Here is a 142,554-nt window from a genome sequence, read left to right on the forward strand (position 1 = left end):
CAATGTTATGATCGTAAAATAGATCTTCAAGAGAAATATATATTTTTTCTAAATAGATGGAAAAATAAAACATACTTAATACTATGATCTAAGAAGAGACTCTTAATGTTTAATGATACTATTATGGTATATACTATACATGGTGGAATGCCAAATGTGTTTATTGAAATTAGCAATAAAGACTTTAATAATAGTCAAATAACAAGATGGTCTTCTTATCCTAAAATGGGACATTTCTCATGATTAAAATAACTTATCAATAACATATATGCAAAACATAGAACAAAATTTGTTGCTAATATCATTTGACAAATCTTACACTTCATTAATTTATGAAGCAATTTGACTACTCTTTCTTGAACTTGTTGCCTAGAAGAAGAAGTAATGTAATAGATGCTCATACTACTTTAGGAAATAGAAGTAAAGAGAAGTAAGTGCAAGTATAATAAAAACATATTAAGAATTTAATATCTTCATTAATAAACTTAAAAAGAAATTCCAAGATGCAAGTTTTTTCTTAAATCTTTTATAGATATATTGCATACATATTGAAATTTTATTATTAAATTTCTTACTACTACAAAGTTGCATTCGAAACAACTTACAACTTGATTCTTGGGCCATAAGCCCTACAAATCCTAAGAAACTTCTACAAGACATTTATTGTAACTACAAGCCATTTGCAATCTTATCAACACCCCCCTTATATTCCAATCTTGGTTCAAGACTCTTTAGTCTCTTAATATTTGACAAATATTGTTTTGATTTATTACTATCTTATAACTTTTTCTTCTCTTTTTTTACTTTCTCCCTTCTTTAGTCACACATGAATAAATTGTTTTTTGAGTTTTTCCAAGATTCATGTTCTTCACATTTGTATAAGAACAATACTCTTCTCACTTACAAAAATCTCCTCTTGAAAGATAAGCTCTCACTTGCTCTTATGAATGTCAACACCCATGTTGCCAAGCTTTTTTCTTATTTCACTTTGTTCATGAATGTTTACTTTTCAATAGAATTCATTGCCCTTGCCTCAAGACCCTTCTTTTATTATAATTGCCAAATCAACTATTCACAATACCACAAGAAAGCAAAGAATAAGACTCATAAAGAAAAGCACACAAGACAAACAAGAAACATGTAAGATAACAAACCCAATGCAAGCAAAACTCTTACATGGACACATTAATATACCAAGATGAACTTCTTTTTCAAAAAACACTCTTTAGTTCTGCACCAATTCAAAGACATTTCAAAAACACAGCACAAGAAAAGCACCAAGCTAGCTACAAAACAATAGAAAGTCTACAGTTGACTTCTCATTTATCATCCTTTGATGCAGCACGTATTGGTTCTTCAGTTGCTGCTCCTGCATAAGACTTGAAGGATGACTTCTCTTAGGAAAAGACACAAGAGGCCTTCCAAAACAAGTTCTTTAACCTATTCATTTTTAATTTATCATTTAGTAAACTTTCAACTTTAAAACTAGAGCCACTTTACATAACAAGTATCTTTGGGATAAATAAAAATTGAGTAGCTTCCAACCTAATATTCAAATCGCAAATGTAAGGAGCAACAATCAATGAAGAAAACTGTTTCATATTGATAATGCTCAAAAAATAAAAAGCTACAGTTCCTCATTTTAAAGAAACCCACTAGTTCATGCGTATCATCATATTCTATATTTGACACAACAAAACTCTCATGACTATTATCATGCAAAAATTACAGAAATAATAAAAACAAAATAAAATACTTCAATTGTTCTCCTTTCATAGTTCTCACATTGACTTCCTTGGTCTTTAGAAAATAATGAACGTGTACATTTTGGAAACTCTGATAACTCCAAATTACGTATCGTTTCCCAACAACAAATGTACTGGAGTCCAGATGAAAGTGCGCGCTCTAAATTCAGTAAATTTGGGACACTTCTTAGCAATCTAAGATCTCATGCCTTTGAGCAAGTTACGCTCAAAGGAACATAATGAATACAATGGAAAATCCTCTCCTATACATTCGTACCGTGAAGGATACAAGAGGTTTAGGCATACACGAAACTCTCTCAAATCTAAAGCTCGCTAGTCAGTTGACTTGATGTTCGGGTCGTGCCGTATAATCTACGTTTAGTAAAGATCACGTAGCTGTTGATTTTCCCTACGAAGGGCTTTGACCTCCTCAACGAGCTCCGCCTGCTTTTCTAAAAATGAATCCATCATGCTACTCATTTCCATCTGCAGTAACGAAATGTTTAGCCTCCACAAATTAGAAGAAAAGTGATCGACAAGTAGCTTCGGACCAAACTTGAAAACAATACAACCCAAATTGAGAAGTCAATGGCAAACAGCATAAGACTATACAGATGGCACTGAACTAACTTAACTAAGCCAATGCGAGTGATTTTGTGACTAATGAAGCTAGGAGCCCCTCCTTTGAACAGAACTCGTGAGTCACCTGTTGGATATGGAACTGTCGAAGTAGCTCCAAATGAACATTCTGAACCTCTTCATGAATTGCTCGTTGGACGGCACCAAGGCTTTCTTCTAGACCTCTTTGCACCAGCTGCAGAGCGAAACCCGTAGTTCCTATCCCATGCTGTTGTTGGTGTTGCTCAAGTGGAGTTTGAGCTCTTTGCACGCTACCATGACCATGACCATGACCCTGCCAAAGGCAAACAAAGTTAAACCGAGCGGAAGTGTCAGGAACTTTCGTAGCAACATATGCCCCCCAACTCCGAACAAAACTAAAATCTTCCAGATTGCTCTGTGACAACTTGGGTTGTGATACAATTGGGATGGATTTTACGTACGTTTGATGTAGGTGGTGTGGGCCCAATAGAACCAGCTGCATCTGACCTTAATGCATAGCCATTCTCCAAGTCTTTTCCATCAGAACTTCCAGAGACCCCGCCACTGTCCTCTCTTCTTTCCAACCCTGGCTTCTTTTGCTTTGGCGACCCTGAATCAACAGCAGACCTTGGAAAGGACCCAGGAAGGGCTCGTGATAAGCTTGAGTTAAGATCTCGTGCCTCGAAAGACATTAACTTCCTGTTTGCAGCTAGAGTTCCAGCTTCAAAATCGCTCGCTGGCACCATGGCTGGCTGATGACCCACGCCATTCGTTAGAGGTGAAGACGAGTCTTGTTCAAGAGATCTAAGCAACGGAATATCACCCTTTGTAGAAGATGATTGTTTATTATCTGCAGAAGCTGCTAGTGAATCAAAACGGGATGATGGAAGTCCTGTAGTTGATGCAAACCTGCACCACCCGCAACCAACACATCAAATAATACTCAATACACAAATTACGAAAGAATGATAGGGGAAAACAAACTTAGAAAATTACAAATCACTACACACACACACACACGCGATATCCTTGCAATGGCGAGCTCACAAACGGAATAATCACCAAAAAGTTATACAACTCAATTGAGACATCCAGATATTTGACAAAACAGGCAAACCTAGACATTGTTGGTTGTCTCAAGCCGCCTCTTTCCAAAGGTTCACCACCCCATGCCTCAGGGGGTGTTAACGATGGAGATCGATCCAACCTACTGGATATTCCAGGAGGAGGAGTAACTGACATTCTTCCCTGTAAATCATCCTGCCAATCCGTTACAGACATCAAAACACAAAACAAATAACCTACCAGACGAGTATAAAAAGAGAAAGAACCTCGTCCGCATTTAATAAACAAGGAGAATATGGCATGAGCGCAAGTAAACATTTCAAAAACTACAACAAAAAGAAGATCTGCAACGAAAGAAAATCACCCAAAAGGCAAACGAGGGACCTACACACTGCATCAGAATAAGCATCAAATAAGATGAATAAAATTTTACTACATCCAGGAAGTGATTTGAGCTATTGCAAAAGTGTTGAAAGTCAGCTGTAATGGTAACGAGATGCACCTGGCGTGATCCTAGGGAGGACCTGCGTGAAACACTTGAATCACGAGATTCACGCGACTCCCGTACATCCTCCTTCACATCCTCAATGTTAGGAAACCGCCGGACTAATGGAGTTCCCCAGGTTGTTTTTCTTCTATTGTCCCCATCAAGAGCTGCCATATCCCTGTTAAACTCATCTCCAGCAACCCCACCTTCCCAATAACCTGTAACTGATGGCGTAATGGGCTGTACATCAACAAGAGGTGAAAAAACCTCCATGTCATCTTTACCAGAGATGAGTGCATTCATCCGAGGGGTTTGATGTCTAGACATTGGACCATTTCCCCATGCACGCATAGAAGAATAAGGTGTAACATCTCCTCCTGCTGACTTTGGCCTTGAGATACCCGAATGCCCACCGATAGCTGAAGCAGGTTCCTGGCTTGAAAACGAATTAATACGATTACTAGGTTTACTAGGTGGAGCACCGGATGTTATCCGCCCCCTGGTGCCAGCAGGAAGTGGATCTGGCATTATGACAGATTCTTCATTACTATCACCTAAAAGAGCTGTCTCTCCAGATCTTGTATCTTTGACAGTGGTTGGATTCGAACGTTGCCAACTCAAACTTGTTACTGCCTGCACAAATGAGAAATTAGGTCCGAAATTATTGAGTAAAATGAGGAGGAGATTACGTAGGAATTTGTATTTGATACATCCTGCTAAACAATGAAGAGAAATTGCAAAGATTAAAAACACATGTAATACATCTATTATTCTCAGGCCTGTAATATAGATAACATCCGTCAACGAGAGTCTCACAACTTGAGATTTCCTCCATCTACAGCCAAGACCCAAAAATGCATTTCTATTTACCTCGGAAGCACTGTAAGCTCGCAGGATTGTGAAGGGTTGGGGCCGACCACGCACATCATAGAACACAACCCGACCACTATTGGTACCAGCTGCCAATGTGTTGCCATCATCTCTAAAAGCCAAGGATGCAAAAGGAGCTTCATATGGTACACAGTACACAGGCTTTTTTACACCAGGATCATATGTATATAATTTCTTATCCAGTCCAGCACTTACAATCATCTGGCAACACAAATTACATGAAAATTACAAAGTATTGCACATAACCAATCCATAGTACCTACCACCAGATGCTTGAATTAATACTGGTGCAAAGAAAATAGCAATGTGTAAATAGATAATATCTAAATTCCAAATATTTTGCACGTCCACTTGTGGCAGATGCTGGATCCTAGGTAAACCCTAAGTCATGTATAAAAATAAATTAACTGTTGTTAAGTTGAATAGTTGTTGTTGAGACATATATGATTGAGTGAAGTTTAAGAATCAAGCGTCTAAACTTAGGTCTAGGTTCTTTCCAAGCGAGTGTTCAAAAATCTAGTCTTAGTTAAAAACAGGTGTACTTAGAGTACGTAAAAGAAACCTTGTCAGATGTAGGTGAGAAACAGAGTCCTGTGGTAGGTGCTGAGTGCTGCTTCAGCCAAGACAACTGCAGCAAACAATAACTATCATTAAAATTCGATATCAATCTCGCTCATGTTCAAAGAAAGATGTTAACTCCTACACAAGTCATAAGAGGTCAACGTCTTGAGAAGGATAAGTCCTTCCAAGTATCAAGAATGTTAAAAACTGCAAGGCAAGTACGAATATTATTTAGTTCCCTTAAAAATGATATCAGATTTCCGTCCAAGTAGTGGTAACAAAGCCGAAAATTCTGTGGAACTCAAAGCATTCAAATCCTTGGAGAAAAATTCTCAAGGACTCTGAAGAAAACGGCAGCTCCAAGACACACGGTCACGAGAAATATCCAAAACTCAACTTAAAATAAAGAGTATAGAGAAAATACAAAAATTGACCTGCCTTGGGACTACGTGAAGTGGTATCCCACAAATGGACAGTACCGTCATCACCAGCAGTCAGTAGCAAATGTCTACTCAATCGGGAGTACTCCATAACTCTGAGAACCTGCTTAAATGAAAACCAAGTGATGTCATAAAGATTGCTTCTCGAATCGTTTTGAATACGTGAACTATGACTAATCGCATTTGCTCACACCTGATTATTAGGATCTTTGAGCTCTGCTGCCCGGGTGCCTGATGCAAGGTTGTGTATAATCAAGTCACCCTTCATGCTGATGGAAGCCAAGTGCTCATCCTTACAGTTGTACATAACACCAGTGATAGTGTCGGTGTGACCCTTCAACCACTTGATGCATCTCCTCCTTTGTAGATCCCATACACGGACAACCTTACCAGTTCCTCCTGAACCAAGATACCGAGATCCTTTACTGCTGAAACAAATTCCTAGAATAGATTCCTGCAACAGATACAAATGCGATTACTCCCCCAAACCCATTTCTTCACCACAAACTTCGCCGAAAGTCTCTTTCTGCTGAGAAAAACTGTCATAGCATGCCATAGGTTCCAGGAAGCATCAATAACAATGTCCCTTCGATTCCTAGTATGCATGCACTAGTTCTGTAACACTAGTTCTGTAACACTTGAGCACTTACATCGATATTGTCATCCGCTTCTCCACCAGGCTGAGGCACAACACCTATGCTGTGACCATTCTTCATCCACAGCGAAATCTTGCAGTCTTCTCCAGCACTCGCAACCACCAAGTCTGAAGAAAGAATGATTCAGAAATGTCCAAAAGTTGCAATAGGAAACAAATTCCAATCATATCAATAGTTAAGACGACTATTTCCGCTAGTTGCTTTTATCACTTTTCTAAACTATTCTTAATATGCAGAGGACCGGCTGAAACTGTGCAAATCTTATAAACAGCCGACAAAGGTCTTACTTCAATCGTCTTCTCTGAAAGAAGAGTACAAAAAAACATGTCAAGATTCACTGGACGACGTCTTAGCAGAATTCTTATCGATGGGTCTCCAAATATCTCCTATAGACAATGAATTTCCGAACTCAGGAGATCGTGACACATATAATACCAACACTTTCTTCTGTCGAATGAAAAAGGACATTCCTTTCAAATTCGATCACATTCGATTCTTCCGAAGAACAGTCGAGGTGACCCACTTTAGCGACAAGCACATTATGATGAGGTTTGCATATGCAGTGAATGCAACCTTCAACAATATGTAAACAACGACTTCAACATTTAAACCATCAGTGACTGAAATGATTAAGTTCCAACAAGTTTCATGCTAACTATATAATTATCTAACATAAAAACTAGTATACGAAGAGATATCTAAGCTCAGCATATTTTGCAATAGGTACTACTTCACGAAAGATGACGGCCTCATGTTTGGTTCTGCAGACAAGAAAACTCTGGTGGCAAATAAATGAAAAGCCTATTTCCCATTCACACGCCAAGGAATAAGTAGAATTCTCTCGGATGCTGCGCAAGAGTACAATTTTCAGACACCATTCTGAGATGACAGTCACTCAATATCCTACTACACCAAATTCTGCCCACGATTGATTTTAACTCAAGTGCACGATGCAACTCATGAGTGCGAGCCTACTCTGTTCAAAACTACCGAATCTGCAAAGTCCAGCGTGTCCTCATCTCTATACTGTGTGTATTCCCGCAGATTAAACAATACTAGCAAGCTGAATGCAGAACTAGGCTGATTCAAAACCTCGCCATATTTTTTACCATACGTAGACATCTCGGCCAGAAGACAACGCGAGCAGCCTAATCTTGAGTAACTTGAGAAACTAAGGGACAAAAGTGGTGAATCCGCTACTTTACTAACGGAATTCTATCAGAGAGATATTAATTTACAATTGCAGAACTCTATCCAGCGCTCTTCTTTGGTATTTGCTGGCTGTCTAACCACGCGCATTCAAGATTGTGGCTACAGTCAGACAAACCTACAGTGAACACATTGCTTGCCTGTAGGCCGATCCATACCGCCTTGTCCGTTCACAACTGCACTTCCGATAACAGTAGAGCGGAGAAGGGCACTATTGCGGGAAACAAAAAAAAAAAAAAAAAAAAAAAAAATGCCTACTGCACTGCACTTCAAACAACGTACTTACACAAGCACAAGGTGCCTCGCCGCAGCAGCAAAGCCCTTACGTCTACGGCAGATTCTCCGTTTCAACCGTTAAACCCCTCAATACCAGACTCACGAAACCACCGAGCACTAGATCTGCATCCAAAACTGGGCTTCTTGATCTATGCATGAACTACTTTGTTTTAAGAAAAATAAAGACCACGGTGAGGGCAGGACGAAACTTACTGGTGTGGTTCCATCGCGCGCAATTGACGTGATAACCCGGAGAAGGAGTGTATTGGAACGTGCAGGGATCCCCTGTCTCAATAGACACGTCGAACAGCTTCACTGTTTCGCCTCCGCAAGCTGCCAGCAGCGACGTCCCTTGTGCCATTGTTCAATCCAAGTGTGAATCTAACCTCCACCGCCTGCTTGATTCCTGATCTCCTCTCCGACTTCCAACACCATCGTATTCCCAACGATCAAACCACCTTCCACCAACACCCCAATCCCGCTCAACAAAACCGCACGCAACAAATACTCAACTCCACCAGTTTCACCTATCCACCTACACATCACATTTCCACCATCGCAAACGTCAAGATCTCACGGTCCTCCGCGCCACGTTCGTGCGCTCTTCTCCTTCTTCTCCTCCTTCTTCTGCTTCTTCTTCTTCGTCTTCTTTTTCCCTCACACCTACAACCCTAACTTTCACGTCTCTGCTCCATTTTGAACAAGGTCTGTCCCGATGCATCGAAGTCCGCGAGGAGAGAGCAATGTGACCTGGGATCGGAACCCGGCGAGGAAGGGGAGACGGACTCCTCCTGTGTGGACGATCTCCTTCATCGCGAACTTCTTGTCAGCTGAAGCCTGGTCTCCATCTTCGTCTCTGCGCCAAGCTTTGAAAAGAAGAAGAAGAAAAATTGACCGCTCCTTCGAAAATGCCTTTTTATTTAACTCGCGCTCTACGGCGCCCTATCGCGGGGGTCTTCTACTTCTTCGTCTTTCCGCTTCCCTCCTCTTTTCTCCCGATCCCCCCTGCCTTTTGCTTTTTTCTGGCGCCTTTTTGCTTTTTCTCTTATTTCAATTCAAAAATTCCATGACTCGCGAGTCACTCCCACCAGGTTCCCGAGCCATGCAGAGTTCCCAATTCACGTTCGCTTGCTGGACTCAGGGTGAGCGGAGCTGGGAACGTTGCGTTCCCATGAAGATGACGTCATCAGACGAAGTTTGAAATGTTTTTGGATGATTTATTGTGGTTTCATTCATCCGAAATATTCGTGACCTGTTATCGGCTCATTTCTTTGTCATTATTTTCATGCGTGTCACAAAATTATAAAATATCAAGTTTAAAAGAGTAATATTCCCCTTTACATATTTAAAAATAAACTCTATTAATTTCTAAATTTATTTATTTCCAAAACTTCCGAAACTATTTTAATATATATATTAATTACTCTAGGGGAAATATCACAGATGCCTCTAAGATGTCCCAAAATATCAAGAACACCCCTGAATTCTTGATAATAGCAAAGCTACCCCTACATTTTGTGATAGTTGCAAAAATGTCCTTTTCACTGATAACCTATCTACTTCCAGTTTTTTTTAGTTTGAACTGGGGCGAGGAGCGGCACTTTTCTGCACTGCCTGCACTCCGCACCAATTAAAGGCCTCTCTTTACTGACATTTTCTCTTCTTCACTGCTGAGGCTCGGTGAGCACTAACGATCACTGGGACGGAACTCAACAAGGGATCAACTCCTTCCGCGACTCTCTCTCCCTGTCCCCTGTTCTCATTTGCATTCAATGAATTAGGAGCATTGATATTCTTTGTAGGCGGACTTCTATCCACAGACTCATGTCACAGATGGTAGTCCGCCAACAAAGGCTGGGAATATCCCGCTACTTTGAACGAGAAGTCAGACAGTGCCTACAATATGTATACTTGTGTGCCTTCTACCCATGAGAGACTTGAATTGGAGTGTGCACGGCTGACGTTTCACTTGAAACGTTTCAGTTGACGTTTCATCTTGTGATATTCGGACTCAACAATTGAAACTTTGACTTGAATTTATTCTTTGTCACGACTCTTTCTGCATGCAGATACTGGAAGGATTGTGGTATTGGCTGGGCCAGCAATTCAACTGTGCAGGACGTGGATGACACGGCGATGGCCTTCCGCCTTCTCCCCGCACACGGATTCGACGTCAAGGAAGACTGCTTCAGACAGTTTTTCAAAGATGGTGAATTCTTCCGCTTCGCCGGCTAGTCTAGCCAAGCCGTCACGCGAATGTTCAACCTCAGCCGAGCATCGCAAACGCTCTTCCCAGGGGAAACACTCCTTAAAAAGGCCAGAAGCTTTTCCAGTGGCTTTTTGAAAACTAAGCATGAAAACAATGAATGCTTCGTTAATTGGATACTCATAAAGGATCTAACGGGCGAGGTGGAGTACAATCTCACATTCCCCTGGTATGCTAGCCTTCATCGTCTTGAGCATCGCACCTACTTGGACCAATATGGTACTGATGATATCTGGATCGACAAGTCGCTCTGTAGAATCCGGCCGTCACCAACAAAGTGTTTCTCAAATTGGCCAAAGCAGAACTTCAACAAGATCTTCACAAGAAGGAGCTCGAGCATGTCATCAAATGGAATGATGGCTGCCAATTTAAAGACCTCGACTTTGCTAGACAGAAATCCGTGGAGTGCTACTTCGCAGGCGCTGCAATAATGTTTGAGCCCGAAATGGTGCAGACGAGGCTCGTTTGGGCACGCTGTTGCGTGCTCACCACCGTTCTAGACGACTACTTCGACGTTGGTACATCCGTGGAAGAGCTTCGGGTTTTTGTGCAGGCCGTGAGGACGTGGAATCCCAAGCTCATCAACGGGTTTGTCCTCCCTTGACTTGGAGCACTTTGCAGCTAAGGTTTAATCTGGATGGGCTGTGAGTTTGCAAGAAGAGAAAAAGGGGAGAGGATAAGTATACAAGAAGAGAAAAAGGGGAGAGGATAAACAGTACTTCTCCACTAGACTCTAAATACTGTAGCTATAGTATTTATTGTATTCTATAGTAAATATTGTGGAGAGGGCCGGCTATATTTAATGATCTCAACACTCCTCCTCGCTCATCATAATATTTACATAATATAAAATTTGTATAGAATTATGATCTATACTTTTTTGTGATCTTGTAAGATCAACAATTGTTGCCTCATTAAAACCTTATCTAAGAAAACCTTACTTTATTTAAGGACAAAACCATAGATGAAGGAAAAAGAGTACAACATCATTTTCTTTAATTATTTAAAAAGCTCATTAATTTTCTTATTCAAGAAGAGCAAGTCGTCGCATACCAATGCCATAAGTAAGTCGACAATGGTTGCTTAATGGGAGAGCTTTGGTGAAGAGATTAGCAAGTTTATTTGTAGATTCAATTTTCTTAATTATAGGTGCTTGATCAGTAATCAAGTCATGGATATAACTAAAATACTTTGGATCAATATGCTTTGTCTTATTGCCTTTAATGAAACCAACTTGCATTTGTGCAATACAAGCACTATTATCTTCATACAAGATAGTTGGAGAATCATCATATGAAAATCCACAGGTTGTTTGAATGAATTTATCAATTGATCGCAATCAAATACATTCTCGAGATGCTTCATGTAAGGCAATAATTTCTGCATGATTAGATGAAGTTGCGGTTATTATTTGTTTCACTAATTTCCATGATATTGCAGCTCCATGTCTTAAGAATACATATCATATTTGAGATTTAGTTGTTACAATATCAGATTTATATCCTGCATCACAATATCCAACCAATTTTGGATCTGCGGATTGTGTATAGTATAATCTCAAGTCTTCAGTACCTTTTTAATAATGTAATAACTGTTTGATGCCATTCCAATGTCGTAGTGTTGGACGTGCACTATGTCTTGCAAGAACACTAACTGCAAATGCAATATCTCGTCTTGTAGATGTAGTTAAATACAAAAGTGCTTCAACCACTAAAAGGTATGGATATTGGTCTCCCAATATTTCCACCTCCTCCTCGCATGGACGGTATAGATCATGACCATCACGACCACGTCCAACCATTGGTGTGGACAATAGATAAGCATCAATCATATTAAATCTTCGCAAGATTCGTCTAATATACGTTAGTTGGTAGAGAAAAATGCTACCATCTGTTAGATGCATAATCTGAAGACCAATGCAGAAAGTTATTTTTCCTAGCATTTTCATCTCAAATTCACGTATAAGTAGGTTTGTAGCTGTAATACATACAAATGTAGTGCCCACTAGGTTAAGATCACCAACATATATAGCGATGATCACAAATCCAATTTTATCTCATTTGATAAACAAACAAGGGATTAGTTGATCACTTATAAAATTATTTGTAATTAAATAATCTCGAAGATATTGATACCACATGCATCCAGATTGTTTTAAACCATACAAGGCCTTACATAATTTAATACCATGATATTTTCCTAGAGCGGATCAATTTTAAGGTCCTGTTTCTAAGCCAAGTGGAACTTTCATATAAATATTTGCATCAAGAGAACCATATAGATATGCAATTACTACATCCATCAGATACATCTCAAGAGTAGCATGAACTATCATTCCAATAATATATCAAAATATAATTGAATCCATGACTAGAGAATATGTGGATTCATAATCAATGCCAAATCGTTGAATAAATCCTTGAGCATCAAGACAAGCTTTATAGCGGATTATTTGGCCTTGAGCATCTTGCTTGCATATTAATACCATTTTATATCCCACAAGGTAAGATGTAAGAGTATCTACAATTGGACCAAAGACTTTCCTCTTACGCAAAGAGGCATATTCCTCCTCAATAGCAGTTTTTCATTTTGACCAATCTCAGCATCACATCGCTTCTTCGATGGTTTGAGGTTCAAGATGGTCTTCCTTGCAAGAAAGGGCTTCTATAATCATATATGCAAATGATTCATCTACCATAATAGATGGTCTGTCCCAAATATCATTTGTAGCACAATACATAATAGATAATTCTTTACTCAACTTGTTCTTATTCCTTCCAATTCCAAGATTGTTTTTCATAGGAATTGAAGGTACATTATGCATGGATATATCATCATGAATTGGTAGTCCTGCAAGATGTGTGGCAATTTCTTGAAAAATAATACCACGATTAGTCAATTTTATAGCTTTCTTCTTACGTGGTTGCTTATCTGGTCCACGAGTTTTTTTAATTGTTGTTGTTATAACTTGAGGTATTATAGTCAATGGCACTGCAATCTGAGCAGGTGCATTCTGAGCCTCATTAATAGGAACTCTTGTAATTCTAGGTGCATCATTGAAGCCATCAGGTGTTTCATCTGCGATCCGTTTTAGATGCAAAATCTTAGCAACTTCAGTTTTTGCCAAAGATGTCATAGGATCGGGATTCGTTGTAAATGTTTTTGGTGCTTCAAATATGAGTACTTTATTTCTTTGTTGATTGGATACTCCTCCTTGAAGAGATGGAAATAAATTTTCTTCAAAATGGCAATTTTATAAACGTGCACTTAATAATGTGTCAGTTGATGGATCAATAATACAAATAATGCTTGGTGAATCAAAACCAACATATATGCCTTCTTGTCGATGAGCTCCAATGGTATACCGTTGAGGTTTTGGTACTGGAATCCAAGCACAGCAACCAAATACTCGTAAGTGAGATACATTTGGAACATGAACCGAAACGAACTCATATGGTGAAACAATTTCAAGAGAAGAAAGGTGGAGGCATATTAATGCTGCAACATATAAAACTGCATGACCTCACATAGATGCAGGTAGATTTGCAAGAAGGATGAGTGGTCGGATAATGAGTTGTATACGCTTTATAAATGACTCTACAAGTCCATTTTGAGCATATCCATATGGAACACAATATGTCAACTCGATTCCTGTTGCAGTACAATAGTCTTCAAAAGACTTTGATGTGAATTCTTTTGCATTATCTATATGCAATGTTTTTATAGGATAATCAAGAAAATGTATCCGAAAGTGAATAAGCATAGATATAAGATTGGCAAACACCATGTTTCGAATTGATAATAATGAAACATATGATTGTTTACCTGATGCATCAACAAGGACCAAAAAATAATGAAAGTCTTGATATTGGATTAATAGGACCACAAATATCACCATGCAATCTTTTAAGCATTGATGGTAATTCTTGTGGAAGTTTCCAAATTGAAGGCCGAGTAATCATTTTACCTTGCATGCATACATAACATAATTCTATAGAGTCTATATTTGTAGGCTTTAAATTGTGCCCAGTTATACATGGAATGATCTTTCTAAATAATATGAATCCTAGATATCCCAATCGTCCATGCTAGAGAGAAACACAACTCTCTAAGATAGATGATGCAAAATTAAATATAAAAGGAGGCCAAATCACAATTCGGTATAAACCATTTTCTGTAGCAAAAGCTTTTTCAATAATTTTATGATTCTTTACAAGAACCAAAACCGATTTTCTATTTAAAGTAGTGGTCGAGAAGTGATAACCATTAATACGCACATCTCGGTAGTTGATCACACTCCGAGGTACTGACGGTGCAAACATCGCATGTTTACATTTTATGATAGAACCTGCAGGTAATTTTACCATCACTGTGCCTTCTTAGAAAAAAAATGCATTTGCTCGAGCCATGGTTATTATATTTTTAGTTTGCCAAGTTAAAGATTTTTCAATAAAAAATCGTCTATCTCACAAGATAGTATGTGTAGTTGCAGAATCAATGAGCGCATCATTTGATTCATCATTACAGGTTCTATCATTCATATAAGCCTCTAAGACATGAACACCAATTGATTCCATGGATGCATCCATGGTATGAACTTCACGAGCCTCAGCTCGTAATTTCTTATTTTCTTAGAACATTTTAATAAAATATTCTGAAGTACGGCAGGCATGTGCTAAATGTCCAATCATTCCACACTTATGGCAAGAACAAATCTCTAATTTTTATTTTCTACTGTAATTAATAATAGAACGTTTATTCTTTCTATATGGGTAGAAATGGTCTTGACTATGACTACCTTGATACTTATGAGCACGTTTTCCATGTTTATATAATTTCTTCTTAGACTTTGAAATATTAAGTGCATGAAATTCTGGGACTGTAGTTCCAATAGGACGAGCTTCCTCATTGTACAAGAGTAGCTCATTTTGCTTCTCTACAAGAAATAGATAGAACATGAGATGAGAATGACTTTGAAATTTCATGTTCCTATATTGTTGTGCAAGTACAGTAGATATATGAGGAAATGTAGAGAGAGTTTTTTCAATCATTTCTTCTTCAGAAATGCTTTGTCTACATACCTGTAATTGTGAGACAATACTATACATTTTACTATTGAGAGTATTTAAATTTAGAAAATCCAAGACACATAAATATGTCCAATTATGACGTGCACATGGAAGAAAAATGGTCTTTTGATGATCAAATCTAGATTCTTCCAAATTTCTGCATGATCTTCCATTTTCAAATATTGATGTTGTAATGCAGGTATAAGATGACGACGAAGGAGAAGAAGTGCTTTCCAACGAATAGCAGGAGGTATAGAAATACTTATTTTAGGAGATTCTTTAAATATAATGGCATCCAAGTGTTGTTCTATAAATAAATTTATTTTTGCCATTTTTGCCCATAATAGATAATTGTTTCCATCCATAGTCAATGGTAGAAATAAAAGAGCTTAAAAATATTGGGATGCAATGGTAATAGTTGGAACCATAGTAGAAGGAGTTGAAGATGTTGAAGCACTCATTATGGCGGCAGTAAGTAGCAGTGGGGTGGCAGCAGTAGGGCGGTGGGGTGGCAGCAGCTGGCAGCGACAGGCAACGGCGAGCGGCAGCGGTGGGCAATGGCAAGCAATGGCAGTGGGCGACAGCGTTAGCGGCAACAGGGTAGCAGTGACGATAGTGGCAAGTGTGGCGATAGCTCGGCAGTAGGCGAGGGCACAATAGAGAGTAGGGAGCAAGCTGAGCTAAAATTGGGCTGGATCAAATATTCTAAGCAAGTAGGACAAAAAGTAGAACAAGTGCTCTAAGCAAGCAGCTAATGTATGAGGGGCCAGCAAGAAGAACAAGATCATGAGGCAAACACTGAGCAAGGATAGCAACAGGTTTGAAGAGTCAAAGACTAGAGCAAAAAAAATTATGATAGTGTATAGAAGAGAGTTGTGTTGATAACGTGTTGAAAATGTTTAAAAAGACACAAGAGTAATAGTAAGTCATACACACACACAAGAGTAGTAGTAAGTCATACATGCACACAAGAATAATAGTAAGTCATACACACAAGAGGGTTTCTAAGGAGAGAGAGCCTCACACACAAAAATCTATTGATCTGGTTGTGTCTCGTATCCAAGAAGAGAAAAAGGGGAGAGGATAAAGAGTACTTCTCCACTAGACTCTAAATATTGTAGCTCTAGTATTTACTGTATTCTATGGTAAATATTATGGAGAGCATCAGCTATATTTAATGATCTCAATAATTTGGTGCGAAGTTTAGGCAGTGCAAAAAAGTGCCGCTACTCGCCCTAGTTCAAACTAAAAAAAACTGGAAGTAGATAGGTTATCAATGAAAAGGACATTTTTGCAACTATTACAAAATGTAGGGATAGCTTTGCTATTATCAAGAATTCAGGGGTGTTCTTGATATTTTGAGAAATCTTAGAAGCATGTGTAATATTCTCCCTTGTTTTTATTACTTGCATAAAAAAAATTATATAATTTATACCAAAACAATAAAGTGATTTGAAAGTAATTAAAGTTAATGTTAATTTTTTACTTATTTGTAATCTTTGTAAATAATAAATTCATAATTTTGTAATAATAAATAATAATAAATATAATATTACAATTTTATTTTTAAAATTAGGGTATGATGAAGTCCATAAGTTCATGCTGAAACATTAAAAAATAAAATAGAATAATTTTTTTTACGCCTCCATTGTTTTAAAGTAAAAAAATATAAATCTTCTAATATGTTGGTAATATTATTCTTCATATTAGATAAAATAACTATATCAAGAAGAATGAATATTAAGTTTTAAATTATCAAATAAATATTGTATTTTTTTTAATTTATAAAATAAAAAACTTCATTATTTCTAAATTATTTATTTGTTTTGAATAACACTTAATATATGCTTAATATAATCTATATTGTAATAATCCTTTGTTGAATTGGTATTCTTATAATTTTGATTCAATTTATTTTTTAATAGTTGTTATGTACAATATATTTAAATAATGTAAGAACTTTGGGTAGATATTAAAACTTGCCTTGTAAGTTAAGATATGTATTGTGCAAAGTCAACATATTTTTAGAGGTCCTATAAAACATCACAACTTAACTCTTAGATAGATAGTAAATATAGAAGCAAGAAGGAAATAAAAAGTTGTTGAATGAAGTTTATCATCTATTCCTATTTGTGGCAATATGGCACCTAAAATAAAGTTTGATGCATCTATTTTTATAAAAAAATGGCTTAAAAATCTCAATGCAATACAAGATTGGTACAAAAACAAAGGCTATCTTTAAAGCTTCAAATGCTACTTTTGTTTCTTGATTCTATTGAAGTTTGCCTATTCATCTTTAATTAATCTTTAAGTTGCATATGTACTTTTGAATATTGGATGAAAAATTCTATTAATATTTTTTAAGCAATCAAATTTTTGTGAACTTTTAATATGGTTTCTTAGAAGCCTCAAATAATATCTTTTTTTCATTGACAAATTTGTAAATTTCAACCTTCTAATAGGAAATTTCTATTTTTTCAAAAAATATATCTTCTTTGTCTTATACCATATAAAATATTGTAGAAATTAATGATGTACTTATAAATATTCTTAATTGCATAAATAGATATACACACTTCAACATTTATATGACAATTATACTTTCAAAATAGTTGTATAAAAAATAGAAAAAACATCTTTGTTGCCAATATTCATTTCTTGAACTTTAAACATTCCTCCATCATGTATTTGTTGATATTAGTGATATACATTGGCATTCATTATTATTCCTTTTACAAACACCTTTAAGTATCTTTTTGTACAACCATCATCTTCTACATAAAGAGCTTAAGGATTTTGTATTCCACATAAAACATGCACCATGTGTTGTAGAATAACTTCAAGTGATCTTAATTGGTGTCTTTATGTCATGGAGATGTACATTTACCTCAATAGTTACTTATATGATTAGGTAGAAGTAGGTAAATATAGATTAATTTCATAAAGTCTTCTAGAAAAGCTTCTTAGAAGCTTCATAGATGCAGTTTTAATTTTAGATTTGTTTGCTTGTGAAACAAGTTAACTCCATGTAGTAGCTTGTAGAACAAGCTAATTATGTGGTGCATACATAGATAACTTGCCTTGCAAATTAAGACATGTAGCTAGCAAAATCAACACGTTTTGGAGGTCCTATAAGACATTGCCACGTAGCTCTCACTTATAAGTATATAAGGAGGCAAAAGTGAAGCCTTCTTCACTCTTGTGAATACATTTCTAGTCCTTAATCTTATTCCAAGACTTTTTAGTCTTCTTGTCTTTAGCAATAGCCATTCTAATTTAATAATATATCATCTTTGAATAACTTTCTAGTTCTTTTCAATGATACAAGAGAGCACTGAGGATTTTCTTTCTTCAAGCTTCATATCCGTGACACTTTATCCAAAAAATTTACAAAAAGCTATACAATCTACATTGGCAATTCATCTAATCTTGTTTTTTCTATCCAAATAAATTAAGATGTATATATGAAGTAGACCTCTCTTTTAAAACTTAATAGTATAAACATATGCAATAACATGATCAAAGATATATATATATATATATATATATATATATATATATATATATATATATATATATATATATATATATATATTATATCTTCTATAATTACAAGTATCTTTAGCTCAAATATATGGACGATCAAATAAAGCCAATCACTTGTTTGTTGTTTCTAAAGTGGCTTATTTTAGATTTTGTATCATCTTGGATTTACTATCATTGCCATAAAAATATTGGGATGTTGATAAAACTTTATAATTACTATAGAATCTTGAAGTATTTCCATCATATGTCTTGTATTTTTAATATGTGATGATGGAAATAAGATCTTGCATCTTCTATTATTTAATTCATATCTTCTTTTATTAAGCCAAATACTTAGATGAGTTATGATAACATGTACTAATCCTTAATACAAATCATCACATAGATTTTTTTTAATTATAATGTAGATATTGTAGACATGATTGCTTAATTGCTACTTATTTGTTAACTATAAATTCTTACAATAGCTTTTCTTTGCACAAAATTGAAGAATATTTAATAGGCCTTAAAAAAAGTTGATAAGAAAAATAATCCATCTTTATCAATTTGTAATTTACTTAGCAACCAAGTTAAACTTTTGTCAACCTAATGCAATGCGTTATAATAAAGATACAAAACAAGCATCTTCTATAGATTATATACAGCATTAATGCTTGTTATTACAACTTCTCTTTGATCTTTCTCTTGATTTCTTCAACTTTGTTAGGCATATGTTTTGTGATGAAAATTTTTGCTCTTATTTGTAAAAAATTCATCTTTTCTTTGCGATCATTCATATTTTTTATATTGTTGTTGAGAAATTATTCTTCCATTTATTGCAATTATTGTTAAAGTGGAACCATTTATAATAGCATGGTTTCTACCAAACAATTGGAGTCAACTTATAGGCATCAAAATTTTACCTCCATAAAATTCCAATAAAACCTTGTTACTTAAGTATTTTAGTAAGATTACATAGTATCCATAAAATTAAAATAAGTATATGTAACTTAATAAGTAAAATTATAATACCACAATGCTTTGACAAAAATAAAGATTTTATATCTATGTATTCCTATTAATCAGAATTATACATATTTTTACAACAAGTTGCTACAACAAAAAGCTTAATTGTTTCAAAATATTACAATTTACAAATCAAATTGAATAAATAAAATAATATATATACTTCTTTATTTTCTAAATAATATTTATTGAAAATATTTATGGCTTTATATATAAAAATGGATATATATCTATATATATATATATATATATATATATATATATATATATATATATATATATATAAATTTGAATGTAAAAAGATTTACATAAAAGCAAGAAATAAAAATCTTATAATTAAATTTTTATACATCAATTCTTATTGTAGTTGATAATACTTTTAAAATTCCAATAAAACTATATTACTAAAGAATTTTTTATAATAAAGATATAATATAAAATTTAATATAATAAACATAATGTAAAAATTATAAAAAATATTTAAAAAATTAATTATAAAAATAAATACTATAAATATAAAACTATAAAATTATAAATTAATAAAAATTATTTTATTTCTTGATGATATAGAAGTAAAAAAAAAAAAAAAAATCTCTATTCTTCAACCTTAATACACTAACTCTAAATTTTTTAGAAATACATTCACTTTGCAATGCAAAACACAATGAAAATTTTGAAATTTAATGTAATGCAAATATAGAAAAAATTTAGATTTTTTTTGAAATATCTAAAAATATACTTATTTTGCAATACAAAGCTTGGTAACATGATTTTAAAAAAATGAAGAGTATGCTTTTTCTAATCTTTGTAGTTTTGTTAAGCTTTTTTTTTCAATTCAGATTGTAAACTTATCTTTGTTCCATACTCTCATTTACAAATTCTTTGGTAGATGCTCAAATAAAATGCATAAATATCCGTGGTATAAAAAAATAAAAACTTTTGATAGATGTCTATTGCAAGTGCAGAAAGCAACTTCAAAAAAAACACAAAATCATTGCAAATATGCCTTCTTCTCCATCAAGGATCAAACTTCATCTTTAATAGTATTGTGTGCATGCAACAAACAATACATTGCTAAATCCATCCATGTTCAGTTAAACCCTAGCATAACACATTCTATTAATCATGTTTAATTAAATTCTAGTATTTAAGTTCAGTTAAACTTAAACGATGAGTGATCCATGCAACAAATGAGAACCACTATTTGTCTCAGCCATTTATCTTTTGAGCTATCTTATATAATAGATAATTTGGTGCTAATGCCAAAATCAAATCCTTCAAATAGCATAGTCAAAAATTACCTTAAACTACAAGGAACTAATAAGATTTATAAATTCTACTAAATAAATATTCTACAATTTCTACCATATTCTATCATATTATCAAATTTAATATATATAACTTAAACTTATTGTGTTAGTATACACAAGTAACAAATATAATTCTTTCTTATATTATTCTTTATAGTATAAGCCTAAGTTTCTATCAAAGAACAATAAAAATTTAAAATAAACAATTAATACCTAAGATAAGTTATTGATGTTTACCTTCTAAAGATTCTTAGAAGAATCTATTATGTACTTAGTTCTTTTAGTATTAAATATTCTTATTCCAAGCCATATTTTATTAATAATATTTCACCTAACAAAGTATTAATTACTTCATCAAGTAAATTTATTTAGTTGAGTTGAATAATAAATTTACTTAATTGAGTAACTCTTGATGATAATATAGTATATCTAATTGATTTCTCCTTTAAATTGAATAATGTTTTTAGAATGTTATTACAATATCAATAACTATTGCAACATTATACTTTTATATTATGTTATATTATACAAAATATTATATAAAAAGATATAAATATTTTTTTATTAACATCATTGTATCTTTATTGTTTTAAATCAACATGTAATATAAGTGATTTAAAAATCACTATGTTTTAGAAAAAAACATACCATTAATTTTCATGCTTGATGTTGCATTTTGCAACTACAATTTTTTATTTATCTTTGCTCTATATGTTGTTTTCAAGCACCAAATTTACATTGTCCTTTTATAATAAAAATAGTTATGAATTGGAAATTGTAATTTAAACTATCTGTTTTTATTTATTTGGTTGTTTGTTTTTTTTTATTCTAATTTTTTAATTTAATTTTTTAATATTATAAATTTTTACAATTTTTGCATACATCAATGTTGTTTCAGCTATGCAACTATTACATAAAATCATAAAAGTACAATTTCAAAGATTTATCAAGGTTAATATTATGAATGAAGGCGATGGAAAATTCTTGTAATGTAATCTTTATTTTGATACCTAAGTTAAACATCAATTGTAATGCTATTTGTTTGCCTATTTAATGATAATTTTATTAGGCAAAAATATTGTTGTTGATTTTTTAATAGTTCTTCATAATAAGTATTAAATTTCAGAAATATTTTGTATTTTGTGTAAATAATATTTTTTTGTTTTTTATTTTTTATCTTTTAATTCTTGTAGATGAAGTGTAGTTTGACCTCAAGTTTTATTTTAAATTATTCTACGGTTTTTCCTAACGAATTTCTTTATATATTTTTTTTATAGACTTCAATAGTTTTATATGTTAAGTTTTTAACCTAAGAATTAGTTATTTTGGTTTATATTTTTATCTTTTGAAAAAGGATAAAAAACTTAGTAGTGTCTATTAATTTTTCCTAATCTTTTTTATTTCCATTCTACTTTGAATTCATCAAATATTTACTTTGAAACTATAATTTCTAAGGCTATGACTATAATCATGACTCAATCTATGTAACATTGTATTAAGTCACTCTATGGGCTATATGCAAGGATTGTATTTGATGGTGTTATTGGAATCTTGTTTATTAACTTCCTACATCATGATCTATTAATTTATAACTTAAAGCAGAATATCATACAATTGATTGCATATTTTATTATCTTCTTTTTAATAGTATCTTTTTAATCAAAATTTGAGTTTGCTTATAAAATTGAATTGCTTTTGAATCTGCTATTATAAGATAAATTAAAATGTCTTTAGAAGAATGCTATTTATTTGAAAATTATAATTACAGTATAACATAACAATATTATTCTTAGAAGAACTTTGTTGGTTGTTTTAAGTAAAACTAAATCATTTAAGTATTATATACAAGTGTATATATGTGAAGCATTATTTACATTGTAAACACCTCTAACTAACTTAATTCTTTTTTAATTTTTTTTGGAACTATCTTTACAAAATCTCTCTCTTAATGCATACAAACTCCATGTATAGTAGTCAAAATTTTCAGACCAACTCCATAGGCACTCTACTTTAGGCACATGTAATATTTGCAATACAAAGAATAATAACAATAATAGCATATAATTTACAAATTATGCTTATACTTCAGATTTCAATAAATAAATAATTTGAAATCCTTCAAGAATATCTCTTAACAAATAAAATTCTTAGAAACATACCACACTTCTAACATGCCTCTTAACTACGGCTTTTGTGGTTTTTTGATACCACATAATTCGATAATTCGATGTATTTCAAAACCCATATAAAGAATAAATGTGCTCCCAATGGTTCATTTAATTATACTTCCACTAGAGCTGAATAATTTGATTGGTATTAACCTTATCATTTCTTTAAAATTAACAACCCAAAACCCTACATTTAACGGTTTGCAAGTGGACTGTGGTCTTGTCATTTGGAAAGCCAACTAGCGGTGTAATTCTTGATAAACATGAGAAGAGCAGAATCGTAATCCTCGATCTAAAAAATATGCAACAGTAGAGGATTCTAATCGATAACCAATATGCTCCACAGACAGGAATAAAAAAACCGATTTCATCCGGACTCTTCAAGATGATACCAATGAATTCTCCCTGAAAATTCAGTTGTATAACTTGGAAGAAGGATATTGTCCAGTGGAACTTAAAAAACTCTCCAACCCCTGCTGTAGTGAACTCATAAGTCTTTCCAGAGTACAGCATGTTACAACTCTTGAAACAATACAATGCCGATTGTATAGTCATAGCAGCGTTTCAATCCAATTGAGCATCAATCATCCTGTTTACTCAACTCAAGCAGAAGGTCTCCTCGAAGAATCAAGCAGGTACATCCCAGCTGGTATGAGAACGAGGACCATGTACCAACCTCAAAGTCTATCACATGAAGTAAACTGCAAAGTAGATACTCGTAGGTTTAGAAGAAACTGCTAGAGAATGGAGAAATAACTTGCAGAAGAGGCTACAATAATCAGCCCGTAAGAGTAGACCCCACCCTTAAATAATCAGCCTCCACTACATATGCTGCTGATTGCTCACACTTCAAAGTCACTCATAGCGAAGGACTCACAGGCTGGATCTACATGTAGATAGCCACCGCGAGTGGAGTTCACGTGGCATTGACCGGACGCCAGTGTCAAATTCGACCGCTAATCCCGATTGTCTGCAAGAAGCTAATGAGTGTATTCAAAGGTGTCGACTCTGGATCAGAAACGTGGAGTTATTCTACTTACACATGGCTGGCAGCAGGAGAGTCAAGCTTTTGGACGACCTTGGTCTGATGTAAAGATCTTATCTATTGTGGATCTAATGTTGCTTGCAACCCTACCCACATTGTTTACAACAGCAGTTGCCACCAATCTAGACGAGCGAAAAAACCTGGTTGCAAACTCGTCAGCGGACAACCCTCCTCCGCCCAAGCCACCTATGGACGATGGTGGCCTCGGTAATGCGTTGGGGCCATCTTCTCTGTGCGGTCGTTCCTGCTACACATTTGCACAACAATGCAGGTCAGCGTAATCTCACCAATTTCGACTCCCACGCACTGACAATTCGCGTCAAAGCTTGCAGGCGAAAGATGCTGCAACATCTAAAAAGAAAAATGCTATATCGTCCATGATATAATTGGTGACACTTCACCAGTCTGATGGAGTTAAGAGCTATTCTTGAGCACACGAAGTCCGATACGAAAGGTAACGCCATAAGCGGCACTCGTTCAGGGTAGATGAAATAAGTAACTGGAGGTAACAGATAAATTCTGCATCTGAATTGCAAACAACAATAAAGGAAAAAACAACAGTCGGAACCCTGATTTAAACTCCCGATGCAAGGTCCACGTACCAGAGGCTTAGGAGGCGGAGGTGAATTGGTGTAAGGAGCTGTCTCGGTAGAAGGAACAGCCTGCGTGGTTGGCTTTCTATCAGCAAGAAACTCCAGGCCAAAGCAGTAGGGAAGCTCGTTTGTGGAGTCCGTCGGCTGGGTCAATTGATTAGAATTAACCTCCTTGTGGGTACTGTACCCTATGCAGGCATACTTGAAATCTGTGAAGTTTCGAAAATTCCTAGCGACTTCGTTGTCCATTTTACCATCGGGGATGTACGCTTGCGCATCAGTGCTCCGGCTGAGACCCAGACACACGGGATTACGTCCACGTTCACGCATTATACTCGAATACAACAAACATCCTCTACAACTACGGATGGAGCGTGAAATCTTGATCTCCTCGGGTGCCCCCGCCCCTGACGAGCTGGGATCGGCGGCTTCGCTAGCCATGTCCACTGCTCAGCTCCTACCTCTCCAGCTTCGCAACCCCAATTACGTCTCTCCACGACCAAAACCAGATTCGCTACCGCTTCGACGAGGCCAGAATGTTGTGCTCATGAGCACGTTGAAACTGAACCTCGCACCCCTAATCTCGCAACCCTAATCTCCAGAGCCACCCAACTGTTTCTATTCGCAGCACGTTTAGCCCGATGTCACTGCACTGAACTGGTGACCGTTTCCTTACGAAGGGTTCCAAAATCGTGCAGAGCTCATGGGACAACAAGGGCAGCAAAACTGGGACCGACAGGCGAACCCACAAGACGAGATTAAACGGAAGATTGAAGAGCAAACAAAGTAGGATCGCACTCAAGGCCACAAGGTGGGAGGCGGAGAATCGGGCAGAGGGCCACCCGAGTGAGACAATGCAGCCCGAATTGGTGGCGAGCGGAGTGAGGGAGGAGGAGAAGGAGGAGGAAGCATTCCGGCGACGTCTGGGCAGGAGAATGGACCGAGACGGAGACGGTGCGCGGTGCGAATCCGAGAGGATTGCGACGAGAGAGAGAGTTTGAGTTTGTGCACTTCGCAATGCGAGCGAGCGAGACTCGCTTCCTCGCCACCTCCGACTCTACCCTAAAAACCCTCTCTATTAACCTCCATCCCCCACTTCTAAGGATACTTCGAAAATCGAATTAGAGATGGACATTATTACATGTATAAATGTATGTATGCAGATGTATGTGTGTATATATTCATGTGTTATACACTATTTATTTTATTTTATTTTATTTGCCTATATACATATACATACATTAAGATTGTTCAAAAAGACAAGTGGTGGCTCTCCTTCACCACATGCTCTCCTCTTCGTTTTCATCAAAAGACTTCACATTATTTGGAGTTCATAGGATCTTAACAAAACTAAGATATTTATGACTTCTACATTTTGAGATGTTAACTTGCTGTTAAGGACATAAATCTTTAAAAAAGAAATCCTCAATACACTCTTGTGTCTTTCAATAGAACTAGAAAGTCACTCAAAGATGATATAGTACTAAATTAAATGGCTATTAGCAAAAATAAAAAGACTAAAAAATCTTGAAACAAGATTAAAGAGTAAAAAGGTGTTGATAAGAGTGAAGAAAGCTTCACTTTTGCCTCTATATATACTCTTAACTAGGAGCTTTGTAGTGATATCCTATAGAACTTTTAAAATGTGTTGACTTTGCAAGACATGTATCTTAACTTATAAAACAAGTTTTTTATATGTATGCCACAAAGTTAACTTGTTTCATAAGCTACCAATATGTGGTTAAGTTATTGACCAAGTTTCTATCTTATCAATCAACAACAAATACATGTAAAGTTAATATCTATGAAGATTTTAAGAAGCTTTACTAAAAAATAAATTTATTTTTATATACTTCTATTTAATCATATAGATAAATACCATAATAAATATGTATGTCCATAATACTTATTATTTTTAGATGTATCATAATAAATATGTATGTCGATGATACTTATTATTTTTTGATGTATCATAATAAATATATAATGTCAATATGTTTCATATGTGTCACGGATAAATATCTATTATAATTATTACCTAAGTGATATGAATGGATAGAAGTAGGCAAAAATAGATTAATTTCATAATACCATATAGAAAAGCTTTCTAAAAGCTTTCTAGATGTTGTTTTGACTTTACATGTATTTGTAATTGATTGGTAGGTTAGAAACTTGGTCAATAAGCTAACCATGTATCACATGTATTGGTAGCTTGTGGAAGAAGAAAACTATGTGGCAGCCATATGAAAAACTTCTCTTGCAAATTAAGATATGTATTGTACAAAGTCAATATATTTTTTGAGGTCTTATAGAACGTCGCCACATAAATCTTAGGTAGATAGTATATATAGAAGCAAGAGTGAAGCCTTCTTGATTCTTATTAATACTTTTTTTGCTTCTAGTTTAGTTTCAAGAGTCTTTAATATCCTTGTCTTTTGGCAATAGCCATTCCAATTTATTTTTTAATATTCAAACTTCTCTATTTATATTTTGTCATATTGCTTTGAAAAAATCTCACGTATTTATTTGCTTTTATTGAGTTCTTTTTCAAGACAAATTGACAAGAATACACTTACAATATAAGAGTTTTGTCTTTTTTTGATTAAGAGTAGATTGCTCCTTTCTTATGATAAGACTTAAACAGATTAGAGGTTGTAGGTTATCTTCTTATAAATTGATATTTTTCTTAGTATTTTTTCTAAGAATGTAATGGCACAAATGCAAGAACAATTGAAAGAGTTAATGCTTGCCATGCATCAACTCAATTTATTACCACAGAGAGCAACAAAAATGGTAGGGAGCAAAGATATAGAAATGATTGGAGCTGCTTCAATATTTGCATCAAATCAATTCTCTTCTCTTATGATAGAACATCCTTTCAATATTAGGAAACTAAGAATTATATTGCTCAAGAAGTTAGATGACACAAGAACTAAGTTTTAAGGATTTATCAATCAAATATAATATGTGATTGAACTTCAACCCCAAAGCTATCCAACTCCAAGATCACAAGTTAAATTCATTAGTACACTCCTTTGAGATTCACTATTATCATGGTTTTTAACTTTTCTTAAATGATAAGATCTAATATTAGATAATCTAAAGGTTTTTTAAGTAGAGTTTTGATTCATGTATGAAAAACATGATGCAATTCGTGTTGCAATCAATAAGATCCATATTTTATGACAAAAAAATTGATTGGTAACATTATATATTTTATAATTTTAATAACTTGCAACTGATATCAAATAAAATGATGTTGTACTTATTAGCCAATTTTTGTATGGATTATAATATAAGATAAAAAAAATTGATGCTCAACTTACTTGATCTTCAAATATTGAGTCAAAGAATTGACTTTGCTCTGAGGTGTGATAATCAACTTTTTGAATTTTAATCTAAGAGTTGCACAAGTGCATCTCAACGTTACTATGAATCAATGATAATGCTAATGTCTTTTCAATATACATATTCAAAAGTAGAGGATATGCAAATTAATGCGGTACGTTTCAAACCTTTTATCGAGCAAAAAAAACTTATTATTGTCAAGAAGAATTGTGCTTATATTATAGAGAACCTAAGTACATTGCTTAATAATTTTTGAAGAAACAATGTAATGAAAAAATAAGAAGTACTGCCATCAAAAAATATAGTATGTCAAAAAATAAGTTTATCCAACTACAATATGGATAGTGTGACTAAAACTTTGTACAATACTTTGTGAAGATTGTATTTTTTCCTCAAAACCTTCTTTTTATTTTACAATAAATATTATTTTAGGACCTAAATATCACAAAGCCTCTACTTTATAATATTCAAAAATCTCACCATGTTTCTTAGATGGAGAATTTGCTAAAAGATATAGCATACTTTTATTGAAGAAAACTAAACATATTCACATAGAAGACATAGATGGTCATCTATTATCTTCAAGAAATGTTACTCATGAAATTATTCTTATAGAAGTAACATCTTATAGTTATATTAGTTTTTTAATAATTAATATTATTAGATCTTTATCTAATCTAATCATTTTTGATTTATGATGGCTAAAAAAAATAATCCAAAAATAGATTAGATTTTTTATAGTCTTGATTTTTAAAAAGAAGATGTATTTGAGAAAAAGAATGTGGATACTCTATCAGAACATTGTTCTTATGACTACTCAATTGATCTTCAAGAAAGATCTCAACTACCATTTAGACCAATTTATAGTTTATTACAAAATAAGTTGGTTAAATTCTAGGAGTATATTGAAGGAAATCTAGCCAAAAACTTCATATGCCATTCCAAATTTCTAGCAAGACCTTTGATTTTATTTGTGAAGAAAAATGATAGATCATTGCAGATTTATATTAATTATTAAAGATTCAACAAAATTACCATCAAGAATAGGTATCTGCTACCATTAATATCTGGACTTCTTGATCAATTGAATGAAGTTAGGATCTATACAAAAATAGATGTATAAAGAACATACAATCTAGTATGCATCAAAGAAGGAGATGAATAGAAGACTATATTTTGAACAAGGTATGGACATTTTGAATACAATGTCATACCTTTTGGACTTACACTTGCACCACCAACTTTTTAACATTTAATGAATGATGTTTTTTGAGAGTTTTTAAATGATTTTATTGTCTGTTACTTAAATAACAACTTAATCTATTCTAAAAATATAAAAGAATATGAACTCATATTTGTTGTGTATTATAAAAACTAAAAGATGTGAGACTCTATACAAAGATACAAAAGTATATATTCTATACTATTCAAGTCAATTTCTTCAAATACATCATTTCAAATGAAGGACTTATGATGAATTTTAAGAAAGTTCAAACTATTACGGGTTGGAAGATTTCAAAAATAATAAGAGATGTCTAATTTTTTTTTATGATTTACCAATTACTATCAAATTTTCAACAAGAACTTTTTTAAAGTTGTAGCTCTACTTATATGTTTAACTTGTAAAGACAAACTTCAATAGAATCAAGAACTGGAAGTAGCATTTGAAGCTTTAAAGACAAATTTTACTTTTGTATCAATTTTGTATCAAGATGACTTTTTTAAGAAATTTTTTATAGGAACAAATATATCAAATTTTTCTTTAGATGCCATATTACAAATAGAAATAGATGATAAACTTCTCTCAATAGCTTTCTATTCAAGAAAATTTTCAATAGCCGAGATCAACTTTGAGTTTCACGACAAAGGACTTCTTGCAATTGTGGATTCATTTCATGAGTGGCACTATTATCTACAAGGTGCTTGTAATCCAATCGTTATTTATATCAAATATAAGAATCTTAAATACTTTATGTCAACATGTGTTTTGAATCATTGCCAAGCTTGTTGAAGCATATCTTTGTTAGGTTTTAATTTGAAAATCACTTATTAATCCAAAAAATAATAAGATTTATCAAACAACTTTTTTAGATGTTCTTATCTTACACCAAAAGAAAAAAAATACATCTTTTGATTAACAAAGAATGATTTTATTAAAGTCAGAGTATTTTTATCTTTGAGCAATAAAATCAATATTGACTATTGACTCAATTCTTTTTAAACAAATTCAATCAAGTATGTCCTTTGATTCTCTTATTCATGATATCAAGAGCCCTTCTTTTAAGTCTTATGATGCTTCCAAGTTTAAGTTCAAAAACAACCTGCTATATTTTGAAAGGTGCCTATACATTCTTGAAAGAAAAGCATGTTTATGTATTCTTCAAGCACATCATGATTTTTTAGCAGTCAAATATTTTGGATACAACAAGACTTTAGAACTTATATCTTAAAATTTTTGGTAGCCACAAATATGGAAGGCAGTAAAGACTTTATTCAATCATATGATATTTGTATAAGGTAAAAAAAAACTCCTCATTATTGACCTTATGGACTATTCCAACTATTATCCATTTCAGAATAACCATGGTCTTCTATTTCTATAGATTTTATCATAGATCTTTCAATCTCAAGATCTTATGACTTTATATTTGTAATAATAGATTATATCAACAAGATGGAATATTTTTTACTATATACAAAAGCTAACATAAGTAAAGAAACAACCAATTTTTTTGTTAACAACATCTATTACTATCATGGATTATCTAAAGATATTATATTGGATAGGAGAACTCAATTTGTATTAAGATTTTAAATTTTTTTTTTTAAGATTTTAAAAATAGACATAAAACTATCTTTACTTTTCCATCCTCAAACTAATAGATACACAAAGCGTAGAAATCAAGTATTAGAATAGTATTTGAAGTGTGCCATCAACTACCAATAAGATGATTCGATAATTCTTTTGCCATTAGCAGAGTTTACTTATAATGACATAATACATTCTTTTATGTAATAAATATCTTTTTTGCTAATTGTGGTTATTATCTATGACTTAATGCTTTTGACTTTTCAAAAGTTGATAATCCTATAGCAGAAGATTTGACACATTATTTATCAAAGATATATAAAATAATAAAGATGTGACTAAAAGAAGCTCAAGAACAAGAAAAAAGTAATACGGATGCTTATTGTAAAGAACAACTTGATCTCCACATTGGTGATAAGCTATGATTACTTTGTTATAATATTAAAACTATGCCCTTGTAATAAGTTGGATTATTGTAGATTTGGACTATTTCCTATTTAAGAAGAAGTCAATCTAATCACATATTATTTACATCTATTAGAGTCTATGAAAATCCATCTCATATTTCATATATCTTTCTTAGAACCATATAAGATAGTGAATATCTTGGAGAGAAGACAAATACCATTGCTTCTTATAGAAGTAGATAATAATCAAGAATTTAAAATAAAAGAAGTCTTAGATTCAAGGCGGCACTGATATAAGTTGGAATATCTTATTTATTGGCACAAATATAATATTAGCAAACACACATGGGAGCAAGAAAAAATCTTATAAATGTAGCAAAGAAGGTCAAAGCTTTTTATCAACAACATCCATCAAAATCAAGATAAAAGATAACAAATCTTTGTTGTAAAAGAAACACAATTTAGAAAAGATTACATTCTACCTTCTATCCTTATTTATAATTTTTATATAATTGTGTCGTTAAAGAGATGAAAAATAAATAGCTAGTGAATTCAACTCAAGAGCCATCATTTGCTGACTTATTGGACAAGACATTGCAATTATCACAGTCTTTAAGATGATGTAATAGGAATGAAGACCATTAAAAATAATATGTTCTTCTTCAAATAAATGGTGAGATACAACACGTTTGATATCACAACTTAGGAAGAGACTCTCGATGTTTGGTGATTTTACTAGAGATACTCTTGATGGTATTATAAATATTTTGTTTGAAGAAAATTATAAAGGCTTCAATAATGATCAAATAACAGGGTAGTCTTTCCACTTTGGAATAGAACATTACCAATGGTTGAGAAGACCTATCAACTATCTTCAAAGTGAATGAAGATTAAAGTATATGGCAAATACAATTTATTGCAACTTAGACTTTACAACAAATTATCATTGCTCCTTGTAGAACACATTCTTAGAAAGAGGGGAGTAATGTCATGGATATATATCTACTATAATTATTATTTATATAATATAAATATGTAGAAATAAATAAAATAAAATAATTTTATAATATCTTTTAGAAGCTTTTTTGATGTTGTTTTGACATTTCATGTATTTTTAGTTGATTGATACATTAGAAAATTAGTCAACAAACTAATCATGTGCCACATGTTGTCGTATTACATGTTGTTTTGCTCAGGAATGCACTGGGCACTTAGTTGTGGAAGGTGAGATTATGTTTCACAAGTAGCCAAGAAATCCTAATAGGTTTCATCCATATGAAAAGAATATAATCTGAATTTCAATTCAAAAGTGCTTAAAACACTCTTCTTAGTAGATTTAACTATACATAAATCCCAATTACCTTGTTAATTTTATATTAAAGCAATTTAGATTTTTCTTGTAAACCCCAATTCTAATCAGTGAGTTTTAACAAGTTGTAACATCCAATCCGACCGTCCACTTGATGTAGAATTTTGCATGCAATTATCAATGCAAGTCTTCTTAATGCTCAAGAATTTTTAGCCCAATCCAACTTACAAATTGTGAAAAAACCTCCAAAAATTGCACCAATGTCACTTGGCTGCCAACTTGAAAAGTGAAGCAGAAATCCCAGCAATGATTTCTCCTTCTCCAACTATTAACTTTGTTTCAAAATTGGTGTGTAGCTTGATCTTTAAGTCTTCCAGCACCATGCCAATTTTCACCCTAATCTGATTGATAGAACTTTAGATATCATAGAAACCCTACCCAATCTCAACCTGCCACCTTTTGAAACCCTCTTGTGCTAAAAATTAGATATCTCTAAACCACGCCATTAGATTATTACAAAATTTTGTATACACTTAGCACATCCAATAATCCAAAAAATAGCAAATTTTCAACCATATATGTCATGCTAATTACTCTAACTAGCCAAAATTACTAGCCCTAATTATATTATATAAAATTCGAATCACTGATATAAACCCTGACTTTGAACAACAATTGCTAAGTCTTCTGAAACCCTTTCAAAACAATTCTTATATCTCTGGAAAGAAATTCAAGCTAACTCTCAAAATCTAACCTTTGATCTTTGAATGAAACTCTATTTTGCCCTAGGCTGTCATTTTAGTGTCTAGAGGTCTGATTTTGATCCTGTCTCACAAATGGTTGACTCGTGGGTATCAATCTATCCTATCCTAAGGATCTTTTAGTCCAATCCTACTCTCAACTTAATCCTAGTACCAAATATACTAATTATTTACCTCTTCTAACTTGATTTCATCAATTTATGGCCTTTCTAAGGTAGTAGAGGAGTCTCTACAACCTAGAAGATAAAATTACTAATTAACCTTCAACCTACTAATTATTAAGATAAGAAAATAACCTAGGAGGCTTTTATAAAAGCCATGTTTAGATACCTCAAATTATAATTAAACTAAGATAAGTAGATATTAATTAGAAATTCAATTTTGATTATAATTTCACTATATAATCATATTACATCACGACAATGTATTGATAGCTTGCAAAACAAGTTAACTATGTGGCGTCTATATAGAAAACTTACTTTGCAAGTTAAAATATATATTATGCAAAGTCAACACATTTTTGGAGGTTCTATAGAACGTTGCTATATAAATTCTGGATGGATAGTATATATAGAGGCAAAAGTAAATCCTTCTTCATTCCTAACAATTTCTTTCTTGATTTTAGTCTAGTTTCAAGAATCTATAGTATCCTTATCTTTTGAAAATAGTCATTTTTTTAATATACATATTTTATTTTATTTTATTTTATCATGTTTTTTTAAAAAAAGCTTATTTATTTATTTACTTTTATTAAATTCTTATCCTTGGCAGTGTGCCGCCTCTCAGACTAAGAACATTCTTTTATATTCTTTTAAATTCTTCTTTTCAATTGATAAGTGAATAGAAGAGCAAGTGGTGGTTGCTACATATTGTAGGTGGATAGAGAGATCTATACGATAGAGTTGAGTTGTTGCATCTAACTGATTAGTTGATTAGTCAAATATTGTCGTGTATAGTTACATATCTAACTACTAAAGCATATGGTCATAGTATATTACTAAATGGTTTGGAGCTAGGCCGGAGAAAAATCAATTGTGGTTTTTTACTATAAATGTTCAATGATCTTGAAGTTGGTGCTGCTACTACTAGAAAATGGTTATGGTTGGACTTAAAGAATTAATGCTCTCTAAGTATAGATTTTTCATTGTGATATTTGCTATAAATTTCTCCTTAAACCACTTTTTGGTAGAGTTTACAATTTTCATGAGTACCAATTTGAATTGGTAATGCAAGAAGTTTAGATTGTGAGTGAATAGATCTTTGGTTTTTACAAAGAGATGAAATAGAGAGCATTTGATAATGGGTGTTGTTTTTGAGGATTTATTTTTGATATCATGTTGTGATTTGGTTGCAATATAAAAATAATATACATATATATTTAATATATAATTTACTATATAATATGATAAGAATTATATTATTAGATTTTAGTTAATTATAAAATATGATTAAATTATTATTTTGACATACTTAGTTTTAAAGAGCTATTATTAAGGTTGAATTTATATTGTTAATAGTTTTTAAATATTTGAAGCTATTTTTATTAAATATTGGTGATTCTTAAAATCTTATTTTGTTTCTTTTATTCAGTGTTTAGGACAATTACTATGAAAAATTTATAAAAAAAAAGAATTAAAGAAGGATTTTGTATTAAAAAAATAGTTAGGCCAAGCATATAGATGAATAAAGATGGATGATAAAAATCTCTATTCTTATTGGCCAAAATTCATCCTTAATGGACTTCAAGGAAGCTATGTGAGGCCTTAATAGAAATTAGGATTATTTATTTGAGGAAATTCAAACTTAGAAAGCTAAGATTGAAAAATTTAGATTTTTAGCTATGGTCTTGGTATAAATTTCGAATGATTTGGAATTTTTATGAAAGAGTTGTAGGTACTCAAAGTTATGGTGTTGATTTTGTAAATACTATCATTTTTTTGGACTTAATGCATGCATATGAAAAATAATAAGAGATTGGTGATCCAAGTTAAAGAGAACACTTTCTTGACTATATTTTTTACATACTACTTGATGAGTTCTAAGTTGAGATGAAAGAAGAATAAGAAGTTAAAGTCAATGCTATCATCTAATAATACAACTATATGGTAAAAAAAATAAACATGGATGTTGTTATAGAAGAGCCTAGTAGAAAGATATAATAGAAAAACAAAGATAAATAATAGGAATATAATAAAAGATTTAGTCCTAATGCTATCTCGTAGAAAAGAGACTTCTATTTGCTTCATAGGGACATAAATGCCTCAAATCAAAGTAAATGAGATAAATATTTGATATAAACATGTTTAAAAGAGAATTTCCAATAGATTCAAGTAAAAATTATCTCAACTTATCAAATATTGATATCTAAAGAAGATTAATTGTCAATCTAGGTCAAAATCAAATCCTGAGGTTTAAAACCACATACCTATGGCAACTTTGAGATTCTTTGATAGATCAAAGAGTGGGATTTGAGAGCAAACTTATAAAGAGATATTTTAGCATTAGATTTATGTCAATCAAATTAATATTTAGTTTTTGGAATTTTTTTAAAATTAATAATATTCTTGATTGGATTAGATTTTTAAAAATAAAATTATATTTATAAAATTAAAGATTTTTTGAGTATCATGGTATGTATTTAGATAATTTTTGGATAGAATGTTGATGTATTAGTTGTCAATATGTGTGAAAATTTGAGATCAATTAAAAGATAAGTCAGAGTGTGTGAAGGTTTTTGTGGATTGAGGTCTCATAAATTAGAGCTTGAGGGTCAAGAAATATTTTTAAGATCTTTAGCAATTTGTCAATTGGATTGAAGTGAACTTTTTTTGTATGGAGACTAGACTTGATTTCCAACAATTAAGATGAAGTTAGGAAGCAATTCAACTATTCAAGAAGGAGATATTAGTGCTAGAAATTGAACATTCAGATTGGAGTAGGAAGTCAGCTAATGTCACGGATATACAACTGAAGAAGATTCAAAAAGATTCCAGAAGGTTCAAGTAGATTCTAAAAAAGTTTTCAAAGGAGATAGAAGATCCTAGAAGAGTTTAGGAGGCTTTAGATGATTTAAGAAGTTGCCAAAGAAGGATCTTATGCTTGCTTTTTTCCCAAGCCACATGGGAACTTCTTAAAAAGCTTCCTAAAACCTAGTTTATATAAGAATCAAGGTTGAGGGGATCCTCAGTCTTGACAACTTACTTCTTATGGTTTAGTCAAGACGTTCTTACCTTATATCCAATTATTGTTCTAATGTTGAGCTAATTCCATTTCTTGGTCTTGAATCCTTGTCTTTTATATGGTTTCTAACAGCCCTCATCCAAGTAGAATTTACGATTGATCTTCTATTTGATAAGTTTAATCTTCTTTAAATTTTTTGTGCTTCTTGCCAAGTTAGTTTTTGAAAGGTGAAAAAAATCTTAAGCAAGATCAATAATATAATCAATAGATATTGAAGTTTTAAACTACTTTAGAGTTAGATTGATTTGTCTGGGATTTAGTTTAGGATTTAACTAGGGTTTGATCTAGGATTTAATTAAGGACCATTAAGATTTAAATTAGGATTTAGTTAGGATTTTTCAAAGATTTATTTAAGGTTTTTCTAATGATTTTTTAGAATTTTTTCATGTTTCTTTTGTAATTTCTTTAAGATTTCTTTTAAATTTGATTAAAGCTTAATTAACATTATTAAGGTTTAATTAAAGTTTATTTAGGATGCTATTAGAATTTTTAAGATTTTTTTTGTGATTTCCCTTCTACCTTCTACAACAAGGTGTCCAATACATTCTCATGTAAGATTTCATGTAATACAACAACATTTATAATCTATAGGCAATAAATGATTCAATTTACTAGTAGTTATATTTTAAATTGTACTTTGAGCAATTTGATAAGATTTTAGCAAAAAAATTTTAAAAATATATACTATCATGTTATTAAATTTTATACACAAATTTTGTAGTGTTTGAGATTTGGATTTTTGAGAAATAGAAAAAATAATACTTGAGTGCTTGTAAATTAGAATTTAGAGCACTTACTAGGATTTCTAAGATGCCAAAAAATGGAGATTAGATTTACAATTTATTTTTTTGTAGTAAAGCTTAAGAATAAAATCTATATTATCTAAAAATTTCAAAAAATTAAATGGTTGAATTAAGAATTATGATTTTTTTAAAGTTCAAGGAAAAAAATCTTTTGTGTCAAAAAAATACTTTGAAAGGATTTTGCTTTAATATAGAAATTTTGTACAAAGTAAAGAAATTTTTGGGAGTGAAGATTTTATATATATGTTAAAAATGGAGATGTGGAGCTATAGCAAAATTATGATATAAAGATGGATTTTTGTAAATAGATTATGGATTTTCTTTGAACTTATGGGAAAATAAACTCAATAATAAATAGTTAGTTATGATTTGATATAGCAAAGGATGTTAAAGCATTTCTAGATGCTTCAAAAAGCCTTGTGTATAAACCTTTTTAAATTTAAAAGATTTTATTATTAGAATATCTTTCTTTATTGTTTCATTTATTTATCTTTTATAATAGGAATAAATAACTTATTAGACCTTGGTCAATAACTTAAAACTAAACTCTCTATAAATAAGTATCTAGTATATTTTTAGATAGAAAATTATGCCATATCACAACAAAAAGTACAAAATTATACTGAAAGTGTAGAATTAATTGAATTTTCATTGTGCCTTATATTACATTACAAAGAAATTATATAAAATTTATTTAGTATGAAAAAGCAACAACACTCATTTATTACAATTAATAAACATTAATATTCATTTTAATACTTGAATTTGTTTTATTATGAAAAAAATTCTTTGACTTTGTTATAATTGACATCAAATTTTATTGTGGGTTGGATATTTTGGGCCGTCTTCCTCTAGAGCAAGCAAATAAATTCATTTGAAATATTTGTATGATAATCAAAATTTACTCATTCCAACCACATTAAATTTATTTTTATTTATATCAAAATTATACTTTATAAATATCAAGATACTAATATTAGAAAGATTAATTAAATTACAAATCCCAATTAGAAGAAAAATTTGAAAAATTATTATTTTTTAATACTTTGGAGTGTAGACATGAAGTCTAAAAAAAATTACAATATTTTGTAAGCCTTCTATAAATGAACCATAAAAAGAATAATTTTGTACTTGACTTTTTTGATTACACACTACACACATTTTACATCCTTTAGCTATCATCTTTCTCTCTTTTATAACAAAAGCTAGGATATCATTATTAAACACGAGTTTATATAGGAATTTTATAAGAAATAAAGTTATTTTATCATTTTATATTTTTATATTAATAATTTTTATCTTTATAGTTATATTTATGGTTTTATAGTTTTCATGTTATATTTATTATATTACATTTCATACTATATCTTCATTGTATACAAAATTCTTAAACAACAAAGTTTTACTAGAATTTTAGGAGTATTTTCCACTATAACAAGAATTGTTGCACAAAAATTAAATTGTATAAATTTTATTTTTTCTTCTTATATAAGATTTTTTATATTTAATTTCATATATATAAATATCTATATATATATCTATTTTTATATATAAATAAATACTTTATATATATAAATAAATAATAATATTTTTTTAATAAATATTATTTAATATCTAAAAACTTAAATATTTATTATTATATTTATTCATTTTGATTTATAAAATATAAATTTTAGAAAAATAGAGCTTTTTGTTATTGCAAGTTGTTATAAAAATATATATAATTATATATATATATTGTATAGAATATTTAGAATATATATATGTAAAATATTTAGAATATATATATATAGAATATTTTTTATTAAAGCACTGTAGCATTATAATTTGATTAATTAAGTTTTACGAGCTTATTTTTATTTTATAAATATTATATAATTTTACTAAAATACTTGAATAATAAGATTTTATTGGAATTCTATAGATGTACAATTTAGAAAACTTACCTTAATTGTTTGATTGAACTCATGGCGTTGTGAATGATCCTGCTTTAATAATGAATCAAAGAACAATTATTCAACAATAGTATAGAAAATGTAAGACAGCACAAAGAGAAGCTGAAATAGTTATAAGTATTGAGGCCATCCATGCCATTGCAAATGGTCCAATTTTGACAATAAATTAAAAAAAAATTGCTTAACAATAGTATAGAAAATATGAAAGAACATAAAGAGAAGCTAAAATAGTTATAAGTATTGAAACCATATATAATCTAGGCACGATGAATGTTTTGTGTCCTCATTGTAATACATTGCATTGATTTAATAAATACTTAGCTCAGTCACCACAAGAGTTGTTATTATTTGGAAAATGTTTTCATTAAGGAAAAGTTTCTCTATCATCTCTACCTTCTTTGTATTTACTTTTGAGATGCTTAATCAAAAACTAGGATACAAGAACAAGAGAGTTCCAAAAAAATATCCATCAGTACAATGTTGCACATGCATTTACATCCTTAGGTGCAAATATTGATTGATCTATGCTTTAAAGAAATGTTCTACACAATTTTAGAGAAAATAGAAAGTTGTGTCATTTAGCAAGAGTGATAGACAGCAATATAATCTTTCCACCACTTTTGAAGAAATTGCTATTATATTGCTTAGACATGGATTGAATTATAATATACTTTGTAATATTATTATTTGTCTACATAGTAATAGATTATTAGAAAAGCTTTATGAAGCTTATTTGCCCCTTCATTATGTTCTATTTTTTTCACATAGAACCTTTAAATAGCATTTTGACCTAAAGGCACAAAATGTAATGATGGATATTGTTGAAGAAATAAAAGGTGCTAGAGGAGAGGATTGGAAAGGCATTAGCCTTACAAAAATGAATTATTTTGCTTATTGACTTTTTTTAAGGCCTATCGAATATTCCACTAGTTTATGTGGAAGAAAGCTATTACAAGTATTTATGGTTGATAGATGGGCAGCACTTGAGCAATCATTTTTGTAATATCTATGTTATAATCAAGGAAATCTATGTGCTGATTTATACCAAAGATTAATGGATGTTGTTGTAACTCATCAAAGTATTTGGCATGAAGTAGGACAATAAAAATTAAATAATTTAAAAAGTAGAATCTTACTTCCATCATCACATGTTAGAAGTGCAAGGCATATGATAGAAATACTTCAAAATTCTATTGTAATTATAAGGTTTTATCAATATCTTGATATTTTTATAAAAGTGACAGCAAATCCAAGATGGTCCAAAATCTAGAATGAGTTTCTTCAAGGATAACAAGTGATTGGCCACATTTAGTTGTCCATATATTTGAACTCAAAAGACGTGTAATTTTGGAAGATATAAAAAAAATAATTTTCTTTGGTTATATTGCACATATTAATACCATTGAATTTCAAAAGAGATGTCTACCTCATATACACATCTTGATTTTTTTGGATAGAAAAAGCAAGATTAGATGCACTAGAAATGTGAATTTTATGGTTTTTACAAAATTTCTTGATAAAGATAATGATTGAGAGCTATTTGATGTTATTCTACAATGCATGGTATATAATCCATGTAAAATGTAAAATCTTCAAGCACCTTGAATGGAAGACAATTGTTGTACAAAAAGATATTTAAATGTGTTTGTCGAAGAAATAATAATGGATGTCAATGGATATCAATGAATATCTCAATATTGATGAAAAAGTGATAGAAGAATGTTTGAAGTTTAAGAAATGGTTGTTGATAATAAAGATGTTGTTTTATTTTGTCCAAATATATCTCAAAAGTATAATTGTCAAAATAATGTTGAGGTATGTGCATCTATTTATATTGTCAAGTATATCCACAATTACATTTATAAGGGCCATGATTGCATTACAATATAATTTAAAAATCAACAATATAACTTCAAAGAATATTTAGATGCAAGATACATTAGAGCTCTGAAGGCTGCTAAGAGATTATTTGGCATGTAGATCCATGAAAAAATGCCAAATATTATTTATTTGACCATTCATCTATCAAGAATGCATTAAGTGATGTATGATCCAAATGATAAGGCAACTACAATTTTAAAATATGTTGAAAGAAAAAAGACAACATTAGCTTTGTTTTTTTAGTTGTGTGTAGCAATTGCATTTGCAAGACAATATACATACCAATAATTTCTACAACATTTTCTTTGATATAAGACTAAAAGGATGTAGATTTTAAAAAAACGTATATTCACTATTGAAAGACTATATATTACAAATCCTACAATGGAAGAAAGATATTATTTTAGGCTTTTGTTAACTTGTGTTAAATGTTTACACTCATTTGAGCATTTAAAGACTATTATTTAAAGACTATTCATTTAATTTTCCATCAAATATTTAAAAGTGCATGTATAACTTTAGGATTATTTTAAGATAATAGAGAGTGGCAACAATATTTGCAAGAAGCATCAAGAATACAAACTAGATCCTAATTGAAGACATTGTTTGTTATTTTGCTATTACACAAAAATCCACTAAATCTATTAAACCTATAGGAAAGATTTTAGAAAAGTATCTTGGATGATTTCAATGCTTTTTTATAAAAAAAAACATAGAATTAGCAATCTAATAGAAGAACAAATTAAGAATTTTGGACTACTTTTGCTGAATAAGGTTTTCTAAGGCTCTAACAAAACACTTGCACAGTTTCTTCCTATGCTATTACCAATAAATAATTGAAATGTATATGATGATATTGTGGCCTTTATAATGGAAGAATATGGATTCATGTTTTTTCTAAATAAACCTATAAGAATTGATAAGCCATTTATCAATAACACTTTGGCAACTAAAGTTTGATTGATGCAATAGATTGTCATATGTGTTACTTTATCAAAATTGCTACATTGCTACATGAAGAAGGAAGAATCTCCTATTCTATATTTAAGATTCTACTAGATTATAATCAAGACTCTTTTTGTTCAATTACTAAGAATTCCAACCATACTAAGTTTATTTACCAAACTTTGCTTATTATTTGGGATGAACTTCTAATGCAACATTATTATTATCCTAAGATAGTTGATTATTCTCTTAGAGACATTTAGAATATAAATTGCCCATTTGGAGGAATAATAATAGTTTTTGGTGTAGATTTTTGTCAAATATTATCAAAGATTGTGAAAGGAATTTAAGAAGAAATTATAGCAACATCTTTTTGACATTTAATACTTTGGCTTCAAATAAAAGTTTATACATTAAAAGAGAACATGAAGTTGAATTTAGAAGTACTTTAAGCAAATATTGAATTAATTAATTGGCTTCTTCAGATATAGATTGCACAAAAATATTGTATATGTACATGGTGGTATATTTAAATATTTTATAGTTATATTATTATTGACTAATATTTATATTTACTACTTATCAAATTAGAAATGATACAAACTTATTGCCCAATAATATAGTTATGCTTCTTAATCATATGATTGTTGATCAAGAATTAATGTTTTTAGTGAATGTTGTTTATCAAAGATTACCAAAAGATATTGTAGCAAATGATGCTTTTTTTAGAGATAAAATCTTTTTATTTCTATAAAATAATGATATAGAGGATATTAATGAGAAGATTATGGCCATATTTTTCAAAAAAAAATAAGAATATCTAAGCGCTGATGAAATTGTTATTGAAGATGGTGTTGACTATAATAATATTTATCTAGTTAAATTCATCAAGTCGCTTAACCTATCTCAGATGCCTAGACCAAAGCTTTGTCTTAAAATTGAGACTCTAGTGATACTACTAAAAAATATTGTTCCTTGCCAAAGGCTTTGCAATGAAACTTGATTGATAATTACACGACTATTGGATCGAGTTCTTGAAGCAAGAATTCTTTAAAGAAAATTTGGTGAAAACTTGGTATTTATTTTGCAGATTGCATTAACTTCTACAACATAAGAACTTCTATTTATTTTAAATAGAATGTAATTTCCAATCTATCTTACATTTACAATAATAATAAATAAATTTTAAGGATAAATAGTGAAGCATGCTAGTTTGGATCTATGACAACCTATTTTTTTCCATAGTAAACTTTATGTAGCACTCTTCTAATGCACTTCTTCTTGTTCTATCAAGATTCTTCTTTCTAGAAATGACAATTTAAAAGCCACACTAAATATTATTTTTTAGAAGTTTAATTAGATCAATATTAATAAATTATTTTTTAATTTTATATTTTAATTTATTTATTTTACTATTTTTGAATATTTAACATATTATTTATTTTTGATTGAACATAAATTAACAATTATATAATATCAATTTGAGATATTTGAATATTTAATATGTTATTAATTTTTTATTGAACATAAATTAATAATTATATAACATCAATTTGAGATGTTTGTAGTGCCTACAATTATACAATTTGTCGTGCCTACAATAATTTGAAATGTTTATATAACATCACTGATAAGAAGTTGGAGAATATATATACTATCATGTTAGTCTTTGAAATTGAATCTTTGTTTAACAAAAAATATAAATAAGGAGAAAATAATATAAAAATATGTGTATTTATAATATTTTGATATGAATTATTAACTTTTATTTGTAAAAGACTTGTATATTTTTGTAAGTACTTTCGTACATATAAATCTTTGACTTTGATTTCAACATATGGATGTCTTTTAAAAATTCAAAACATACTTTTTGAATATTTATTCTAAAATCAATATTAGAATTAAGATTTTTATAATATATATAAATATATAAATACATATATAAATAAATATATATATATATAAATACATATATAAATATATATATATATATATAAATACATATATAAATAAATATATATATATATAAATATATATATATATTAGTAATATTTATATTTTTTACTACTTAAATTCAATTGAGGATCAAATAAGTTTAAGTTATATTAAATACATAGAGACTTTATTTTAAATAGTTTACAACAAACATCTCAAATTATTTATCTTTGTTCTATAATTTACATATAATGATATAAAAACTCAATATATGTTGTTTTTGAATTTAGGTGCAATTATATTAAATTATATACATTCCAAATCTCAAGCTATAGCATCAAAATATTAATATAATATTTATTAAAACATCTTAAGTCTTTTGGTAAAATAAATCATCATTATATATATATATAAAAAATCGATCAAAATATGTTTGGCTGGAGCAATACGGTGGTAAAACCCAATTGCGGGTTTGATCTAATTACTACCAAGTTATCCAATTATTGGGATCAAAGGATGGGATGGGATGGGCCGAGCTAGGACAAGCTAGGCCAAGATAGCAACAATGATGGCAGAACAAATGATTCCAATCCGCACCTAGTTGACTTGGCGTTGTTTTTTTTTTTTTTTTTTTTTTTTTTTAATAATCTCAGTAAGGAGTATTAATTGGCTATTGAGATATGTTATATATATATATATATATATTTTTGATTAGCTACCAAAAACGTACTTGACATTAGCAAAGCTAGTATGTTTAACAACTAGTATTTTGATGTAATTATTATATTTGTTTATACATGTAAATTTTTCAATTTTATTTTGTATAAAAATAAATAAAAAATCTATATGGTTTTTTATATTTAAATGAGATGTGATTATTTTTTATTTTTAAAACAATTATATGTTTTAAATATAAAAAGATATTAGATTACAAAAAATTATTTTAAATATTACAACATAATAAAATAACAATCAAACTACAATCATTTGATGCACTTTTAAAAAAAATTAAGATATTAAAACATTTAGCAAAGAAATATATAAGTAAAAGAACTTTAGTCATCAACAACACACATGAGATTGTACATCTTTTATTGACTTTCATCAAGTTCATTCCACAAAATATTCACAAAATATTAAGTCAATAAATTTTTTCTACTTATTACTTTGTCAAATATGTTTTTTAAAATTAGAGCAATTGATGCATCATACATGTAACATAAGGCCTTAGAGCATAATTTTTTGAATAACATATAAACAACCTTGAAAAAAATAAAAGAAGAAATTTATTGCTTATGAAAATATGGTGATATTATTGATTAATGCAAGATAATTTAGGTACTTAATGTTATGAATCTTTAGTGAATTCTTGTACCCTTCTACTTCCTCTCTACTACCTCTTCTTTCAAAATATTAATATAATTTGACAAATTAGGTTTTGTAGGAAATCAAAAGTTTTATTTATTTTATTTTCTTTTCTTCTATTATATATTATGTAAATTTTGATGAAGTTTACATATTTTTTATTCCAAAAATATAGAAGTAATTTATAATTCTTCAATACTTTTATATTCTTAGATATAATTATGCTACCTTTCTATTACAAATTGCCACAAATTGCAGAATTCTATGCCTTTGTAACATGTACCTTTTATTTGATATGATGTTTTAAAACATCAATTAATAGCATTTCAAATACTAGTTTGTCATGTCAGTAGATATGTAAAGTCACTGTTTATGCATGCAATACATGTTTCAAAATGAAAATACAGTAATGACTCAGAAGATCTCTTGTGGAAAATTAATTTCTACATATGTGGGCACATATATAATGAAGTCTTGAAAGACCACACAATGAACATGTTTGAAGCTCAAGGCCACTACAATTCAAAGTCTTCCAAAAAGATACAAAAAATTCCATCTAAATGCATGTCCTTCTCAAAGTTAATCTTTGTACATCCTATTTTAGACTTGTGGCCACATCCATCTTAAAAATGCAACCTTATTAGATGAATTTGTGTTATAAAATGAAGCCTATTAGTCCAAGATAATAGCAAGTTGCTTGCAAAAAAAAAACATTCACTTTATTTTGATAATTTGTTTGTTTTCACAAATATAAAATCCAAACATTTTGATGTCAAATTTATTTGTTTATATTCTTTTATTTAAATTTTATTTATTTATTGAAATGATAAAGCGACCCAAATTTTTACTAAATTGACCTACATGTTTAAACCATCATTGTATTCTTTCAACCATGTCTCCATTCTAAGTCATTCTCCTATTTTTAATTGTCGCCTCTATTCCTAGCCCCTTTGCTTAGGTCCTTAGCAATGGTTGGAGATAAAGAATGGTTGGGAATAAGGATGAGAGCTGCAAGGGTATGATGATGGTTAAGATAGAGTGTCTTGCTTTATCATTCTACTTTGTTTATTCGTTTATTTCATTTATCAATGAAAAAGAGCCAAATCAAATAAAAAGTACTTTCTCACTATAGAAAGTCCTTTGTCCTTCTCATCAACAACTTGTAACATTTTAGGTTCTCTCTTATCATCCCAACCTATGACATATCATAGGAATTTTACATAATATACAAACAAGCAAACAAACAAATATTATATGAAAATTAATAAAAAAAATCACTCTAAAATGTGTCTACAATAAGAAGAAACTCTTTGTTCTAGAAACTTGTTCCTAAACCCTTTCCAATCCCCAACAACCAAATGACCCAAACTCTCAACCAACAAGCAAACAAACAAACCACTATAAACCTTAAACCCTAAACAATCACACCCCTACACCCTAAATACCCAGCACGTGCAAAGAAGCAGCTTCCTTGGCTTAGTGAAGGAATGGAGCATGGAAGGTACTAGAAAGCATCTCAGGGCACCATAAAGGAGATATTTTTTTGTGCTGGGCACTCAAACCCACAAGGGCTCTCTCTCTAACCAGCTGAGTTTGTCTGAATCCACCACGGCCAAGGGTACCACGGTCGAAGGCCCCCCAACCACCTCTCCCTACCGTGGAGGAGCCACCACGGCCAGCTTCTGCTGCGACACGACCCCGCGGTCACGGGCGCCTGCCTCTTCCCGTCGCACAATAGGCGTGGTTCGTAAGCCATGAATTCATCCACTCGAATTCATTCATCCACTCGAATTCATTCATCCACTTACATTCATCTACACTATTCCTCGAAATAGTCGACTAGCTACTCGGAACGTGCAGCGTCACCGGAGGTCTGCCTCCAACGCCTTCATAAGGCAAAAGCCTTCTTCTTGACCATTCGGGATTACGAGGTATTCGCAGCGATTTTGATTGTTGGGTTTCGTTTGTTTGGTTATTTTGTTTCTGGTTTCGTGGAGAATTTTTTTGGGTTCGGTTCTTGAGGTTGAGAATGGCGACCATCCAGTCAATCAAGGCGCGCGCCATTTATGACAGCCGTGGCAACCCCACTGTCGAGGTGCTGTGACGTCTGTGCTCCTTCGGAATAGTTTGTCGAATTTCATTTACCCATTGAGGAATCGGTGCACTGGTAGTTGGGTCGATGCCGATTGGGTGATGCTGGATGTAAATTTTATAGGGCTTGCTCATTTTGCATCTATTTTTCGTGCGCTCTTTGGGTTTTGGGAGGCGATCATGGACTGGAGGATTGAAGATTTTATGTGTTGTGTGTGTCTGTGTTGAACAGGCGGACATCCACTTGTCCGATGGATCGTGGTATCGAGCTGCAGTGCCCAGTGGTGCTTCCACTGGTTAGTTCCTTTCTTCCTCACATGACACTGTTGTTTCTGCCCCCACGTCTTCCTTTTGGGTATTTTATGCTATGTTGTGAACGAAGTGTGGGCTTATAGTTGTCGTTTTTTGCTTGTGTTTTTTCTTCTTGTTTCTTCATTACTGCTCTAGGGTGGAAGAGGTGGAGAGAGTGGTTGAATTCCGAGGGTTTTTTCGGGTTTGTTTTTGTCGTGTGCATTGACAACTTCTGTTTTTTGCTTGAAGGTGTCTACGAAGCGTTGGAATTGCGTGATGGAGGAAAGGATTACATGGGAAAGGGTGTGCAGAAGGTATTTATCTTTCTCCTTACTAGAAGATTTCCGATGAATTTTGTTCTAATGCTTGTACGAGTCATCGCCACATTTTTAGGATGATAATTACGCGTTTGTGAGTTGACTAAAATGAATAGATTCGTAGACAGCTTCACATCTTCACAAATAAGAACTGTGATTCCATGCATCAATCTGTAACCCTTCTCGATTTTTCCTCTAACTCGTGTACTTTTGTGATGCTAGGCAGTCGACAACGTGAACAAAATCATCGGCCCTGCCCTTGTCGGAAAGGTATGTGTCACGTCGTAGCTGCACGGATTCCTAATTTTACGACTGAGACGTAAACTTTAGTATGTGGGTTGCGAATTTAATTTACTGTTTACTTATTTGCAGGACCCCACAAACCAAACTGCAATCGACAACTTCATGGTTCACGAACTTGACGGTACCCAAAACGAGTGGGGATGGTGCAAGCAGAAGGTATCAATATCTGGGCTTCTCAATGCATTAGTACAGAATTTGGTGGAGACATTGATCTTTCAGGGGTTATTGAAATCAGGAATGATCGGCAGCAAGCATGGCGTTTGGCCTCATGGTCTGACTAGTTCCTTGTACTGGATTGTGCAGCTGGGAGCGAACGCTATTCTAGCAGTGTCACTGGCTGTGTGCAAGGCTGGTGCTGGAGTTTCGAAGACTCCACTTTACCAGGTTAGTGTTTCCTCCGGAGCCAATATTGCATGTAGTGGAATCCAGTACTTGAACTATTTTTAGTTCTATTGAATTTCGCTTAGTGAGCTATTCTTCGTTTCCATAATTAAATCATAACTTGGATGTAAAGTAGAGTCGTCTCATATCTTGAAGGAATCGTGTTCTTGCTCGACTTCTGACGAAAAGCTGGATGATTTCAGCACATTGCCAACCTGGCTGGCAACAAGGAAATCGTGATGCCAGTGCCCGCTTTCAACGTGATCAACGGTGGATCTCATGCTGGCAACAAGCTCGCCATGCAGGTCTGCTTCTTCCCAATTCTCAGCATCTAGCATCCGTTATTGACTGCGTAGTTACAAAAATGCAATGATCCGTGAAAGTTTCGAGCAAGTGTTATGTACAGTCTGCAGTCTCTGCCTGGAGACCCTAAGGTTGGATATTTGTTTTATTTGATCCATGTATCTTGTGGCTTGCTGGGATTTTTTAATAAGGTTTACTTCCTGTGCTTGTGTATCACAGGAATTTATGATTTTGCCCACTGGCGCATCTTCCTTCAAGGAAGCCATGAAGATTGGTTCTGAGGTTTACCATAACTTGAAGGTAATGCAGTAATTCTTTGAGTTTTTCACTAGAAATTTGGATTGTCACGATTAGAAAGATCTCACTTTCGTGTTGTATTCTAGAGATTTATTCAAGACAAATTTATTGATAGATCTCTTTGCATTTTTCAGGCTGTAATTAAGAAAAAGTATGGACAAGATGCTACAAACGTTGGTGATGAGGGTGGTTTCGCTCCTAACATTCAGGTTTCTACCACAAGTTTCTGGATTTATTATCGATGGACTTTGTTCAACAATGTTTTGTTGTAGCTTGGAGCCTTGCGTGAACTCTGCAGATGTCAGTTTGCACGTAATATGTGGTATCGCTGTACTCTCGGCTTTTGTTGGTGACACTTTTTCCAAATCTGGTTGTCTGGGAGATGTTCTAACACGGCATTGTCCACCTGGGACCACACAGGATAACAGAGAAGGTCTTGAATTGCTGAAGACTGCCATTGCGAAGGCTGGCTACACGGACAAGGTTACTTGATGTTGATAGCATGTGACTCTTCTATCGTTTTGGGTTTAACTGCTTCTGGAATTCTTGTACATTAGCATCTATTCCTAGGAGGGTCTTTTTTATCCACGTACTTGGTATCCGTCGTATTTGTGGAGTCTACTAAAGTCAAAGTTGCTTCGATCAACTAGGTGGTGATCGGAATGGACGTTGCAGCCTCTGAATTTTACAACGAGAAGGACAAGTTGTACGACTTGAACTTCAAGGAAGATGTAAGTATGGCACCTATCAAGGAAATCTTTCTGTGGAATTCGATTACTATTTTTACCAGAAGGCACGTTGTTTACTGGTTTCAAGATTTGTTTCGACTGTCGAACATCCATCGGCCCAGTCATCGTACTTCATATCATTTTCACGCTAAGTTCGTTGGAGCAGGTTTGCTCATAATTATGACCGTGGTTTGACATTGAACAGAACAACGACGGCAGCTCAAAGCTGAATGGAGACGAATTCATTAAGTTGTACGAGTCTTTTGTGGAGGAGTACCCTATTCTCTCGATTGAGGACCCCTTTGACCAAGATGACTGGGCTCATTACAGCAAGATTAACGAGCTGATGGGCGACAAGGTGCAAATCGTCGGTGACGACTTGCTGGTCACTAACCCAAAGGTGCAGTTCCATCTCCTGTCGCGTTCCCATTGGTACTTGACCCGAAGCAGGCATTTTGTGATGGTGCATAAGTAGTATGAATGTTAGTCAGTACCTTACTGATGAAGGTTGGTGCATTGTGTTGTTTTGGTTGCAGCGTGTGGCTCATGCCATCCAGCACAAGGCATGCAACGCCCTTCTTCTGAAGGTGAACCAGATTGGGTCAGTTACAGAAAGTATCGAAGCTGTGGTTATGGCGAAGAAAGCGGGGTGGGGTGTGATGACGAGCCACCGCAGTGGAGAGACGGAGGACAGCTTTATTGCAGACCTTGCCGTGGGGCTTTCAACAGTGAGTGAATGCTGAGCATAGAAGCAGTCTTTTTGGGTTTTGTTGTTATGGTGATGTTGGCTGTGCATAGATATGGTGAGATGTTCCAGTCGTATGAAGAGTATGGTACCGACGATTGGTGAACGATGCAGGGTCAAATCAAGACCGGAGCGCCATGCCGATCTGAGAGATTGTCCAAGTACAACCAGGTTTGTTGATGCTATAATCCTTGCTTTGCAGTATGATGCATGAGTTGCCTATGAAGTTTGTTCATGAAATTGGGAAATGGACTTTGAACACTCACTTTCTCACGGTGATTGTATTGTGCAGCTTCTGAGGATTGAGGAGGAGCTTGGTGACAAGGCTGTCTATGCCGGTCTCAAGTTCCGCAAGCCTGCTGAGCCATACTAGAGTCCTAGCACCTGTTCCGCATCTAATCATGCTTGATTTTTGGGGATGTACACGTGTGATTGTGAGTCACTACGTGCTGTTGACGTGAACCAGTTGTATTCAGCCTACTTTTGATGAGTTGATCAATAATATTACCAAATCGAACACATCTATATGGTATTGGATGCACTAATACCAAATGCTTTTAGTGTCCACGCTGTTTCGTGGTCCGGCTGTGGCGTGGATGAGGAGTTGCGCTCAAGCAGCAGGGGATCTTAGCCCAGCAGATCTGAGACTTCTTGTTTTCGATCGAAGTAGATCCCTTCAGTGTCACTGAAAATAGAACAACGGAATAGGAGGATCGTCTCACTCATATTGTATACGAGATATAGTCATAATTCCGTTTACAATTAGCAGCTTCAATTGAGCCTGTCATATTATCTGCGTCATGAATGAGGTCTTTTGATTGTAGGAATCGCTTTCCCAGAATTTCTTGGGCAATGCATGGTTGTCACGTATCTAACTGCATGGGCTTCACTCTTTTATTTCGACTTCTTATTCGGCAGACTCCTTCACAAATACAGAGAATGTCGTTAAAATGCACGTCTGACGATTGTATCCGGGTTAGCTTGCAAACACGCTTCTAAACTCTGTACACAGTCGATTGTGGAAGAAATTTGTATCGTTGTCATCTATCACGCTCCTCATAACATCCATTTTTTGTGCTTACATAGTCTATCCTGCAGTGACCCAGTTGAAACTTCATTGACGATTGTAAACAAGAGCCAGAAGGCCTCATTTTTGACACTGATTGGAAATAGTTATCATTTTGGCATTTTGACAAGCAGCATATTGCATGAGTGTGGGAGAAAATAAATAAATAAATAAAATCTGTAACATGTGATGTCCGCATTGAAAACAGGTACAGGGCTGAATCATCAAAGTTTCCATTTGAACGAAATTCTTGTGTGAGAGATCTGGGAGGAAGAATACTATCTTTTGTATTCACACTGATCCAATCGCATAGCAGTTATCTTTAAATAATCAGGTTGTGAAACAATCCAATGTGATATTAATGTAGAAACAAAGGTTTAAAAGAGCAAAGATGTAGCAAGAACATGTGTACATAAAATAGTAAACTTTTGTTGGATTGTGGTTTGCCTTCTAACACTTCAAAGTGGTTCAATAAAGCTCATTTCTTCTTAAATAAATAAATAAATACATAAAATCATTTTTATTTTGTTACTTTAGATTTTAATTGTACATGTCTATACATAATCCTTCATAGAGAAAAAAACAACATTAGTCTATTAGCTCACTTGTCACATTCTTGTGTAGATTTTTTCTACCCAAATGTACATATCCTCAAAATAAAATTTCAACTTTTTGTTAAAAACTTGAAGAATAATACAATTATTCAAGTTGGAATATATATATTAAAACTATGATTAATCTCCAAAACATTGAACATTATATTTATAATAATATAAATAACAAAATAAGCATTATATACAACAACACCACAAGATCTAAAAATAGAAGAGGCATCTCTTTCAATATATTAAAGCAAAAACTCTTTGCACACCTCAAAAACAAAACACTTTTTTATTGTTGAGAATGTTTTAGAGAGAGAGAGACAAGAGTATCTAGAAGTAATATGCATACATATGTAAACATACACATACACAAGAAGTGAGTTTATTGATAGGATTATATCTCTTATACAAAGAGAAGGAGAGAAGATAAATAGTTTCTTCCCACTACATTCCAAACATTGTAGCTACAATAAATAGTATGGAGAGCGCTGACTACATTTAATGCTTTCAACACTCTTTGTCATTCATTATAATATTTATATGCATAGAACTATGATCTATACTTTTCTGTAATCTCGTAAGATCAACAATTGCTACCTCATTAAAACCTTATCTAGGAAAATCTTATTATATTTAAAGACAAAACCATAGATGAAGGAAAAAGAGTACAACATTATTTCTAGAGTCTATTAACTTTCTTGCTAAAGAAAAGTAAATTGCTGCATGCTAATGCCATAGATAAATCAGTGATGGTTGCACAAAGGGAGAACTTTGGTGAAGAGATCAACGAAGTTATTTATAGATTTAATTTTCTTGATCTTAAGTATTAGATCAGTAAGTAAGTCATGGGTATAACTAAAACACTTTAAATCAATATGCTTTGTCCTATCTCCTTTAATGAAACCAATTTGCATCTGTGCAACACAAGCGCTATTATCTTCATATAAGATAGTTGGAGAATCATCATATGAAAGTCCACAAGTTGTCTAAATGAGTTTATCAATTGATTGCAACCAAATACATTCTTGAGATGCTTCATGTAAGGGAATAATTTTTGCATGGTTGAATGAAGTTGAAGTTATAGTTTGCTTCACTGATTTCCATGATATTGTAGCTCCATGTCTTAAGAATACATAGCTTGTTTGAGATTTAGCTATTGCAATATCAGATTTATATCCTGCATCAAAGTATCCAACTAATTTTAGATCTCTAGATTGTGTGTAGTATAATCCCAAATCTTCAATGCCTTTTAAATAACATAATAAATATTTGATGCCATTCTAATGTTGTAGTATTGAACATGTACTATGTCTTCGAAGAACACTAACTGCAAATATAATATCTAGTCTAGTAAATGTTGCTAAATACAAAAGTACTCCAATTGCTGTGAGGTATAGATATTGCTCTTCCAATATTTCTTCCTTCTCGTTGCATAGACGATATGGATCATGACCATCACAACCATGCCCAACCATTGGTTTTGACAATGGATAAGCATCAATTATATTGAATCTTTGTAAGATTCATCTAATAAACATTAGTTGATAGAAAAAAAATGCTACCATCTGTGAGATGCATAATCTAAAGACCAATGCAAAAAGTTATTTTTTCTACCATTTTCATCTCAAATTCAAAGATAAGTAGGTTAGTAGCTGCAATGCATGCAGATCTAGTACCCACTAGATTAAGATCATCAACATATATAGCAATGATCATAAAATCAAATTTATCTTGTTTAATAAATAAAAAAGAGATTAGTAGATCACTTACAAGTTTATTTATAATTAAATAAACTTGAAGACGTTGATACCACATGCATCTAGATTATTTTAGACCATATAAGGCCTTGTATAATTTAATACCACAATATCATCTTAGAGCACGTTCATTTGGAGTTCTTGTTTTTAAATCAGGTAGAACTTTCATATAAATATTTGTATCAAGTGAGCCATATAAATATACAATTACCACATCTATGAGACATATCTCAAGGGTGGCATGAATTGTCATTCTAATAATATATTGGAATGTAATTGAATCTATGATTAGAGAATATGTGGATTCATAATCAATGCTAAAATGTTGGGCAAATCCTTGAGCAACAAGGCGAGCTTTATAGTGAATTATTTGATCTTTAGCATCTCAGTTGAGTACTAATACCATCTTATATCCCATAAGGCGAGAAGTAAGAGTGTCTACAATTGGACCAAAGACTTTTTTCTTATACAAAGAAGCATATTCCTCCTCAATGATAATTTTCTATTTTAATGCATCACATCTTGAATGGTTTGATATTCAAGATCTTCTTTCTTGTAAGAAAGAGCTTTTGCCATGATGAATGCAAATAATTCATCTATTATAATAGATGGTCTATTTCAAAGGTCATTTATAGCAAAATATAAAACAAATAATTTGATACTCAACTTGATTTTATTCCTCTTAATTTCAAGATATTTTATTATATGATGTGAAGGTATAATGTGAATAGAAATATTTTCATTAATTGATGGTCCCGTAGGTTTATTAGGAGCTTCCATATAAACAATACTAGAATCACCACTCGTTATAGCTTTCTTCTTTTGTGGTTCTTTTAATTGCTGATGTTTTAATCTGAGGTGTATTTATTAGTGATATTTCAATCTGAGCGAGTTCATTCTGAGCCTCATTAATTGAAACTCTTGTAATCTAAGGCACATTATTGAAGCCATCAAGTGTTTCATTTGTGATCTATTTTAGATACAAAATTTTGGCAACTTCATTTCTACCCAAAGATGTTTTACGATTAGGATTCATTGTAAATATTTTTAGTGCTTTAAATACAAGTATTTTATTATTTTGTTGATTAAATACTCTTCTTCAAAGAAATGAAAATATGTTCTCTTCAAAATGGAAATTTTAAAAAAGTACACATAATAATGTGACATTTGAATGGTCAAATATGCAAATAATGCTTGGTAAATCAAAACCAACATATATGCCTTCTTATTAATGAGCTCCAATGGTACATTGTTGAGGTTCTGGTATTGGAATCCAAGTATGGCCACTAAATACCCATAGGTGAGATATATTTGGAATACGATCTAAAGTGAGCTCTTATAGTGTAATAATTTCAAGAAAAGAAAGATAGAAGCCTATTAATGCTGTAATATGAAAAACTGCATGATTTCACATAGATGTAGGTAAATTTGTATGTAGAAAGAGTGGCAAGGTAATGAATTGTATACACTTTATAAATGATTTTGTTAGTCCATTTTGAACATGTTCATATAGAACACAATATGTCAATTCAATCCTTGTTGTAGTGCAATAGTCTTCAAAGGATTTTGACACAAATTCTTTTGCATTGTTCATATGCAATGTATTGATAAGATAATCAAGAAAATGTGCTTAGAAACAAATAAGCATAGATATAAGATTAGCAAACACCATGTTTCAAGATGATAATAATGAGACATGTGATTGTTTGCTTGATACATCAACAAAGACAAAAGAAAAACCAAATAGTCAAGATATTGGATTAATAGGACCACAAATATCTCCATGCAATATTTCAAGCATTGGTGGTAATTCTTGTAGGAGTTTCTAAATTAAAAGCTGAGCAATCATCTTGCATGATACACATGCAAGATATAATTCCATAGAATTTACATCTGCAGGTTTTAAATTATCGCTAGTTATACATAGAATTATCTTAAAAAATAATGTAGATCTTAGATGTTTGATTCATCCATGCCAAAGAAAAATGTGACTCTTTGTGATAGATGATGCAAAATTAAATATTATACGAGGTCAGATTGTAATCCGGTGTAAACCATTTGTCACAATAAAGGCTTTTTCTACAACTTTATGGTTCTATTCAAAAATCAAAACTTCTTGCCTATCTAATATTACGTTTGAGAGGTGATAACCATTGGCATGCATATCTTGATAGTTGATCAGACTTCAACGTATTGTTAGTACAAACATTGTATGTTTATATTTTTTAATAAAGCCTGCAGGCAATTTTACCATCACTGTTCCTTTTTAGAAATAAATTATATTTATTCCAACCATAATTATCAAATTTTTAGTTTTCCACATTGAAGATTTTTCAATAAAAAACCGTCTATCTTGTAAAATGATATGTGTTGTTGCAGAATTAATGAGCACATCATTTGATTCATCATTAGAGGTTTTGTCATTCATATAAGCTTCTAAATCATCAACACCAATTGAATCCATGGACGCATCTTTGGTATGAACTTCACGACCCACATCTCAAAGTTTCTTATTTTTTCAAAATATTTTAACAAATATTCTGAAATATTGCATATATGTGCCAAATATCCAATCATTCCATATTTATGGCAAGAACACATCTTTGATTTTTTTTTCCACTATAATTAATTGTAGAACGTTTATTCTTTCTACATGGATGGAAATGAGCACAACCATGATTGATCTAAGCTTTTGGACATTTTTTCTATGTTTATATAATTTTTTCTTAGACTTTGGAATATTAAGTGCATGAGATTCTAGAACCATAGTTGCAATAGGATGAGCTTCTGCATTGTGTAAGAATAGTTTGTTTTGTTTCTCCACAAAAAGTAGATAGGACATGAGATCAAGATGATTCTAAAATTTCATATTTCTATATTATTGTACAAGTACACTAGATGCAAGATGAAATGTAGAGAGTTTTTTCAATCATTTCTTCTTCAAAGATACTTTGTCTACATAACCATAGTTATGAGACAATATAATACATTTCACTATTGAAAGTATTTAAATTTGGAAAATCCAAGACATGTAAATATGTCCAATCATGACGTGCATGCGGAAGGAAAATTGTCTTTTGATGATTAAATCTAGATTAACGATTCTACTAGAGCTTGGTTGAATCTTCTATTTTTAAATATTGATGGTACAATACAGATACAAGTTGTCGACAAAAGAGAAGAAGTGCTTTTCAATGGATAGCAATAGGAATTGAAGTACTTATAGTAGGAGATTCTTCAAACAAAATTACATCCAATAGTTGTTCTGCAAATAAATTTGCTTTTGTCATTTTTACCTATAATAGATAATTATTTCTATCAGTAGCCAATAGTGAAAATAGAAGAGCTTGAAAATGTTGGGATGGAGTGGTGATAGTTGGAAATATAGTAGAGGTAGTTGAGGATGTTGAAGCATGCATTATAAATAAATTTGTGAACAAAAATACAAGTTCAAGAAGAAAAGGTTGAGTAAAATGCTCCTTAAAATGTAAAGCCAAATAAAATGATAAAGTTGAAAGTTGAAATCAAAAATGTTAAAAAAATTTAGGAATTTTTTTTTTTTTTCATAAAAATAAGCGTCTATGGTGGACTACAGCAGTTTGGCGAGATGATGTATTAATTGGCAGCAATTGGCAGTAAGGTGCATTAGTTGACAGTAGTTAATAGCAGAGTACGGTAGTTTGGTAGCAATTGATAGCAGAATGTGGTAATACAATAGTAGTAGCAAAACAAGATAACAATAGCACAATAGCAACAGCTTAGGAAGAAAAAAAATTGAAGAAAAAACGAAGAATAAAATACACCAAGTTTTTAAGAATCAAGACTAGAGCATAAGAGCAATCATATTGATAAGGTGTTGAAAATGTTTTTAAGAGAGAGAGAGACAAGAGTAGCTAGAAGTAATATGTACACATATGTAAATATACTCATACACAAGAAGTGAGTTTATTGATAGAGTTATATCTCTTGTACAAAGAGAAGGAGAGAAGATAAACAGTTTCTCTCCACTACATTCTAAACACTATAGCTACAATAAATATTGTAGACTATAATAAATAGCATAGAGAGCACCAGCTACATTTAATGCTCTCAACAGTTATGTTCTATGATTCCATCTAAAGTACATGCCTCATACAAAAAATACATAACAAACAAACAGAAAAAATTGCCCCATAAAGCATGTTATTTAGCTTTTTGAATAGCATTAAATCCAAAAACCATGTTCCAAATTCATATATAATTTCAAATAAAAACAGAATTTAAACCAATTACCAAAACCCCCACCATTGACCTATACCGAAGCCTATCTGGGCCCCATGGCCGCGGGTTCCGGGACCACGGACTAAGGATCGAATTCAGGCCACGGTATTGGGATGCGACACGTGGACCTGTGCTCCTGGAATACGGTCTTAGATGGGACCGACAACACGGTTTTGGATGATTCTTCGCTGCCCGCGGTCACGGGGCGGCGTTAGACTTCGCGACTTTACCGCGGCACCGAAGCCGCGCCGCGAGTGTCGGTGTCTTTTCCCATCGCAGAATGGACGAGGCCTCGCAATGGGACAATCGCCGTTATGGTGTGGATCCGTTTTCCAGGTCCATCCGAATGGACGAGAGCGTTGCTGATCTGTAGTCTCATCCATCGCGCAAGCTGCCCACACCCCGACACCCCATAACCTTGAAGCCGTAGCTTATTCAGCTTGAGATTGCGAGTTTTTGCATCGATATCTGTAGGTTAGAACCCGCTTGTGTTTTGCGGGATTTCGAAGACTTCTGATTCTGTGACTGGGTTCTGGGGTTAAGCATGGCCACCATCCAGTCGATTAAGGCTCGCTCCATTTTCGACAGCCGTGGCAACCCCACTGTTGAGGTGCTGTGTGCCGTTTGTGCTGGTTTGGAGTCATTGAGGTTTTGGGTTTGCGACGGTGTGGGGTCTTCGTGGAGCTGTAAGTTGTGATAGTTGGCTGTCGGTGACTTGCGGGATATGTGTGAATTGATGGGATTAGAGCCCGTGGATTAGTGTGTGTGTTGAGTTTATTTTTTGGTGATTTCGGAAGAGGGTGGGCGGAAGTTTGAACGTTTTGTGGGGGTTTTTGTTGGTGAGCAGGCAGACATTCTCTTGTCCGATGGATCGTGGTACAGAGCGGCAGTCCCCAGCGGTGCTTCCACCGGTTAGTTCCTCCCCCTGCTTTCATGCTTCTCGCTTTTAGCTCGATACCGTTGGTCTGGTCTTTTGTTTTTTGTTTTGTTTTGTTTTGTTTTTTTTTTGTTTTTTTTGTTTTTTTTTGTTTTTTTGTAAGCTTCATTGTGTGCAGGACCTGGGTTTCTGGTGGATACAAATGCGAGCTTTGAAAAGGAAGCACTTTCGGCTCTCTGAGGCTTTGTGAGGACTGGTCATTCTTGTATTCATTTGCGTTTTATTTATTTATTTTTTGGTTTTTGCTTCTTGAAGGCGTTTACGAGGCTTTGGAGTTGAGAGACGGAGGGAAGGACTACATGGGGAAGGGTGTCCAGAAGGTGAATGTTTTGCTCCTATTTTTCGTAGATCTCGCTAAATGCATGTGTATTTGAGTTGATACATTGTACCATTTGGTAGAAAGCAATAAAAAGTGATCGACGATCTCATCGGTATTACAATACCTTGCTTCTATTCAGATTTGGGGAGGTATGCGGGTACTTGCACTAATCTGTTTTGTCGTGATGGTAGGCTGTGGACAACGTGAACAACATTATCGGCCCTGCCCTTGTCGGAAAGGTACGCGTTACGTCGTGGCAATGCAGGTTCCCGTCTTTTGACTTGTGAATAACATTGCGCATTTGGGTTAAAATATTAACACGCCTGCACGATTTTTCAGGACCCTACAGATCAAACTGGAATTGACAACTTCATGGTTCATGAACTTGACGGTACCCAGAACGAGTGGGGGTGGTGCAAGCAGAAGGTGTCAATCTCTGGCCTTGCTCAAATCATTGGTGCAGAATTTGGGAGACTGATAACCTGGAGGTCTAGAAATCAGGGATGTGCTTAGGAATAGCTGACGATCAGGAATATGTAACGAGCACGGCTTGTGGCTCTATGGTCTGACAAGTATCTTACACTGTATTATGCAGTTGGGAGCCAATGCTATTTTAGCAGTGTCACTGGCTGTGTGCAAGGCTGGTGCTGGAGTGTTAAAGACTCCACTTTACCAGGTTAGCTCTTTCTCCTCCTTGATTTAATTTCTCTCCGCGCCTACCAGTGTTGCTCAAGCAGTTTTGTCTTGAACGTTAGACAATTTAAATCCTTGGTTGACTTCTGACGGCAAGTTGGGTGTACTCAGCACATTGCCAACCTGGCTGGCAACAAGGAAATTGTGATGCCAGTGCCTGCCTTCAACGTGATCAATGGTGGATCTCATGCTGGCAACAAGCTCGCCATGCAGGTCCGCTCCTTCCTGATCGTCGACAATTAGTATCCCTCCTACTTGTCTAATTATCAGGTATCTGGGGGTGCAATGGGGACGTAATGTGTTTGGACGAGGAGAGATATGAGTTACAAAAGAGTTAGTTTCACGGCAGGTCTTTTGGAGATCCTGTCTGGAGTTGTATTTAGTTTCAGCTTCTGAACATTATCTATGCCCGTGCTAATGCTCGACGTGTACATTACAGGAGTTCATGATCCTGCCAACTGGCGCGTCGTCCTTCACGGAAGCCATGAAGATTGGCTCTGAAGTTTACCACAACTTGAAGGTAATGGGCTGCTATCTTCATTCTTTCCATGAGTTTTCTCTTGGATTAACAGATGGGATGTACTATAAATGTGCGGTTTGCATTCGCTTTGGAAAGACTGCCCGACCAATCGAATGTTTCGTTCTCTGTAGGCTGTGATCAAGAAGAAGTACGGACAAGATGCCACCAACGTTGGGGATGAGGGTGGTTTTGCTCCTAACATTCAGGTGTGCACCCTAGTTTTGGATATGTCATTACCGTTTGTGTGAGAGTGTTACTTTTTCGAACGTCAAGCAAAGTACACAACCGTAAAACAGTGAAAACGGGCTTTCTGAGATTGACTGCACGAGATTGTGTAACTTGGTACTTGTTTATATTGGATATTCGGTTTTTCCTTGTTTTGTATACCAAGTTTCGGTGGAATTGAGACGTGCTTGACTCACAGGATAACAGAGAAGGTCTGGAACTGTTGAAGACTGCCATAGCGAAGGCAGGCTACACCGATAAGGTCAGTTGATCTCGTTACATAAGATCCATCCGAGGGTTCATATGTGATTGCTCTGTCCAAATGTTTCAACATTCCGATGTGATGCCACGAGTTCCTTCTTCCTCCTTTCTTTCTTGTTTTTTACTTCGATTCTTTTGGTCGTAAAAATACTTACGTACTATAATTTCCATGTATGTTTTCTGAGTATGTTGTTTCTGCACCTCTCAACCAGGTGGTGATCGGGATGGATGTAGCTGCGTCTGAGTTCTACAACGAGAAGGAGAAGACCTATGATCTCAACTTCAAAGAAGATGTGAGTATGTTGGTTCTTGGGAATGTGGTCTTTAAAATCCAATATTCATCCTTGCTAGAGGAAGTATTCCTGGACATGTCGTCCTCGTATTTATTCTCATGCCTGTATTCGTTGTATTACGTTTTTGTAATTGTAAAACCCTTATGTATATTCGACATTCTGAGAATCCTCTTCGAAATGTGTTTGGTATGGTTGATGCTTACAAGGAGTCATTGACATTGAACAGAACAACGACGGCAGCTCAAAGCTGAATGGAGACGAATTCATTAAGTTGTACGAGTCTTTTGTGGAGGAGTACCCTATTCTCTCGATTGAGGACCCCTTTGACCAAGATGACTGGGCTCATTACAGCAAGATTAACGAGCTGATGGGCGACAAGGTGCAAATCGTCGGTGACGACTTGCTGGTCACTAACCCAAAGGTGCAGTTCCATCTCCTGTCGCGTTCCCATTGGTACTTGACCCGAAGCAGGCATTTTGTGATGGTGCATAAGTAGTATGAATGTTAGTCAGTACCTTACTGATGAAGGTTGGTGCATTGTGTTGTTTTGGTTGCAGCGTGTGGCTCATGCCATCCAGCACAAGGCATGCAACGCCCTTCTTCTGAAGGTGAACCAGATTGGGTCAGTTACAGAAAGTATCGAAGCTGTGGTTATGGCGAAGAAAGCGGGGTGGGGTGTGATGACGAGCCACCGCAGTGGAGAGACGGAGGACAGCTTTATTGCAGACCTTGCCGTGGGGCTTTCAACAGTGAGTGAATGCTGAGCATAGAAGCAGTCTTTTTGGGTTTTGTTGTTATGGTGATGTTGGCTGTGCATAGATATGGTGAGATGTTCCAGTCGTATGAAGAGTATGGTACCGACGATTGGTGAACGATGCAGGGTCAAATCAAGACCGGAGCGCCATGCCGATCTGAGAGATTGTCCAAGTACAACCAGGTTTGTTGATGCTATAATCCTTGCTTTGCAGTATGATGCATGAGTTGCCTATGAAGTTTGTTCATGAAATTGGGAAATGGACTTTGAACACTCACTTTCTCACGGTGATTGTATTGTGCAGCTTCTGAGGATTGAGGAGGAGCTTGGTGACAAGGCTGTCTATGCCGGTCTCAAGTTCCGCAAGCCTGCTGAGCCATACTAGAGCTCTGGTATCTGGTTAGTATCTTATTGTTTGTTTTTGAGAGAGGCATGAGCTAGATTGTAATCGTAAAACGGTGCTGCTGATAGGCTAAGGTGTCCTGCAGCCCACATGAGGATCGATGAATGAATGAATCAGTCAATTACGAAATTTTAATTTCATTTTTAGAAAAGTTGTCTTTTAAATGTGTTAGTTGTTTTGCATGTTCAAGCTCCGCATCAACTAGGAGGTTGTGTATGGTTGAATCGAGTCGGCTGAATTTGTAAAGGTAGTTTATTCTGCTATTAATTGTTTTATTTTCACCCCTCACGAAACGAAAAATTAAAGAATAAGATTTTGGTATCGTAAAGTTCACAATATCTTTTCGCAATTTTAAACATTTTCCAAGATCAATATTACACTTGATGTACCCGTTACAGTGAACGAGATTATGATGTTTAATCAGATAATTTAGCTTATTGTCTTTAATTTGATATCAAATAGTATCAATGACTGAAGCTTTTTCCTTACTTCTAAATGTTTTTATTGTTTTATAACAAAACTGTATATCTCTCTCTCGCTATATATATATATATACATATATATTTATATATATACACACAAACATCTCTGGATTGTTGAACTTCTTAAAATTTTCTCTCATTAAGTATCCACTCAAAATGCATGTTCGTTGTGTGGAGAGGATTTTAAGAGAATTCCCAACCTTAAGAAATTCTTTTCGAAGTGTTAAATCGTACCTAATGAACAAGCCCGTCTAATGTCGGACATTGTCCTTAATGCTCTTCTCATTTATGTAAATTTATTTAATCTAGAAAGATAATAATCGTGCTTTGAATGCAAAGCTGTCCCTCTTTTACAGGTGTAGCACTGAAACCATCTATCATGTTCTATCAATGTCCTTTACTTAAAAGCTATGCTTTATATTACGTAATATAGCACAATTGTAACAGTGACGTACGGTTAATTATTAATGAAAAGATTCATGCCTTAAACCTTTGTTGCTAATGAAAGCCTTCATCCTCTAAATCCATCAACTGAGTCCTGGAAGTGAATAATTTATTTCAGGCAACCTTGACCACTGCTGCATTTCTACATTCTCCTCACACAAAAGATCAACAATAACGCCACAATTCCATGACATCCTCACTCTAAGTGCTCAGGAGCATGAGGTCAGTGACATTCAGTACACAGTTGCACAACTGCTCTACGTCAGAGTATGTGCCCATGTGGGTCTTTTGAAGATAAGAAGAGAGACTAATAACCTCAACAAAACCTTGTCAGGCCACGCAATCGCTAGTTTTCCAGTAAAATCTACTACATAGTTCATCTGTAACGACTCAACCATCACTCAAACACAATCTCCACCCCCTTCCTGTGTAAAGATGCGAGAACATCTTCAAAGTTCACGAAGTCGAAGAGACCAGTAGTAGAGCGAAGGGAAAATTAGCGAGACGTTCTTGGGTTCTGTAAGTGGAAAGAATCCATGCAGGAATTGGGACTGGAGAGGATGGCAACTAGATTCAATTGCTGTTAGAGAGGGGGCTGAAGCAACTGCTGTGCACAACTGTCTTTTAGTTTTTTATTTATTTTTCCTTCTGAAGACAACATTTGAGATTCCTTCCGACTCTTTGCAATTCGAGCTCAACCTTGTTGCATCCGTCAAGCTTCGCGGAAGAATTTGAGGAATCGAAACATCATCAACCCATTGTGCCAGACGACGAAAATTGCGAGAAGTGGTGGCCTGTCACCACTCCACTCTCCTAAATAATTTCGACCTCCATACGGGGCAGGATTTGTTGTCTCTCACCTAGAAATTTGGGCCTCTCACAGGAAGGGAGGCGATGTGTGTTTTTTAGGTTCGTGGATTGAGGAGCTTTGCAGAGTGGGTATTGTTCGTCTCCCCACCCACTTATTACAACTCGGGATCCTCGTTTTCTTCTGATGAGACAGTGACTATGGCGGAGAAGACGACGAAGAAAACCATGAAAAGGGAAAGAGAGGGAAGCCCTATGAGGACTGTCTCCCTGCACCATTTCCACGACACTGAGAATTCCCAGTCCTTGGACGTTTCCTGCTCCGAGGTTTGCTCATCGCTTCTTTTCTGTATTCGAACTTTGAGCTAGAAGCAACAATTTGATGTCTCTTGCCAACAGAGTCGTAGGTCGCATCTGGTGGCATCTCGTCACCTCAACTATGGTTAGAAATGAGAACAGTTGTTGATGAATAATCCAAATCTTCGAATACACGGTATCTGTATGCACGGTAGACACTTTGGCATGCGTTGTTCAACTTCAATGCTTGCTTAATTCAATGCAGGTAATGCAAGAGGAGTATGGGCTCTATGTGTGGCCTTGCAGCGTAGTGCTGGCAGAATACATCTGGCAAAATCGTCAGCGATTTGTCGGCTCGAGGGTTATTGAGGTAGGCATCAATCTCCAACTAGCCTCATCTCAGAGCGCTTCTAGTACCCAAAATTTTGCAGCCCTCTATGTACTCAGAGAATTCAGCGCGTGTTCTCTTTTCTGGTCAAGACAGCAAGCCGTGGTTGCTCGATAGAATTGGCAGGCGAGTAACAGTCATAGCCTACCTTGCCCCTGTGCAAGCAACTAAGTGAGACGCAGTTGGGCGCAGGTACCGCTTTGCCGGGTGTAGTGGCCGCCAAAGTTGGAGCCTCTGTTGTGCTAACGGATCGGGAAGATCAGCCCCAGGTATGTTCTTACAAGCTGCCCCTGAAGCCCATCTCATCACGATTATACTTATCAGGAAGGAGATCTTGAGTAGGCTCCAATATGGAATTGGACTGTCATGTCGCATCACACGGTTGGAGTTCTGATTGTTAGGTCAAACATGTCCTTTCCAGGTCTTCGAGAACATGCAAAAGACATGTGACTTAAATCAGATCACCTGTGAGGTATGCCTGCATTTCAAGGCAAATCCTGTTTTCGAAGTTTCGCCATAGCCTTCAATTCGTTACCCTTACAAGTTTTTTGGATCCGAGGACGGGGTATCGCCACTGCCCATGTCTGCAAACAAGCACGGAACTATGTCGGTCTAGTCTTGGAAATCTTCTAATTGTCTCTGATTGTTTAAGCCTCGTTTAGCAAGGATGTTATCGTATGGATCTCTCCATCTGTGTATCGTTAGCGCTGAAGCTGGCCCATTCATGTTCTCAGATGCAAAGGTTGACCTGGGGTCAATGGAATGACAAAGCTTTCGCTCTACGACACCCCGGTCAGGTTGTACTGGGTGCAGACGTCCTTTACGCAAGCAAAGGTGCGTATATCATCCGTTACAATTAGCTCTCTTCTTCTGCAGTTTAGTTTCCCTGACTTATTTCAAGTATCACACATTTCCAAGCTAGTAACTGTATTAAATCACGGATACGAGCCAGGACATTAATACTCACCCATTCATGCTTTGGCACTTGGTATCTACAGATTTCGATGACCTGCTTGCCACCGTCAAGTTCTTGTTGCTAGGAATGCCAGATTCTGTCTTCATCACCACATATCAACCTCGCAGGTTTGACTTTCCTCGCTTTCTCTGCTTGCATCCCGTTGTTATAATTTTATTTTATTTATTTTTACAATAATAAATGAATAAAAACCTTCGTAAGAATAGAAAACCATCACCTCATCAGCACACGATTGTTTCCTCGATTGCTGCAGCGGCCACAGGTCCATTGAATACCTGATGGCGAAGTGGGGCTTGCAATGCACCCAGCTTCTTGACGCAGCAGACTTTCTTCCTGCATCGAAGTTGTCCGCTTTGTCGAACTCAGTGGAGCTTGTCGAGGTGAAATCCCACAATTGACGTATCAATGTACAAGTCATGCAGGTGTATCTACCACTACCATCACCAGTTGTCGAGGCAGTGCTACTGTTAAGTATCTATCGATCTATCTATGTGCACTTGTGTAATTTTGCAGTGACTATGGTGCCGGTGTGGCTTGCTTCTGGTTTGTGACCGGTCAATGTAAACACAACATCACCCTGATCTCGTTCGGTGTTCTGAACTCACTTCAATTGATGGATTAGCTCCACAATGGTACTGAATCAGACTAAATTTTTCTTTTTTGTATATTGAATAGGCAACCATTTACGCTCAAAATCCTGGTATTCGTAGAGAGATCTTCTATGATGGCTACTTTGAGAAGGAATAAAAGGAAAGGAAATAAAAAAAAGCAATGGTGAAAATAAAACACAACATATTCTTTACTTGTTTTTCGCGCTTCCCGAGGTATTGGTGTTCTCGAGCGTTCCCATGCATTGGTGGCATAGAAAAACCATTTTTCGCTGATCAGCATGCCGTGGTTAAATGGAAGTGCTCAGAACAGTTCACCAGCTCACTTGACTAGACCAGTAGCAATAACCCAAATGTGGAAGCGGTTCATACGAGGACAAGAAGATGTATTATACAAAGTTTCATTTGGTGCTTTATTATATGAATGATATAACCATATGATAGTACCACAGTATGAAATAATAACTTCTGTATAAGTATATATGAACTTTCTCATAGTAACAGTATTTGTATCTGCATAACAGAGACGCTATGGTACATCAAAGAGTTGTACGCGAGCATTAGCATACGTACCACTCTCTCTCTCTCTGAATAGTGATTCAGTCTCACCAAAGCCAACTTCCATTGACTCCTGTAAACCAGCAAGTGGGGCTGGTGCACCGCTCTGAAACATCTAACCACCCTTCTGCCGAAAGTGATCTTCAAGACGCAGAGCTTGAAGTACGGCTGGAAGTATATGCTTCCAGTGGTGACGCCTAGCAGCACTGGAGCAGATATTCTGGGATGAGTTTCAGTCGCTATTCCTGTTTGGTTGTTGGTAGTTCACCCATAGAATACATTAGTAGTTGTAACAGTGCCACCCTTGATCTGTTATTTACACTTAAGGTTTGTAAACACTGCTCTCAAGCCTATGCCTCTTGTACCCATTTCTGAGGCCGATCCTATTTATACACAGGTAACGGACTTCGAAGGGGGGGGGCTTGATATCCGCCGAATTTTTGAACTTGGGCTTTTGAAACTTCAGTGCAACAGCGACCATGTTTGCTGATGACTAGGAATGTTTCCTTCCAATTTGGCACATACGGTTCCGCAACAAGGCATTGATAACAGGCTTTTTCGCAGGAAGGAGCCCTTATCAAGTTCTTCTGCATGATTCAATATCGAATTCCTTATTTACATGTAGGAAAGATGTACGTATCAAGCCCAAAGAGGAGCCCTGTGCGGTATGCCCTTCCTTCTTTTCGCAACCCGAAGTACATTCGAACGTGGTGGTGTCCTTGGTGACATATCGACCACAAGCTGTACAGGCGCTGAGCCATTTTTGTCACCAAAACGCCCTGAAGTCACTCCTGGTGAAGATTGTCCGACTTTTTCATGATGCAACGTCCGTCCCTTGAACGTTGTGTCCTCCATGGTTTCGTGATCTGTATCCGAGCTCTCGAAGCCTGTATGAGATAGAGGTGAGGATTGTAACTGTGAAACTTTTCTCGACCGTGGGGCCTTCTTGTGAGTAGAGTCTTCCGAGTCTGAAGGCCCACGTACGTTCGTGCTAACTACACCCTGTGCTTTTGGTTGTAGAAAGAAAGAGAGCTCCTTGTGCCTCTTGATTCCTGCAAGCTGGAAAGACAGAAAATTGTCAGAAAGCGAATACAAGTGCCCTTCGGGATTTGAAAAAGATGCAGATTAATTCTTCAACCTTCATCACAAACTAACGATGCGGCAACTTTCCTTTACCTGGCTATCTATCGCAATCTAACTAGCAATATCTTCACATCTCCAATTCTCCAGCGTACATAAGCTGAGCTAGTGACAATTGCAAGGGTGCTACGATTTGATTGCGATTGCAAGGGTATGACTTCATCACTACTATAATCAAGGACATAGAATGCTGGAATCAAGCATTTTTGTAGAGCTTTCTCAGTGGAATCTTTGTAGATGATAAAGAATAAAAACCTTTGGTTGGTTTGGAACGTGAAAAGAAAAGTAGAAGACCTAGTAACTTCTCAAAATCCCGTACCTTACATCCTAAGGAACAGAATCGAAACGTGTCGAGCAGGCTTCGCTCACACGTCTCGCAAGTGTTAGTCACGCCTTTGGCCGGCCGTGGTTGAGGCCGTTCATTCAGAAACACCACACGCGCACTGTTGATAATGTAAGTCTGTACCGTTGAGATGTCCAACAGCTTCTGAATTTCGGAAACGCGAATGACATCGTGGTAAGACGACCTCCGGATCTACAGCATTATCGCGCAAAAACAATGTGAGTAGGTCAACCTATCAAAAGTAGTTCACTTGGGCTTCCAACACACAATCTAGACCTCGCAGGGTACGCCCACCTATCAAACAAACTTGATTTCAAGACATGGTCTACGTATTCAACATCGTTTCCGTTTCCACGGACAGAGGATTCCAAGCGCAAAATCCAGTAACAATTGGTTGGCAATTTCTTAAGGTTTTTCACATGCAACGAAATGTGTTGGTATATAGCTCGGACTAATTTAATGCGGACTCACACACAATATGGGCGTATTGCGTACAAATCTACCCTTTCTTTCAACCTAAAGCAAGTCTCTTAAGACAACCAAGAACTTAGACATTACAAGGAATAACTGCATAGAAATTCGTGTTGGTAATGAGCATTCGTACTTGAACAACGTGGTGATCCTTGTGATCAACTGCACAAGAAGCACAAATACCATCACCCATGCAGTTGAAGCAAAACAGATTGCATTCGCTCTTAGTAGAAACACCATGTATTCCGCAAGTAGCAAAGAAATCCGCTTTCAGCAGCGGTTTCAACCACAGTGGGCCCTCAGCAAGATTGGTATCTTCCTCCGCCATCACCGGCCCTCCCTGCATGATTCCAACGGGGAAATGTATTGTAATGAGAATCTGCGATAGATGCGAATTCACAAGCCTAATTGAATGAATAACATCACGACCTTGCAATCGTGAAGTACGAAAACATTAACAACTTTGGTAGATGATGCAATTGAGGATGAAGACAAAGTCAAAATCTCTTTCAAAATAGAGCTAAAGACGGTTACGGATGTGCATTTGCAAATACTTCGAACTAGGCATATTTTACAGGGTTCCAAAATTGTTTGATACTTCCTTTCAACGATATTAACACAGCGGACATGCTGCTGCCTCCTTTTCTATGATCCCTAAGCTAACCGTTTCAACTTGAGGCATTCCTAGCATTGCACCCGAGGCATCTCCTCTTTCTTCTTCTTCTTCTTTTTATTTTTTATTTTTTTTTACTAGCTTCGACAAGGATTTTGCAACTTCCGCTTGGGAGAGGCAACACACAGAAAACGACCACACAAGGTTTCCGAAAGTTCGAAGAATGTACTGAACACGACATTTTTGACGCTGCAGAAGTGGTGACGAGAGCTAGATGCAGGCAACAAAAACATGTGTGCTATGATGAGGATAACTGACGTGCCTGCACAGCATGAAGTTCCGCAGTCCGCGAAGGAGAAGGGCTCACCATGTTCTTCGTCTTCTGCGACCTCAGGAGCCCAGCAGACTCTGGTTGTGCTGCCGGGATCGCCAGCTTTGACTTCCCTCCTTCCGACAACCACACGGTAAATTGCGCAGGAATTGTACTCGTGTGGGCTGGTTAAACTCTCGAGCTTCTCTCTCAGCAGGCCGTCGATCACCCTTGCATTTCTTTCTTTTATAAATTATCTCTTCCAGATAAACCTTCTTATCAGCTGCTCCCTGGATTCTGCTTTCCAGAAATTCCCACAGAACGACACTAGAAGTTGATGAAAGTAGCCACCACTGAGGCAATTTCCATTTCGCTGCAGACTATTACTGCTTTCACCTCCAACTGCTCGAAAACGATCGACAGAATTTCCGTTCTCGGTCGTTTTTGTATCTCCTTAAGTCGAAATTGTTGGGAAGAATATAGAAAGAGGTATGAAAGTCATAAACAATTGAATATTATCGACGTAATTTGAGGCTGTTCACATGCGAGCATTGTTCCCGCTGTCTACGTAATGAATGATGGGATTGCTGCCATGTGAGGAGGTCCTCGGATATCCATTTCTTCAAGTTCTGAAAATCTCAAGCAAGAGTGACGCGCCTACTTCTCACAAGATTGTCTAATGAAAGCACGAGATATTCTAGCACATTGTAGCTCAGCACAAAGCCACAGAATGCAAAGCGCAAGCAGGACAACTAGCACTTTGATCTGCTAACAAAATACGAACAGACTCTGCTTTATTTCACTCAACCAATTCTTCTAGAGTACGTGCGAAACATGAAAATCTGCAGGGATCAACGCGGTGGGACTGTCATCCGCTCTCGCGCAGCAATGCAGGTGCCCAGTAACTGCGATGGAAGGGAGGATCCTGACCAGGACACCACTACAATACGAAACGCTTATCAATTCACTCAGTGGATTCTCTGTAGCACTAATTCTGCCACATCGCTCACGACGCGACCAGAGGAGGACAGAAGATTCTGATTCTTCGAAATAAACTACTAGATGTGCCGACGTAGCACCTAATTGACAATGCAGCAAGAACTCAGGGGCGAAGTGTACAAAACCTTTAGAGGCATGTCATGAACTCTCTGAGGTACTATTCCGCACAATTGTCAAGATCCAGCCGACGAATTCGACAACACCAAACGAGTGCTATATCACACAACGTCCTAACCGATACGCAAGGTTCAAACTACACTCCAATGTTCCGCAAATTGATGCGAACCTGCGCACTTGCATGTCAAGGTAATGCGGAAACTGCACGAGTTTAAGATAACAGTGCGTCCATCCAGTGCAGGTGCAGAGGATGGTGAGTAATTTACAGGGATGGAAGAAGGGAGGACGTCAAGACGAGGCGGGCGGAGGAAGTAAGCAAGAAAGGAAGACCAGGCATGAAGCGGTGATCGATGTTTGGAAGTGGTGCAATGGAAAGCCGACAAACAAAAAACAACGCAAACAAAAGCCCTCCCTCTATGCTGCGTCAGCACGCCCGAGGCTATGTTCAGGCGCTACACGACGGCGATGGGCGAGGACTGCGACAAGCGAATTGGCATCTGCGAAATCGGCAGGGATGGATGGTTGCTTGCGATGGCAAATTGTCGGAGCATCAAGGTACTGCCGAAGGGCAAAGAGGAAGAATGGATCGATGCAGATAATTATCAAGCGTGGTGGAGGGAGTGTCACCGTGCTGACCAAGTTGCGTGTGGGGCTGGAAGTCTAGCCTCTCGTCTCCGATGGCCCGCCATGGCTACCACAGACAGACAGACTAACAACGCCACATAACTGTTTTAAAAGCAACCATGCCGTCCGAGTCCAAGACAGACAAACTTCCAGGAGCGGAATATCATCGCCAACGATTCGCGGCTCGTTCTCGTCGGGCCAACGACTGGAAACTTTCTCCAAGCACACAAACCCGGAGTTCTTTATTTTATTTTACTGTGGGCCATACTCTGCCAGCGGAAACTACTTTACCCCACACTAGAGTGAAACCTTCAAGTCGAGAAGAATTCTGCTAAAAACCTCAAGAAAAGTTGCCTGGTCGAAAGACGCACTGAAGGCCGCAGCAAGCAAACAGTTCTACGTGCGCCATCATCGTGGCGAGAGTCACTTCGACTTTTCTTGTTTGTCCTTACAGGCAAACGAACAAAGCAAGCGAAAGCGAAGAAAACTCAGTCACTTTGGAAGTGTCTTCAGGCTCAGCCTTTGAACTCAAACCACAGGATTAGATTTTCTTCTTCCTTCCACACAAAGCCATCTCGGATGAGAAAGACGAAGTTACTCCCCTTTTCTATTCCATAAACTTCTCTCTCTCTCATTTGAATAACACTTTCTCCGCGCACATTGTGCTTGGAGCCGGTTTCCACGGCTGGACCTGCATCCACCGTAACCACAGCCCACGGGGACGGACGGATGGCGAAGAAGAGGCCCTCCCTCTCTCCGCCTCCTCCTCCTCCTCTTCCTGCCGTCACTCCACGCATTGCCCTGCTCCATAGCCTCTGCTTCTCCTCTTCTTCCGACTCCTCCAACTTCCTATTCCTTCTTCTCCTTCTTCTTGTGCTTTCCGTCGGACTGCACGCCTTTTCCACGCATGCTTGCTGCTTCGTGCTCGTGGAAGAAGCACACAGCGCTGCTGCTGCTGCAACGCTGCAACGCAAACAAAGCAAGACAGCAAGCTGCAAACCCTAAACCCTAAACCTTCTCGCTGTTACATTCTGTAATCCGCTGCTGTGTTTCAGAACCGTCGATGGTTCCGTTGCCGATTCCAGCCAGAATGGTCGCATTCGTAGGACCCACTTTTCCTATTACTTTTACTTTTTCTATTCGTGCTTTTTAGTTTAAGCAGAGAGAATGTCGTGTATCATGATCGGAAGGTACTGATTCAGTAGAACACGGAACCTCTTTGTTTATTTATTTATTTATTTATTTATATTTCTAGTGTCTGGTTTCTTGTTAGATTAAATTAAAATCTTATGGGAATAATTATTGGTATCAAAAAATCATTGGTAATCAATTCATTTTGGTGCTTTTTAAGATTGTACAATATTTGAATAGTTAACTCCATGCCATTCTAGAGTTTAACAATGATAACAACGTTCACCATGACAAGATTAATTTTATTTTATTTTCCTTCCGTTTCTTGTTTCTTTAACAACCTTTAGTTTTGATTATCACTTGTATCTTGTTAAAATAACAGTAATGTCCCCCAACAAAGAAGCCACTCACTTTAAAATTGGTGAACTTGGTCTTATTAAAATATAAAAAATATAAAATGTATAACTATTAATAAAATTGCTTACTATATATAATAAATGTTATGTATTTTCATGCATGATTTATTTCAGTTTCTCAAAAAAAAAATCCTGTATTACAAACAATTTACTTGAAAAAGCAATCTCTGAACTAAAATTCAACATATTGATATAGCACTCCAGATTTGAATAAAAAAAGTCACTTTCCAATAAAAGTAAGATCCAAAACAAGATTATTTTGCTCTTGAATTAATAAGTATTTGTACATTTTCAATAAACATAAAGAATGCATAAAAATTCATACAGACCAAAATTGAATGTATGTATTCTGGAATAAGCAATTTAAATTGGATGTGTTACCAATTATACACAGAATTCAAAACACATACATATACATATACACATACACATAATTAGTATTATAGATATATATATATATATATATATATATATATATATTCTTCTAAAAATTACAATAAAATAACATTCAATATAGACAATGAAAGTTGTACAATGTATACATCAAAAGATCCACAAGACAAGCAAGTTAAAAAACACAATATGTAGAAAACACACTCTCTCAAATTGAAGTATAGAGCCTTTTTTATTCTATCAATTGGTCATGTGGTGTAGCATATGGTGTTGGTAGTGTGCCAAACTCCCATGATATGAAGAAAATAAATTAAGAATTAAAATAAATTAAACTAAAGATTATAAAAGTAAAGGAGGAACACAAAGTTGATTCTCGTATGGAGGAGCCGTGGCATGACCATCTTATAAATCTTCTCACCCAAAAAGAATAAGGGAAAGGGAAACATGTTCCCATGACTTGTTACCCCATGGTCTCCGTTCTCATGTTACTAGATATATTGTTAGCGTTATTAGCACCAAATCATGGGGAACCTCAATTTATGCACATCTTGACAAAATTTGCTTCACGTTGAAACTTCTTTAGAAGAATAATAGTAGATTATTAGAGCTCTTGGCTCAAGTGAAAGGACAACACATCTTTGCCACTTCCAATAGACTCTTCTTTGTGGGGTATGACCAAGGGCCCCATGTTGGCCACACATCCATTCTTTACACATAAAACAAAAATAACACACACACACACAATTGGATATTACTTGCAACCAAACTATTATAAAAGGTAAAATAAGACAATAGAAGGTCATTTTGTGTGGTGTTTAAAGCCAATAGGAGCACTAGAAAAGTAAAAAAAACATAAAGAAAAAAGAAGAACTTTGTGAGGTGAATGTAATGAGGGATGAGTGAGTATGCAGGTGGGTTCCACTTTAGATGAGTTATCCTTGTTTCACATTCAAAATCCATGGGTCCCATTTTAACCTATTTTTGCATGGACTATAACAACTCATTCCCATCTTTTTATTTATTTATTTATTTATTTATTGTGTTTTTGGATTAATAGAGATCGTAGATGGTGACCATTTTGTTATTTCCTCTTTAGTAGTAAAAGAAGTAGAAGGCTTTTTTCTATCTCTCACTCCCCACAAGATAGAGATAGACAAGCATCCTTGCATGGAAGGCCACTTCATATAGAAACACATGTCACGTTATGTATCAATTTTTTTTTATATATTTTCTTGGTTTTTTTTTTTTTTTTTTTTTTTTTTTTATTTTAATAAACGGATAGATTCCACCATACCCAATTGCCAAAAAGATAAAATGAAAGGCCAATTCATGACCTTTAATAACCTTTTGGTTCTATCTTCTTCTGTTTTTTACTTTTATTTTTAACTTTTTTGAATTATTAAATAATGCAATATATTGGCTATAGTCTTAATATTATGGACAAGACAAGGATATTCTTCCTTTTGTCATGCCCATGTGGCAAATTGCAATATGATATTGTTGCATTCAAATGTTGCACTTATGGTGTAAAGAATAAAGTAAAATATTGCTTACATAAGGTATTATCCAAAAGGGCTTCTACCATTCATTAAGCCATATAAACTTGTTTGTGTACAATGCAAATTAACAGTTCTTGTGTTAATTATGATTGACATTCATTCAAGTAAGGAACACAGTTAAATTCAACTTAATTTCTAGTGTAAAATTCTTCTGAACCCCCTAAAACTGTTTGCATGTGCAATATTTTCTATAAAAATTTAATTCTAACAAAATGCATTCATGTTACTATATAAATAAATTTTACTCTTTAACAAAACAAGGGTACAAAAAACACACTTTGGAATCCTAAAATGAGAAAAAATAACGAAAAACACAGGAAAAAAAGGATGAAGGATGGCCACCCACATGAATACATAGATTAAAAAAAAAAAAAAATCCAATTTAGAGTGGGAAATTCTTTTTTTTTTTTTTTTTTTTTTTTTTTTTGAAAGGCGTGGATTAAAGTGGAAAGGTTACCGTGATAGCTTTAAAGAGACGCGGAATGCTTTTTGTCCAGCTCGAGAGCCACAACCTTTCCACTTTGGGCGGACGGATGAACTACCTAACGAATGAACATATTCGAATGAATGCAATAATCCGTTCAATTGGATGAAATATTGGAGGTAGTTTCCCGAGTCAATTCACGTGGTACCCCCGCGCAGGTTGTGACAAGTGGCAGCTTCTCGCGGGATGATGACATCACGTCCACCAAAGAGGAAAAGAGAGAGAGGAGAGAGAAAGAATGCGGTGATAGAGTAGAACGCGGGGACCCATAACCGTGAACTCGGGAAGCTCGTGGAAGCTTTGGCTGTTCAAACGTGTGCCATACTAACACATGGAGTTGAAATGAAGATTTACAATTGATTAATTAACCAATTAAATAAATAACTAATTAATTAACTGAATGCCATGTTTTATATGCAAGTTTTTTGATGATTTACTTCGTTTTTTCAAATTCAAAATATTGTATTGAAGTGTTTGATAATTTATTTGTTTCCAATGAGTTTTATTTGAAGAGGGTGTGTTAAAGATCAGTTGCTATCATTTTTGAGCCTTTGTGAACAAAATATTATTTTTTGAATGCTTATTTGAAACTGAAGTTTGATTTCAAATAGAAAATAACGATTTTATACATCGATTGCACAATGGCCCACTTTGGATATGTTTGATTAAAAACTCATTGTTTTTTTTCTTTTTTCTTTCTATTTGTTTATTTATTTTTTTGTTGAGTGTGTTGGGTGAAGTTTTGAATGTACAAAATTTTCATTTAATACACACACACACACACACACACACATATATATATATATATATATATATATATTAAATACTTCGAAATATATTTTAAAGTGGTCTTTTTCATATTTGTTGCTTAGCTATTGTTTGATAATTGAATAGACTTACTAGATTGTTTGATAATTGAATTGATACTTTGAAAGTTATTACAAAAAAGAATTTGAAACTCCTTCATTCGAAATAATCAATTAAAAACAGTGTTATTATTTCGATAAATTTCCAGGTTACGGTAGTAAAAGTTACGTTAAAGGTTCAAATTGTTTAAATACTAAACTTCTACTTGAAATCATATCAGTAGCTTTTATTGGTTCTGATCAATTCAACGACATGGCATTCATTAATTTTCAGATTTTAAAAAAAAGTCTGGTGTAGTTTTGCTTTGAATGATGAGTTTTGCTTTGAATGATACAAAATTGAATCAATTTACTTGCATTTATGTTATTGAAAATAATAGGAATATTACTATTTTTCAATTGAAAATTCTGTTGTGTTGTTCATTTCTTCTAGATGTTTTCATTTCAATATCTCATTATTCAAAGATTTGTCCTTTTTCTTTTTCGGTTCATTTAAAAAAAACTTATTTGGTTTTATGAAATTTTAAATAAACTATTTAAAATATCATTTAAATTCGAAAGTACTTTTATTATCAATAAATACCCAATAATATGTGAGAACTCACAAATTATCTATCATGTACATAAAAATGTGAGTTGATTCTATTTTTTGCAAATGTCTTATTATTATCATTAACAGATAATAATTATACATCATAACACGTTTATCTCATGCAATTTTTATTTGTTTATTGGGTAAGTAATAAACTATTTACTTGTAAAGTTTTGAACATAACTTCTTTTTGAATGATTTAAATGTTAATCTTTTGAATAAAAAGATGACATACATCATGTAGCAAGAACATGGGATCTTGTTGATCAAGGTCTTTGGATAAAGATGCAAAATTTTCAACTTTTATTAAAATGAAGGATGATGTCCCCCTGACACACCCATATATACATGTATATATATATATATATATATATATGTGTCTCACAAACTCAAAAATCATTTCTTCAAAAACAATATGACAATGCATTTGGTTTTATGAAATTGCACAAGTCTTAGATTGTCCCCCAAAATTTAGAATCCCATTGACAATTCCTGGTAAATGTACACATATATAATTACATATACACATATACACATATACATGACTGAGTTAGATTAAGATTGTTATTAACCATCGATGTAATACCTTATTCTTGTACAAAAATGTTAGCATTGATATCAAACTTCACCAAACATCGACACTCTGTGCTTATATCACTAGAAAGTTTCAAGTGTCCATAGTATTTCCACATTAAGTTGAATAAGAAATGTCCTGGTTTCAATAAATACATCTAAATGACATCCATCCACCCACCCATATGTGCCTTGAAGCACAATCCAAACCGTAAGAAATCATTAATTATGAAAAAATCAAGAGCTGGGTCAAAAATTGAACAGCCGTTTTTTTCGAGGAAGAATGTGAGTATTCGAAGAAGTATAATTATTTGTAATTTTGGAGGTGCTTCCTTGTTCAGAGTTCAATGCATTGGGTGGTTATCAACAGCCAATAACCGTAAAATACCAAAACGCTGGGTTAAAGAAGAATATAGGAAGCGAAGCTCAGGAAAGAATGTACAGTTCTTAACCACAACAATCTTGAGGCAACGAAGATGGTTCCGAATGTGTGATGAAAGCGAAACCATGAACTGGAGCATGTCAATTTCTGTAGCCAATTCCAAAGTGAAACCGGCGAGCCTTACAATCGTTGAATGCATACTCCAACCGTAATGGTCCCAAAGGTGAGTCCACTCTAAGCCCAGCCCCATATCCATACCCATTCCCAGGTTTTCCACGCACTCCTGCCGGGTCCCCTGCACACACAGTACATTGCCGAGGCAGAAACAAGAAAATTTAAGCTCCGCAAGTAGTTCATGGGGGGATAAGTTCTTCTAGATAAAATCCAGAGTGCGCCCAGCTTATCAGGTAATCGAACTGTCATAAACGTGACTTAATACTCAGGGATTTGCTGGAGCACGACATTACCTGGTACGGTACTTCCAGAACCCAGGTCAGAACCATAATCTGCAAAAACCGCTCCCTCCACAGGTCCAGCCTGGACATCATGCAACCAATGGGTGCAATGCACATTAGACTTGTAAGACCATTTATCTCGCAACAAGGTGTTGGTATATATGTCAGTTGCAGTAAGAGAAAGCATTTCTTTCAAAAGGAAAAAAAGACGTACAAGAGGAATGGAGATTTCGCCACTTGCAACAACGCATGACCGGCCTGATCCCACAGACCCTTCATCATAGCCTCGAACACTGTTGGTGCCCCCAATAGGAAAAGCTTCGTGGGGTGCCAAGTCACCAATCACAGTACCTCCTGAAAAACTAGGGACACAAATCATGGACACAAGTGAGTCAATTTGTAATCGTTCTCTGATAAAAACTGAGACATAAGGTTTCTTAAAATTTTAATTCTAAAGTATTGACATCAAAACGTAGAATTCGAGTGAGGACACATCATGAAGTAGCTAGATGAGTACGTGAAGACAAACCCAGTAATAAGACATTATTATCCACTAACCTTGCTATGCAGCGGACAGGGCCAAGACGAAGACCCTGCCTTGCACGTACATTTATTCGGTTGAAAAAGAGCCAATCTGCAGCAATAGGCAATCCCTGTTCTGTGTTGAAAACAAGCTGCAAACCAACAGGGAAACTGTGTCACAAACATGAATGCCAAATAAAAGGTCGCTGTTCAAATGAGGAGAGATGTGGTAGATAACCCGAATTCCTATGGAACTAAGAGAAACTATAAACACATGCTTAAACAAAGGCGAGTTGGCAAGAAATTACTTGAGATGAACCGTTGTCTCCCGAATCTGTGTAGACAGTTTCCAGTTTGGCCACCAGCATGTCATCATAAGCTCGGCCACTACACAAAGAAGAGTCAACATAGCCACCATTCTGTTTAACAGCAGGTTGTAGGAGAACACAATATGAGCTTAAAGCAGGAATATTCATTCTTAGCTAGAGTTAAACGATTCAAACGGCTTAGTTTACTTGAGGCTCGGCACAATGCAGACAAGAAGGCATGTTTAATACAAACCTTTTCTCTTCGGTTAAGGGAAGGAAGAGTATGAAAATCGACATCCGCCGTACTCCACTAAAAGTCAAAACTAGGTTTTCATCATTCCTAATTTTTATAGTAGACAATTTTATGGAACAAAACTAACCTGAATGTGAGAGGACCACCGTACATATCAACAACCTTCACTGAACCATGCTCATCTCGAGCTCCCGCTCGCTTCAAAGAAAGAAAAATTAGACCCCAAATCCTAGTCAGATGCGTTAAAAAGACAGTAAGGTCATGGTAATTCAAACAGAGAAAAGCAGGCTTGTAAGTGCATTAATGATGGCTTACTTGAAAATTGATCCCAGCAGTGCCACTCCATTTTGGTCTCAATGGTCGACTATAATCTACACCTGCCGTTAGCCTACCTATCGTCACACCCCCATGCAATGGACCGGATGTCAGCGCATCTCTACGGACACCATGCACAGTGGTCCCAGGTGCTCGTGAGTTCTGCACCCACAATCAGCATGAATTTAGCAAAAGTCCACAACCTCACAAACTAAAATAGATTTGCAAATATGTTTTTTTATTACTTCCACAGCTCTAGCAAAACTCCAAATGAACATCTTAACGTGGATACCGCCAAGCAATGAATCAAATTTTAAGGTACATAATTAACAACCTTATTGCATTCGTTTGTCCTACTAAGAGAACACAACAGAATTTACCCATCATACTTCTGCACATACCTGAATATTAATGGACCGGGATGTTCGCTTATCGTCACCTTCGATCCAAGGGTCGGTGTAGTTTATCCTAAACATGGAATCAACTTGTCCTCTCTCCAATGAGACATTCAACTTCTGATTCCGTCCAAATGCATTCCTATGTGAATATGCAAAGCTGCAAGGACACAACACAAAGTTTCAGATTGTCTCGTCTGAACATCCACTTTACGAAGAACCTCACTGAAGAACATAACATCAAGAAGATACGATTAGAATTAACAACTGATCTACCTTCCAACAAGACCTGAGAGAGCTCCATTTGAGATCCTGCACAATGAGCGAAAATACTGCAGTTAGGCTATAACCACCTGCAACTCGTGAGCGGACCGATAAATACGTTCAAGATTCAGACTATATTAATAATAAAAAAGAAAAAAAAAACTCGCGCCTGTCTAAGGCAGTAAATTTGAACTTCCTCAAATTGACATCTGGCTGCAAATGTACAACTGGCGCAACCCACCCATTGCCAGATAAACCACCTCCTGCTGAAAAGCCGCCAGTCACACGCTCCACTACATTCATTGTTAAATCCACCATGCCTGTATCTGTTTAAATCACCATTGCAAGATATTTCAGTCAACATTGGATCACCATCCCACTTGTTTATGATTATTTTTTTACACCACTTCATTGAGGTCGAGATAAGATGAATGGCGCGAAGTTGATAGTTGGAACACAATATTTGAACACATAAAAAACAAAAGATTAATTCTCACCACCGGCAGGCTGTGGAACCAAATTTACATCCTCCATAATACCCATAGTGAAGACAGTTTCTACATCCCGTCGCCCTTGTTGCAGACTATACACCTGTAAACAAGTATAAGGTTCGTATTGACCTTTCAGCACATGTACATACACAAACTTACCTGAATATACTATGTTATCAACTACATGTTATGAACGTTAATTGGCGCAGCATCAACATTTTCCTAGATGTTCAGGATACAATATTAAAGAAAATACTGCAACAGTTATTAAAACAACGAAAGCAACTTCATGTTTTCAGTTTCTGTGCGAAATTTCAGGTAAAACATTTACCTGCCCTTTCTTGGTCGTCAACTGACGAAGAAGAGTATCTGGCCTTGTCTTCCCAACAGTCGGCTCTCCACTGTAAGCATAGACCAAATCAACATACACATAAAAATGAAGGAATTTCCATTTAGTTGATACCCACTCAAAGTGAAGCTCGAACTCATTTCAGATTAACATTTAACTGAACATGCAACAGGTCACGTACGTCTTTCTATCCAGAAATCTAATGTTGATGTTGTGCACCTCTGCCTCTGCGACTTGGACTTTAATAACACCATCTTGTAGAATCTCAACATCAGTGACCTGCGATTGTTTACACATAGTCCCGTTACAGCCACAAAGGTCCGGCAAGAAGCAGTAAAGGTGGAATACTCCTGAACGTATATAAGACCTTACGAGAATTTTCGGATCATTTCATTCAAGAAATTGAGGTTATTCCATGAAATCTCACCTGCCCAAAAAGTCCACGGGCTCTGTACCACCCATTAAGCGTATCAAGGACAGTGTTGAGACGTTGAATATTGACCACCTTTCCTGCATGACATCAACTCCAAATTAAAGCACAATAAATCCATGAATTACAATTCTTCAGCAAAAAGCAATAGTGCATCACTCTGCTCTATCAAGCAAACGGGGTCACCAAAACATGGACCATAAATCAACAAACAAAGAAGGGCAAGCAGTTTAGTGATAAGTTTGATGATCCTGCGCTTGATGAGAGCATACCAAATTCAGCACGAAATGCATTCTGCACTACTCGGGTAGGTAGCACATTGGCACCGTTGCATACAAGTCCTCTCAACTCCTGGTTCGGCTCTACCTTCAGTCAGAGCAGTGAATCCACCAAAAAATGTGTCAGAATTGGCCAAAATCGAATATACATCCGGAGGGCGAATCCAGTGCATACAAACATGAACACCAAGTGCAACTTCGGAACCAAATTCCAAGATGGAAATATGCAAAAACTCCGTGCTTTAAAACTCAAGTGATACTCGAAAAAGAAGGGAAAAACGAGCAAAACCCTATACTGCGGACTGTCCAACTTTATGCTTCCAACGTGCGACTAGCATGTAAGAATTCAATCTTCTCTAGTAAACTCAAATCACAAGACATTTCCCAGAGCCAAACATGGTGCTATCATCGCATGAAGCCTTCAAAGACACTACCTCAAGAATAAAATAGAAATATACAACGTCAAGTTTTAAAAGCGAGGTTTAACCAACCTTGAATATGAGGCGCACACCGTCTCGAGTATCCTCCGCTGACGGCATACACGAGGCAAAGAAGCCTGTGTCGATGATTCGGTGGACATCGGCCTGAACCTCAGAGGTAGTCAAAGCAAAATTGGGCTTGCATGCCTTCAACGCTTGCCACGCAGTACTGTTGAGCTCGGGATCCGTGAGCTCCTGACCATCCTTGTCTTGTATTAAAATCTCACTTATCAATACCCTCTCTTCCTCTTGAGGAGCTTCTTGCCCGATTTGTAGTCCAGGAACTTTACGCCGACTAGGACGCACAGACTCTACTTTAGGGTCTCCACTCTGGTCTTGGCTCATGGAGAGTGAAGCTAGGCGAATAGGAGCAGCATTCATATACATAAATGGCTTAAAATTGGCATGCTTGATGAGCGACTCGCGAGCCCTGATTGCAATGGGAACCCATTTTGTGCAAAAAGATTGGATGAGACCTTCCGCAGCGGATACAAAATTTCCGAGTGGTGACTGGTTTGGTAAAATCTGTAATCTGGTGGCAGGTCTACGTGGTTTACATGGTGGGAGCTTCACATTGGAGAAGGAAACCCGTGCTTGTGCTAGCTTGGCCGGTGAAGCACCAGGTGATTGCTCGGACAAGCACATGACGTTCGATGGCACGGAAACACTAGAATCCCACCAAGGCCGCGGCTCAATGTTCAACTTCCTTCACAGTTCCGTGCGGTTGATTAAACCAGAAAAAAACATAAGGGCGGATTGGTCGGCACCAAACACATTCAGAGAACCCTCTTTGCCCTACATTTTGCAAGGATCTCTCCGACCACTTGAATTTTATAACTCCCTGCAATAAATATACAACAATGAAAAAAAAAAAAAAAAAAAAAAAAAAAGAATTGGCGCATCACAATCGTACATCAATTTCCAGCATAGTAATGACGCCACGAAACTAATGAATTCACGAGACATTCAGTCTTCCTAAACCTCACTAAGTTCAATGCCCAATAATCCAGGCCCTGAAGAACCCATTAACCAAGATTGGGGCAATACTCTGAGTCGCAGCTTCTCATAAAAATAACACACAACACAAAGCGAAGTGCCCAGATTCCGAACTCATAGCCCAGTTACACAGTCACCAATCATTCATGCAGAAAACCCTAAAATCTCAACCCAACCTCGAAATATTCCCAATTCTACCCCACCGAGATCCACAATCCTCTCCCACCAGACACGCACACAGATAGAAGGGCAACAACCCTCACCTGATACTGCAGCAACAATGCTGCCAGTTGAAATTTCTACGTCAAATCTTAAACCTCCCAAACAACGACAGCCTCCCAAAGCTCCATTAGCGCCAACTCCTCCTCCTCGGCCAACTGCTCCTCATCCATGACACCAACTCCACCGAATCTGGGTTTCAACGAAATCCGTAAAATGAACCCTCGCTTCCGGGCTGCGGGTCATGGACCTCTGGATGAATGCGGACGATATCTGAAACAGTGGAATGGACGAACCCAGCAACCAATCACGAAATTCCTGGAAGGGGGTTAATGATATAGCGCCAATTATTCGATTCAAAATCATGCGGTTTGCTTGCAATCCTCGGCCGCATAATCCATCAAACACGGTCGGCCTCAATCGAGCAACCTTCCTCTTGAATGTGTAAGTGAAAGTGCTAACCATAATCCCTAATCGACAATGTCCATTGGTGGCTTCATTCCCATCGAGATACGTGTTGGTAGATGCTGATGTGGGTGATTTGTTTTATTTTTATTGCTGCTTTTTTCATAATTTGTTTGCCACTCGGCAGGGGATCATTGGAGAATCTATTACCAGGAGTGGGGTCTCGGCAAGTGGGTTTTCCATGCGCTATTACTGGCTAACGCAAGCTCTTTGCAACTTGGACGTTTCTTCGCTTGCCTCCTCGCTAGTTTGGAGATAAACTCATCTTGCTCAAGATTTCTCGGTCCCAGTGATGCGAATATCGCCATGCTGCAGCCGTAGCGGAGCATCGGAGTGATTGGGCAAGGAAGAAGTTCCTTGGGACCAATTTCTGTTTTGCAATCGTGGTGTGAGCCGTGGGTGTTCCAGGTGAGAGAAGCAGAAGAAGTAGAAGTAGGAGTGGAAGAGTCTGTTGTTTCGTTTGTGGGCGAGTCTTGCTATTCACAACTCTTCGCTCCTGTCAGAGCGTTCTGGCGACAGTTGCGTTGCGTCTTGCACTGGCATCTGTATTATTTGGTTTTGTGGACTGTGAAGTGGTTGGTGTGGAAGCTGAAGTAGGGAAAGGTGTGCATAGATATTAGAGACTGTTCATTTTGTCCAGTTCAAACTTTGGGTTTCGACAATGGATCCTACAAGTGTTGCTGGTGTGAGGAGATAGTCGTAATCTCTGCAGTTTGTCTAAGTATTTGAGTTCAAGTGATTGAGAATTTTGTCGCTGGTGTGTTCCACAGTATTGCTCTTTCAGAGATTTCTTTTGATGCTTACAAGCAAAGATGCTCAGTTTGTTATCCGTGTCTCAGCAATCGTGCTGATGGCGGTTTTCTGATCTTTTACCTCATCGGTTACTTCTCTTTGTCTGCTAGTTCGGTCAGAAATACTCTTACCGAATAAGCGGAGAGTCATGACATTGCTCGGTTAAGGTTTGCAAGGAAGCTCTCTGCTCATCTACTTAAAGCAACTGAAGGATTCAGTGGCGGGGTCCTAATGTAGGTTTTGGTCACGGCTGTGGGTTACGTATCAATTTCAGGTCTGGGTGCGGGCCGTCACCTTATCCATAAAATTATTTTTTGGAAGATATTCGATTCATTCTGCTGTTCTTTTAGAACAGCGAATTGTCCAACTGTGTGTTGCGCTCCTACTCTGAGCCTACAGCTGAAACAATTTGTTGTCACGAATTCTCTGTACCTCACAGGATAAGTGGTTCCTAGTAAGGATTCTTTCATTTTCCTTTGCCGCAATTTCCGACAAATAGGGAATGAGTCAACCATGACATAACTTCATCTTCTATTGGTACTTCGACATATTCTACTAAGTAGCTCAGTTCTATGCGCCATTGGTTTCTATTCTTGAGCATGTCTGATTTCTTCATGCAGCTGACAAAAAAATTTGCCGGTATTTGCAGGTGGCTACAATGGGTGTCTCAACGAAGGTTGGGACGCAACCTCAAAGTTTCGATTTGCGGCAGCTTGCGACCATGAAGCTGTCAACAGAATACGATTCTGAGGGGAGTGTTTTTGTCAATAAATTTTCTGCACGCATGCTGAATGGGATTGCCAAGCTCACGGGCTCTATTCAGAGGGAACCGTCGGGCGATCTTCGCTATCCACTGCTGGGCGTGGTCACGAAGTTTTTCTCTGTGATTTATGATCACGAGGACCGCAATGCTCTTGTAACGCTCAATGCCGACGTCAACCGGAACTTATCGTTCAAGTACCTGCGAGACATAAAGGCTCAGCAAGGTGAAGTGAAGCTACTTGCCAGTACAGCGAACCTTAGGTATAAGACGGAGATTTCTTTTGACGTCCCAGCCACGACTTTGGTATGTCTCAATCCACGTTTCTAAATACCGATGTTTATCTCGTTGTATAATGTAGAGAGATTATTTCCATACAACTTCCACAGAGATAGCACTCAGTGTAGATAGTTGACAGGAATTTGAGGACGTGTTTGATTTTCTGGTGCAGCCGAAAGTAGTTTGCACGTTTCCGCAAGGGCAATTAAGGGCTGAAGAGGTGGAAGTGGACGAGGAGCGAGCAATTGCACTCAGTGGCTTCCTTGGCGGGAGCATACTCAACGGTCAAGTTGTTGCAAGTTATTCCGACGAGAGCGCCACTTTAAAATACACATACAAGGTGCTTGACCCATTCTTTACCCCTTGGTCTTTAATCATGCTTGGAATAAAACCTCTAGTCCCCAGGTTCATCTGTTCTCCTGATGCATAGTGATCCTATCTTGATGACCAGGATGAGGAGTTGACAATGATACCATCAGTCTCATGGCCTCAATTATCCCCATCACTTGCATTTAAGCGGCAGTTTGGACCACACAACAAGCTCAGGTGCTAGCCTCTCTACTCTTTCCATTTTCTTGAACTAGTTGTCTCTGATGAGGTTGGTGAACCGATATCGATTGTCTCTAGTTAGTGGTAATTTCCTACAGATAGGATGAAATAGTGAAGTGGATCTTCAGTCGATTTTTGGTGGGTTTTGCATATTGTTAAGTCTCTAGTTAATAGCAATTTTTTGTGTTAGCAGAAATTTGTGTCGTGAAATGCTGCCTGACAATTTCACTCTGTGCATGGACAGCTATTTTCATAACTTTGAGACAGCCACATGGAGTGCTGTATATAAGTATAAACCAGTTGAGGACTTCAAGGTTAAGGTTGGCTATGACTCTGACGTTCGTCTTGGCTGGAGTTCATTTTGGGTATGTTTCTTGTGTAAACCCCTTTCTTACCCGCTCTCGTCGTTTGAGATCTTAGTCACTTTCACTTCGCTGTTCTCTATTTCCCACTGCGTTTTAAACACTTTTTTTTTTTTTTTTTTTTTTTTTTTTTTTTTAAGTTTAATTTTTTTATATCGCAGTTTAATGTGGGATTCTACCGTGCGTTGCAGATTGGTAAGGAGAATGCCGGTGCCAAGCATGCGCCCAGGAAATTTAAATTGCAAGTAATGCTACAAGTACCTCAGGACGAGTTAAAATCTGCTGCTCTGTTGTTCAGAATGAAAAAGCGGTTTGATTTGTGTTGACCCTCGTCTGTACAATTTTATTACAACTTCCGAATCCACCATTTTGATTTGATTAGCTAAAACAATCCTTCTCGTGTCTGCCTTCATTGTTGCTTCTCTGTCATTTATCACAAAATGCCTTGCTTCGCTCGTATTTTGCACAAAGACCCTAGTCATATTCTTCTTGTACTGTGTTAGTCATCCCAAGCCTATCAAGTGTGCCAGTGTTGGGCTACCTCTCTACGGACGACCTTCGCAAATCTTTTCAGCTTTGTTTGGGCAAATCTGATGGAGCTGATTGATGATCACTTGGATGTGTACAGCATGTGATAATTGTATCTTGAATGGAATTATAAAGTACAATAAATGATACAGCAGAAGCCACGTCTGGACTAGTCTTTGACGTCCAGTATACTGATCTAGTGATTGGTTGTTTGTTCCTAAGACGTCTAGTTAGGGTTGATTACTGTTAGTTTCGGGACTATAACGTGTTTGTAAGCGTATCTTTACAAGTGTAGGTAGTCATAACGACCAAAGCTAGGTTGGTTTGAATACCCCATGACTGCTTCTGTGCGATGGATCAATTTGAAGCGTATCAACGTCGAGTTTGGAGTCTTGGCTATAAATTGGAGTCTCTCGCTGTGAATATGATCCAGATCATGGGTCACAAGTATTTAAGAAAGATCAGGGATGAATTTGAGGTTGGCTCCTTCTCCAAAATCCATGCTGCGTAATTTCAGTAGAACCATTCACAAGGAGGTGACAAAAGAAAGATATGTAAGCACAGACCCATTACACTACTGAACAACATTTCTGATGAGGTATTTGCCAGTATGCTTCAGCATTGTCGTAAGAATTGCTTGCTGGAATTAACAATTTGAATTCAATTGCCCTTGTCCCTTTTTGATACCTCTTGAATATTGCTCTCCTTATCACTTACTATTCGATTATGTCATCAGTATTTTAAAATTAGATTTTGATTTGATTTTGTACAGGCCTTTCTAGTATTGCTTGTGCAGATCTCTCATTGCCCTAGAATTTGAGTTCAAGTATCTCAACCATTTTTATTCACATGTACATTTGTATTGATTGATTTCACTTTATCTTTTATAGTTTTATAACAAATAATGAAAACTGAAAAAGATTGTTGAGGTTGTCTCTTAGCATCTTACTTCACAATTCCAATAAAAACATCAACTTTTTTTAAAAAATAAACCGATTGAATTTTATGTTTTTTTCATTTAAAATTTTCAAACATATTATTTCTTCTCACAATTGGTTTGTGTGAACATGATATTTTAATATTTATTATTAGATAAAATATTGATTTTTAATATAATCATGAATTTTAATTTTCTTTTTTGTTCTTAGTTATGATTTAATAAGTTGGTAAACAACTTGATTCCATGGATACAAAAGGTATATCGATTTTTCTCAACTTAAGAATATGTTTTATGATTGTCAATTTTAGATGAGTTTCCTAAATTATTAGAGGCATGTTTAGATCAACAATTAATGTCTAATAGTAATTATTTTACTATCATATTTTGCATTTATTTTATTTTATTTTTATTTTATCTTATCTTTAAATATTAAATTAATTTAATCCCACACTTGAACCTTGAATATTGTATATTTTTTAGATTTTATTATAATGAAAAGACCCATTATTTAAGTGACATAATTACATTAGAATATTGAAAGATGTATCTATGTTTATCAATTTGAAATATGTATATATATTATTTGAAGTGATAATTTTTTCTTATTTTATATAATAAAAATTAAAAATAAAATAAAAAAATAAATGTACAACCGTTAAATATTGTTGTGTATATAAGAGATGGAAGAAATTGAATTTTAAAATCTAAGAATGATCTATTCATTTAAAAATTTGTAATGTAAATGTTGACAATTATATTATTTCTAAAAAAATCCATTATTTCTTCTATTTTTTTCCATTGTTACTTCTATTTTTTTTAGAAATAATATCACAAAGGATATGATATTTTTTTTCAAATTTGAATTTTTAATAACCTCAAACTACCAAAAAATATCAAGTTAATACCAAGTGATTGATAATTCAAATCTTTTTTGTAAAATATTTTCTTTCCAAATAAAGATCCAAACAAAAGTAATAAGTATCTACTATTCTAAAAATTCATCTAACTACAATTTTTCTATATAGATTTGTCTAATAGTGATTCTTTTTGTTCCAAAAACATATTCTAAGACATATATTATACACATATATATATCTTACAAATGAGCAATAATAATGATAAGTAAATCATATTTCTCTTTAATTCTAAGAAAGAAAACACGATGTTAAAATTCAAATAATGTCAACAAAATTAATATTTGTACAAATAAACTTAGAATCACTCTTATATTTATGAGAATTATATAAAAAAATTATATCTAATATTAAATATTTAAAAATAAATCTCTTTGTTTTATATAAAGGTGTTATATAAATAACTTCAACCTTTTGAAACCTACTTTGTACTCTAATCTTTTATAATTCAGTAGTATATAAATAATTCTAAGATTGCTATGGCAACTTGAAATGTGACACCTAGATATGAGAATTGATTCTTTTGTTGTTATTGTTTAAATCAAAATTTCAACTATCAACACATAGGAAATCTTATTCATAGTTGATTTTAAAATTATAAAATTGAGAATAATAGGTATAAAAAAAGAAATCATGGTAATAAGTCAATACATAGAAATTACCATATTAAATAGCTACTAGTGAATTTACATGAAATTGTTTTAAGATTGCATTGATAACTTTGCCTTAGTATTTGATAATAATGGAGTTGCATGATTACCATCATTTGTCTAACCTTTAAATATGTATTTAATAACGTTGTTGATATTACTAATAAAGTTTTATTAATCTTTAATCTTTATTGGAGGGCATTGATGATGTTAATATATAGAAAGGTTTAGCAAAGGTTATTAGATATAATGGTAATTTTTAAAAATACAAGTTAGATGTTTTTCTAATATTATTTATTTATTTATTTATTTTTAAGAAAATAAAGTACTAATAATATTTTTGCACTACAACTATGTTTATAAATTTCTAAATTATAGATCTTTGTAGATGCTTCTCCTTAATATAGTATGAATCCATCAAAAAAACAACTCTTTTAACTAAATATTATTCTAAATATTGTTCTAATATTTAACTAAATTATGCTTAAAAGATTTGAGTATTTTTAATTTAAATTCTCTTAAAGTAGTAATTTTATAACTTTAATAAAAATAAAATTAGATAGGAGCTATAATTAACAAAGCTTGAATGAATAGTTGTATATTAGAAATTTAGATATCTTCTATTAATGTCATTTATAATTTGTGCATGCAAGATTTTTTTTATTATTATTTTTTTTAAGACTTTTATTTAAAAAGATTTTTTATATCTAAATTAAAATTATATTAAATAATTTATTATTATTATTATTATTATTATTATTATTTTTGTGTGTGAAATGATATCAAAAACTTACATGCTTATTTTTTAAGTGATATTTAAATTTTGTTATTAATACTAAATTACTTTGGATATTTGAATATATTTTTTTAGGATTGTAATATGTAAATTATAATATAAAAAATATTCCAATTAGATATGGCTTTAACTATTGCATTGGTTAAAATCATATATTAAGATTTCATTAAAGACTTTCTACTAATTGTTGTTTCTTTTTGTCTTAAGATTTTACAACTCGTCCTTCTAATAAGAAAAAAATAACAACCAAAAGTGTATCTTCTACCATCAATAATTTTTTTTTAAATATGTCACAACTTTTTATGATTCATTATTAAATTTTATAGAATAAATAATGTTTTATTTAATATCTTTAAAAATTTAGAACATAAAATTAGATAACTATTGCACTGAGCTATTAATTTTGTTAACATAATCTGATTTAGAGTTTAAAATTGTATAAATAAGACTTCTAATACCTTCTAAATAGGAATAAATAATTATAATGTTAGTAGAAGTTGAAAGATATAATCTTGTTCATGCTTCTAAAAGTGTTTTTGAAAGGTAGAAGTAAGAATTTTATATTTTTGTAATATGTATTTTTTATAAATACTTTGTTTAATATAATATAGTTTTTTATACTTTTCTATTTCTTAAAACGACATTTCTAAGTAAATAGTAAAATTTTCCTTCACTTGACATCTTAAATTTGACATATTAAATAAAAAAAGAAGATTTTTTATTAGGATACAATCATCAACTTAAACTATAAGAATTGTAAAATTCCTATCTACTATTCTTTGTGTGTATATATGTTTATTTTAGCATCTAAATTTGTATAATCAGGATAGAGTATATATTTATCAAGATATTACTACCAAGTTCTATTAGATTTTATAAGTCTATTTTAGTAGTTTATGTAATCTTAAACCAATTGTAGATTGGATGAGCAAATATCCTTTGTTACTACTTTAAAAAAATATTTCTTAAAAAACCTATTAAAAAAAGATGTTTTACATCAAGTTAATATACTTTTAGATTGTATTTGGTAATTAGGATTGAAAACACTTTGATAGAATTTAGTTTCACTACAAGACAGAAAATGAAATTTAATTAAGTTAAAGGATAGATAAGTATTTGGACTACCGATCTTTTTTTTTACTTAATATTGGCACCATTTCTTTGTGTTTATGTTTTTAAAATCTATTTTAAGTTATAATTTTTTTATTAAAAATAATATAATAAAGGTTCTTGTATTGTATTTTTTGTAAAAGTTTTATTTTTATTTTATTTATGTTATTTGCAGTTATGTTAAGAAAATATCAAGTTAATGTGATTTATTTTTTTCTTTTGAGATGATATTTCTATTTACATTTATAAAATTTTCATTAAATTTCACATCTCTAAAAATTAGTATTTAATTTGGTGTAAATGTTTATTAATTTGCATGCCTTGCTTTCTTCACTACATCCAAAAAAAAAAAAAAAAAAAAAAAAAACCTCAATAGTATAATAGTCTAATTTCTCATTTTCTAAGGAATCAAAATATAAGCTTTTACCACTAGAAATTTTAAAGAAAGAATAATTTAGATTTCTTGTATAAGTTTTATTCAATGTAATACCTTGTTCTATATACAAGTGATTAACCAAAATGTTGCAACCTTTTGGAACCCACTTAGTACACCAAAGCTTTATCAACCTTGATCCCCAACAAATTCAACACTGCAAGCAATGGTTGCACAGGATTCATTTGGTGCATCTAGACCCCCTTTTTTGTTTATCACAGCTTGGATCATCAACTTTTAGGGTTTCGGGAATCAGTTTTTATGCAGAGATCGGCAATGTTCAGTGTCGCCGATCGTTTCTTGCAAGTACCGAATGGATCAAGAGTGATGGAGTTTTGAAAATCTGCAAATGAGATATAGAAAAGGAGCTCAGTATTTTGATAATTCATTTCCTGACTTACAATTTTTTCTTCATAGCAGATTAAGTATTGATGGTTTTGTTGGAGCTTGGCCAGTTTGTGAGAGAGAAGATGGCTCTGATAAAATAATACCTCAGTTTTACTATCTCTTATTTTTAATTTTTTAATTTTTTTTTTCATGTGGGTACAAAACTCTTTTTTGGCTGTCAAGATCATGGAGATGTGCATGTCGCTTTCTTGCACAACAGCATTACTTATCACCAAACGAGACTAGCTCATGCAACGATCACTCTTCTACTACGAACCACAGAAACATGTCGTCCGGTTGTGTGGAAAGTTGGTGTTGTTGTAGGTGGAGAAAATTGCTGTATTCACAGAACGTATGATAACCTGCAACTTCACCATCTATACATCCGAACAAACGAGAGCTTGTTTCCGAGCCATTGACTCGTCAAGGGGTAAACCATCCCAGCGCAAAATAGTGGATTTAAAGCAACTTCTGAAATGGCAATATCATCAATATGTTCAAGTAATTTTCAGAGAAGAGGAGCAACTGCAACTAAGATTTCCGAAATCCATATTAGGTGATCAAAGACAGGTGCTCGTTTTAAAGTTTGCATACAATGGAGTGATGTAAAATATGTAACTCAGAGAAGGTGAACAGAAAAGAAATAAAGCAGAATTCAATTCAACAGCTCGACAGGTTCATTGTTTAAAAGACAGCCGGTAAATCGAGCTTGTGATACGTACAATAGATATATTATGTATGTTACATTCATCATACTATCCAACATGAAAATGAGGCAAGCCATGAGCGTCTGATAGCAAGAGCAGCATCCAACTTGGTCGCCATATCCATATATTTCCAAAGCTCGAAATCCGCCACGAGGTTGATAGTAGTCTGGTCGATGGGAGCCACCATCTACATTGCTGTCTTGTGTATTCAGCGCTCTGTAGTTGAGGGATAGCTTTTGCACGAGCACTAAGACTTGAATCGCCACCGAAGAAGAGAGGATGAAGAAGCTATAGCTCCCTGAAGCAAAACCATTCGATTCTTACGGGGTTTTTTACACCCGTTTCCTGAAAGGTAGCGCTCGGATGACGAGCGTGTGGTAAGCTGCGGCGAGCGCCGCGCCAAGCATGGGACCGATCCAAAAAATCCACTGCAAAAGCACCAAAAAAAACAGAGATCAAAGCCCGTCCGACATGAGCCTGACAACTAATACTGAGAGCAATATTCATAAGCATATCCCTGACGTGATTTGCAATTTGCATTCGGCGAGCATAGGATAAGGTGGGGAAGCAAAAGCTTGAACTCACGTGATCGGCCCAAGCGTTGTTCTGTTTGTTAAAGACAACAGCAGCACCTAGACTACGGGCGGGGTTGATGCCAGTTCCGGTGATGGGAATGGTGGCCAAGTGCACCAGGAAAACTGCGAATCCGATGGGAAGAGGCGCAAGCACCTGCAAGTCCATCGAAGAGCATCATTTTGAGACCATCTAACTGTGAGGAGTACCAAAGATCAGCCAGCACGTCTCAGGCGCGGTAATCTAGAACTGAACTGCACCGGAAACGGAGTGTACTCACCGGCACATGAGAGTCACGGGCATTGCGCTTGGCATCGGTGGCGGAGAACACAGTGTACACCAGCACGAACGTGCCCACGATCTCAGCGCCCAAGCCATCGCCCTTGGTGTAACCATGAGCGACAGAGTTAGACCCACCTCCTTGTTCTTGGTAGAAATTTGGCTGGAAACCTTTCACGATCTCAGCTCCGCACATCGCACCTAAGCATTGCATGATCATGTAGAAAAGTGCTCTGTTGAGCGACACCTTCCGTGCCAGAAACAACCCGAACGTGACGGCGGGGTTGATATGTCCTCCCGAGATTCCTGCAGTGCAGTACACGAGAGCGAAGATCATTCCGCCGAACGCCCACGCGATCCCTTGGATGCCGACCCCGAGGCAAGGGTCTGCCGATCGCTTGTGGCCCATAACAGTCTGGATGGTAATGTAGAGGAAGAGAAGCGTGGCGATGAACTCGGCGATTCCAGCTCTCCAGAAAGACCAGCGGCGAAACTCGGAGCCATCGAAGAACGGCGTCACGGACGGCTCTGTGTAGTCCTTCTCGGGGACTGGCGCATGCGTGCCCAACGCCGAGCGGTCCCCGTATTTGTTTGTTCCGAGCGCAATGTCGTCATCCTTATCTTGATTCATGTTTGTCTCTCCCTTGCTCGGGACACAGTTCCTTTCGCTGCGGCCTGCAACCTGCTGCGCACATCAACAAGTTTAGGAACCCATTACTCGATGTATTATGCCAGCTTTCGAACTCGACAGACACCACTCTAGTCACATGATATCTCAGAGTTCCTTGAGCTTAATCATGGACCTTGTACTCGACGCTGGCCAGAGAGTCAAGCATCGTTCTACCCCATGGTGCCTGTCCCAAGACTCTTTACAGAAATCATATTTGAGTAGCAACACGTGTGTACAAAAGGGTGACGAAATTGGCTGCCGATTACACGGGCTCGCTATTGTCACCTAGCGGTCGGAGGGGTTCGATCATGAAGTTTCGTATCTCCAGACACTTGCGATTGGGCGATACAATGCTAGAATACATATACACGAAGTGCAGACAGAGCTAGTTAAGTAGAATTTGAGACGTTTCCTCAGCATCACTGGCGTGACTGTGCTATTGCGTCGACCAGTCACGTCCACAAGCTTCAAGACCCGCAGCACACAGATCAATTCTTAATCTAAAATTCCTCCCAGGCATTCAACGGAGCACTTTCGATCGTGACCTTCAGCTCACCATCGAGACCGAGAAACACAAGTCAGCTGACCATCAAAAACCCAACAAGTCACACGAACATGTTGCCTGCCTGCAAGGATATCCTTCACTGCGAGTCTTAGTCAAGTGGCGTTACTTCAACAGCAAAACAAGGTTCAGCGATGTGTCCATACCCCTCTAGAAGCGGAAGAAGAGGGACCCTAACTCAACGGCTTTCGCTCCAAGAAGCGCTGACTCACATTCCAGCGTCGCTACACCATGAAGAGGATCCAGGGACGAGAGATTAGTTTCAGCTCCCGGGGAAACTGAGGTAGGCTTTAAGAGAAGCAGGGCTAGGCAGTGATGGAAGCGCTAAGGAAATGGGTAGAGATGATGCGAGGGGGTGAGGGATTTGTACTAGCAGGCAGCGTGGCTCTCGATTTGTCCGCTCGCCCATCTCTCCTGGAGTACTAGGTCCCACGGATGATCCCCATTTCCTCCATGATATTATCTGCAAGTTTTTTTCTTAACCTGGAGTCGTAAGAGAACAATTGGCCCTGTCGAGGTGAGAGAGAACAGTGTACCGCACTGTGTCTCTGTGGACTTCGATCCCCGCCCAGCATTATCACTCACTCCGTACTAGAATTGGATTCTCGGCCAACTTCACAGTGAGTGCGACGACAAAACCACCTCCCTCAGAAAGAAGAATATGTGATTGTTACAGAAATTGCCATATTACCATTTTACTTGGTCGCACACGTCCCCCAATGCCAGGTTCAGTGATCCATCAAGAGTAGCTAGGACCTGCACGTTACTGGATATCATTTGTTTTTGTTTTTTGTTTTTTGGGTTTTTCAAGCGACATCAATGTGAATTCATGAGAAAACTGATGCGAACTACTGTGGATACGATTCATTTGTTACACGGAAAGAAGCAGATTCTAGGTTGTTTTTGTTTTAAGCCACGTTGCGGTATTATGCAACCGTATTGTGTATGTCAACGAGCTAAAACTTTTGTCGCTGGTTACTGCGTAGACATGCTACAGTTTCGGTGCAGATGCAACTTGGACATGGACATGCAGCTGAATAAAGAGATATTTTGATTGTGTCCAACGCCAGATGATTCTCAAGACATGGTAAAAGGTTCTCGGAGCTTCGACACTTGTGGATGACGATTGCGGAGGGTTATTGTGTGTTGAAGTAGATGTGAAGGTTTCGCTTCTGAGGTATTTGACTGCCGTAACATCCCATCGTTGGGTAATCACAGTATACATGCGTAGTTACAGTTACAAGTATACGGTTCAGAAACTGGCATGGCAAGTCATTCTCTAGTTTCCAATTTTCCCAACAGAAGTAAATAAGGAAGAATAAAGTAATCGTGTGTGAATAAACGACCTGGGAGAAGAAGGCTACAACAGAGCTCTCGGTGAAGTGCATGCACTAAGCTTACGAACCGGCTGCTGCTTCAATTCAGCTCATTCGCCCAGCCTATCAATGCATTCCTGAGCAAACTTGTGTTTTTGAGAAGCTCAATTTGTTTTCACAAGTTGAGGTTCCAACCAATTTTTTTGTAAGATTTTGACTTGAAAAAGTTGAACTTCCCGGGATCGGTGAATTAGGGGAAGTAGCTTCTGAAGACCACTTCAAGGAACTGAATAAACATATGCAGTAACAAAAACTGTATGGATGTATATGTATATGTATATATTTATATATACACATATGTGCTCTCTGTAGCATTGTCAGGATAGGAGCTTCACCTCAGTGCCGAACGGGATGCAACCACGTAGACCTGCTCCATGTATCAAACACTGTACAACGAGATCAACCACGGAAAACAGGGATTGCGTTTGAGGCAAAGTACTGAGCAGTGTTGAACTGTAATGTGGCAACTGAACCTGCTCCACAAAAGACCTTTACGTTGTGGGCCAACTCCGATTGAAAACAAAGTCTGCTATCACAATGCTTGCAATGGAGGATACATCAAATTCCCACTGCCAATTCCAACTCTACCTGGTGGCCAAGCACTCATCAGTTGAACCGTTTTTTTTCTTTTCTTTTTTCTTTTCTTTTTTCTTTTCTTTTTTTTTAAAACCAAGTTTCTAATAATCAAACTCTGCAACTAAGTACAATCTGAGCTGGTTAAGAGTTATTATTTATTTATTTATTTATTTATTTATTTATACTAAGGAAAAATGCTTGCAGGGTCGGTTCACGTCGCCATTACCTGCAGGATTGAAAGCAAAGGAAAGCAGCTTATGGAAGGACAAAGGGGGGGGGACTTATTAGCTGCCTAACAGTGGCTTATCTTGTTTGGGGGTTCCTGTACAAGGCTGGCAGAACTGTCTTCATGTGCCCCCCCCATCTGACCTCCAGTACTACTTAATGGTGCCACTTGTCCATTGTGCATCCCTTAGTTCAACTACGGGAAGTCTTTACTGTCTTCAGTGAACATCACTTTACAAACTGAGCAACTGTTAATGAAAAGACAGAAAGAAAGAAAGAAAGAAGACGAGATAGAAGAAAAAGAATTAAAGAAAAAAGACAACAACAACGACAACAACAAACACACAAACGAAAGCAACAATTAGTAATTTGAATTCATGAATTTTTCTTTTTTCTTATTCAGTAAATGAGGAACGAACAAGGTTTCTTTTAGCCGGCCAAACTGTCCTTGAATAGAGCTTTTTATCTAACACTGAAGCTTTAATTTTTGCTGATCTGATGTGGGTATTTTTTTTTTTTTTTTTTTTTGTGTTTGTTTATTTATTTATTTATTTTTGTGAATATCCAGAGCGCTAGATGACCTTCATTGCGCAGGCTACAAAAACCTTTACAAAAATCACACCATGTTCGTGTGTTTAGGATTTCTGCATCACAGCCACCAACTCATTGGACCCCATCATATGTTGCTTCCTTGAGGTGGTCTTTCCACCTCGCCCAGCAACAAAACCCTACACCTCACCTCTCTCCAGCTGGGTTCAAAGGGAAATTCTTGTTTCCTCATGCTCTTTCTGGTGGTCGGTCAATTCCGTTGAATGACACCCCCCGTCATCTTCAAGCCATTACAACAGGGCGAGGGCTTATTAGAGTAGCACGCATCACACGAGTTACTATCTGCCAGTAAAACAATTGAGCTCACCCCCAAATGTATCACACACGGAAAAAATGTTTTGTTAAAATAAATGGTGAGCGCTAAGCTTGATGTACCAACTTGAATCGTTTCTCCACTCATCAGATGTTATCGAAATTAGCTGCAAAACCCTTCTTCACAGTGTCTATATTGATGCTTTTTTATGTTGTTTCGAACATGAAGTTTGGCTGTAAGTGCTAACAAGGAGAGATTAAGCTAGTGTCACGAATTATATATATATATTTATATATATATCTATAGATATTTATTTATTTATTTCCCTTTCTCCTTGTGACTAAAACTTGACTAATTGGGTGGTTTTAAAAACAGATAGCAACTGAACTATGTTGCACAAGTTGATGACATGTACTGTGACTCCCCTGCAAGTACATAACAAAAATTGATGCACATTCCTGGCACTTGTACAGAATTTATCCACAACCCTTCAACTGTCTTGAACACTAGATCTTAGCTAAAACGGTATTAATGAATGGTAATCATGGCAAGCCGCATACAGGACCTATGCCACATATCGACAATCCTGAGCTTCACTTGACAGCTCTCACAAACAGCCGAATCAGTCTCCACCTCTCTGAGTTTTCATCAACAAAACTTCGGAGGCCACGTTTAGTATATGATCCAAATCGATACGAGAACTTAGAATCTCAGAATCCATTACACTGGATCCATTCACTGTTCAAATTCTAAACCATTTGATTGAAACTCAGAGACTCTCAAATCAGAAGTCTTCAAATTAAAGAATAGACCGATCCTTTAACTCTGAAATGCAATAGAAAAGTTATAGTGTAAGTCAAAGCAAACATGGGGTATTGCCCAGTAACAACTTCTCAGATAAGCTACAACTTGAAACTTAACTTACGTCGATCAACTTGAAACTTAACTTACGTCGATCAACTTGAAACTTAACGGACGCTCATTGTAGCCCAAATCCCCAAACAGTCAATGCCATTCGGTTGAACGGCCTCTAAGGTCCCGCTGAACAGTTAATACAGATGACAGTCCATACCAAGTATACAAAAGTATCGTATAGAGGAGATTCCACATGTGATGAAATCAAAATGATGAAACCTTCATCTTAACAATGATCAACTCAATGATGAATGCTAGGGCATGTACGTGGATTACAGATGAGCGGGTTGTTGTGTTATACCGTATAGGTGCAGACATAACATCTTCCGAATTTAAGGTTAGTTGCAGAAAACAACGTCAATGATCTGTGCAGTTTCCAATCTGAGAGGACAAAAACTTATGTTCTGAACTCAGGTGTTGGGACAACAAACGAGAACCGTGTCTAAGACTCAATCACATTCTGCTCTCGGGATTTCCGGCAAACCATGCAGGTAGTCAATACTCTCGAAAGCTCTGACTACAGACTCAGCAATGTTCTCGCGTAACTCACCTTGGTATGCAAGCGCACCAGGATTGCAATGAGTACCTGGCTTCTGGTTCAGTATCCTCTGGTAACCTTCAGAAATACGCAGATATTCCGCGCCATCATTGATGCTCAGGGTGGATTGACTCAGTTTGCAAACCTCCATGCATCAGAAACGTTCCGAAACCAAAATTTAACCTAAGGTTTTGGTGAAAATAGTCGGGGCGTTTTTAGTCGTGCAGAATGACAGGTTTGTGGAGCTCATTCGCTAAGCACGTAGAAGTAGGGCCCCTTCAAAACACTAGTCCTGCGCGAATGCTACTGAAAGACGCTTTCCTTCGTGCCTTCTCGGCATTGGACGATCTCAGTTGGTGATTGCAAGCAGTCTCAATTTACTGCTGATGTTGTAAGGGTATAACAGGGTGTCAAATCCACTCATCGTAAGTAGTTATTGATAACTACCGTGACAATGGTTTTTGAGCAACCAGTTCTACGTTATATTTCCTGGGTGGCTGTGCCCATATTTGGGATGCCTAACCACTGACCTTAAGTTTACAGGAAGGCTGTGTGAATGGCTGTTTGGAAAGCAGGTGGGCGTTGATTTAATAGAATTTTCTCAAGAAGGACTGGGAATCTATGCTCATGAAGTCAAGGCTGAGACTCTAACCTTGCTCCTTGGTTTCCATCTGCTTCACCAGAGACATATCAAAACATAGCAAACAACGTGAAGGACGAAGACATGGCTCTGCCGACGCACCTGTGGAATAAAGAGACGAAAGAATTGCGTAACGCCATTCACGATGACTGGAAAAGGAAGGCAATTGACAGTGCCAAGAAGAGAGCAGCAGCAGCGCATGTTGATTATCCAACTTTCGCGAATCTGGTACGGTTTTGATCATTACTCATGATATGCCGTGGTGAATGTATATTGTTGTCTTCAGAAATCGCTCTACGCTTCAGCCCAGCGAGAAGATTCCAAACAGGCAATATCTACACAACATGTTAATGCAGTGAGACGTGTCGTAAGAAGGAAAGAAACTGATACCCCTTATGGCTGCACCAATAATTGCAATATGCAAGGTCTCCGTGGCGCATCTGAAGCCTGTGGAGCGGAAGATGTCAGGACAAGAAGACGGGGAAACACCAGAGCATTTTTATAGAGGAACAGCTCCTTCATGGACATTCGATCCAGCAGGCACAAACAAGTCCTCCAACTTAGACGATGGGAATGCACAAACTGCAGATGAACCGCCTACTTCATTAGGGCTCCAGCGACCGAGAAGACAACTTGGAGGACGTGAAAAAATTACAGATCATGACGTATTTGCGAAGGAATGGCGCCTCCTTAACAAGGACACATTGTCTCAGATGGCTTTTTTGACTGGCATCGATTCTGATCACTACCCTGAGATTTTTAAAGTAGAGTTACCTCCCAATCTACTCGCTGATATCTTGGCAACAATTTACACATTTGTCAAAACTGAGAAAAATGCAGCGGGGAGTCCGGAACGGCAACAGCTGCTCCGAGCAGCATTCAATAAAGCAGTCGACGAAGATTGGATCGTAAGAATGCTTGAAGAAATGACCAAGTGCGGTCGATTCTCGCTTGTGATCGGATGCATCGGTGCGACGACCCACGCCATGATTCGGGAACTCATCTCGCATCTCAACGAGTCGGATTGGTGCAAAACATCTTATGAAGCAGAGGACTCCAAAAGACAGCCTTCTCCCGTCTCGAGGATACATAACATCGCGTCACTGTACAGAGTACAGATCGACAGGCAAAACTGCATGAGCAAGTCTGCTAAGTAAAAACCTAAACATCTCAAACCAATAAACCCGCCCATCCACCGCATGCAATTGCATGAACGCACTCAGCGTTTGCAACGTACGAAAGATTTCAATTACTCCATTCCAACACACTGTTGTGGTCTCCATAAACCTCCCTTGGTCATCTTTAAAGATTACTTGTGTGTGAGTGGTAGTAGCAACGTCGCAATGCAGAAAGAGACAAACAACATCAACTTCCCTCATTTTCCATTAATTTCCAAGTCAAATGTGACCGTGGAATCAACAACATGTCAGGTCAAGAGTAATGCTCTGCACAAGACAATTGCGGAAGGGAAGGAGACGATCGCCTTCTCACGGATATGTGGAAATCAATGACATGTTTAGGGTTTTATGTTCATGAGGCTCTGTCGTGCTTTCGTCTGCATAATGCGTGGTATCTAGCGATAAAATTGACATCGCATTGGAAATCAAACGTTCACTGTGACAATACGGAGCTGATTTACGGCACACATCTTGCCATTCGATGCTCCGACCCGATTTCGAAGCCCTGTAGAGGATGCGTCTCCGCAACAATTTCGCATGCACATGGGGTTTCCACCGTCTCGCTACAGGGCAACAAATCAAGAGGAGCTGATTTTGCAATGTAGGGTTTGAAAGATGTGATTAAAACGAAGCCAAAACATTCCAGAAATAATGAAGATATCCTAGGGATTGTTCTAGTAGATTTTAAGGCTGATTTTTCGGTTGTGAGGGGCTACACAAAGTGTGAGTGAGTGGAACAAAGAAAAACTAATGAAGATATTCTGCAATAGTTTTGGCAGGATTTTACATTGATTTTGATCAATAGGAGGCTGCAAACTACAAAGGAGATGATGGACCAAAAAAAAGATGTTAGGAAATATCAAAGTGTTAGGGACATAATCTTTAGAACCTTCTAGAGACAAGTTTCTAGAACCTTCTAGAAGCAAGTCTTTGGAATCTTCTAGAAGCTTCTTAGTTGGTAGAAGATGTTAGAGACATAGCCCTTAGAACCTTCTAGAGATAAGTTTCTAGAACCTTCTAGAAGCAAGTCTCTGGAACCTTTTAGAAGCTTCTTAGTTGGTAGAAGTTGCTTGAGAAGCTTCCTAAATAGGAGTATATATTGGAATCGAGGCTGAAGAGTTCTTTAGTCTCGACAACACATCTCTTGGAGCTCTAGCTTACCTCTTTAGTGTTGTTCCCATCTGATTAATCTAATTCTTGCCAGTTCTTCTTGAACTTCTTGTTAGATCTCGAGTCTGTATTTCTATGTCCGTGACAGTTTGTCGAGACTTCACTCACCTCAGATATCAGAGCTAGTTTCTTCCTCGTTAGAATGTGGATTATCCCTCTGCTTGGAAGTGTACTAGCATTTTAGAGGTTGCGGATTACCCTCCTCTAAACTGATACTTCTTTTGTTACAATATTGGAGTCTTATTCTTCTTGGAGAGAGTGGATTACCCTTTTTCTTGAAGCTCTTAAGGCATTTTAGAGGTTGCGGAGTACCCTCCTCTAAACCAATATTATCTTCTTATAGAGTCATTTCTGTCCTTCTCTTAGAATGGCCGGGGGCCAAGACATTAGTATGACAGAAAGTTCGGAGTCCAAGTTGGATGCAAACATGAATGCCCTCGCTACGTTATCGCAAAGAAATGCAGAGATTGAAGGAGTTGTGGCAAGGCTTCATAATGATGGAGCATCTGAGATGGCACAATCTAGGTTGCATTAGCCTCAAACTTCTGTACTTGGAGAAACAACTTTGCCTCAGGTTCGACAAGCACCGCTGGTTCTACAATATAAGGAGCCCCAAGTTAGCATCCTAGACAAGTTCGATAGTACATGTTCCAAGTTTCGAGGATTCGTCAACGAAATCAAGTTGATAATAGTTTTACAGCCCGAACACTATCCAATAGAGGAGTCACGTGTTGGACTTGCTAGGACCTTACTTACAAGACAAGCTCTATCATGGTTTGCTCCTTTGTTTGAGAAACGATCGTCCATACTAAACAACTTTGAAACCTTTTTGTAGGCGTTTGCGGAAGCATTTGGTGAGCACGACAAGGTTCAATGGACTACAACAAAGATTCGGTCACTACGACGAGGGATGCGCTCTACATCAGTCTATGTATTGGACTTCAGGCAATTAGCATGCGACATCAATTGGGACGAAGAAGCGTTGATGAGTCAATTCTATTGGGATTTAAGGGACGATGTGAAGGATTTGTTGTTAACTCTTCTTGATCCGCAAATGCTCAACGAAGCTATTAACCAAGTTGTGAAGTGTGATAATCGCCTATTCCAACGCTGCCAAGATCAACGTTTAAGACAACAAACAGTTTGTCACGCTCCAACTATGTCGGCAAGCAACATGAATTCATATTCAAAGGTAGAAGACATGCGAATTGATGCGGTACGTGTCAAATCCCTTACTCTAAAAGAAAAAAAGCGGCGTATGGAGGAAGGTCTATGCTTGTATTGTGGTGAAGAAGGCCACAAAGTTGGAAACTATCTCAAGAAGCAAAATCAACGTATTGTCAAGACTAAGGGCGCGTTTATTCAGGAAAACGAGGATGCCCAGCCACAATAGGAACCGTGCGGCTGGACAGTGAAATATCGCAACAACAACTAGGTTCCTTTCTTTCCGCTCAACCTGCCCTTTGTTTTACAATCCCTTTGCTTATTGGCCCTCAAAAACTGAGAACCTTAGCATTATTAGATTTAGGAGCATCTGCTTGTTTCTTAGTCAAAGAATTTGCGAAGCATCATAAGATCCCTTTAGTACAAAAATCCAAACTTATTCACGTTGAGGTCATAGATGGACGACCTTTATTGTTCGGTAGTGTCATCCATGAATCAGAACCTATAGAAGTGACATTTAAGGGCCATAGTAGTCATATTATTCTCAATATTATTAGAACCCCATCAAATTCTGTTATTCTTGGTCTTTCCTGGTTGGAAAAGCATAACCCATGCATAGATTGGAAGTTGAGGAAGATGACCTTTCTCACAAAACCACCCAAGAGCAAGCCTAATAGAAAACCCCAAATAGAAAAATTCTTATTTATTGGAGCAAGAGCGTTTATAAGATCGTCTAAGGAAGGCACACCGTTTATCATTTATGCGGCTCCAACTACCGTGGAGAAGATCTCGACAGCAAGTATACCGAAGCAATATAAGGATTTTAAAGACTTGTTTCAAAAGAAGAATGCCGACATGCTACCAGAACACAGACCATATGATTGCGCCATAGACTTGCAGGAAAGAGCACAACCGCCTTTTGGCCCAATCTACAATCTATCGCAGATGGAGTTGGCGGAGTTGTGAAAGTACATCGATGAGAATCTAGCCAAGAACTTCATCCATCATTCAAAATCAACAATTAGAGTACCCATCTTATTTGTGAAGAAGAAAGTTGGCTCATTGTGGATGTGCGTGGACTATTGAGGCCTCAACAAGATAACAAAGAAGAATCGTTACCCGTTACCCTTGATTTCTGGTCTCTTAGAACAACTTGGATGTGCAAAGATCTTTACAAAAATTGATCTAAGAGGAGCTTACAACCTCGTACGAATCAAGGAAGGAGATGAGTGGAAGATAGCGTTTCGTATAAGGTATGGCCATTTTGAGTATAATGTCATGCCCTTTGGTCTTATCAATGCTCCAACGGTCTTTCAACATATGATGAATGACATTTTTCGAGAGTGACTTGACGATTTTGTTGTCATCTATTTGGATGATATTTTGATATTCTCCAAAAATGAGGAAGAGCATGAAAAGCACGTTCGTTTGGTCTTGGAGAAACTACGCAAGCGAGGACTATATGCCAAGTTGGAGAAGTGTCTATTTCACCAAATAGAGATGGAGTTTTTGGGATTCGTTGCGACTACGGAAGGCTTGAAGATGGACCTCAAGAAGGTGGAAGCAATCGTGTCCTGAGAGGTTCCGAAGATGGTGAGAGACGTACAATGCTTTCTTGGCTTTGCCAACTTCTATCGGATCTTCATCAAGAATTACTCTCAAGTTACTGCTCCTCTCACTCGGTTGACATGCAAGGATAAGCTGGAATGGGGACCTCTAGCGGAGAAGGCGTTTCAAGACTTGAAGACCGCATTTATTACAGCTCCAATCTTGATACATCTAGACTTTACAAAGGCCTTTTATTTAGAAACTGATGCTTCAGATTTTTTTTTGGAGCTGTACTTTCACAAATGGGAGAAGACAAGAAACTCCATCCGGTTGCATTTTATTCTCGAAAGTTCTCTGCTGTTAAAATCAATTATGAGATCCACGATAAAGAATTTCTTGCTATAGTGGATTCTTTTTAAGAATGGCATCATTTTCTTGAAGGAGCTGCACACCGAGTGACCGTATACATAGATCACAAGAATTTGGAGTATTTCATGTCGACTCGAGTTCTAAATCGACGTCAAGCTCGGTGGAGTATGTTGTTATCTAGGTTCGATTTTATTATCACTTATCGACCTGGAAAGTAGCAAAGACTATGTGATGCCTTATGGAGGAGATCATATCTTGTACCAAAGGTTGGAGAAGCAACATTTGATCAACAATGTACGGTGTTGTTGAAGCTAGAGTAATTTCGGCTTTGCGCTACTATTGTGCCAATTGATGCTGACTTCCTGAATCAGGTATGTGCCGCGACCATTAAAGATTCAATAGCCATTGATATCAAGCAGCATGCCAATGACGACAAATTCAAGGTGGAAGGAGATCTTTTATACTTTGAGGAGCGGTTGTATATCCCAAAAGGACAAGCACGACTCCAAGTTCTTCAATCTTGCCACGATTTTCCAGCTGCGGGACATTTTGGATTCAACAAGACCTTGGAGCTTATTTCTCGAGATTTTTGGTGGTCCCAAATGTGGAAGGATGTAAAAGATTTTGTCTTCTTCTGCGACATCTGTTCAAGATCCAAGAATCCTCGGCATCGCCCTTATGGACTCCTATAGCCATTGCCGATTCCACGTCGACCATGGTCTTCAGTTTCGATGGACTTCATCACGGACCTTCCATCATCAAACTCATTTGATAGCATCTTTGTTGTGGTAGATCGGCTTACAAAGATGGCGCACTTTATTCCTTGTAAGAAGACATCATCCAATGAAGTCACAGCAAGGCTCTTTCTCGATAATGTGTATCGATATCATGGACTACCAGATGATATTGTATCAGATCGAGGAACCCAGTTCGTATCAAAGTTTTGGAGATCTCTTTTTGAGATACTGAAGGTGGATATCAAGCTTTCTTCGACTTTTTATTCTCAAACTAACGGCCAAACGGAATGGATGAATCAAATCTTGGAACAATACTTACGATGCAGCATCAACTATCAACAAGACGATTGGACCACATATCTGCCGCTAGTCAAGTTTGCATATAAGAACATCTTCCATGCGTCGACTCAATAGACACCATTCTTTTCCAACTATGGGTATCATCCGAAGCTTGATTTATTGAGTCCATCAATAAATAACAATCTAGGAGCTGAAAGATTTGCGAAACAACTATCAGAGCTTCAAAATACGTTGAAGCTTCAATTACAATCCACTCAAGAATCCTACAAGGTGTTTGTAAATAGATTTCAGAATCAAGCACCTACTTTCAAAATTGGAGATAAAACATGGCTTCTTCGACGGAATATCAAGACCAAGCGACCATGTGATAAGTTGGACTATCAAAGATTGGGACCATTCATCATCCAGAAGCAAATCAATCCAGTGGCGTATCGTCTGGAATTACTGGCTTTTATGAAGGTACATCTAGTCTTTCATGTTTCTCTGTTAGAGCCTTATCGAGAGTCGTCTTTTCATAGAAGAGTACAATGTCCGCCACCTAGTATTGAGATCGAGAACCATGAGGAATACGAGGTTGAAAAGATACTAGATTCACTGCGAAGGTAGGACAAATTGGAGTATCTTGTTCATTGGTGCGGCTACTACATTAATGAGCGAACGTGGGAGCCAGCTGAAAATCTCGCCAATGCGCCACAAAAGGTACAGGAGTTTCATCAACAACATCCTCATAAACCTAAGTCGATTCGAAGATAGCTTCCTTCTGAAGCTTGCTCACCCAAGAATATAAGAAAGGGGGAGAGCACCACCAAAATTTGTAGTTGATGTAGTTATTTTCTCCAAGATAAAATAGAATTTTTTCAGTAGCCATAGTTTGGTCTTCTGATATGCATAGCCAAAAGATAGATACTATGCCGGTCAGATTATCTCAACCGACTAGCTCACGAAGGTGACCCTGAGATGAAGAACCGCCTACACTACGATGACGACAGAGGATACTGAGTAACCAATCACTTGTGATTGTATTTGAGTCCGAGCCTGCTTACGATGGTCAGCCAGAAGGCATGTTTGCAAGACAATTTCACAATGAGGACACGGAAGTTTATGCCTAGTCAAAAGTTGAAGGAGTGGGCGACTACCATTGGTTTCAAGGGCCAATGAACCACTTGCCTCGTGAACAACAGTTGGAGTTCATAGCAGACATTATGCGACAGATTTTCATTTTCTTACGTTGGTACTGATTAACAACAACATTGCTTCTTAGAGACCTCGAAGCTAAAGGAAGGGGTGATGTTAGGGATATAATCTTTAGAACCTTCTAGTCACAAGTTTCTAAAACCTTCTAAAAGCAAGTCTCTGGAATCTTCTAGAAGCTTCTTAGTTGGTAGAAGATGTTAGAGACATAGTCCTTAGAACCTTCTAGAGATAAGTTTCTAGAACCTTTTAGAAGAAAGTCTCTGGAACCTTCTAGAAGCTTCCTAGTTGGTAGAAGTTGCTTGAGAAGCTTCCTAAATAGGAGTATATATTGGAATCAAGGATGAAGAGTTCTTCAGTCTCGACAACACATTTCTTGGAGCTCTAGCTCACCTCTCTGGTGTTGTTCTCATCTGATTAATCTAGTTCTTGCCAGTTCTTCTTGAACTTCTTGTTAGATCTCGAGTCCGTATTTCTGTGTCCGTAACACAAAGATATCAAAGGTGTGATTTGGGTAGAAATTTAGATTGGTTATGCATAATAGGAAGTGAGAAAGAAAGTTGATAGAATAGAGAAAAGATATTTGGAAAATACTACAAATATTTTATTAACTTTTGTGAAATTTAATGGTATTCTTTAAAAAATAAAAAATAGGGAGCCATAGAAGAGGTAATAAAAAAGAAAAGAAAATTAAAAATTAAAAATTAAAAATTAAAAAAATTAAAAAAAAAAGCTGTAACTATGTATTTTTTTTGAAAATTTTATTAATTGTAGTGAAAAAGAATAAAAAATAAATAATAATACTTTAAGACATTCTTTGTGAGCAAAGAAGTATAAGCATGATAACATTGTAGTGGCTTTTGTGTTTTCTTTATATCCAATGTATCTATATAAGGTGATAATATTAAAGAAATAAATAAATTTAACATTAATTTTTTTACCTTGTATTGTAATTCATAGAAAGATTGGTTGATAAGTGTAGCATCACTCTACTTAATATGAGTTGCAATTTGTCAAAATTATAAAGCATGTAATAATATTAAATTATTGAATTATTGCAAAATATAAAATATTTATTGATTGTAGTACAAATTATATCATATTTTCTAAATCTCAAAATTATTTAATATTAAATCATATTTATTAAGAAAAGATAAAAAAATAATAATAAAACAAAACTTAAAAACAATGTTCTAAAAAACTTTACTTGTGATCCAAGAGTTGTATTACTTTAAGGTTGAATCTTAATCATGAGGTGTGCTTGATTGATAAATTCTTAAAACATTGATCTTGTATTATAAAACTTCTCAAGCAAGGCAACTCTCAATTTTCTCATATTTGTAGTAGGAAGTGAATAGTATTTTGCTATAAAAGGAATAATATGATTTCATATAGATGTTGAAGTAACTCCAACCATCTCTACATCCTCAATTTTAACAAATCTTATTAGTCTTTGAGGTAGCAAATGGACTTGATACATTGCAAGCATTAACTCCTTTATTTGCATCAATATTTGAATAAAAATTTAATAATTTTAATTTAATAAAAAAAACTATATTAAAATAATAATAAAAAATATAAAAATTCATTTGGAATAAGTGGTAGAAAAGGGTGAAGGATGAAGAAAATTTTATAAAGAACATTAGTTTAAAAGTCGATAATTATCACGGACATATACATTTACTGCAATAGTTACTTATATAATTAGATAGAAGCAAGTAAATATAGATTAATTTCATAAAATCTTCTAAGAAAGCTTCCTAAAAGCTTCATAGACGTGGTGTCAAGGACAAAGACTCGATGAGGGAAAATATACAAAAAGGCTATCTCGATATAATAAGTCAAAATATAAACAAGTATGTATATTAAAAAGAAACTGAAATGGCTATTGCCACAAGACAAGAAACTAAAGACTCTTGAACCTAGACTAGAAGCAAGAAAGGAGTTGACAAGAGTGAAGAAGCCTTCACTCTTGTCTCTATATATACTATCTAACTAGGGGCTACGTGGCGACGTTCTATAGGACCTCCAATATGTGTTGACTTTGTAGGACACATGCCTTGACTTACAAGGCAAGTTTTTCTACGTGTGGGCCACATAGTTAGCTTGATCTTCAAGCTAACAACATGTGTGGCACATGGCCAACTTGTTGACCACGTTTCTAATCCAAAAAGTCAATTAAAGACACCTATGAAGTCAAAGCAGCGTCTAGGAAGTTTTTAGGAAGCTTCTATATTAAATATTATAGAATTAACTTACTTTTATCTACTTTTACTTACTTCTACCTATTTCTATATGTAATTATTAGCTTACATGATTATGGCCATGACATTACCCCCCCTTCTAGAGACGAGTTCCACGAGGAGCGGTCATCATATGTTGAGGAAATCTATGATGCGACGAATTGTATTCGCCACATACTCTGATCTCTGTTCTCTTCGAAGATGATTGATAGGGCCTCTCAACCATCGGTAGTGTCCCATACCAGGGTGGGAAGACCACCCAGTTATTTGATCATTGTAAAGGCTTTCATAACTTCTTTCGAATAGAATATTCGGAACACCATCAGGAGTTGTTCTTACCTCTAGCAAAATCACCAAACATCGAGAGTCCCTTCCCAAATCGTGATACCAAACGCGTTGTATCTCACCATCTATTCGAGGAAGAATATGTCGTTCTTGAAGATCTTCATCTCGATTGCGTCGTCTTGAAGGTTGTGACAATCGTAATGTCTCGTCCGGCAGGTCAGCAAACAAAGGTTCTTGAGTTGAATCCGCTGATTGTTGGCTCTCCATCTAATTAGCGTCACAAATGCAAAGAAGTTACAAACAAGGATAGGAAATTGAATGTTATCTTGCCTCAATCTTGTCTCTTTTATAAGAGAGATTTTCATCTTGGTTTTGATGGATGTCGTTGATGAAAAAATTTGACTTTAGCTGATGCATTTGCTAGATTCCTGGATGGCTCCCATGTGCGTTCACTAATATCATATCCGCGCCAATGAACAAGATATTCCAGCTTATTTTGGCGCCGCCTTGAGTCTAATATCTCTTCCACCTCAAATTCTTCATTATTATCTACTTCTATAGGAGGCGGTGGCATTTGTCTTCTTCCTTGTATATCCACTATCTTATATGGTTTAAGAAGAGACACGTGAAATACAGGATGGATCTTCATTGACTCCGGTAGATATAACCGATATGCAACTGGGTTGATCTGTTCAGAAACAGAAAAGGGGCCAAACCTACGATAGTCCAACTTGTCACAAGGTCGAGTAGTCTTGATATTGCGACGAAGTAGCTATACCTTATCACCCACGTTGATTTGTGGTTGCTCCTTACGATATAGATCTGCGTTTATCTTTTGTCGTTCTTGAGCTTCCTTCAATTGCGTCTTCATTATTGCATGTAACTCTGACAACCAATTTGCCATATCTTCTGCTGCAGGATTATCAACTTTTGAAAAATCAAAAGTATCAAGTCGTGGATGATAGCCATAATTGACAAAGAAAGGTGTTTGTTGCGTGGAAGAATGTACCGTATTATTATAAGCAAACTCTGCCAATGGCAGAAAGGTTGTCTAATCATCTTGTTGGTAGTTGATAGTACACCTTAAATATTGCTCCAAGACTTGGTTTACGCGCTCTGTTTGTCCATCAGTTTGAGGATGGAAAGCCGAAGATAGCTTTATGTCCACTTTTAAAATCTTGAAAAGGGTCCTCCAGAATCTTGACACAAATTGAGTTCCCCTATCCGATATGATATCTTTAGGTAATCCATGATAGCGATAGATATTATCAATGAAAAGCTTAGCTGTTTCTTCATTTGTGATAGATTTTGTACATGGCACAAAGTGTGCCATCTTGGTGAAACGATCTACTATCACAAATATAGAATCATAAGATCTTGAGCTTGGAAGATTTGTGATGAAATCCATAGAAACAGAAGACCATGGTTGTTCTGGTATAGGTAATGGCTGAAGAAGTCCGTAAGATCGATGACGAGGAATTTTTGATCTTGAACAAATATCACATGATTGTACAAAGTCTTTGACTGACTTCCACATTTGTGGCCACCAAAAATCTCTTGATATGAGTTCCAAAGTCTTATTATATCCAAAGTGCCCTGCTGCTGAAAAGTCATGACGTGCTTGAAGAACACGTAAACGTGCTTCTCCTTCTGGAACATATAGGCGTCCTTCAAAATATAATAGATTATTCTTGAACTCGAACTTAGAAGGATCATGAGACTTGAAAGAATTATTCTCGATATCATGAACAAGAGGGTCTGAGGACATACTGGACTGGATTTGCTTGAGAAAAGTTGAATCAACAGTGAATGTTGATTTCATTGCTCGGAGATGAAATTGCTCCGGTTTCAAGAGGACAGTTCTTTGTTGCTCAAAAGCTGCATCTCCTTCTTTTGGTGCAAAATAAGAACGTCTAGATAGGCCATCGGATAAACCTTGTTGTTTTCCTGGCCGATAAGTGATAATGAACTCGAATCTTGACAAAGACATACTCTAACGAGCTTGACGACGATTCAACACACGTGCTGACATGAAATACTCGAGGTTCTTGTGATCTGTATACACAGTGACTGGACTAGAAGCACCTTCTAGATAATGACGCCATTCTTGAAAAGAATCCACCATCGCAAGAAGTTCTTTATCGTGGATCTCATAATTGATCTCGGCTGCTGAGAATTTTCTTGAATGAAAAGCTATCGGATGAAGTTTGTCATCTGTTCCCATTTGTGATAAAACTGCACCCAAGGCAAAATCTGATGCATCTGTTTCCATAAAAAATGCCTTGGAAAAGTCAACACGATATAAGACTGGTGCAGAGACAAACGATGTCTTCAAGGCTTCAAATGCTGCTTCCGCTTCTTGATTCCATTGAAATTTATCTTTACTAGTCAAGCGTGTAAGTGGAGCTGCAACTCGTGAGAAATCTTTGATGAAGATCCGATAGTAATTGGCAAATCTCAAGAAACATTGGACATCTCTTACCGTCCTTGGAATCTTTCAATCCATGATTGTTTGGACTTTCTTAGAATCCATCATGAGACCATCATTTGAAATGATGTATCCTAAAAAGCCAACTTGAGTAGTGTGAAATACACACTTTTCCATCTTGGCGTACAATCCTGCATCTCTAAGTTTTTGTAATACTTGACGAACATGTATTTCATGTTCTTCGTCATTCTTAGAATAGATCAGGATATCGTCTAGATAGCAGATGACAAAATTGTCTAAGAATTCACGAAATACATCATTCATGAGATGTTGAAAAGCAGCTGGTGCATTCGTGAGTCCAAAGGGCATGACATTATATTCGAAATGTCCATACTTGGTTCGAAACACAGTCTTCCATTCATCTCCTTCTTTGATCCGTACTAGATTATATGCTCCTCTTAGATCTATTTTTGTATAGATCTTAGCTTGATTCAACTGGTCAAGGAGTCGTGATATCAAAGGTAATGGATACCTGTTCTTGATTGTGATCTTGTTGAGTCCTCGATAATCAACACACATTCGTAAAGATCCATCTTTTTTCTTTACGAATAGAATTGGAGCTCCTGCTGGAGATTTTGAATGGCGTATGAAATTCTTCGCTAAATTCTCATCAATATATGTCTTGAGTTCAGCCATCTCATCTTGCGATAAACTGTAAATTGGTCCAAATGGTGGCTGAGTTCCTTCCTTAAGGTCGATTGAACAATCATATGGACGATGCTCAGGAAGAATATCTGCATTCTTTTTCTCAAAAACGTCTTGATACTCCTGATATTGACTTGGAATGCCACTTGAAGTCTTTACGTTTTCAGAAATAGGTGCAGCATAAATAGCAAAAGTTGATCCTTCTTTTGCTGCGTGTATAAATGCTTTTGCACCTATCAGTGCGGGTTTTACTATATTAGACTTATAATTTTTTACTTGGTTAGTAGAACTATTAATAACGCTCTAGGAAAAGTCAAGTTTACGCGAATTCCAATCTATTCGAGGGTTATATTTTTCTAGCCAGGATAAACCTAAAATAACTGGATTAGACGGGGATTTAATTATGTTAAAAGCTATGTAGCTATCATGACCGTCTATTGTTACTTTTATAGGATGAGTTTCATGAGTGACATCTCCAGAAGACAAGGGACGACCATCTATGACTTCTACATGTACTGGTTTAGGTTTCTGTACAAAGGGTATTTTACGACTTTTAACAAATTGTTCATCTAAAATACATGCTGAGGCTCCCGAATCTAATAAAGCAGAGGCTTTGTAATTCTTAGGTCCTAAATATAAGTCTATTATAAAACAAGGAGAGGGTTCTAAGGAGAGGATAGGACCTTCATAAGGAATTGTACAAGGTTCCAGCTGCACGGTCCCTATTGTAGCTGGACGAATCCGTTTTCCGACATGTTGTCTTCTTTGACCGTCGTACCCCTCATTTTATAGTTGTGTCGTTTCTTTGAACAATGTTGAGCAGTGTGCTTAGGTTCTCCGCAATATAAATATAATCTTTCTTGACGACGACGAATCTTTTCTTGCTCAGTTAGAGGTTTAAAACGTACCGCGTCAATTTGCATGTCTTCTACTTTTGAATGTACGTTTGGCAAAGATGTTGATGTTGCCATTGAGTAATAACGTTGAGGTTCCCGTGAATGATTCTCAGATCAAAATTCGAAAAGTCGATTATCACATTTTACCGCAAAATCGATTGCTTGACTCAAAGTTTGAGGATCAGGTAAGTTGAGCATCAATTTCTTTACTTCGTATTGCAATCCATAAAGAAATTGACTAATGAGTGCAGCATCATCCCACTTGATGTCAATTACAAGTTGTCGAAATTGTGAAGCATACACTGTTACTGAGCGATTTTCTTGTCGCAGAATTCGGATCTTATTTGTTGCAACACAAGTTGCATCGTGTTCACCATACATAGATTGAAACTCCGCCAAAAAAGCTTCCAAATTGTCCAATATTGGATTTCGTTGTTCAAGAAAAGACGAAAACCATGATAATGCAGAACCAGAAAGTAGAGTGCCAATAAACCTGACTTGTGATCCTGGAGTTGGATAGCTTTGCGGTTGAAGTTCAATTGTCAATTGTACTTGATTGATGAACCCTCGAAACTTAGATCTCGTACCATCAAATTTCTCGGGTAAGGCAATTCTTGGTTCTCTAGTGCTTACAGGGTGTTGTACAATTGGAGAAGGAATGTGATTTGTTGTAGATGTTGAAGCAGCTCCGATCATCTCTATATCCCCACTTTCTGCCATTCTTGTTCTTTCATGTATTGGTGAATTGAGTTGATGCATCGCAAGCATTAACTCCCTCATTTGCTCTTGCATTTGTGCCATTGCACTCTTCATTTCAACAAGCTCTGCCATAATGACACTAAGAAAAATTTGTTTGATACTGCTCAAGACAAAAGAAAAGAAAGACTTGATAACAAAGAAGATACTAAGAACAATATCAGTTTAGAAGTGGGTAATCCGCAAACTTCTAATACGCTTATGTCTTGTCAAGAGAAAGGGGTAATCCACTCTCACTCAAGAAAAACAAAGCTCTGATATTGTAAGTGTACTCTTGTCAATCTGTCAAGGACAAAGACTCGATGAGGGAAAATATACAAAAAGGCTATCTCGATATAATAAGTCAAAATATAAACAAGTATGTATATTAAAAAGAAACTGGAATGGCTATTGCCACAAGACAAGAAACTAAAGACTCTTGAACCTAGACTAGAAGCAAGAAAGAAGTTGACAAGAGTGAAGAAGCCTTCACTCTTGTCTCTATATATACTATCTAACTAGGGGCTACGTGGCGACGTTCTATAGGACCTCCAATATGTGTTGACTTTGAAGGACACATGCCTTGACTTACAAGGCAAGTTTTTCTACGTGTGGGCCACATAGTTAGCTTGATCTTCAAGCTAACAACATGTGTGGCACATGGCCAACTTGTTGACCACGTTTCTAATCCAAAAAGTCAATTAAAGACACCTATGAAGTCAAAGCAGCGTCTAGGAAGTTTTTAGGAAGCTTCTATATTAAATATTATAGAATTAACTTACTTTTATCTACTTTTACTTACTTCTACCTATTTCTATATGTAATTATTAGCTTACATGATTATGGCCGTGACACGTGGTTTTTACCTTAGATGTATTTATAGGATAGAAACTTGGCCAACAAATTAACCACATGTTGGTAGCTTGTAGGACAAGTTAACTCTATGTAGTAACTTGTGGAACAAGCTAACTATGTAGTGCATACATAGATAATTTATCTTGCAAGTTAAGACATGTGGCTAACAAAGTCAACACATTTTGGAGGTCCTATAGGACATTGTCATATAATTCATAGTTAAGAGTATATATGGAGGCTAGAGTAAAACCTTCTTCATTCTTATTAATGCCTTTCTAGTCCTTGATCTTATTTCCAAACTTTCTAATCATTTTGTCTTTGGCAATAGCCATTCTAATTCAATAATATATCATCTTTTGGTGACTTTTTAGTTCTTTTTAGTGACATAAGAGTGCATTGAGGATTTTCTTTCTTCGAGATTCATGTCCTTGATAGTTTAATAAGAGTACTAAGATACTATTTTTATCTTATTTTAGAAGTAGATTACCCCACTTCTATTATTGTATTTTGAAGATTATAAACTATCTACCTTTAAATAAAAAATCTTATTTTTTAACACTGATATTTTTTTTAAAGAGAGTGGATTATCCCTCTTTGTAGAAATTTTTATTAGATGTTGTAAATTACTCTCTTCTAATTTAATTTTTTAGATTTGTTTGAGTTGTCTATGGAAGGAAAGATTATCGATGTTACTTTTAGCAGAATCAAGAATAGATTTGCAACTATTGTGGATCTTGATAAACTTATCAACACTCTTAGGGCAAAAATTTCAATCATTACTAATGTTAATTATGGGAGAACTACTTCTATACCTATAGAAGAAGTGAAGAGTCTATATCAAGAAGTTGTATACTTGAAGGAAACAAGTCAATCAGCCTCACAACCAAATTTAAAGGATCTTGCATCTACAAGCTCAAGAGAGATAAGAAGTAGTGTACTCGAGAATTTTGATAGAAGAAGATCAAAATTTTGATGGTTTTTACAACATGTTCAAGTCTACTTAAGATTACACCCTTTTCAATATACGGATGGATTTACTCAAGTTGGCTTCATAAGCATACTTTTATCTGGAAGTACTCTTTCTTGGTTTGTACCTTTGATGGAAAAAGATTCACGACTTCTTTTTTATTTAAATATATTCTTAGAAGTGTTTACAGCTACATTTGGAAAAAGTGATCAAGAGCAAGTAGTAGAGACCAAACTCTTATCTTTATGACAAGGATCATGATCAGCCATCATATATGCAGCTGAATTCCAAAACCTGGCTTGCGACATAGACTGGAATGTTAAAGCACTTATCAATCAATTTTGATATGGGTTGAAGGATAGCATCAAAGATTTATTATAAATAATATCGAAAGCAAAATCTTTGGAACAATTTATTCCTCAAGTCATTGCATGCGATAGTTAATTATTTGAAAGGCATCAAGATTAAAGACTTGGCTAGAGAAGAACAAGTCAAGTAATGGCAAGAGCTCTCAAGTTTTTTGAAACATATTCATCAAGGCTAGAACCAATACAAATTGATACAATATATTTTTAATCTTTTACGAAGTAGGAAAAGATTCAACATTGCCAAAAGGGTTTGTATTTATATTGTGGAGAAGCTAAGCACACTGCTTAACATTATCCAAAGAAGCAATGCAATTACAAAATGAAGAACAAAATTATCAAAGAAAATAATGTGTCAAAAAATGAGTTTATCTAGCTACAATAGGGACCATGCAGCTGGAATCAAGTGCAACACATAGTAAAGGTCTTATTCTCTCCTCAAATCCCTCACCTTGTTTTATAATAGATGTGTATTTAGGACCTAAAAATCACAAAGTCTTTGCCTTATTAGATTCAAGAATCTCAATTTGTTTTATAAATGAAGATTTTGTCAAAAATCAAAAAATACTTTTAATCAAGAAAACTAAATCCATACATATAAAAGTCATGGATGGTTGTTTGTTGTCTTCTAGAAATATTATCCATGAGAATGTTCCTTTAGATATAACAATTAAAGATCATAACATCATAGTAGTATTTAATATAATAAGATCTCCTTCTAATCTAGTTATTTTAGGATTATCATGGCTAGAAAAATATAACCCTCAAATAAATTGAATTTTTCATAATCTTAACTTTTCTAATAATATAATCTAAGATCATGTTAGTGAAATAGAAGTATATAAGTCTAGTATTTCCAAACCTTTACTGGTAGGTGCGACAGCTTTCATCCATGCTATAAAAGAAGGATCGTCTTTTGTTATATATACTATGCCCATTTCTAATGATAAAAAAATGTCAAGTAGTATTTTTAGCCAATATCAAGAATTCTAAGACGTTTTTGAAAAGAAGAATATAGATATTTTTTTAGAACATTGACCTTATATTGTTCAATTGATCTGCAAGAAAGAACTCAACCACCATTTGGATCAATCTATAGTTTATCACAAAATGAGTTGGATACATTAAAAGAGTATATTGATGAGAACTTGGGAAAGAATTTCATATGCCATTCTAAATTCCAAGCCAAGGCTATTATCTTATTTAAGAAGAAGAAAGATGGATTTTTGCGGATGTGTCTGGATTATAGAAGACTTAATAAGATCACCATCAAAAATAGGTATCCTTTGCCTTTGATTTCAAGACTCCTTGACCAACTCAATCAAGCAAAGATCTATACCAAAATAGATCTATGAAGAACATACAACTTAATTTATATCAAAGAAGGAGATGAATAGAAGACTACTTTTTGAACTAAGTATAGATATTTTGAATATAATATCATACTTTTTGGATTCATGAATGTATTGGTAACTTTTCAACATCTTACAAATCATATTTTTTGTGAGTTTCTAGATAATTTTATCATTTGATATTTAGATGATATTCTAATCTACTCTAAGGACACAAAAGAATATGAACTTCATATTTGTCAAGTATTACAAAAACTTAGAGATGCAAGATTATATGCTAAGTTAGAAAAGTGTGTATTCCATACTATTCAAGTTGACTTGTTAGGATACATCATTTTCAATGAAGGCCTTATGATAGATCCCAAGAAGGTCCAAACTATCATAGATTAGAAGATTCTAAAAATAGTATGAGATGTGAAATACTTTTTAAACTTTGCTAATTATTATCAAATCTTCAACAAGAACTTTTTTCAAGTTGCAACTCTATTTATACGTTTGACTTGTAAAGAAAAATTTGAATGGAATAAAGAAGTAGAAGCATCATTTGATTCTTTAAAGAAGAAATTTATTTTTGCACCAATCATGCATTGTATCAACTTTTTCAAGGTATTTTTTGTGGAAACAAATGCGTCAGACTTTGTTATAGATGCCGTATTGTCACAAATAAGAACATATAATAAAATCTATTCAATAGCTTTTTATTCTAAGAAAATTTCAACGATCGAGATTAATTATGAGATCTATGACAAAGAATTCCTTACAATTATGGATTCATTTCAAGAATGATGTCATTATCTAGAAGGGGCTTCAAAACCAATCACAGTGTATACCAATTATAAGAACCTTAAGTATTTCATGTCAATATGTATTTTGAATTGTTGTCAAGTCCATTAGAGAATATCTTTATCTAAATTCAATTTCAAAATCATTTATTGATGCAAAAAACAATAAGGTCTATCAGACGTCCTTTCTAGATATTTTTATCTTGCACCAATAGAAGGAAATACATCTTTTGATCAACAAAGAATGATTCTCTTGAAGCCCAAGTATTTTCATCTTTGAGCAATAAAATCAACATTGATTGTTGATTCAACCTTTGTCAAGCAAATTCAATCAAGTATGTCTTCTAATCTTTTTGTTCATTATATTAAAAATACTTCTTCTAAGTCATATGATACTTCAAAGTTTGAGTTTAAGAACAACTTACTATATTTTAAAGATTGCCTATATATTCCAGAAGGTAAGGCACAATTACGTGTCCTTCAAGCTTGTCATGATTTTCCAACAATCGGATATTTTGGATACAACAAGACTTTGGAGCTAATATCAAGAGATTTATGGTGGCCTCAAATGTAGAAGGTAGTAAAAGACTTTGTACAATCATGTGATACTTGTTCAAGATCCAAAACTCCTTGCCATCGACCTTATGGACTTCTTCAACCGTTACCAATTCCAGAACAACTATGGTCTTTTGTTTCTATGGATTTTATCATGGATCTTCTAATCTCAAGTACATATGACTCCATATTTGTAATTATAGGTTACTTCACTAAAATAGGATATTTTTTATAATGTAATAAATTTATTTTAGATGAAAAAATAATTAAGCTTTTTATTGACAATATTTATTGCTATCATGGATTGCCAAAGGATATTATATCGGATAGGAAGATTGAATTTGTATCGAAATTTTAGAGAATCCTATTCAAGATTCTAAAATTAGATATGAAGCTTTCTTTGGCTTTTCATCCTCAAACTAATGGGCAAATGGAATGAGTGAATCAAATTTTAGAGCAGTATTTGAGGTGTACCATCAACTATCATCAAGATTATTGGACAACTCTTTTGTCATTGATAGAGTTTACACACAATAATTCTATACATTCTTCTATTCAATGAACACCTTTTTTTGCCAATTATGGTTATAATCCATGACTTGATATTTTTGAATTTTTAAAAGTTGATAATCCTATGGCGAAAGATTTAGCAAATCATTTGTCAAAGCTGTATACAACAATGAAGATATAATTAAAAGAAACTCAAGGACGACAAAAGACCAATGCAAATGCCTATTGCAAGGACTAACCACAATTCAACGTGAGTGACAAGGTATGGTTACTTTGTCACAATATCAAAACTACTCGTTCTTATGATAAATTGGACTATTGTAGGTTGGGACCTTTTTCTATTTGTGAAAAAATCAATCCTATTGCTTATTGATTACATCTATCGAAGTTTATGAAGATCCACCCCGTATTTCATATGTCCCTTCTTTAGTTGTATAAGACTGTGAATATTTTGAGAAGAAGATAAATACCACCTCCTACTATAGAAGTAGATAATAATCAAAAGTTCAAGGTAGAAGAAGTCTTAGACTCAAGGCACTCTCAAAATAGGTTGGAATATCTTATTCATTGGCACGGATATGATATTAGTAAATGTACATAGGAGCCATTAAAAAATCTTGTAAATGAAGCAAAGAGAGTTGAAGCTTTTCATCAATGAAATCTATCAAAATCAAGATGAAGAATAACAAATCTTTATTATGAAAGAAAGAAGATAACATTCTACTTTCTATCTTTTTTTGTAGCTTATGTATATGTGTGACGCTAAAGAGATGGAGAACCAACAACAAGTAGATTCAACTCAAGAGCTTTCATTTGCGGACTTACCAAATTAGACATTGTGATTGTTACAACCTTTGAAAGGACAAAATCGAGATGAAGATTCTCAAGAATGTCATGTCTTTCCTCAAATAGATAGCGAGATGCAACATATTTGATATCACAACCTTGGAAGAGACTCTCGTTATTTGGTGATTTTATTAAAAATAAGAACAATGCTTGATGGTATTCCAAATATTTTATTTGAAAGAAGTTATGAAGGCCACAACAATGACGAAATTAGAAGGTGGTCTTCTCGCCCTAGTATGGAATATTATCGATGGCTGAGAAGGCCTATCAACTATCTTCGAAGAGAGCAAAGATTGAAGTATGTGGCAAATATAATTTGCCACATTTTGGACTTCCTCAACATATGAAAACCGCTCTTCATGGAACTCGTCCTTAAAAGAGGAGGTAATATCATGAACATATACATTTATCCCAATAATTACTTACATAATTAGATGAAAGTAAGTAAATATAGATTAATTTCATAAAGTCCTCTAGGAAAGCTTCCTACAAGCTTTATAGATGTGGTTTTCATCTTAGATGTATTTATAGGATAGAAACTTGGCCAACAAATTATCCATGTGTTGGTAGCTTGTGGAACAAATTAACTCAGTGTAGTAGCTTGTAGAACAAGCTAATTGTGTGGCGCATACATAAATAACTTGCCTTACAAGTTAAGACATGTGGCTAGCAAAGTTAACATATTTTGGAGGTCTTATAAGACATTGTCATATAGCTCCTACTTAAGAGTATATATGGAGGCAAGAGTGAAACCTTCTTTAGTCTTGTCAACACCTTTTTAGTCCTTAATCTTATGCCCAAACTTTCTAGTCTTCTTGTCTTTGGCAATAGCCATTCTAATTCAATAATATATCATCTTTGAGTGACTTTCTAGTTCTTTTTAGTAACATAAGAATGTATTGAGGATTTTCTTTCTTTGAGATTCGTATCCTTAACAATAATCCACAACTTCTAATACACTTGTATCTTATTGTAAATAAATGCATAAATAATCTACTCTTAATCAAGAATGATACAACTCTCACATTCTAAATACACTTCTTTTAATATGTCAATGAGAAGAACTTGGAAGAAGATAAATGAAACAAATTAGAAATTATGTTAAAGATAATAAAAATAAATAAAAAAATATGTGTATTCCAAAAGAAACTAGAATAATTATTGCCAAAGATAAAAAAAAGACTAGAGATTATTGAAACTAGTCTAAAATCAAAAAAACATTGTCAATAATAAAGAGGGCTTCATTTATGCTTCCATATATATTATCTAACTAAAGAAGTATGTGGTGGTATTTTATAAGTCATCTAATATGTATCTAACCAGAGAATACTTATATAATTCTCAAGACAAGTCTCCAATATGTGCACCACATAGCCAATTTCTATTACAAGTAGTCATCATGTATGATATGTAGTCAACTTATGAAACAAGTGGTCAACATATATAATACATGGCCAACTTGTTGGTTAAGTTTTTAAAATATAAATCATCTACAAATACTTGTAAAGTCAAATTTGTATTAATAAATCTTTTGAAAAGCTTTGCACTAAGATATTATCGAATTGACCTACTTTTATATACTTCTACATAATTCTTTTTATCTTCTTAATTTTAATATTGATGATCATGTCAACTATAGATATAACTTTTTATACATTAGTCCATTACTATAAAAAAAATTGATATTAATTTTTTTGTAATTATAAATTTATCAAAAAAATTAAAAAATAATAATATAAATAGATTGTATAAAACACAATTTTGACTACTTATAGATACTTTGTAAATTTTCATCATATATAACAAATTCATCTTGTCTTTGTTATTTGTTGCATTGCTTAAAAGATAAGATTTATAATACATGTATATTAATTTTTTTCATTAAAGAATTTAGTCACAATATTTTTCATATTCTAGTGGTATTATAGATTAATTTTTATATTAATAATAAATAAATAAATAAATAATGGATTTTTATAAGAGAATAATCCAAATTTTTATTTCATAAGTCTTCTTATGTTTTTCAATGTACATTAATTTTTAGCATTAATTGACCTACATACCTTATATACATTATTATAAAAATATTATGTATTTAATTTTTAATCTATAAAGAGGAAGAGAAATAGTATAAGAAAGAATTTAACTAAAAAAATCTCTCATTACAAGTATTAATAGTTGTTTGCAAAAAAAAAAAATTGTATTTAAATTTATAAGAGATATATCTATTTTTAATTTATTTTTGTAAATATAATTAATCTTATCAATGCATTGTGCAAACAAAAGCATTTATGTAATGCTTCACAAGAGAATAAACTTAATAATTTAATTTATGTATTAGAAGTAAGGGACATGGTTATAAGGATTTAAACTTAATAATGTAATTTATGTATTAGAAGTAAGGGACATGGTTATAAGGATGTAAATCAATTTCATCTACATCACTTTTGTAACTTCAATTGTTTGTGAAATTTTGTTAAGAGTGTTTACATTGCATAAATATGTTTGTTAAAATGTGGTTTTACATTATCCATAGTTTCACATATTATTTTTCAGTATGTATATGTATATATATATATATATATATATATATTGTTTTATTTATGCATACATATACATTTCATTTTGTGTTATTGACCCTGTTGTGATTTCTAGCTGTATGAATTCAATTTATATCACATGTTCTCATGTTACACACAAATGCACAACAAAAATTTATTATTATTTTAACATACATTGTTTAAGATGTACGTAGTTATTTTAGATTGTGGAATTACAAATGGTATTTAGAGAATGATGCCTACAGTATGTAATAGACATATATATTGTGCTTCAATGCCTCCATATTAGAACATAAGTACTATTTGAACTTGAGGATTGACTAACCATCAAATTGGAAAGGCTTTGAAGTTGTGTGACTGCTAAAACAAACATTTTTAGTGATGATATTATTTTTGGTTCTGTTGACATATCTTCAAATCAACTTAATGTCATGAATGTTATTCTGTATTGAATATTGTTGGAATGTATGAAAATGAAATGTGCATACTCAAAGAATTTTAATTGATTGATTGAAGATGGATAATAGCTACAAATATTACAATTATGTTAAAAAAGAATGTATAAAAGAATGTATAAAAGAATGTAATAAATAAATAACAATTGATATCATTTTACAGACATAAAAGGTGATGTTTAAAATCATATTTAACAGAATCTACATGATATTATTATTAATATTGTTCTAATTACATCCTCGGTTTTTAGTATACTATTCAAATCTTTGTAAAAGAATAATTGACAAAAACATGAAATTTGCATGAAATGTTTTTTTTTTAGTTCATTATAATAAATTAGAAATACCTTTATGAAAGTAGGAAAAAAAATTAAAAAATTAAAAAAATTCTATAAATTATGATTCATTGATTTTGACCTGAGTTATAAATTCATGTTGGTAAAATTAGAAATTGAAAAATGATGATTCAAGAGATATGATAAACTGTAAAATACTCAAATTCACATCTGACATACTTTTATGGTACTCAAAGTTAAACTCATTTAAAATTAAATAAGATATTATAGTTATTATTAGTATTATTGACATAATGGTAAGAATGATGTATCAAAATTTATGATGGTTTAGTATTTTTGTGAAAACATTTTTGAAGAAAACTTATTGGTCTTTTAGATTTTAAGACTAAATTATCCTATTCAATTTTTATTTATTTATATTATTTATTTGTATTATTTCATTTAAATTTACATATATTGGAATAGGAAGCAATCCAACTATGAATAATGGGTCATGATGCCAGAGCATGATAGTTCATGATGTGTGATTAATGCCCCGTCAGCATTCTGAACTAATACTCCCCTCCATACAAAATGGCTGCCCAACCTTCCGATTTGGGAACACGTTCCCAATCCGGAGTTCCCCACAGGAATCTTGGGGCTCTTCCATTCTTTCACGAACCACGCGCCCCTGGTTAGCATCGCGGTTCCGAGCCTGGTCTGCCCTTGTCTTCCGGCCCGTGCGTCGCTTGATTCAGCCACGCGGCACGAGCGACTTTTTTCGTGCTTATTATTTTGCAAAGCCTGCGTCTATTGTTCAATCGTGTGCTGGTCGAGTTGCTTTGGCCTGGAATTGTTATCTCCATAGCTGGGGCTGCTGTTGAGCTTCGTTTCATTGCCTGGCTCGCTTGACGCGCTGCTCTCTCTGCAACGAATTCGATTTATTCCTCAGGTACTTATATTCAATCTCTTCTCTACGCCACATTTTGAGATAAATTTATCGCGTTCTGTAATGGATGGCAGAGGGTGTGTGGATCATACTATTTTCGGCGCGTGTGATAGATGTGATATGTTGTGCATTTTGAGCTGTGGAGCTTGCGGAGTGGTACCGTGTTTGCGGAGTTGTAGTCGGCGTTTTGGCGTTGTTCATCTTGCAGGGTGTTTATGGCCGGGTTCGTCCAAGACATGGTTCTGGGAACAGAGTATGGTGTTCTGTGTCTGCAGTGTGTTTATTGTGTGCATGTATTCATTTGTTTTTGTTGATGTCTTTTTCTGGTTGTGTTGTGGATGGTGATTCGAATTGTGGAGAGAGGGGAATGTTCTGGCAATTGGCGTTTGTCGTGCATGCTGAAGGATTTAGGATCGCTTTTGGGAGTGTAATTAGCGTATTCCGACGTGCGAGATGTCTTGATTGTGGATCTCAGGAGCTGACTCGCTATCCAGCGCACACCCGTGGATTTTATCCTTTTGAAGTATCCTCGTCTGGGAATGAACCTGTGACTGGTATTGGAGCGTAGATGTCTTGCACTTGAAGGTTAGCAGTGCCGCGATTTGATGCAAATGCGCGTCGAACACGATTGAAGATTGAAAGTTAAACCTGAAATTGGGGCGTAGGCTTAGGTGAAATGAGTCAATGGTGTTCGTTATCCGGCTATGTTTTGAGATCACATTAATGTGCTTTACCAGTCTTGCAAGATTACTGAACTTTCCAAGTCCGCGAGGCATCTGCCAACTGTTTCCGAGCAGAGATCTAAGCCCAAAGGGCCTTAAAGATTGAAGGTTATGCACTATCTCAAGAAGCTGCTTAAGAATGTAGTTGCATTACTGCAAGTTGAGGTGTATGGACGAGTAAACTTCCTGACACCACATAGCACTATTCCTCCAGATTGTTCACATGTCAGATGTTGTAGCCACGCAGAATGTTTTACACATTCACGCCGCTTTTGTACGAATTATCCGTGGACTTCTCTTTGCTGGAGTGAGGAATCAATCGCAGATTTCACGGCAATTCTGTTTTGAAATGTTGTATACATCTTAAAGCATGATCGGATGAATTTTGCAATTTCACCTTCTGTTTGAAGATGCGTTCTGGAATGACATTATGACTGTGATGGTGCTGAATCTTGGACCCCAGTCTGATAAGTGACATGCGTGACAGCGTTTGTGTTTGTGGTCAGCTGGTTGTTGGGGATTTTGACAGTGTCTGCATTCTGAAAAATTATAACTTGTATATTTATGATCGAGGGACATTCAGAAATGGATTTTGACGGTGTGTTCACTCTACAACGTGGGATTTGATATGTTGAGGATCGGTTGAAGTTGGGCAGAAAAGGGTAGAAAAAATTCACGCCGAGGGTTGACAATTAAGTATCATTCTTACATATTTTTTTAAAAAAATTGTGTCCAGAAAAAATGTTCCTCAAGGACGGTGATTACTCATACTGAGATTATTTTCTGGAATATAATTTAGGGGAATCAGAGACAGTGCATATGCCATCGCCAAGAAATTTCTTCTGGTCTCATGCCACGCATCTTCTACGTCGCTGTGGCAGACAGCCGGATGGTGTAAGCTCTCAGCGAAGCCTGTATTCTGCGGCTCCAATTGCAGACCTTATTGCACCACCTCTTGGAGCTAATTTCTGGGGTATTGGTTGCAGCAGGTGATTTCCTAACTTAGAAGTGTATGGGTGTATTTGCCTCTGAGATCCTGTGCATAACTTGCTCTCAGATTTGACTCGTTTGATGTCGTTAGAGATATTTAGGAATTGAATAGTCTAACTGAGTGAGGTGGGGAATAGGAGGCATCGAAACCTTCCTGCCATGGAGAATCAGGTAAAAGGGATGATGAGCGGAGGTCTGGATGTGTCGGACCTGAAAAATGCGAACACTGTTGGAGGCGGTGTAGGCGACACTTTTGGGGAAGATGCAGCTACTGAAGAGCAGCCGTTCACGCCGTGGGCTCGCATTGTAGCGAGGTAGTTGTTTTTTCCTATCTATAGTTAATTGGGAAATCATGAGAAATGCGGTGCTCGTAAAATTTTCCCTTCAACTTATGTTAGGGTGTATTGTTCAACATTTTAAATTAGTGTTGCATTGCGAGCTGGAGGGTCATCCATCAGTACCAGGTCCAACTTATCTTGGTTTCTGAATTTCTTCTGTTTGATTGTGCGAGTTCCTTCGCACCAGCCTTACGTTGCTTTTGTACATCTCTGTGCTATTAATCACAGTTTTGCTTTCAGAATTTACATTTCGCAACAATCTTTTTTTAGTATGTTATTGATTTTGCAAAATAAGATGGGATGGAAATTGATATTCATATGTTTTCATTCTTGGAATGACCAGTGGGTTGGAGTTATTGAGAGATCCACGATATAACAAAGGACTTGCGTTCACTGAAGTGGAGCGCGATCGACACTACCTCAGGGGTCTTCTTCCTCCCACCGTTATCTCACAAGAATTGCAGGTTGTTTATAACGTGCTTTGACATATAATGTTCAAATACTGGGGTATTAAAGTGTTATACTGATATGAGTGGAACTTTGGAAGGATGATGCTTCAATAATACAGCAAGTAATGCAAACAGTAGATGAATTTTCTATTGTTTAAGTTCCCCCTGAATTTGTTGAAATGAATTTGCTTAACTTTGGATATGGGGCCTTTGTCATTCTATGGATCTAAGTTCACATAAGACCTCATTCATTGATCATTGCCTGATGTTTTTTTAGGTTGAGCGTATTCTTGAGAATGTTCGGTCGTACCAAAATCCCCTCGAAAAGTACATTGCTTTGATGGATTTGCAGGTGCCCGTTCCCTGATACCGTGGATTCTCTTGGTTTACTCATTTCTATCCTTGTTAGTTTGATGAGATGTATTGGGATCAATATGTGTCTCGTCGGTGTTCATGCGCTGGTATCCTTTTTTGAACATTTTAATTGTCTTGTAGTCAATTTAGTTTTGGAGCTGAAATTTGCTTGTAGTATTTTGGGTATCCAATTTCCAAATATAGATATTCATAAACTATCGAAAGGAGCTAGTTCATGAGTAAAAATCCTAATAACGGTAGTGCTTACTGGTTGTTAAACTTAATGATTTCAATAAATCACAGGAACGGAACGAGAGGTTATTCTACAAAGTTCTGATAGACCATGTAGAGGAGCTTCTGCCAATTGTTTATACTCCTGTTGTAGGAGAAGCTTGTCAGAAGTACGGCAATATCTTTCGTCGCCCGCATGGCCTCTACATCAGTCTCAAGGATAGGTTAAGACACCCCCTGTCATTTTGTTGGTTTATGACTCTAACCTGCTTTTCAAAAAGTAAATTCAAAAAACAAAAAAATAAATTGTAATTTATAAAATTTTATATCATTATGAATCTATTCTCTCCCTGCGATGTATCCAGTTCAGGCACATTTCAGTGGGTTGTGTATTGCTCGTGATTTAACTTTCTTGACTTGATATATCCATCTCGCTTTAAAGTGGTTATCAGTTTTCGGAGTGAGAATTATGACAATACAGCCTGGAACGGTTGCTGTACAGGGGTCATGTGCTAGAACTTCTCAAGAACTGGCCTGAAAAGAATGTCGAAGTGATTGTTGTGACTGACGGCGAACGTATTCTGGGACTCGGTGACCTTGGGTTAAATGTACGTTTCTTTTCTCTCATTTGTTTTTCAGAATCGAAATGTTAAAAATGGTTTTGAACTCTTTTCCTGAGGTTGGGTAGGACCGATGTAATTTTCTGGAAATGGCACTTCCAAAATTTCGGTAGTATTCTCAGTCACATATTTCTCACCTTATCTACAACATCTGGTTTTTTCCATGGCCCAGCAGTATGTTGTATGTTTTCTCTGATTTACTAAACTATCTACGTGTGTATATCACATAGGTGATTAGTTCAACATTTTCTTTTCGCATGACACTGTTTTATCCTTTATCAATGCCGCCATTTGTGGTTTTTGTGCCAGGGGATGGGCATTCCAATTGGAAAACTAGCTTTGTATACGGCCCTAGGTGGAGTTCGACCCTCTTCTGTAAGTTCCACCTCCTATCAACCTCCGAGTATTTAAAATTCAAAATTTTGGTTCACTTGACAAAGCAGTAAGCAATTGAAATGTTATCTTTTCATTTCTGTTTCCCTCCTATTTTGTGTTGGTGAGTTTTGTTCTTGTTAGTTATCTTGCTAAAAGAACGAATCGATGGGTTTGGGAGGAGGACAGACATTACCTATTGCCATCGACGTGGGTACCAATAATGAAGCTCTTCTCAAGAACCCCTTCTACATCGGTTTGCGGCAGAGGCGAACTACAGGCCAAGTAATATTGGCAGAACATTACTTGAAATAGCCACAGATCACAGTTTGTACAATGGTTGCTGAACATTCTGTTTGAATTCCTTAAGCACATAACCTTTGTCTTGGTACTGCTTGTAAGCCAAGATTGGAGCATCGCATCTTTATCATGCTTGTTTCTAAAATGTACTTGCATTGAACCTCAATTAATTCATTCACCCTTTTTCTCTTTTGAGCCTCGCAATTCCCTTTCTTATCAAGATATTGTGGGAACAGGAGTATGATGAATTATTACACGAGTTCATGATCGCTTGCAAGCAAGCCTATGGAGAAAAAGTTCTCATTCAGGTAATATGTCTGAAATTCGGAATCTGTACGTCAAGCACTTGTGACTGCTCTATGCCTATTTCAAGGCGTGCCTGCTAGGTTAGCATGTGCCACATTTGTGACACTTAAATCTTCTTATAGACTGAGATTTGCTTTTTCTAACTGTACTTCATGTTGTCAACTGAATTAAGAATGATATTCATATTTTCGTGTACCTTTGCTGATGCAATATTCTCATGAAGTCTTGCCATGCTGGGGGGTTGTGGCACAGTTCGAAGATTTTGCAAACCACAATGCATTCCGGCTGCTTCAGAAGTATGCAACTACACATCTTGTCTTCAATGATGATATCCAGGTTCTCATCCGAAACGTGTCTGCTCCTTTTTTAAGGATTTATTGATCCAGTATCTAGTCTAATTGTCCATACAAAGATGCTCCTCATTTAGTGTTATAGAAGGCAACATGTGGGTATCTTTCTAAAATTTTATTAAGTCTGATGAAAGTAATACTCTTCGATTGTATGCTCTTTGTACTGTCAACCTGCGTAGAGATCTTCAAAGGTTGATGGGAAAGTGAATGCAGGGAACTGCTGCAGTGGCACTTGCAGGACTGGTGGCGGCATTACCCATAACAGGAGGCACGCTTGCTGATCACAAATTCCTGTTCCTAGGTGCTGGTGAAGTATGTTTATTACCCTCACTCATCTTTGTTGATGTGTTTTGTGTATCTTTTATGTGTAGCTTGTGGCCTTGCTCAATCAAGAATGCTGTCTGACGTATTTTTGTACCAATTTTAACAGAGTTGCACTTACCATAAGCTTCTGAGTAGTCATAAGCTTTAAAGAAAGTTTCAGAGCCTGTATACTTCGTTAACTCAGGATTTAGTCCAAGTGATTACATATTATCTTATTTTGAATAAAATTTAGAATTTATCCTCTTTCGCAAATCAGCGTTTCAAAACTGGTAAGTACTCGGAAACAAAGCTTGAGGTTGAGACAATGTTTGATATTGCGTGATCTATCCAGGCAGGTACAGGTATTGCTGAAATTATCGCCTTAGAAGTATCCAAACAGGTTGGTTTCCTTCCTTGACAACTTGTGTCGACACATGATTGTTATCGGGCATGAATGGACTACCAATTAGTCTTGCCAAAGGAGCTCAATTTTTACCTCTGTATTTAGGCGAAGTTAGAAAGGACCATTTAGTTTGTGCTAATGAAAAAAAATAACTTTTCATAGAGGAGCCAACACGTAAGCAAATGTTATCCCTAACAAAATTATTTTCCTTGTGAACTCTTAACACGATATGTGTTTCACTTCTGCCACCCATATATAATTCTGTCGTAACAGGCCATAAGAATTCCAATGAAGATTAGAAGTGGGCTTTATGGTACTCTTTGCTGTAGTCATCAGGTATGCGGCCTTCAATGAATTGTAGTAAATAAAAAAGTGCTTAATGATGCTTAATTCGTGCATTTCAAGGTTAAACAACTCTAAGGTACGTACGGTAATTACGGACAAGAATGTGATGTAGTCGCATGATTTTGATACAACTGAAAGGTGTGTATTGCAGGGGAAAATTACTGTTGAAGAAGCACGTAAAGCAATTCACCTTGTGGATTCCAAGGTACGATGAGACTTCAGCTGTTCAAGTCGCATAAGTAAATTGAGATCTATCTACGTGAATGTCTTAAGTACTGCATTATGTTCCCCTATAGCTTATATTTCATATTGGACTTTATATTTTGCAGGGTCTTGTGACCAAGTCACGGTATGAATCCTTACAAGAGCACAAGAGGCCCTACGCTCATGAACATCCTCCTGCCCATGACCTTCTATCTGCTGTCAAGGTGACCGGATAACTGCAATAAACACTTGCACTTACTTTTGTCATGTTTCTTAATTTTGTACTTCCTTGAACCCTGGATGTAAAAAGAAAAGCAAGAGCTCACGAATATTGTGTTCAATGGCCATCAAATATGGGATCAATAAATCCTTATTCTGGGTAGTTTAATCTGCTCAGGTTTTGAAGCCCACCGTGTTGATTGGAACTTCTGGGAAGGGTGGAACTTTTACCAAGGAAGTTCTGGAGGAGGTTTCTTCATACCAGGATGTGAGTTCTTTTATTTTCTTTTTGTCTTGCAATGCAGCCTTGCAGATCGTTTTTTAATCCAAATATGGGCGTATTTTTGTAGATTTTGCTTCGGTTGCTTTTGGAGTTTAGGGTCGGAGACGGTCTAGGTTGCTGGATTTTTAATGTTGTACAATGTAGCTGTAAAATTGATGTACTAAACTTCTTTTTTCCTTTCTGTCAAAAGTTTGACGTTTAGGACTTGGACAGTTCCTGTGCAAAGTAGGCTGAAGGTCATCATTTGTAGAATATTTTGAGAATTGTTTTGAGATTGAGTTGCTTATTTCCAATGGGTTGTGCAGAAACCGATTATCATGGCGCTTTCCAACCCGACCTCTCAGTCTGAATGTACAGCAGAGGAAGCTTACAAGTATACTAAGGTGTGGCTTCAGTCCATTTTTTACACACTTGCATTGCTTTGAACTTTTCCCTGGTAAGCCTGGCTTTGAGATGTAAGACGCCGACAAAGTACAGTTCTTGTGGATCGACTACACAATGGTTGTTGTACAATGAACTGTAAGATGGATTAGTGTCTCCTTGCTTATATTTGAAAATGCAGGGGAAATGCATCTTTGCCAGTGGAAGTCCATTTTCGCCAGTAACATATGAGGGTAAAACGTATGTAATTGGGCAGGTACGGACTTCTTGCTCAACAGATGGGATATATGTGCACTGTCCCGAGTTATGTTTTTCTAAGAATAGTAATTCAATTAAGAATTTTTCTTTTATCTAAGACCTACATGTCACCACTGTATAGACAATTGCTGAAGACGGCGCTGGGTTACTGTATGGATTGATCTCTCCTGGGGCCATTAGTAAGGGGCTTTTAGACTGCCTGGTGTTAACTTAAATTTAAACATATTATGTTGTGCAGTCCAACAATTGCTACATCTTCCCCGGCATGGGGCTTGGGTGCACTATTTCGGGAGCTATTCGTGTCCACGATGATATGTTCCTGGCAGCTGGTATGTCGTCTCCTTCTGATTTCGACTTTCTTTCTATCTTCTACCTCCGCTTCGTCTTCCACTTCACATCACCTGTCACTTAGAGCTTTCTGGCTTGTTTGTAGCGGAGGCTCTTGCAAAGCAGATTAATGAGGAGCATCTTGCCAAGAACCAACTTTACCCAGCATTCAACGAAATACGCGAGATCTCAGCACATATTGGTGCAGCAGTAGCCGCGAAGGCCTATGAATTAGGTAATGTTGTACTTCTCTTTCCCACTTTCTGTGGTTGTATTTTTCATGTTATAAAACATTTGGGATTTGTAACATCCTTTTGGGACTGATGGGCTGCAGGATTGGCAACGAAGCTACCGCAGCCTAAGGATCTATTCGCTTATGCCAAGAGCTGCATGTACAGTCCGAATTATCGCCAATATCGGTAGGGGTTTCTCCAGACCAAGAATAGTGTGCGACTTTTCGCAGTATGCAGATGGTGCAGAATGTATTTTGTGCGTCTGGGAACATATAACTAGGAGAGCATTTGTATCCCTTTACTAAATAAGAGGCAGGATCTAGTTGTGTGCAGATTAGCTTTAGACATTCGCAGCTGTTGCATCCACAACTTCATTTGATATATTTTTGTGTGTAGTTTAGTCCCTCTTTCACTGTGAAAAAGGTTCTGTTTGCTTACAGTTACATTCTTTCTGTTTCAGTAAAAGCCTGCTTCCGGGTGCAACGGTACCCCGTCCCCGATTATGAGGAATCTTGTGATCTCATAAATTTCTGGCATAAACGGTTTTTTTGATTGTGTAATACCACCGGAACCGGTCTTATGAGGAGCTTCAAAGGTGTTATCTGAAATCCGACGGAGTGCTATTTCTGAACTACGCTTTCTCATGTGTCCTTGAGAAGTGTTTGAATCCATGCTCTTTGAAATAGGGATTGCTCTAATTTATTGTTGTTGCGGTGGCACAATTTTTAGATGATAAACACGTCGTTATATTTGGAGTTTGTTGTGTAGTCCATAACAACTTCCAGATGATGCACACGCTTTTAGACATTAGTATTCATGGTAGTTCCACAATAAGTGATAATTTTCTATTATTCAATGGTCAATTAGTAAAGTCAGCAGGATTATTCGCTACCTGAGCTTGGAATTTGTTAGAGGTTCGGAACGACTGCTAGTCCAAGATTCTTCTTACCCTGATGAGCAACTTCAGCTATATTCTGGAATTTTAATTAAGATTTTCTTGGTCTATTAAAGTTTATTTGATCAGCAAACTCATTTGTGGTGATTGTTTCTACGTGCTCTAGGAATTCCTTGGCAAGCTTTTCTGTCTGGAAACAAATGGAATAGAGTTACATTCAGTCGCATTTGTAGAATAAAGTCTTGCTCATCTATGTATGTCACTTTGACTTATACATCTATAATATCTTTTTGTCATATCTCGGATTTGACAAAAGTTGATTTAGTTTTAATAATTTCAAAATTAGTGATTATATGGTGTAGTTTAAAAACTATTAACAATATGGAATATTTTTTTAAAAGAAACAATCATGTGATTTAGATAGATAGATAGTGAGAGAATTGTTATTGCTACATCATTAATTGATATTAATGCATCCCACATGATATTATAGACAATTATCAAATAATATGCTTTGTTTTTTTTGTGCATTTTTACCTTTCTTTGCTTTCAAAAATAAATTGGCTAATGTTCTCTACTTGCTCATCAATTACAGCTTGACTTCTATTTTGGCCTTCTTCCATTTGTGAGCTATTCATCTTCAAACTAATAGAACAAGTACAAGCATTGTGTCCAACTTGATCACATTTTCTACATTTTTTTTTGTCTAACCTCACAACCCTCTACAACCTCAAATATAAAAGGATCTCATTACATAGATGATGCTTGTATATGGTTCAAAACTCCACAAAGATGTCCTCTTGGTTGCTAAGGGATCAAATTATTTGGAGTACAAAAGCATTGTAATGCTAGTTGGATTAGTATTTTTTGTATGGCAATCTGTTGATCTAAATCTAAATTAGTATATATGTATTAACAAGCAATGTGAAAATTGAAGTGATTACAAGATGTTGATTTATCAAAAAAAGAAGAGAAATTAGCAAAGGAGGCAGAGAATCAAAATGCTATTAAAGATGGAAGTTATTAATGTGCAATATACCATCTCTTACAAGATGAATCAATATTATATGCTTAAAAGGCATTTCAAATGAGGCAATAAAATGTCTAAAACATATCTCTTGTAGTCTTGTTCTCTTGAATTGAAAGGTATGGACCTTTAACAATACAAAATGTAATACCTTCTTCACTAGTAGATTATAAAATTACTTACCAATATCCAACCAAAGTTACATCTTTTTATATCCAATCTTTGCCTTTGATTCTCTCTTCTAGTGATTAAGATATATGATGATCCAATGATGAATAGTATAAAAATCAAGTGAAGATACTTGAAGCCATTGTCTCAATGTTAAGTGACCACTTTCTATGCGAGAGGTGATGATGTTGCCAAAGTGGAAATATTAAGAGGATCAAGATGGAACAAAGTGTTTCTTGAAAAATACTCAAGTTGTGAAAATATAACTGATAACATTCAAGTGACTAACTTCATATTTTGTCTTGAATCTTTTAATGCTTTTGTAAAAAGGTTCTATTGTATAATTCTTTTGACTTGGTTTAGCTATTGGTGAAAGATTATTCATTTTTCATGTCAGAAGTTGCATTTATTATATGCAAAAATATTCTCATTAATATGTAACACTCAAAGTAGATTTGTAGATGAACGAAAAACAATTTGCAATGGAGATATGAATACAAGTTTGGAGCTAGTCACAAAGGTCTTTGACATGATTCCATCAACAAAAAGTTTTTGTACTCATTTAAGAATCCAAAAGTAATTTGATTCTTTTTCTTTTAAAAAAAAAAGAAAAAAAAAAGAAAAAAAAAGAAGAAGAAAATATAAAGCTTAGTGATGTCATACCTACAAAATGTAGCAAGAGCATACAAAATATGTTGGTCTTATAGGTACAATCTAATAAGAAAACATAATGATAGTTGTAAGTCAAGCAAATCAAAGATGGATATGCAAAGAAGAAATGTGTCAAGGAATTTGATAAGATATTGCATATGTAGTCAAATTGATAGTAAGAGGCTTGCATTGTATTAAAGAGCACAACAGTGGAATTATGGCCTTATTGTCTCTCACACCACATAGTTGCACATTCAATATACATATTTGTTAAAATATCTAGTATATTGACATTTTCCTATTTAATAGAGGATAACATTGTAATTCACTTCGTTCTTGCAAGAAGAAGATTCTAAATATTTTATCATACTATAATTACCTAGAATATATAAAAAGTTAAAAATAAAATAAAATATAATACATTCATGTCTTAATGTATGTTAGAATGGTTAATAAATTAATTTAAAGAGAGTTGATATATGAAACTTTATTTTGGTTTATTATTTTATCATTTTTTTAAAATTTGATAATAGCATCTAAATTATATGGAACCTAGATATTAAATATTAAGCCTTGAGAAGAGGTTTGAATCCTAAAAGTGAAAAAATTAAATTACTATGAAATTAATTTGGAAGAACAAAAACAAGGCATAGAAGGATGAAGATAAGAAATGGATGTTTGCATTCCTATTCATTAATCGTCATGTCTAACAAGCTTTAAACATATTTTTTGCAAGCATATTAGAATTATGAACAACTTCAAAAGGGAAATTTGACAAAAAATAGAGAGATTATAAAGCTTAGGTTTTGGACTACAATTTACTTATAAAATTGATAGAATTTGGAATCGGAGTAAAGAAGATATAGTTTTTTGAAGTTTAAATATGGATTTCAGACATATTTTTATTTTTTTAAGAATGTAAAGAGTTTTTAAAAATAATTTTGTGATTTTAAGAATTTTTGGAAAGGTAATTTTAAGTTCTATGTCTTATATAGAAGAATTTTTATATTTGGAATTCAAATAAATGAGATATAGCAAGTTGAAAGCAATGCATCTAAATTTAAGGCAATAAAGAAACCATTTTATTTATAGTGATGGTTTGAGCCATATTTTTAACTTTTAAATAAAATTTTGGCACAAAATTTTTTAAAATATAAATTATTATATTAAAAAACTACATACCAAATTTTGTGGTGTTTGAAAACGTGGTGTTTGAAACCATTGTTAGGATTTTGGTGATATTTCAAGATTGGCAATAAATCTATAACTAAAATTTATTTTGATAGTTTTTAATACTATATTAGTATTTTTTGTAAGTTTTGAGTCTATTTAGATGGTCCAATTAAGAAATGTAAGTTATTAAGGTTTAGAAAAAATCTCCTTCAAAGATAAATAAGCATTTAAAATATTTTATCATATTTTGGATATTCTTATACACTGATAACTTATGTATCTAATGTAATTGCTCCTATAAGAAAAAAATTTATATAATTAAGAATTTTTTTCCTATCTTAAAATTTGATTGAATAAGTAATGACAATCAAAAGCTAAAGGCTTTCTTGATGCAAATTCTTTCTACCTCAACAAAGCATGTACATATAAGGATTGAGGTAGTATATTGTAGCATGGACATATATATATATATATATATATATATATATATATATTTATTGTTTATAGATAGTTGTGTATATTGATGTTTATTGAAAACAATCACTTCTTTGATGTTTTATCATATGATACAATAGTTTCAAAAAACCATTGATTGGGCATATATATTCATATTATGTATTGGATATGGTTTTATTAACATGTTATTCTTCTTGTTACATTTGCATCAAATTTTTTTGTTTTCTAATAATCATTGTAAATAAGAGATTTTTATATCTTTGAAAAAGATGGTAGCAACTACCTATTCTTCAAACCTTCAAAAAATTGAGTTATTGTCTTGGGCATTGTCTTTGGTCCTAACATATATCTTTAATCTTAAACCTCTAAAATTCAAATCTATAACCAAATCTAATTGTTTTAATTAGATTTGATAGAAATTTGTATATACAATCACTTGATTTATAAAACGTGTCTATTAATTTAATCCAAAAATATCCATACAATACAAGATGTAACAATATAGGATTTTATCTCTTTCAATATAATGGATTCTAATACCAAATTTATATTAATAGGAATAATATATATTGGCCTTAAATTGGCCTCTCAAGCTTTTTTTGGCCCATATAATTCTATCTTTGATCTTATACATCCTCCTACAACTTTCTAACAAGAACAAGAGTACAAACAACACCAACAACATACTTAAGAGTCAAAGAAGAGAGAAAATTGAAAGTCCTTAAAATCCACCCAAATCCTAGTTGCTATCCTAATTCTAATATTTTTTCTAACTAGATCTTCATCATTTTTGATCTTTATCTATCTTAATTTTCATCTATTTAAATCTTTATCCATTTTAGTTTTTATCCAATTAGTCAAATATTATTATTATAATTTGTATAGTAACTATCTAAGATCTATCTTTAGACTGAAATTTTTACTAGTATAAGTTATTGGTCCACTAAATATCAGATTAAGAATCACTTGACAATGATGTAGCCATGAAAAAAAGAAAATTGTTGAATATTAGTGATGAGATCTTTGAGTGAGTTGTTTTGGCTATCAAGAAGAAGATCCATATTGCAATGTAATTCTACACATTTGCTTCTTGTTATTAGATTATCTCTTGTTCTCTCTTGCTTGTTTTTTCTCTATCTTTCTTACTTATTTTAGTTTTAGTTTTTTTTTTTTTTTTTTTTTTTTTTTTTCATTCATTCTACTATCTTCTATCTTATTTTTTCTTCAATTTTTTAGATTATTTTTTTTTTCATTAATTAGCTTTTTCTTTATTTCTTTTTTTAGCTTATTCTTATTCTCTCACCTTTTTAATGCCTTTTTTAACCATGGGCTTAAACTCAATAATAACAACATTATTTTTTGCCATTAAACAATAAAAAAATTACACTATCCAAGAAAAGTTCTTTCTTTGTACTAAACATGTCTCAATTTTATATTCTTTTTTGCAAGGTGAGGCTTGGATACAAGAACTTTTTTCTTTTCCAATTACATCTTGATTTAAAGAATAAGCAAGAATATCCAAAGCATTTTCTTCAAGTTGTGTAAATTTTTATATAATAAAAATTTTACTATGTCTTTAGTTGAATTTTAAGTTCTCTTATTTTATTATATTATTGGAGAGAAAACAAAAAAGAAGAGACGAAGGATCAAGGTGACAATAGCACCTGAATGATACCTTAATCTTTTGCATCCTTCATCAATTTCTCTTCTTTCTTTGAGAAACAAAGTACCTACAATCACTTCAATTCTCATATTCCTTCTTCACACTTATTTTAGTTTGGATCTAAATCAAAAAATTACAAGAAAAATATTGATTTAATTATCATCACAATGCTTTTGTGCTCCAAATTATTTGATCTTTCCATGACCAAGAAGATATCTTTTTGAAACTTTGAACCATATACAAACATCATCTATACAATAGAATTGTTTGTTGTTTGAGATTGTAAAAGATTATAAGATTAAATAGAAAAAATATAAGAATTTCCTATATTTCTACCATATACCCCCATGTTTTTTGCTATTGCTATTACAAGCTGCCTTCACATTGCAAAAATCTACTTTTTGAGGTCCAACATCAAACCTTGCTCCTATGTTTAGGAGCCGTTTGAGTTACCTTGATCCAAATATTAGGCCTCTGTCATCACAAACGGCTCTTGTGAACCAAATTGTTGCAATAAGATAATTGCATCATGCTTCAAAGATTGAAGAGATTAAAATTTATTTAATCAAGAGAAGTATGATATACCATGAATCAAATTTATTATTATTAATATTATATTCCAAATATAAGCATATAATTTAAAGAGCCAATCACATGGCTTTAGTACTTTATCAATAGAGGATAAAAAGAATAGAATAAGGAATGAATTTCACCACCTTCCCTCAAGGACTACTTCGGGTAGAAATCCTAAGAAAGTTGAATTCATTTTTTTTATTATTATTTTTTTTAATTTATTATTTTAGACAGCGCCTTTGTCAAATCATGTGTATACGGTCTTTGCAATTATGTACGGTCTTTACACATTAGTGTATATGTCCTTTGTAATATCATTACTTGAGTTTTTTCTAGTATTGTTTTAATATTTTTAGGTTTCTTTTTATTTTTTATTTGATAATGTCTTGTGCAAGTTGATAGTCTATTGCTAATATTGTAAAATATAATACTTGCCTTAAAAAAGTTTTGTACAATCCTTATTAGCACAATCAAGGTAATACTCATTCATCAACGTATGGAATTGCCACGCCATTTTTAACAAAATAAGAAAAGTTTTAAAATCCTATTTTGAATGAAAAAAATATCAAATTTGAATTAGATTTTGAAATCTTTATTTTGTGAAGACCTAATTGTATCAATTCTATAAATAAGAAGATTCTAAAATTGAAAATCCTAGAGAAATCTAAAATTAAGAAATCTCAATTTTTTTTAAATCTTAACTTTAAAAAATATTGTTTTAAAATTTTAAATATAGAATATTTAAATATATAAATCTAAATATATAAAAATCTAAATATAAAAATATTAAATAGTTTTGAAATTCTAAACAGTTCTAATAATTTTATTTAGTTTTGAAAATCTTAATCAATTTTATAAATTTTAATAACTTTTATAAATCCTAATTGATTCTATAAATTCTAATTTGTTTAGAAATCCTAATTTATCTAAAAGCCCTAATTTTTGAAGAAGCCCTAAAGTATAAAATTTCTAATGACTAATATTCTATTAGATGATCTAAATGTGAACATGAAAAAGATTGTATTTACTAAAAGATATTGTTGACAAAAAGAAAATTTTTCTTTTGGACAAAAAATATTTTAAGTCAT

At 35.1% G+C, this 142,554-nt stretch overlaps 11 protein-coding genes, 2 long non-coding RNA genes and 1 pseudogene across 51 annotated transcripts; 8 read left to right on the forward strand and 6 right to left on the reverse strand.

Annotated features, from left to right (window-relative positions):
- Positions 1–1,770: 1,770 nt before the first annotated feature.
- LOC112280687 (protein NEDD1) lies at positions 1,771–9,844 on the reverse strand. Of its 3 annotated transcripts, none has more exons than XM_024516486.3 (12): positions 9,443–9,844; positions 8,144–9,182; positions 6,440–6,552; positions 5,983–6,243; positions 5,788–5,892; positions 5,351–5,416; positions 4,768–4,989; positions 3,913–4,530; positions 3,463–3,593; positions 2,807–3,254; positions 2,452–2,658; positions 1,771–2,231 (listed from the first exon to the last, which is right to left on the reverse strand). In XM_024516486.3, the coding sequence occupies exons 2-12, from the start codon at positions 8,289–8,291 to the stop codon at positions 2,124–2,126; spliced, it is 2,427 nt and encodes an 808-aa protein (XP_024372254.1). In that variant the 5' UTR covers positions 8,292–9,182; positions 9,443–9,844; the 3' UTR covers positions 1,771–2,123. The 3 variants fall into 3 exon arrangements, with proteins under 3 accessions (XP_024372254.1, XP_024372253.1, XP_090104655.1); XM_024516485.3 differs by having other exon boundaries at positions 3,463–3,605; XM_090248529.1 differs by having other exon boundaries at positions 3,463–3,605; positions 9,355–9,844.
- A 108-nt stretch (positions 9,845–9,952) lies between these two features.
- On the forward strand, positions 9,953–11,208 carry LOC141045148 (ent-kaurene synthase CPS/KS, chloroplastic pseudogene; annotated as a pseudogene).
- A 12,659-nt stretch (positions 11,209–23,867) lies between these two features.
- On the reverse strand, positions 23,868–25,994 carry LOC112279297 (uncharacterized). Of its 2 annotated transcripts, none has more exons than XM_024513586.3 (2): positions 24,942–25,994; positions 23,868–24,586 (listed from the first exon to the last, which is right to left on the reverse strand). In XM_024513586.3, exons 1-2 carry the CDS (start codon positions 25,371–25,373, stop codon positions 24,356–24,358), a joined length of 663 nt encoding a protein of 220 aa, XP_024369354.1. In that variant the 5' UTR covers positions 25,374–25,994; the 3' UTR covers positions 23,868–24,355. The 2 variants fall into 2 exon arrangements, with proteins under 2 accessions (XP_024369354.1, XP_024369355.1); XM_024513587.3 differs by having other exon boundaries at positions 23,868–24,583; positions 24,942–25,971.
- Positions 25,995–47,623: 21,629 nt separating this feature from the next.
- On the forward strand, positions 47,624–51,921 carry LOC112280227 (enolase). Its single transcript, XM_024515456.3, has 15 exons — positions 47,624–47,785; positions 48,014–48,077; positions 48,322–48,386; positions 48,612–48,659; positions 48,762–48,848; positions 48,996–49,076; positions 49,277–49,378; positions 49,596–49,676; positions 49,808–49,882; positions 50,094–50,156; positions 50,324–50,404; positions 50,607–50,801; positions 50,938–51,129; positions 51,261–51,317; positions 51,439–51,921. The coding sequence occupies exons 1-15, from the start codon at positions 47,720–47,722 to the stop codon at positions 51,517–51,519; spliced, it is 1,338 nt and encodes a 445-aa protein (XP_024371224.1). The 5' UTR covers positions 47,624–47,719; the 3' UTR covers positions 51,520–51,921.
- Positions 51,922–59,286: 7,365 nt separating this feature from the next.
- Positions 59,287–63,387, forward strand: LOC112279595 (enolase). Of its 2 annotated transcripts, none has more exons than XM_073532511.2 (15): positions 59,287–59,517; positions 59,679–59,742; positions 60,024–60,088; positions 60,279–60,326; positions 60,427–60,513; positions 60,683–60,763; positions 60,892–60,993; positions 61,220–61,300; positions 61,432–61,506; positions 61,725–61,787; positions 61,999–62,079; positions 62,306–62,500; positions 62,637–62,828; positions 62,960–63,016; positions 63,138–63,387. In XM_073532511.2, exons 3-15 carry the CDS (start codon positions 60,068–60,070, stop codon positions 63,216–63,218), a joined length of 1,164 nt encoding a protein of 387 aa, XP_073388612.1. In that variant the 5' UTR covers positions 59,287–59,517; positions 59,679–59,742; positions 60,024–60,067; the 3' UTR covers positions 63,219–63,387. The 2 variants fall into 2 exon arrangements, with proteins under 2 accessions (XP_073388612.1, XP_024369970.1); XM_024514202.3 differs by having other exon boundaries at positions 59,287–59,441.
- A 1,109-nt stretch (positions 63,388–64,496) lies between these two features.
- LOC112279597 (uncharacterized) lies at positions 64,497–67,432 on the forward strand. Of its 2 annotated transcripts, XM_024514205.3 has the most exons (7): positions 64,629–65,296; positions 65,532–65,636; positions 65,837–65,923; positions 66,076–66,126; positions 66,389–66,488; positions 66,653–66,737; positions 66,884–67,432. In XM_024514205.3, the coding sequence occupies exons 1-7, from the start codon at positions 65,171–65,173 to the stop codon at positions 67,026–67,028; spliced, it is 699 nt and encodes a 232-aa protein (XP_024369973.1). In that variant the 5' UTR covers positions 64,629–65,170; the 3' UTR covers positions 67,029–67,432. The 2 variants fall into 2 exon arrangements, with proteins under 2 accessions (XP_024369974.1, XP_024369973.1); XM_024514206.3 differs by lacking the exon at positions 66,076–66,126 and having other exon boundaries at positions 64,497–65,296.
- A 193-nt stretch (positions 67,433–67,625) lies between these two features.
- Positions 67,626–72,407, reverse strand: LOC112279596 (protein RGF1 INDUCIBLE TRANSCRIPTION FACTOR 1). 2 transcript variants are annotated; one of them, XM_024514204.3, is made up of 4 exons: positions 70,731–72,407; positions 69,884–70,090; positions 69,256–69,471; positions 67,626–68,855 (listed from the first exon to the last, which is right to left on the reverse strand). In XM_024514204.3, exons 1-4 carry the CDS (start codon positions 70,731–70,733, stop codon positions 68,436–68,438), a joined length of 846 nt encoding a protein of 281 aa, XP_024369972.1. In that variant the 5' UTR covers positions 70,734–72,407; the 3' UTR covers positions 67,626–68,435. The 2 variants fall into 2 exon arrangements, with proteins under 2 accessions (XP_024369972.1, XP_024369971.1); XM_024514203.3 differs by having other exon boundaries at positions 70,686–72,351.
- Positions 72,408–78,916: 6,509 nt separating this feature from the next.
- LOC112279952 (outer envelope protein 80, chloroplastic) lies at positions 78,917–84,748 on the reverse strand. Its single transcript, XM_024514772.3, has 17 exons — positions 84,608–84,748; positions 83,361–84,189; positions 82,864–82,957; positions 82,589–82,671; positions 82,343–82,440; positions 82,144–82,213; positions 81,819–81,912; positions 81,563–81,647; positions 81,334–81,369; positions 81,064–81,217; positions 80,663–80,824; positions 80,475–80,545; positions 80,095–80,173; positions 79,823–79,938; positions 79,479–79,626; positions 79,277–79,346; positions 78,917–79,104 (listed from the first exon to the last, which is right to left on the reverse strand). The coding sequence occupies exons 2-17, from the start codon at positions 83,991–83,993 to the stop codon at positions 78,950–78,952; spliced, it is 2,148 nt and encodes a 715-aa protein (XP_024370540.1). The 5' UTR covers positions 83,994–84,189; positions 84,608–84,748; the 3' UTR covers positions 78,917–78,949.
- Positions 84,749–84,849: 101 nt separating this feature from the next.
- On the forward strand, positions 84,850–85,297 carry LOC149989467 (uncharacterized). Its single transcript, XR_016501967.1, has 2 exons — positions 84,850–85,007; positions 85,156–85,297. It is a non-coding gene; the product is annotated as an uncharacterized LOC149989467 (long non-coding RNA).
- A 29-nt stretch (positions 85,298–85,326) lies between these two features.
- On the forward strand, positions 85,327–88,161 carry LOC112279953 (outer envelope pore protein 37, chloroplastic). 4 transcript variants are annotated; one of them, XM_090248530.1, is made up of 7 exons: positions 85,327–85,436; positions 86,095–86,274; positions 86,470–86,886; positions 87,032–87,199; positions 87,311–87,405; positions 87,653–87,773; positions 87,962–88,161. In XM_090248530.1, the coding sequence occupies exons 3-7, from the start codon at positions 86,479–86,481 to the stop codon at positions 88,094–88,096; spliced, it is 927 nt and encodes a 308-aa protein (XP_090104656.1). In that variant the 5' UTR covers positions 85,327–85,436; positions 86,095–86,274; positions 86,470–86,478; the 3' UTR covers positions 88,097–88,161. The 4 variants fall into 4 exon arrangements, with proteins under 4 accessions (XP_090104656.1, XP_024370541.1, XP_090104657.1 ...); XM_024514773.3 differs by lacking the exon at positions 86,095–86,274; XM_090248531.1 differs by lacking the exon at positions 86,095–86,274 and having other exon boundaries at positions 85,406–85,631.
- Positions 88,162–94,182: 6,021 nt separating this feature from the next.
- On the reverse strand, positions 94,183–96,645 carry LOC112279313 (aquaporin PIP1-2). 3 transcript variants are annotated; one of them, XM_024513637.3, is made up of 4 exons: positions 96,466–96,645; positions 95,089–95,769; positions 94,821–94,964; positions 94,183–94,663 (listed from the first exon to the last, which is right to left on the reverse strand). In XM_024513637.3, the coding sequence occupies exons 2-4, from the start codon at positions 95,716–95,718 to the stop codon at positions 94,568–94,570; spliced, it is 870 nt and encodes a 289-aa protein (XP_024369405.1). In that variant the 5' UTR covers positions 95,719–95,769; positions 96,466–96,645; the 3' UTR covers positions 94,183–94,567. The 3 variants fall into 3 exon arrangements, with proteins under 3 accessions (XP_024369405.1, XP_024369406.1, XP_073388824.1); XM_024513638.3 differs by having other exon boundaries at positions 95,089–95,772; XM_073532723.2 differs by lacking the exon at positions 96,466–96,645 and adding an exon at positions 96,314–96,457 and having other exon boundaries at positions 95,089–95,772.
- Positions 96,646–98,864: 2,219 nt separating this feature from the next.
- Positions 98,865–102,352, reverse strand: LOC149989468 (uncharacterized). 12 transcript variants are annotated; one of them, XR_016501974.1, is made up of 5 exons: positions 101,842–101,978; positions 101,554–101,676; positions 100,860–100,994; positions 99,481–99,524; positions 98,865–99,325 (listed from the first exon to the last, which is right to left on the reverse strand). It is a non-coding gene; the product is annotated as an uncharacterized LOC149989468 (long non-coding RNA). The 12 variants fall into 12 exon arrangements; XR_016501975.1 differs by lacking the exon at positions 100,860–100,994 and having other exon boundaries at positions 99,485–99,524; XR_016501977.1 differs by lacking the exon at positions 100,860–100,994 and having other exon boundaries at positions 99,485–99,591.
- LOC112279275 (dynein axonemal assembly factor 19 homolog) lies at positions 100,629–102,716 on the forward strand. 2 transcript variants are annotated; one of them, XM_073532558.1, is made up of 3 exons: positions 100,629–100,764; positions 101,495–101,679; positions 101,877–102,716. In XM_073532558.1, the coding sequence occupies exons 2-3, from the start codon at positions 101,536–101,538 to the stop codon at positions 102,606–102,608; spliced, it is 876 nt and encodes a 291-aa protein (XP_073388659.1). In that variant the 5' UTR covers positions 100,629–100,764; positions 101,495–101,535; the 3' UTR covers positions 102,609–102,716. The 2 variants fall into 2 exon arrangements, with proteins under 2 accessions (XP_073388659.1, XP_073388658.1); XM_073532557.2 differs by lacking the exon at positions 100,629–100,764 and adding an exon at positions 101,230–101,386.
- Positions 102,717–126,754: 24,038 nt separating this feature from the next.
- LOC112280301 (NADP-dependent malic enzyme) lies at positions 126,755–135,888 on the forward strand. Of its 16 annotated transcripts, none has more exons than XM_090248535.1 (25): positions 126,755–126,875; positions 127,348–127,457; positions 127,610–127,702; positions 128,394–128,583; positions 128,722–128,898; positions 129,266–129,386; positions 129,649–129,723; positions 130,029–130,180; positions 130,459–130,564; positions 130,886–130,951; positions 131,138–131,233; positions 131,485–131,556; positions 131,807–131,890; positions 132,118–132,216; positions 132,560–132,607; positions 132,884–132,946; positions 133,107–133,160; positions 133,285–133,383; positions 133,557–133,646; positions 133,967–134,044; positions 134,224–134,298; positions 134,539–134,629; positions 134,734–134,862; positions 134,962–135,046; positions 135,321–135,888. In XM_090248535.1, the coding sequence occupies exons 4-25, from the start codon at positions 128,414–128,416 to the stop codon at positions 135,364–135,366; spliced, it is 2,076 nt and encodes a 691-aa protein (XP_090104661.1). In that variant the 5' UTR covers positions 126,755–126,875; positions 127,348–127,457; positions 127,610–127,702; positions 128,394–128,413; the 3' UTR covers positions 135,367–135,888. The 16 variants fall into 16 exon arrangements, with proteins under 16 accessions (XP_090104661.1, XP_073388622.1, XP_090104665.1 ...); XM_073532521.2 differs by having other exon boundaries at positions 128,403–128,583; XM_090248539.1 differs by lacking the exon at positions 132,884–132,946 and having other exon boundaries at positions 127,232–127,702.
- Positions 135,889–142,554: the final 6,666 nt, after the last annotated feature.

This window comes from Physcomitrium patens, chromosome 3 (genome assembly GCF_059467195.1).
Source record: "Physcomitrium patens ecotype Gransden chromosome 3, ASM5946719v1, whole genome shotgun sequence".
NCBI classification, from domain to species: domain Eukaryota; kingdom Viridiplantae; phylum Streptophyta; class Bryopsida; order Funariales; family Funariaceae; genus Physcomitrium; species Physcomitrium patens.

Bases quoted from the DNA above. Each gene is read 5' to 3' on its own strand.
- LOC112280687 (XM_024516485.3), bottom strand. From the start codon at position 8,291: ATGGCACAAGGGACGTCGCTGCTGGCAGCTTGCGGAGGCGAAACAGTG. The intron at 6,553-8,143 runs GTAAGTTTCGTC...TTCTTTCTTCAG, and splicing joins CGCGCGATGGAACCACACCA to ACTTGGTGGTTGCGAGTGCT. The intron at 5,893-5,982 runs GTGTGAGCAAAT...TCATTTAAGCAG, and splicing joins TCAAAGATCCTAATAATCAG to GTTCTCAGAGTTATGGAGTA.
- LOC112279297 (XM_024513586.3), bottom strand. From the start codon at position 25,373: ATGGCTAGCGAAGCCGCCGATCCCAGCTCGTCAGGGGCGGGGGCACCC. The intron at 24,587-24,941 runs GTACGTGGACCT...GCAAATGTGTAG, and splicing joins CTCCGCCTCCTAAGCCTCTG to CAGGAACGACCGCACAGAGA.
- LOC112280227 (XM_024515456.3), top strand. From the start codon at position 47,720: ATGGCGACCATCCAGTCAATCAAGGCGCGCGCCATTTATGACAGCCGT. The intron at 47,786-48,013 runs GTGCTGTGACGT...TGTGTTGAACAG, and splicing joins GTGGCAACCCCACTGTCGAG to GCGGACATCCACTTGTCCGA. The intron at 48,078-48,321 runs GTTAGTTCCTTT...TTTTGCTTGAAG, and splicing joins GCCCAGTGGTGCTTCCACTG to GTGTCTACGAAGCGTTGGAA.
- LOC112279595 (XM_024514202.3), top strand. From the start codon at position 59,376: ATGGCCACCATCCAGTCGATTAAGGCTCGCTCCATTTTCGACAGCCGT. The intron at 59,442-59,678 runs GTGCTGTGTGCC...GTTGGTGAGCAG, and splicing joins GTGGCAACCCCACTGTTGAG to GCAGACATTCTCTTGTCCGA. The intron at 63,017-63,137 runs GTTTGTTGATGC...TGTATTGTGCAG, and splicing joins GATTGTCCAAGTACAACCAG to CTTCTGAGGATTGAGGAGGA.
- LOC112279597 (XM_024514205.3), top strand. From the start codon at position 65,171: ATGGCGGAGAAGACGACGAAGAAAACCATGAAAAGGGAAAGAGAGGGA. The intron at 66,127-66,388 runs GTATGCCTGCAT...TCATGTTCTCAG, and splicing joins TAAATCAGATCACCTGTGAG to ATGCAAAGGTTGACCTGGGG. The intron at 66,738-66,883 runs GTTTGACTTTCC...CGATTGCTGCAG, and splicing joins ACCACATATCAACCTCGCAG to CGGCCACAGGTCCATTGAAT.
- LOC112279596 (XM_024514203.3), bottom strand. From the start codon at position 70,733: ATGGTGAGCCCTTCTCCTTCGCGGACTGCGGAACTTCATGCTGTGCAG. The intron at 70,091-70,685 runs GCACGTCAGTTA...GGAATCATGCAG, and splicing joins CGGAACTTCATGCTGTGCAG to GGAGGGCCGGTGATGGCGGA. The intron at 68,856-69,255 runs GTACGGGATTTT...CTGTCTTTCCAG, and splicing joins TCTGTTCCTTAGGATGTAAG to CTTGCAGGAATCAAGAGGCA.
- LOC112279952 (XM_024514772.3), bottom strand. From the start codon at position 83,993: ATGTGCTTGTCCGAGCAATCACCTGGTGCTTCACCGGCCAAGCTAGCA. The intron at 80,825-81,063 runs GTATGTGCAGAA...TTGTGGGTGCAG, and splicing joins CCCGGTCCATTAATATTCAG to AACTCACGAGCACCTGGGAC. The intron at 79,105-79,276 runs GTAATGTCGTGC...CTGTGTGTGCAG, and splicing joins TTCTGGAAGTACCGTACCAG to GGGACCCGGCAGGAGTGCGT.
- LOC112279953 (XM_090248530.1), top strand. From the start codon at position 86,479: ATGGGTGTCTCAACGAAGGTTGGGACGCAACCTCAAAGTTTCGATTTG. The intron at 87,200-87,310 runs GTGCTTGACCCA...CTTGATGACCAG, and splicing joins CTTTAAAATACACATACAAG to GATGAGGAGTTGACAATGAT. The intron at 87,774-87,961 runs GTATGTTTCTTG...CGTGCGTTGCAG, and splicing joins TTGGCTGGAGTTCATTTTGG to ATTGGTAAGGAGAATGCCGG.
- LOC112279313 (XM_073532723.2), bottom strand. The intron at 94,965-95,088 runs GTGAGTACACTC...ATGGACTTGCAG, and splicing joins CCCGTGACTCTCATGTGCCG to GTGCTTGCGCCTCTTCCCAT. The intron at 94,664-94,820 runs GTGAGTTCAAGC...GTGCTTTTGCAG, and splicing joins ACAACGCTTGGGCCGATCAC to TGGATTTTTTGGATCGGTCC.
- LOC112279275 (XM_073532557.2), top strand. The intron at 101,680-101,876 runs GTACGGTTTTGA...GCAATATGCAAG, and splicing joins ATCCAACTTTCGCGAATCTG to GTCTCCGTGGCGCATCTGAA.
- LOC112280301 (XM_090248535.1), top strand. From the start codon at position 128,414: ATGCCATCGCCAAGAAATTTCTTCTGGTCTCATGCCACGCATCTTCTA. The intron at 134,299-134,538 runs GTACGGACTTCT...TATGTTGTGCAG, and splicing joins AAACGTATGTAATTGGGCAG to TCCAACAATTGCTACATCTT. The intron at 134,863-134,961 runs GTAATGTTGTAC...GATGGGCTGCAG, and splicing joins CGCGAAGGCCTATGAATTAG to GATTGGCAACGAAGCTACCG.